Source organism: Mustela lutreola, chromosome X (assembly GCF_030435805.1).
Source record: "Mustela lutreola isolate mMusLut2 chromosome X, mMusLut2.pri, whole genome shotgun sequence".
Classification (NCBI taxonomy): domain Eukaryota; kingdom Metazoa; phylum Chordata; class Mammalia; order Carnivora; family Mustelidae; genus Mustela; species Mustela lutreola.
Genome location: NC_081308.1, coordinates 38,385,477 through 38,515,392, shown reverse-complemented (window position 1 = coordinate 38,515,392; position 129,916 = coordinate 38,385,477). Strand labels below are relative to the sequence as shown.

General features: G+C 43.1%; 1 protein-coding gene and 1 long non-coding RNA gene across 2 annotated transcripts; one reads left to right on the top strand and one right to left on the bottom strand.

The window, feature by feature from the left end:
- Positions 1-8,238: 8,238 nt before the first annotated feature.
- On the bottom strand, positions 8,239-77,005 carry LOC131822198 (amine oxidase [flavin-containing] A). The gene is made up of 15 exons (XM_059158645.1): positions 75,595-77,005; positions 57,440-57,534; positions 46,454-46,591; positions 30,026-30,130; positions 29,231-29,322; positions 24,427-24,568; positions 23,643-23,792; positions 23,187-23,346; positions 22,163-22,259; positions 19,047-19,100; positions 14,936-14,993; positions 13,424-13,521; positions 11,503-11,614; positions 11,236-11,298; positions 8,239-11,036 (listed from the first exon to the last, which is right to left on the bottom strand). Exons 1-15 carry the CDS (start codon positions 77,003-77,005, stop codon positions 10,890-10,892), a joined length of 2,922 nt encoding a protein of 973 aa, XP_059014628.1. The 3' UTR covers positions 8,239-10,889.
- Positions 56,293-59,342, top strand: LOC131822200 (uncharacterized). The gene is made up of 3 exons (XR_009350114.1): positions 56,293-56,439; positions 57,886-58,014; positions 59,111-59,342. It is a non-coding gene; the product is annotated as an uncharacterized LOC131822200 (long non-coding RNA).
- Positions 77,006-129,916: the final 52,911 nt, after the last annotated feature.

Below are 129,916 nucleotides of genomic sequence, written 5' to 3'. Positions count from 1 at the left end.
ACCGAGAATGGCAGGACCCTGGTGTGGAAAGCCCACCTTTCCCTCTGAGCGTTCCCTGGCCGCCGAGGCTGTTGCCCTTTGCTCTTCCTTGCCGCCCCGCCATGTTGCCTCTGCCCGAGGAGACGACATTACACCGCATGTGGACTCTTTTCTGCTCTGAGGAAGCAGCCATGCAGAGCCAGTTTTCCTGGACGTTCATCCACATAGCACTGTTGTCTACAGAGTGCTTGAAAGCACTTACCTCATGCTAAACAGCCCTCATATCGTCTCAATGCTGTATTCTTTCTTTACCCAACCAGAAATATCTACCGTGGGTGGCTTCACGTGTGTCACTGGGAGTGGGGGTCCGGGGTGGAGGGCGGAGGAGAAGATTGGCTTAACTTGGAGGAACCAGGGGCGTCCTTCCTGGGTATGCCCAGTGTCAGTCCCAGCCCTCGAAGCAAGCGGGGGCGAAATTGGATTTGTTCCTTTCTGTGCTTGTTAATTTTAATTTGTTAATTTTGTATTTCAGCTGGATACCCAGCTTCCCCTCAGGACTGGGCATGTCATAAATGATCGAGGGAAATAAATAATGAATAAATGCTTCGCTCTTAGATTCCAATTTAAATCCAAGGAGCCCTGGTGAGATCTGAGGCCTGCTCCTGTCAATTATTTCTTCCAGACTGACCTCCGGTTACTAATTGGCTCATTTAAATTCCTTCTTTTGAGGGCATGTTGCATTGGAAGTAAAATAATTAAAGAGCAGCAAACTTGAGTTTGTGGCTGGATACGTTTGAAGCTATGTCATTACCATGATGATGCCAGGAACCATATGAAACTGTGGTCCAGGGAAATGACAGTGGGTTTTAATTTTTCTCCTGCAAGTGATGTTGCTTAGGATAAAAATGTGAATATTAATGATGATTCTTGATCCTTGCTTGCTTATATCTTGATGTGTGCCAAAAATACTGGCTTAAAATACAGTGCTTTTCACAAATGATATGGTTATGGATTGTGGGAGGAATGATTGCACCTGTGTGGCATACTGGGTAAATGGCTAAGGTCACTCCATGCCTGGAAGTGAGCAGCTTGGGGGCTCTGGCCACCCAAGACCCCGTCCCTCTGCCCAGAGGGTTGATGGCCCCCAGGTCCTTGCACACATACACCCCCTTTGTGGTGGGGCCTATCACTGGGGGAGAGACTAAACATCAGTTAAACACATGAGTGATTTCAAAGCTTTAGGGAGGGAAAGACAATGATGAGAGATTATGCTGAAGAATGATTTGTGACAAAGGGATTGTCAGGAAAGGCATCATTGAGGAAATGATACATCATCAGTGATCCAAACGATTTAGCCAAGTGAAGACTGCATCAAAGAACTTTCTAGAGAGAGGGAGCTGAGACAGAAAAGGACTGGATATATCTGAGGATTTATAAGCAAAGCTAGATGGCTGGAAGTTTCTAAGGGACAGAAAAGTGCCTTGAGGCATGGAAGCAGGCAGGGAGGGAAGAGAGCAGAAAGAGCCTTCTGTGCCGCCATATGTGGTCTTATCCAAAGTGCAAGCAGCAGCTATTGGAGGGACTTGAGTCCCAACTGACAGGACCAGACTTGCATTTTTGAAAAGACTACTCGGGCTACTCAAGTGGTATGATAAAAGAGACACCTGGATATTTGGGCAGGAAATAACCAGAGATGATAGTTGAGGAAAGAAGTAATTCAAGGTGTATTTTTGAAGTTGGAGTCCTCATAGACTACAAACTGTGATGTTGAATCTTCTTTTTCTTCTTAAGACTACCATGTAACGTAACTAACAGCTTTCACCCACATTATCCTAATGAATGCTTCAAACCACTGAAGAGCTCCATGGAGCAGGTGAGAAAAAGCATCTTCAGGTACCAAGATTCAAATCCAGTTGACCCCAGAGACCCAGCTCTTAACACGCATGCTCGTCGGCAAAGGAGGATGACTTTACAAGGTATCAGTTCCTTTATAAAAAAGATTTTATTTATTTATTTGACAGACAGAGATCACAAGTAGGCAGAGAGGCCGGCGGAGAGAGAGACGGGGAAGCAGGCTTCCTGCTGAGCAGAGAGCAGGATGTGGGGCTTGATCCCAGGACCCCGAGATCATGGCCTGAGCTGAAGGCAGAGGCTTTAACCCACTGAGCCACCCAGGTGCTACCAAGGAATCAGTTTCTAAAGACAGTTCTCAAGGCCAAGAAGTCAACATGTGTGTGTCGCAATCCTGAGTATGCTCAGTGCTGCATTACATCTAAGAACTGAAACCAACATGCTTTCCTGGCCCCGAGCTGAACCATACAAGAACCAGTCAAAACAACTTGGCATCTTGTCCCAGGAAAGACTTGTTCCTGGGATACAAAACTTTGAACTGCCAGCAATAGCCTATCTCTCCAGACTAACAGCTTGCTTGTCAAGACTCATTTCAAAGACACAGACCTCACTGTGCCTAACCATTTGAAACTATGATGTCATAGACTGCCAATCCCAACGAGCCTTCTTTAAAAATATAAATTTATTGGAGAGTGAGAGAGCCAGAGAGAGGACATGAGCCTGGGGGAAAGGAAGAAGCCAGCTTCCCGCTAAGAGGGAGCCCGACGTGGGGCTTGATCCCAAGACCCCGGGATCATGACCTGAGCCCAAGGCAGACACTTGATGGACTGAGCCACCCAGTTGTCCCTCCTAACCAGTCTTCTACCTTGCAAGATCAGCCTTAAGAATCACCCAGCCCAAGTCGAACACCCTAGAAGCCTATAAACCCTGCCCTAATCGCTTTGCTTTGAGGACACTGCAAACACTGCTGATATGATGGCCTTCCTCACAGCAGCAAGTCTAATAAACTTAGCTTTGCTCAAGCGGCACATTGCCTCGTCTTTTGGGAGGTGACAAGTTGACAGGTGCCTGGTAGGATACTTTTACTCTGAGGTCCTACTACCTGAAGGGAGGACCAACAAGGTTTCTATAAGAGTCCAGTACTCAGTCATGTACTCAGAGTCTGAAGGAACTTGGTTTAGAAGAATTTCTGTTTTGTCGTTCATGGAAGGGGCAACACTGGGGCCTGCTTTTGTGCTTATCTGAGACCTTTGCTTCTGAGGATCACAGTTTTTCCAGCCTTTTTGTACCTAAAGGACAAAACCAAGAAATGGCTCTCCTCAGATGTATGTGTGGTGGAGTGGGGCAGGGGGGTGGGGGACGGCATTCGGGGAAGGAGAGAGCTCATTTGTTCTTAAATCATTCAACATTCTACTTGCTTGCTCCAGATTCAGGCCCCCCAAAGAGCAGGAATCTGAGGACTGAGCAATGCTGGCATTTAATCCTTGGTTTTGAAGAGCATTACGGTCCATGCTGTAGACTGAACAATGACCCTAACAAAGACGTTCGTGTCCTACCCCCGGAGCGAGGAATATATTACCTTCCATGGCAAAAGGGACCCTGCAGATATGATTAAGTTAAGGATTGTAAAAAATGGGGAGACTACCCAGGACCCAATCATTTATTTATTTGTTTGTTTATTCATTAAATTAAAATTTTTTTTCAGTGTTCCAAGATTCATTGTTTATGCACCACACCCAGTGCTCCATGAATACCCACCACCAGGTTCACCCAACCCCCTCCCCACCTCCCCTCCAAAACCCTCCATTTGTTTCTCAGAGTCCAGAGTCTCTCATGGTTCGTCTCCCATTCCAATTTTCCCCAACTCCCTTCTCGTCTCCATGTCCCAATGTCTTCCATGTTATTCCTTACGCTCCACAAGTAAGTGAAACCATATAATAATTGACTCTCTCAGCATAATCTCTTTCACTCCTGTCCATGTCGATACAAAAGTTGGGTATTCATCCTTTCTGATGGAGGCAGAATATTCCATTGTATGTATGGATCATATCTTCTTTATCCGTTCGTCTGTTGAAGGGCATCTTGGCTCTTTCCACAGTTTGGCGATTGTGGCCACAGCTGCTATGAACACTGGGGTACAGATGAAGTGTGCCCAATTATTAACACAAGTATCCTCCTTAAGAGGGAGTCGGGGGCGCCTGGATGGCTCAGTTGGTTGAGCGACTGCCTTTGGCTCCGGTCATGATCCCAGAGTCTCGGGATCAAGTCCCACATCTGGCTTCCTGCTCAGTAGGGAGTCTGCTTCTCCCTCTGACCTTCTCCCCTCTCATGCTCTCTCTCTGTCTCTCTGTCAAATGAATAAGTGAAATCATAAAAAAAAGAAAGAGGGAGTTGGGAGGACGAAAGTTGAGGAAGAGGTGTTGGGTCCGTGGTAGCAAGAGACCGGAGTGATCTGGCACCAGCCAAACATGCCAGCAACCTCTAGATGCTGCAAAAGGCAGGGAATAGATTCTCCCCTGAAGCTTCCAGAAGGAATAAGCTCTATTGACTTTTTTATTTTAACCCTGTAAGACTCATTTCAGACTTTTGACCTCTGGAGCTATAAGATCTTGAGTTCGTGTTGTTTTAAGCCACTGAATTTGTGTTCATTTGGGATAGGAAGGATAGGAAACTAATACAGCCGGCAGGATTAAAAGGGCAGGCATAACGAAGGTGGTTGGTTTGTCAGAGAAGCTGATCCTGCCTTTAGCCTGTCTCCATGGACCCCACTCCCGCCACCTCCCAGTGAACTTGGCTTAAGGAGGCACACTCCAGCCTGCTCTGAAAAATATAAAGGCCATCTCACATAGCCTCTTTGGGCCCACCTAAGGGCCCCATGTCCACACCTCCCATGTTCCCTGGTTGATGCTGACACAATGGTCCGTGGTAGTCAGGTGAGGCCACAGGATGCATAAGCAGACCTCTCTTTCTCAATATAAATCGAATTCCCCGTGAGGCCTATTTAGCGTATATCCAGCCTGGGATACACAGTTTACCAGCTCGATGTGGACTTTCCAGGGCACAGTTGCTGAGGTCCTTGTCTTCAGTTTGTCTGAGATCCCATGAACTGAAACCACAGAATTCAGGCACAGTTCAGGATGCCAGGCACTATTAGCCATATATTCTCTGAATTTATATAGCCTTGAATAATATAGGCTGTTTGGAGGACTTCTAAGGTGGTCCCAGTACAATATAGTATCTGAAAGAAACACAATTTAGCCCCCCAAAGTACTCACTGCACCACACAACTCTTAGCCAGACTTCCTAAAGACCCTCCTCACCTTCTGGTTCCTAGGTGGTCAAGGCAGCTTTTGCAAACCCTTTTTCTCCAGCTACATTCCAGAGCTCCAAGTTGACTTTCTAGAACTTTTTCTCTTCTACCCCCTCCCCTAAGCCGCTCTCTCCTGCTTTTCCTGGATTAGGTCCCTGCTCTAACTGAGGTAAAAGTAATTCCTTCCACCTCTTTCTTGGCTCCCACACATTTTCCTCACCCAGTACCCAGACAGACACAGTAGAAGCCAAGCAACCAACATAACAAAACAATCTTTCTGGGGATTTTGGGCAGAAGAAAGGCTGTGGATATTAAATACTAAATATTTCTGATCCAGGTAGCAACTGGGAAGTAAGAGAGCACAGACAAGTAAGTGTGTCTGGAGGTGACACTTAGTCCCCAAGAATGAAACTCTTGAATACTTTAGGCTTTCCATTGAAACAGCAGTATTTGGCCAGAAGATGGCACTCTTTTAAAACAAATTTAGGCGGCCCCTGCGTACAGGGGGCTGGAAGAGAGTTCTAGTTAATACAGATCTCCGGGGGGCAGAGAAGGGCTCCGTAGTGAACAGTGGTCCATGGGGCAAATGGGACTTAACATTCAGCATTTATCGAGGTTGCTGGTTGTGATTTTCTTTACCCTTTTCGCCATGCTGTCTGCCAGGGACTGGATGCTTTTCCCCGTAAAATTCTTGTTGAAATTCTAACCCTCATGCTGATGGCATTAGAAGGCGGGACCTTTGGGAGGTGCGTGGGTCAGGAGGGTGGAGCCCTCAGGAATGGGATTAGTGTTCTTACGAAGGAAGCCACAAAGACTCCCTCCTACCATAAAGGGACACAGTGAAAAGGCATCATCTGGTACCAGAAAGTGGGCTCTTACTGGACACCAAATCTGATGGAGACTTGATCTTTGACTTTCAGCCTCCAGAACTGTGAGAAATAAGTTTCTGCTGTCACAAGCCACCCAGTTTACGGTGTTTTGTTGACAGCGCAAATGGACTAGGACTCCATCTTGTTATTTTGTACTTCCTTTCTCGGCCCGAGGCAGTGTTCTCACTCAGTTGCCACACAGTGACACTTAAAAAGGCTTCAGGCAGATCCTAGAAACTTCCCCTTAAATCTCATGTCCCCCCAGAACACTTCCCCTGCAGTCATATATCCTATGTTTTTCTGTCACAGCACGGACCAGATTCACAGTGAACATGTTCCTTGGCTTCTACACTAGACTTTGTGCTCTACAAGGTGGGCTCTGTCTTGTTCACTGCTGAATCCCAGCACGGTGCCTCCCAACACATAGTAGGTGCCCAATAACTGTGTGTTGAGTGACTGTCTGTTCCTCTGATGTCTCAGCCGGCCCCTTCAGGTTAACAGACATACTTGACACTTTCCCCATCACCTTGGTATAAAGCGGACAGCAGCTTCATAGTTTTAAAAATCCATCCAATGTTGATGTCCTGTTTACTGAAATTATACTGTAGTCAGCGCAGATGGAACGCTGACGGAAGAGCTGAGTTCTATCTCACTGTGAAGATGTGATTTTTCCAATAAAGTTTGGCACTGTTCTTGTCAATCACAGCATTGACAGGGCTGGAGATAAGCATTGCCCGAGGTGGGCTGAGGGAAGGGTTAGCTCTTGAGGGAGATTTCTGGTCTAAGAGGGACTCGGGAGGAGTGCTTTTCCCCCTTGTCTTTTTGCTCTTCTAAACCCAGCCTCTCTTCCCTGTTCTGAATAGTTTTACAGAATAGTTGCTGGTCTTGGTGCCATTTCGCAGAAAATCAAAGGCATCCTAAAACAATCTGTCATTTCGGTGAAGTAAACCCGAGCCTTGTCTTACTTATCAGAGACTTCAGAAAAATTTTGACAATTGTGAGCAAAGCCTCAACACGTTTTCATCAGTTAACAATCTTTTAAGGCACTTTGAATATAGATACTTCCGAGAGAGGCAGGTATTGGCCAGATCAGCCACAATCCCCACTGTTCCCTAAGGCGTCATACCTACTGCTGTTCATTTTCAGCTGCGTCACTCCTGAGAACATCCGATTTGGGACTCCTGCTCATAAGTTCACATCCCCCTACCTTGATCTGTTAGCAACCTGTTGAAGGGACTTCTTCATTGGGATAGAGATTGAAGCTTTTCTAGAGTTTCTTCCAATTTTAGTTTTTTCTTCCATCTAACTAGTACAGAAGTACAACCTTCTAAAAGCAGTTCCCTTATCTAACAAGGATAGGCTCATGGAGATAACTCCATTCTATCTGTAAAACCAAAGCTCAAGTTCAAGTTTCATACATGACAAAGGGCAACTGTATTCTCCTGGGGAGTAAGTGGATACTGTGGGTGCCTCTCCCTGGATCCCACAGCTACTGGGAATACAGGCTGATCTCAGTTCACTGAAGTTCCTCACTAGGAATGGTCCTTGGACCTGCCTCACCCAACCCAAGGCAACACCAGTTCTCAGAGGGCAGCTAAGGAAGGGATAGAGGCTCTATCCCTTGTTTCAGAGGGGACCAATTCTGAAGGGCCGTCCTAGCTCCCCCCTTAGGATCTGCTGAGGCCTCAGCTGCAATTGCTTAGTAGGTCAACTCCTGCCCACTCTTGCCTTGCTCACCCCCCTGAGCTGTATTTCCTGAGAGCCATCCCCAATAGCTTCTGCCCCTATTCTCCAATCTTGTTTGTTTCCAGGGAATCCAATCTAAGAAAAGGAATGAACCAAGACAGAGGGTGACTTTGCCTCTGCCATACCAGTAGAGGCCGAAATGTTACCAGAGTGCTGGCAACAAATGTATAAATCCCTTGATGATGACCTGAAACAAATCTTAGAAGTCATTGGGTGCAACCCACCCTCTTCCAGATGGGGAAACTGACACAGAGCCACAGTGATCGGCTCAAGGCATCAGAAGTTCCTTAGGTGAGAAAGCTGCCATTAGACTCCACACTGATTGTGACCCAGTCAGGAACACAATATTCTAGCATTTGATCATCTCCCAGGAAACTCTGATAGAATGTGAAAGTCAAAGGGAACTGTGAGAATTTGGGAGTCAGTACGAGGTAGCCTTGTAAGCCCATCCCTCACTGACTAAAAAGAGGAGCCAGTTCTGCGTCAGGGATGGTAGTGCACTTTATTAACAAACAAAACAGTACCATACGGGCAAAATCATTACTTCAACGGCAAAACACACACATATGCATACTCCCACATGTAGCACTGGGGCACATTTCAGACAGAACACTAGGCACCAAGTTCACAATCAAACTAAACAGAGTTCATGATCCTTCGGTATTTTCTCTTCAGTGCGGTTCAAGACCTTCTTTAACAGTTGTCACAAAAAGGTTACCTTTTTAAGTTTAATTCTCGACCTTACTGTGGACTGAGGCCCACGCAGCCTTCAGGACTTTGAAGCAGATGCCAGGCTCTATCAGCTGCTTAAACTGCCTTTAGTTTCTTGGGGTGGAAAGAAAGACCTATAGGATCTTGGTGGTGGACAAATAAAATGGTGGGAGTTCTCAGCTCTGATTTCGCATCTCAGCACACCTGGAATAGCATTCATTTTTAAGCTTGATCTACAGTTTAATCAACAGTTTAATGGGGCTGATCTCATTTAGGTAAATTATTGGTTTTCTAAAAAGTTTGAAAAGAGGGTAAATTACGTACTCAGGAGTCCTTCAGCATTAAATACAGATAATGTTAACAACCTCCTTACCGTTAAAACTCCTGCCAGTTAAGAAGTTGAAGTCAGCATTTCCCAAAAGGTGTGTCAGAACAAAGTTAATCAGTAAGTGAACAGAAACAACTGAAATAGATCAGGGCTGTGATTTCTCTGAGCAGTTTGATATAATAGGCACCAACTCCTTATGGACTGGAGCATATCCAAGATATTACCCAAACTCCTAGTTGGCCAAAACACTTTTCAATTACAAAGTAAAGAGTGGCGGAAAAATCCTGCTCTTTGCTCTTAGGATAGGCAAAACTGGAAACCTTAAGCCCTCATTATCAGGGTCCAGAGATTTGTGAATTAATAAGGTTAATTATGTAATAAACTTGGGTTGATTTTCCCTAGAAATCTTTAATTCTCATTCAATAGAAGATAGGAGATTAGGTTAAGAGATATTAGGAGATAATAAGGGTATGAAAATCCTGAAAATGGGAAGAGCAGTATGAGAGAAGAAGCAGTAGATTCACCAGCTATAAAACAATCATGTGACATTCAGTAGAGGTGCATACACAATGGTATCTATCACTCTCTTATAAAAGTATAAAATGATCCAGACACATAAGGATTGACCTGATTAATTAAAAAAGGTAAACTGGAACGAATCTTATTGAATAATGAATGTGTGGAAGTATACCCAGCAACATTTTTATGTAAAATTTTTGGTCCACAATAGAGTAAACTTCAGCTATCTAGAAACTTCTAAAATGAAATGCCTCATTCATCAATGATATGGGGTAAGGTGAACTCTGTATCCACCTGTGGACCCAAGGCCACTGAGCCTTGTCAACTGTCTTTGATCACATTGGTGTTGACTTTTCCCCCTAGATGCTGAAACCTCTGGAGGGGGCTTTAAGAAATCTGAGTTTTTTAAATGGTGAAGGCCAGAAAGAGGTGGGCACTGCTCTGGGTGCACATTACTCCTAAAATAGAGAACTCAGTCTTCATATTAAAACCACTCAATTTCATGTCTGTTATAAACTTAATAACTAAAGTCAGTGAGATTATAATATAAAGCCCCAGTTTCCTTTCTCTATTTGATAGTCTCAACAAATAGCAATCAGAATTTATCATGTGTATTTCAGTTCCTGTTTGAAAGAGATCAGCATGTTAATATTTACTCAAAGGTAACTCCGTCATTCAAGTTAACGGATCTGCTTAATTCTACTGTGGTCTTAGGAAAAAAGAAAAAAAATACACCACTAGGGGCCTTCAGACACCCAGGGTCTACCTGAAAAAATGAAAATACTTTTTTTAAATCGGCAGAGGAGGTTATCGTGCTGTCTAGCCATCTTCCAAGAGGAAGAGAAAATGCCTACTATATTCAGTCTCCTGCAGCACTCACCAGGAAGCCTTCTGGGGGGCAGTCCCACCACTAGTCTGCTCTGCTTTCCTGGGGAGCTACACCACAAGTCACAGCAAGTCGCCTGAAACATCAGACTAGATGTCTAGAGACTTCACAGGAAGAAGTGGCCAGGACGACCCATAAGATGTCCCTCAATGGTCTACACCTCCATTGTTTTCATTTCTCTTTCACTACCTCCTCCAAAGGGGGAGCTGCTCATCCCCAGGCTCAGCCCCACCTCTTGGCTCTGGACCCACGCTTCCCCATTTCCCAAGGAGTGAAAAGGACGGTCTCAGGCTGGGTCGCCTCCTATTCAACCTCTACAAAGAGAAAGCGAACCGCTTCATTTCTGCAATTATTCGGCATTTCAGTTATAAAAGAGCAAAACAGGACACAGAAATTGTTTCTCATCAGCATTTCAATCACATATCTTTAAATTAGGGAGCTGGTCACAAGGTTTTATTCTACCAGCCAACACAAGTTAGATGACACAAGGCAAAGAATGTGATGGAGCTTTGATCTTACTGAAATTAACGAGGTGATTCTTTGGGTGGTTTTTACATTGACACCAACTGAGACTAAACTTATGGGTGAAAACCAGTGCATTTAAAGATGGTCCAATGATACGGCCTTTGCCAACATTTTGCTTTTGATGATGCTGGGAAAAGAGTAAGCAGAAAGCGTGAGGCCGAAACCTCAAGATCGTGTCAGCAGCCTGAATTTGTACGCCACAATCCACAGGGCGGTGACGGATGTGGAGAAGCCAATGATCTTCAGTAGGCCTGCCACGGAAGGGAGGTTCCTCTCCCAGAAGGTGTGGGTGATCTCCATAGCTGGAACATCCTGGATGGATGAGCAGACAGCGTTAGCAGAGCAACTCTCTTTCGCCTGGACAAGGGCAGGCAGAACATATCCACCAGGCCCGCACATGGACATACGCCTGACAGTGGCATCTACAATGACCTTAAGAGCTAGAAGATGAGAGTCAAGAGCTTTATAAACTTCGATCACTGGCCCATGGAGAGGAAGCCGCGAAACTCACCTTTGATTCAGGTTCCTGGACTCTTATGTCTTTTTTGGCCACCTTCCCCAAAGCATTCAAGACCTACAAGAAAGTGACCATGGTGTTACGAAGTGAGCTTCTAAAGTCCCCACGGACTTGGCCCCACGTGCCATCAAGGAGCCCCCCCAGGAGTGGAGGGAGTGGCAGAGAAGTGGATGTGCACATTTATCTGTGTCAAGAGCCAGAAAGGCCCGATGCCAAAACCACCACCGGCCTCAGGCAACAGTGATGTCCCCCCTGCCTTACCTCTCTAGCCGCCCGTTCACCGGCTTCTACTGCCCCTTCCATGTAACCGCTCCAGTGTGTAGCTGTCTCTGTGCCAGCAAAGTAAATCCTGCCAACCGGTTGGCGAATGACCCTTTGAGAGAACACAGAGGGCACGTACAGTTACTTGGGAAGGCGCAGAAGGTCACTGAGCCCACTGCTGCCCTTATTTACCCTAGATAAGACCGCGCAACTCAGATCATTTCCAAAACTCCTGTGTGGCTAAGCCAAAGGTGAAAGGCCCCTCCCTGTTCCCTGGGCCTGTGCCCAGGGATATGAACTTTCAAGCCAGAGAGAATTGGGCTGTCAGATCATTAGTCACTAACGGTGACACTGGCCTTTTCCTAGCCAGCTAGAATCAGAAAACAAGAACACACATGAAATCTATAATCATATTTCTTGGCTGTAGGTTTCCTGTTTGTAGTCCATTCTACTCCCAACACCATTTTTCCAAAGGGGTGCAGTCTTCACAAGAGGGGATCCGACAGCAGACTCGAGCCAAGCGGGCACTCCCAGGGTATCAGGAGGAAACACAGTGGTGAATGGGAAGACAGGAAGAAGAAATGATTTCCAGCAAAGGACAGACCCAAGGGATTAGAAGTCTGTCCGTCTTAAAATAATCATGTCTGTACAGTTAGCTTTTGTGAATTTATGTGGAGACTGGCTGAGGACAGGGAAATGGGCCTTCCCTTCCAAAGAGGTCTTGGCAAAGAAAACCACAGAAGGACTGGGCTGAATGGGCAAGTGTCCCCTCTTAGCTCATCAGCTTTGAAACCAACCACGTCTGCAGCCATTCTCATCCACTCTCCCGAGTGACACACCCTGTACCCGCAAGGTCTTCTCGCCTTTTTCCAATTCAGAAATCTCTGGTTTCACCTGTCCTTGATTCTAGTTTCCACTTCTGGGCTTCTACTCTGCCTTCCGAACTATTCTAGTTCATCAATCCCGTTATCACTAACAAAAAGACGATTTGATTCAATATATTAAAAACAAAGAAAAATCTTAGTGAACAAGTCCCTCTTTCTCTGTGGACACACGTGAGCTGGAGGTAACGTTCTAGCTCAGCTCCTCTGGGAACCTGATGGAAGGTAGCCTGCCACAGACGTTACCCAGTGACACGCTTATGCCCAAACGCCTCTCCCCATGCCCCTCACTTGGATAATGGCATGGGGGCTGGGAAGGCCATCAGGAATTGCAGACATTCAGCAGGAAGCTCTGTCTTTGGGCTTCCCCGAATTCATGCAGAGATCCCCTCCTCACAGGGTAGATGTCCACGGAAGGGACAGCTCTGCTGAAGACAAGTGGCTGCAGTGAGATGTCTGCAGCCAACGTCTGTAGGTAGAGATGGGCACCCAGAAGCCTAGGGTAGTCGCGTGAAACTCGATGTCTCATCGGGCTCAAGAAAGCCAGTGGGAAGACATGGCAGCTTGCAGAGTGCTCATATGGAGCACTGACAGTGGGAGCACTGACATCTGAAATCCTCACCGGCGCTCTGCTATTGTTCTGTGTGCAGATGGCTAAGCTCCTACGTACCAGCATCTTGATTCTCCTATGGACACCCAGAAATCTACACACTAACTACGGGGCATTTGAAATTGGAATGCTGACTACTATTTCTATAATTTCCCCTAAACTTTGCTTATGAATTTATGTGGTGCATGACGGGCGCCTGGGTGGCTCAGAAGGTTAAGCATCTGCCTTTGGCTCGGGTCATGATCCCGAGGTCCTGGGATCGAGTCCCACATTGAGCTCCCTGCTCGGGAGGGAGTCTCCTTCTCCCTCTGCCTGGCGCTCCCCCTACTTGTGCACACATGCGCGCTCTCTCTCGGTGACAAATAAATCTTTAAAAGAAAAAAATGTTGGTGCATGTCTTGGAATAATCAGGATGGTGTCTGGGTCATACCTGCCATAATGCGTCATGATCCCGGGGGGGAAGTAAGCAGTGTAGCAGCCCCCGGAGTACTGTTCCTCGCACCAGTTCTTCTCTTCGTAATGCACCGGCTGCATTTAGTAAGGAGAGAATTCCAAAGGAAAGACAAAACTGAAACACTACTGGTCAACCATGAAGGCTCTTGTGTGTTTTATAACAAAAGTTTACGTTAAAATAAAGATGGCCCTGTTTTTCTTTTTAAGGGGAAACAGGACCATACCAAGTAAATGGCCTTCAAGGAGGTATCAAGTGACAAAAGATGTATACTTTGACTTTTTTGACCTCTTGATGAGGGAAGGCATGGAATATTCCAGCATCTGGGAGAGAGGGTGCTGCCATGCAGACTCTGAAATCTTTAGTCTAAGTCTACGGGAAGCCCTAGCAACAATGAGATTCTGGAAAGGCCTGCTCAAATCTCTGGATTCTCTAAACTAACATACTTTACTTCCCCATCTACTACAGCTGAAAAAAAAAAGGTGGAAGGGAGGAGGCATAAGATAAACACAATGCAGGAGGGCCTGGGTGGCTCAGTCAGTTGGGGGTCTGACTCTTGATTTCGGCTCAGGTCATGATCTTGGGGTCCTCGGATGGAGCCCCGCATCAGGTGCTATACACAGTGCAGAGTCTGCTTGTCCTTCTCTCCGTTCTCCTCCACCCATCTGCACAAACCCCTCTCTCACTATCTCTAGAATAAATAAACAAAATCTTAAAAAAAAAAGTAAGTATAGTGTCTGAGAAAGGCTTTTTTTGGAGCCATTTCTCTGAGCTGGGAAAGTGAATGATGGGAACCCTGGTAAAATGGGGACAATCTGAGATGAATAATGGTTTCTAAGAGACATGAGAGAACCTTCTCTGAGTTCTTCCCTAAGGGAGTCTGTGAGTTTATTGTCTGAACAGTTCAGAGGTAATCCCCTGAAAGAGCCCCCAGCTAGCTAATAGCAGCTTCAGATAGAATTTCATTCCCATCATCCCTTTCAGTGGTGGACTGAAAGCACTGGAATTCCTACGTGAGCTGTGAATGAACTGTACAAATGGAGAAATCCATTAGTGTGGCTTTGACGTGAGAGAGTCTAGATTCTGCCCATCCTGTCGAGCATACGCTAGAGTGCGCTCACCAATAAACAAGGATATATTTGGGATTTTGCTTCAGAGCAGTCAGTTGGTTTTGATGGGAGGGCAGGACCTCTGTTCTGGAACTGATCTCACCCACCCCGGAAATACCTGTGACTCCAGGCCCTGATTGCAATTGGCTGCCAGTTTTCCAGGGAACACGAAAACAGCCCAAGGAACTGCTGCATCAGAAACTGCATGCACCTGATGGCAGCTTTCATTGGCCTTTCTGTGACTACAGTTAATCCTCCAGTAAGCATATACTTTCATAAGATTCTCTTCGTAAGACTGTCAGGAAACCAGACTCTGCTTTGCTTTACCACATAGAGCAAACAGAGAAGAACCTTCCAAGGATTAAAGCTGAGGGTTTCTTACTTGTAAAGCTTCTTGGGATCCTAATACTTTGGCATAGAGCTCACAGATCTTCTTCTTCCTGTAAAGAAGAATTTAAAAAATGTTAAGGAAGTAATAACCGAGGAGTAGAGAATAAACACAGTGAGTTTACTCATTACCATTGGCTCTCGCCCATGAACCAGATGTATTAAGGAAAATCTAAAATCAATGGTAACTACACAACATGAACAGTTCCATGAATCTCTGCACTCGAGTCAGTGCTCTATGCCTCAATACGGTCATCTAATTTGAAGATGCAACAGAATTTTCCTTCTACAGTTTTGCCTCTTTTACTACCCAATATCCTATCTATTCAAGATTCAAATGGGGAAAATAAGATTCGATGAAGTACACTCGGTATAGGAAATGATGCTAAGTCACTTTTCTGGAACACATAGAATTCTAGAATAATCCCTTTTAGGAGTCCACAGTCCACATGACAGTGTCTTTTAACTATCCTCTACTTATGTTTTACCTAAAACTCATTTAATCTTTTAAGTATAACATAAAATATGCCACACCATGAGAGGCCTACAGTCATTCTACTCTAGTCATCAGGCATGTGACAGAATGGTCTACAGTACTTCCAAGGAATGTGCTACACGATGTTACCTCAGTCAGTCTTTGGCTACCCTCATAATTCATTATGTAAATGACTATCACAGCTCATGCCATGTGGTAGAGCTTAAAAAAAAAACAGTAACTCACTGATCTAAACGCTCCTTGAAACAGGTATTTTTAAACTCACAACCACTCTTGGGGAAATTAAAAAGTGCTAATTTACTAAAATCACCCCCTTTTCAAAATAAATGGTTCAATTTCAGGATTTGTTTGAACACGTTCACACTGGGCCAGTTATATGCTTTGGTATTTACCTTCTTTAATCCTTATATAGTTTCAACATTGAAACTGTTCCAAAGTATTTGTTATGAGCTAATGAGCAACTGGGGGGAAAATGTGCTAAAAAATGTGGTGCAGGGTTTACCTCGAATCTGAAAGGCAAGTTCTGAAAGGTGAGGGGACAAATGGCCAAAAACGAGAAGAGGGGGTAAAGGAGGGGTGCGAAGGTTGTATTTACGAGTAATAAAAGAAACAGGTTTTAAAAGATGATTTTAAATTGCCGATTCCATTAGAAAACATTTTTAAAACACATCCTCCATTTCTCTGAATGATGTGAGACAAAATCTAACCTTATAAATTTGTCCAAATGCTCACATTTAGGCCATTTATATAATTCCCACAACTTTCATTTCATGGAGCTGCAGTGTAAAATCAGGAACAGGAAGTGAAATCATAAACATGGTGGCAATTAGCTAATTACCACTGTGTTCCCACAGAAGGTTTTCAGAGACAAAAGGCTACTGGTGAAGTAATGTCCTAGAACATTTAGGTAGCTCTATAAGTTTCAGTACATCAAGAAAAGTTGGGTTTCCTTAAAGGAGCTGTTCCTACTGCAGATGAATAACCATAAAGGAAAGGCAGAACTGGAAGAAGTTTCCAGACTACTGTCTGCCTCTGTCTCTCTCTGTCCAATCCAAGCCCCTTATGTCAAAAATAAAGAGGCTGAGGCTCAATAAAAATGTACTGAATCAAAATCCATCCTCAGGGGTGCCTGGGTGGCTCGGTGGGCTACGCCGCTGCCTTCGGCTCAGGTCATGATCTCAGGGTCCTGGGATAGAGTCCCACATCGGGGGTCTCTGCTCAGCAGGGAGCCTGCTTCCCTTCCTTTCTCTCTACCTGCCTCTCTGCCTACTTGTGATCTCTCTCTGTCAGATAAATAAATAAAATCTTAAAAAAAAATCCATCCTTGGGATAGTAGCCTCTTTTCTACTCTGTGATGAGAGGACAGATTCTTACCTACTTCAAGTGGGTGTTACAAGGGAATTCCAATATTTGAGAGTCCATCAGAAAACAAATATATGGATAATCATTATTCTAAAGGTTTAATGATGCTTAGAGCTTATTTTTGGGACATGAGATAAAATCCTTATTAAAACAGAATGAAATCTAAAATCCAGTCAACTTACCTTGAAGTTAATTTTTCATGCATGGACAATAAGCCACTTACAATAGAAATGGAAGTCATTATTTACTGTATTTTATAGTTATCAGGTAAGTCAAGAATGAGTTCATACAAATCCATTAGGAAGTCATCTTCCCCATCCCTTCGTCCCATTAAAATGTAAAAATATTTGGAAAAGTTAGATAAATCAAAAATGTTAGAGTGATGAAGTGATCAAAAATGTTAGTTGAGCTCTAAAAATAATAAAATATATTTTAAATGATGGTCAAAAGTGGTCACTGTGGAAATCTCTTGTAATTGTGTTTACTCACTGGTTTCTAAATCTGGCTGCTCATCATAATCATTTAAAAAGCTTGTTGGGGTGCCTGGGTGGCTCAGTGGGTTAAAGTCTCTGCCGTCGTTCGGCTCAGGTCATGATCTCAGGGTCCTGGGATGGAGCCCCGCATCAGGCTCTCTGCTCAGCGGGGAGCCTGCTTCCCCCTCTCTCTCTGCCTGCTTCTCTGCCTACTTGTGATCTCTCTCTCTGTGTCAAATAAATAAAATCTTAAAAAATAAATAAATAAAAATAAAAAGCTTGTTAAAAAATACAAAATACTGGGGCGCCTGGGTGGCTCAGCGGGTTAAAGCCTCTGCCTTTGGCTCAGGTCATGATCTCAGAGTCCTGGGATCGGACCCAGCATCAAGCTCTCTGCTCAAGCGGGGAGCCTGCCTCCTCCTCTCTCTCTCTGCCTACTTGTGATCTCTCTCTGTCAAATAAATAAATAAAAATCTTTAAAAAGAAATACAAAATACTGAAGCCCCACCCTTAACCTACCAAATCATAATCTACTGGCCTCAGAAAAAAAACGTATTTCCCAAACATTCTCTGGTAGATGTCAACGCAGCCCGTTCTGGGAATCTTGCTCCAGTCAAAGACACATTTGGAGTTCTATGGGTTTTGCCTTATAAAAACTTTTGAAAAGTTCAGCCACCGTGTGGAATCATAACCAAATGTCTACATCCAGGCTGGTATTTATTTTACTATTAATAAAGAGGGAAAGCAGGAAATCCAAAAGAAAATGTCAAGCTTAGTGTGGCATAATGAAAAAAAAAAGTTTGCGTTGGATACTATTCCTGACTTGTCACAAGCTAGCTGTGGACACCTGGACAAACCATTCTCTGCCACTGGCCCCCAAATTCTTCCTCTTTTGAGTGAGTAGATGGACAAACACTTCCCTCCCCCAAACCAGGTAGCTCAAACAAACAAATTCATGCACAAATGTTGAAACTTCGGCAGCCTGAATTCCAAAGTCATCAAAGTAACTCTCTGCTCCTTAATTGTTTAATTAAGTGCAGAGAGAAGTGTACATCTGTGTGTGTCCTGGTCCTCTTCAAAAGCTAACAAAGGATTTAGGGCTACCCTCCAGGGCACACCTCCCTGCCAAATGACTGTTTCCAGGTTAAGAATTCCTGGTAAGATTTTATCTGAACAAAGGAAAGGATTCCAAGGCAAAACAAAACAAATGCAACAAAGCAGAAAGAGAAAGGCAGAAAGGAAGAACAAAAGCCACTGTCCTACAATGACTGTTTTATACTAGGAAGCTATCAGGAGAAGGGAAGGTCAGAGCTGTGTCCTAGATAATCAAAAGAGGATACTTCTACGTACACAAACGGCAACAGGTTGAAACCCACACGCAGGGCTTTGCTCTTTGGAAAAAGTACAGGTCAGAGAACCTTGGAAAAGGGATAATGGTCTCGCAAAGCGATCAGGACTCAGCCTCTAAAGCTTTCTGCACCACTAATGTTTCCTATCGGTTTTCTCCATCTACCCTACAGGGAAACCCTACCTCTCCAACCACTGTACAATAAACACAAGTATATAAACCTAAATTAATTTATGCATACAGGCAAGCCCTGAGTCAAGGGGACTTGTAACACAAAGGTTGCAATGGTGACCAAAGGTTGATTTTTTGGGATTTTAAGACTACTTGTGAGTCGTGGGGTTTTTCAAGATGCCATTATACTGTTGTTAGTGCGACCGGTACAAGGTGAAGCTAAGCTTTCACATGCGTTTCAGATGTCACTTCTTACCTGATTTCCTTATGGAGCTTGGCGAGTCGGTCAGCTTTTCGGGCAAGTATGAAACTGCAGAGAGAGGTTACATTTGAACAATTAGGTGACAGAAAGAGCTGCCTCTTTTTTGAAATGTTCCTGCCTCCACCCACTCAGCATTGATGAACGCTCCCACGCACTCCCATTATTTCCCTCTATGAGAGCAAATGTCAGGCTACTTTCCACCGGCCTGTGTCCCAAATCCCTCTAGGCTGCGGGCTCCTAAGTAACTGGTCACCTCCTACTCAGTGTTTTACCCCCAGAGTTCAGCATGGCTCTTGGCATATAGTTGGAAATCAAATGTTAGTTGAATTAATGTTGCGTTAAATGATAGCTTGGTAAGTGAACTTTGCCTTCGGCCAAAAATTTGATAAAAGCTGGAAAACCAAATTGAAGTATGTAGTTGTAGTGAATGCCATCATGGGCCCCCCAGAGTCCTCTTCGGGACCAAGCACTCATTACTCTGAGCTCAGGGCTGGACCCTTCCCCAGCCACCGCCTTCTGTAGAAGAGGGCTGCCTGGCTCCAGGTCCCGCCTCTCCCCAGAATGACCGGCTCTGGGGTGCGGTGGGTACCAAAGTCCACTCCTTCACCTCAGGTCATGATACCTATATCAAGGGCCATCCCAGTTCTAGAGTTCCCTGTGGTTTGGAGACCTCCGCTGGGACAACACTTGGAGCCCAGCCTCTTGCTCTGCCCAATCCTGATTCCTTCTCTTCTTCACAGGCAGTGACCAGGGCACACACCCCAATGAACCCCTTGCATCCAAATCTCCATGTCCAACTTGGCTTCCAGGAAACTGGCCTAGCAAATTTAGCAACTCAGTAAAACTTGGTTATAATTAATCTGTAAATACTGATTATTACTAATTGGATATATGTTTTAAAGAACTGAGTCATGACAAGAGTCCTTACATACACTATTATTAGAAAGCATTCACAAATCCCAATGAGCTAAAGGACACTGAAATTATTTCTCCATTTAGAGAAGTTTTACACTTATATTTCTTTGTTCTAGGCAAAAAAGACAAGTAGATCAGGACTGAGAATGCAAGAGCCGAACACAGATATTTATTTCATCCTCTCCCTCACACCCAAATTAAACGGTTCCTCAGTTTGGCAATTCCTTTAGAGCCATCTGTTACTTGAGATCATTCTGGAGAGCAAGGATTACACAATGAATTTGCGTTAACCCAGAGAACAGTATTTCGGAGGAATCTGTGGACAACCTAAGGAATCTGAACTAATCAACTCTATGGGATATAGTCATAATTTTGCTTGATTTAAGACTGTTACATTACGGCTTACTAGTAATGATTTTGGTTAAATTTTAAGTTTATGCAAGAATCTGTCATTTTGAGTCTTACACAGGACTTCAGTGAAAATCACCAATATCGGATGAAACATTAAATGATTTCGATCTTGGGTGCTTCTTACAGCTCCTTCTCTAAAGGGCAGTTCGTGGTGGCCATTCCTGCCAAATCTCAAAACGAGAATGCAACAACAACCCCTTTGACCCACCTCTAACTACAGAAAACTATTCTTTAACTTGCTCTGGGGTTTTATTGAGGAAATGAAACATGCTGCTTTGGGTTGGGGACATTTCATGACTCTAAAGTACACGGTCCTCTGTAGTTGCCAGTCATCACAATCACAGCCTGGACGATTACCACCCCTGTCCTCAAGGCTTTCCTTGCCCAGAGCAAAGGGCAGGGTGGAAACCAGGCAGTGTGCAGGCAAGAGCAGGGCGTAGGCAATGGTCCAGATAGAGGAGATTAGAGTATCACTTTTTAGGAACTACCTAAATAACCCCATTCTCATCTGGAAAACTTGTGCCAAGCCTATCCTGGCTAATAAAGCCGAAGAAAGCCCAGAAAGGCAGAAACCACAACATCTAACTCCCAGGGCAAGAAGACCATCAGTGCCCTTCCAGCCACAGCTGGGTTGGTCTTGATGGTCTCCTGAGACCCCTATGTCCACCTTCTGTTTTCCTCTGGCACGCAGAAGGTGATGGCAAATGGCCCCCACAATCTGTATCCTTTTTTGCCCAGTGGGGTTAGAGATGGAGAGGACTAGCTGGTCCTCAGTTCATTGCGCTGTGAGCACCGCCCTTCCCAGGGAGGCTGGGGCTCGTTCTGATGGTCTGCAGCCAGCGACGTGCTTACAGGACGACTCGTGGGCAGTCCAGTAGAGCCGCCTGCTAAGTCCCGGGTCATGGGTCGGCCTCTGGTTTTGTAATTTCCCCTCCATGATGCAATGTGCATGAGCTTGACTCTCCCCAGGGGGAAGGGGAAAACCGCCATTATCTGGAAGCCACTTGGCTCTTACAGAACCCTGCTGTTCTGCTGTCACGTGGGAGAATAAACAGCTCTTTTCTTTGTGGAGCTTTGAGAAAGGGTCCAAGGCAGAGGCACTCCTTAGCCACTCCTTTGTGAAAGCACTGCTTGTTGTCTGGACCTTTAGGCCCCCAGCAACAGAGGAGCTGCAGGCAGTGGGGGCTGGGAGGACAAGGGGAGAGCTCTTCTCTTCCGGACACAGAACCAAACCCTGGACCATCTCTAGCAAAGGACAACTGGACGTGACCGATCACAACAAGGGACATCCACTTGAGGCCTGGCTATACCTCCAACTGCACCTCCTCACTGGTCACCGGTCTCATAACCCTGGGTAACAATTAACGTATTCACACTAGTGGTATAGTGATGTCTGGAATGGAGAAGAGCCAATGGTCCAGAAACCCTAACTCTGAAAGGCTTTACAGAATAAAATAGTCAATTCTCATTCTAGATGAGTGTGGACAATCTGGCCCTGGGCAGGGTTGTCTACCCTTACCGCCTGTCTAGCTGCTTCCTTCACTCTGTCCTCAAGAGTTGCACGGGGGAAAGAAAGAGGCACAAGTTGAAACAGGGTCAGTTTTTGTAAAGTTTCCCAGAGTTCCGTGCCACATACCACACATTAACAGTTTAAAGTACAGAAAAAGATATATTCCTATAGGGTTATCTACAATTGCTGGAGCTCAAGTCCATACGCTCTGCCAGCATCCACACCAACACGCCCACACAATTTAGGAAATGCGAAGCACCCAGCTCTAACCTACCCCATGATAGCGGGCAGCGATCCATCTGGTTTGGTGTCGTCCAGGGTTATTGAAATTGGAGCTTCCTCATCCTCAATGATCATACAACCACAGTAATCTTAATAAGGAAAAAAATCAAGAGGAGATTGACATGGACCTCATCAAAGATTTAAGGAAAAAATTATATATACAGATATATAGAGAGGTATATACACACACAGATACACACACACACATACACTGTATAAAACTCTTTTGCTAAGAGGAAGGCAAATCTCAAATAGTCTTTGCCCCAACCCTAGAAGACATTTCCTTATTAAATACATTAACTACACAAAGATGTCTGCAAACAGACACATGGAAAATGACCTATCTTGATGACCTCTACATAAATGTCATGTAGGACCAATGCATGGCTCACACCGTACTGAGGGCCCGGAGCCTTGCAGCACACCGGGAAAGAGGCTTGTGTCAGAGGGAATCACCCCGAGGAGCCCACGGAAGAAGCGGGGGAAGAAATCCTTTGAGGACCAGGTTTACCAACAAGAGCCGCCATATCCACTCAGGCCCTGCCTCAGCTAGTTGGCGGACACAACCTGACAGTAGGTCTCACTATCACCACTTGATGTAAGGAGACTGATGCTGAGTGGTGAAGTGTCATAGCCAAGGCCACTCAGCTAGTAAGCAAGCGAAGCCCAGGATGGTGGGACTTCAAAGCAGCGCTCTTCCCCCAGTACTCCTTTGCGTCACTCTCTCATTTAGAGAAAGGGGCAGGACGTATGCCAGGAACCAGGGTCATGGTGCCCCTGCCACTTGGTGGGTCTCTTCTTTCCCTTTCATTGACAGCAAGGGCTCTTGGGGTCCTTCTGTGTTGCACCAGGGGTTGTGGAGTGACGGAAAGATTGAGATTTCTGATCTTTTTTCTACCAATTTAAAAATACTTATCTCTGTCATCTTTTTTCTGGCCAGGGTCTACCAGAAGGTCCCTAAAGAGAGTGTGGTCCCTTCACTTAACACAATTTAAACATGAGCAGGTGCAGCCTACCCTTCTTCTTCCAAAAGGCCTCCTTGTAATACATCATGCACTTAATGATGGCTCCCATCGGAAGACGTTGGATTAATTGGTTTCTCTCCGATGGAAGTTCAGGTCTAAAGTGGATCTTGGCAGTCAAAGTTGGCGGGATGGCACTAATTACGTATCCACACTAAAAGACACAGACACAGAATACCACCTCAAACGTGTGAGTCTCAGTCTTTACAGAGGGGAAGAAACACCATATTTATCATTTAGAATGACACCGAGCAGTAACCACATATAAAATGAGGCCCCTGTGACGCAGCACAACAGAACAAGGCAGGTCAACTAAAAATGGTAATTTAGAAGACAGAGTTGGGATCATACTAGCATTAATTACACCACTGCTTGGATGGTATTTAGTTAGAAGCTGAGGAAGACACAAGGCCTATTTAATATATGTTCCTTGGGACTAGGCTGAATTACCTCGTAAGTTTCATGATTCAGCGTCTCGATGATGATGTTGTCACCTGACTGGTCCACATAGGTGACAGGGCACCTCAGCTTCACTCTGTTCCCGAGGCGTTCCATTATCCGTTCACTCACTTGACCCGATCCACCCACAAATTTCCGTTCCTATAGAAGAAGGCAGGCAATGAGGACTATAAACATCAAAATATTGATCACAATAGCTTAGAACGTAAAATACAAGTCAAAAGAAATAATGTGGAATTTCTAAGTATAAAGCTAACTCAAAGATGCAACTGTCCTACACTTGCTAAAGCTAAGGGTCAAATGGCTAATATCTCTTAGGGCCACAAGAACAACTTAGGGTGTTCCAAAGATCTTCTGAGGAGAGAAATTATTTACTTGGTGGAGAAAGATACTACACGTTGCACTATGGAATGGAGCCTGTCTGGAACATAGATGACTTTAAGTACCAGTTCTAGACATTTCTGAAAATCAGTTGATCGTAGTAACTCAGCTTCTCCCACAGAGCTATACTAATTTTATCCACCTCTCCTGCCCCCAAAAGGATGGACCCGAATTCCCAAAACCAAATTAGTTCAAAACGAAACACTCTTAAGCTGTAAATTCATCTCCAGGAACAAGAAAAGGAAAGGAGAACTTTTGGTTTGGGGCACATTCATTGAAATGTTTTCAAAAATTCGTGTCTCAGATCCAGACACGGGAGCGGCTATTAAGATGGCACACTGGGTGAGGGCAGAACCACAAATGAAGTTACAGGCTGAGAACGGACACTCCATACCTGGCCCCCGTTGGTGACTGAGAATATCCGAGTGGTGCCTCCGCACTGCTTCACGTACCACAAGAACCACAGCGCAGACACCTCATAGGGCTCAGAGGTCACATTGATGTTCACAAAGAGCGATGCAAACTGCCTAGCAGTCCTGGCCGCATGACAAAGGTGACAGTCGGGTGTAAATACATACATGCTTCATGGGACAGGAGCTTTTTTTTTTTTTTTAAAGATTTTATTTATTTATTTGAGAGAAAGAGAAAGAGAGGACCCTGGGATCATGACCCGAGACGAAGGCAGATGCTTAACCGCCTGAGCCACCGGGCGCCCCAAGAGAACAGCAGCTTTTCAAAACACAATTCAGTATGGTTCAAAAGCATTTGCACTGTTTTGGGGAAAATAAAACAAAACACCTCAGAGGCTCAACTTCTGAAGGAATGCATATTTTAACTCCTGGTGAAAAATAACCTTTTCCTTTGTTTTGAGAGAGTTATGGGTCTGCTCCAAATATATTAATTCTGGTACCATCTAAAAGGGTCAAGATGCTGGTGAGGGATCGTTAAGGATACAGTTCTCATTTATTCAAACAACCGTCCTCTCTTCACCTGAGCGGCTCCCACCCCGCTCCAGTCCACCCGCATGCCTCACCTGGGTCACAACGGTGGTGGCTTCCTCCTGGCCATCTCTACCTGGTTTATGACTACAGCCCCTTCTGACCCCAGTGAAGCCTTTTGACAGTGCAAATCAAAACAAAAAAACCCCACTCGCAGAAAACTCTTCAATGGCATTCATGGCAAAAGGCAAAAATCCTGAATGTGGCCACTCTATCTTCTACCACCAGCCCCCTCTCTGACCTCTAATTACACTGCGTTCTCGTGGCATCCTTAGTGTCTAGGCATACTGTCACAGCATGGCAAAAACATGTCAATCTCCCCACCTCAGGGCCTTTAAGAGCTGTTTCCTCTACATGGAAAAAGGCATCCCCCACACAATCCACCCTTCATATCTCACAGCATTCATGGTGGCTCATTCCTGGAAGATACCGTGCCATAACACCATCCTTCTTCCTGTCTCCTATCTACTGTCACTGTAGCTCATTGCCAGAAAAGACGGCCGCTACACCATGTATCCTTCCTGTAGCTTCCCCTACCACCACATACCTGAGGCACTGTTGTTCATTCCTGGAAGATACTATTCTCCTACGTTGTCTGCCCTCCCCCATCTATCCTCACCTATGTAGCTCATTTGTGGAAGCAACCTTCCCCACATACCAACCACACCTCTAGTCTCCTCCCATTCTACTATGGCTCATTCCTGGAACATAGCATCTTCTCACACCATCCAACTTTCCTGCCTCCCCCATCCACAGTGGCTCATTCCTAGAAGAAACCATCTCACCACACTATCCACTCATCCTCTTCCCTGCCGTCCATTGTTGTTTATTTCTGAAACATATCATCCCTCAACACCATCCACCCTTCCTGTCTCTCCTACCCACTGACGCTCATTTCTGGAAGATACCATGCTCCCACATGATCTACCCTTCTTGTCAACCCCCCCTCCCACGGTCACTGTAGCTCATTCCTGGGTGATTCCATTTCCTCTTCCTCTCTCCTCTCCATCCACCAAGGCTCATTCCTGGTAGATACCATTCTCCCATACCATCCAGCTTTCCCATCTTCCCCATTTTTTACTGTGGCTCATTCCTGGAAGATATCAGTGCCCCTCACTGCCCGCTCGCACACATACATACCCTGTTCCTATCTACCTCCGTGGATTATGACTCACCACATCCATCTTTGCTGACTTCCCCTGTTCATGTGGTTCATTCCTGATGGATAACATCCACCCTCACTACCCAGTTTTCCAGTCTCCACCCATCTATATGGTTCATTCTTAGAAGATACCGATCCAACCTCCATGTCTCCCCCTATAACCTATGGCTCATCCCTGGAAAATATCATCCCCTCAGACACAATCACCCATCCTGCCCTCTGCCATACACTGTGGCTCATTCCTGGAAGATACCATCCCCCAACCTCCATCTTCCCTCAGGTCTCCCACATCCACTGTGTTGTTTCCAGGTTGTCACCACATCATCCAGTCTCCCAGTGTCTCTCTCCCACCTCCTCCATCACTACTGTTCCTTCCTGGAAGATAAATTTCCCTTCCAGCCATCCACCCTTCCTCTGTCCTCCTACAGTGGTTCATTCCTAGAAGATACCATCCCCTCAACCCTCAACTATTTCTATCCTTCCTATATTCCACCCCCACCAACTGTCGCATCCCTGGAAGATACTATCCACCTCATCAACCATCCTTTCAGTCTCACCAGTCAACTGGCTCATTTCTGGAAGATATCATTCCTCCCATGCTATATATCTTTCCTGTCTCTCCTATCTACTGAGGCTCATTCCTGGAAGATAACTTGCTTCCACTTCATTTACCCTTTCTGACTCCTCCCACCCCATGGTCACTGTAGCTCATTCCTTGATGATACCATCTTTTCATACCATCCTCTCTTCCCTAACTCTCCCAATCCACTATGGTTCATTCCTGGAAGATACCACCCCCTCAACACCATCCACTCTTCCTGTTTACCTCCATAGACAATGGCTATTCCTGGAAGATGCTGTCCCACCATCCATCCATCCATCCTGTCTTCTTCTCCCACCGACCATTTGCCATGGCCTATTCCTGGAAGAATCCCATCCTCCCACACCATCCTCTCTTCTTCCCCCACACCATCTATCCTAACTTTCTCCCCCATCCATGTGGCTCTTTCCTGGAAGTTACCATTGTCTCACACCATCCAGCCTTCCTATTTCCCCATCCACTATAGTTCATTCTTAGGAGATACCATCATCTAACACCATCCTTTCTTCCTTTGTCCCTATCCATTTGGCTCCTACCTGGAAGACACCATCACCCCACACGATTCAGCTTTCCTATCTCCCATCCCCCAATCCAAGTGGCTCATTCCTGGAAGATACCATCCTCTCACACATTCCATTCTATTCCACTCCCCCACCAAATGGCTCATTCCTGGAAGATACTATTCCCCCACACCATCAACCTTTCCTGTCTCCCTCCATGGATTAAACTCACTCAGGGAAGATAGCATCCCACCAAACATCCATTCTTGTCTCCCCAAGTCCATCGTGTTTCATACCTAGAAGATACCATCCCCTCACATATTTCATTCTTATTCTTTCCCCCCATCAATTGGGTCATTCTTGGAAGATACCCACCACCATGACTGCCACCACCACCACTCCCCCACCACGTCCCCCCCCCGCCCCGCTCCCGCTGCCAGCACAAACACCATCCAGGCTTTTTGTCTACTGGCATACACTATGGCTCATTCATGGACGATACCATCTGCATACACCAACAAACTTTCATTTCTTCCCCTTCCACTAGGGCTTATTCTTTGAAGATACCATTTCCCCACACCATCCACCCTTTGTCTCTCCTCATCTGCTATGGCTCACTCCTGAAACATGTCATCTCGATATTATCTATCCATCTGGTCTCCCCCCATCCACTGTGGCACATTCCTTATAGATTTCATATTCCCACATCATCTTCCCTTCCTCTATCCCCAAATACTGTGCCTCATTTCTGGAAGACACTCCCTTCCACACCATCCATCTTTCCTCTCTCTCTCCCTCAACCACTTTGTGGCATTCCTGAAAGATGCCTTGTCCCCCACACCATCCACTCTTTCCTATCTCCTCCCATCCTCTCTCACTGATTTTTAGTGGATGCACTGTCCTTGGTTCATGTTTAAAGATGGCTGCATCCAGAAATCTCTTCCTTACCCTCAGATCAAGATCCCTGTTTGTCAGTCTAGTAGCATTATGGAATTATGTGCATAATGTCAATCTTTCCTGCTAGAAAAATAATAACTCCATGAGTTTAGGGGCCATGCCTAACACATTCACCGCAATTCCTCACTGATAGCTACAGTGCCTTCACATAGCAGCCCCTGAACGCTGACTAAACAATCTGTAAGTATCTCAACTCATTACACATGTTTTCATTGAAAACATTATAAAACTTAGATTTTTTATTAATAAAGACTAGCTTGCCTTCCGTTCCATGTTTTTCTATATCTGTAGGGAACAACTTTAATATCTTTCTAAATTGCTTCTGCAGCTGACTACTGTATAATTTGAATACACAATTACTTGTTTTATTGCAAATCACACAGCCCTTTCATTAAAAAAATTCTACTTCATTTGCCTCCTCTTTTCTTTGTGTTAGATTCATTTTATGTTCAAACCCATTCAGCAGGGTCTAAAGTTCCCTCAAAGATGCTACTGACCGAAAGATCATTAGGTTTCCTCTTAACTTTTTTCCTACAACCTATTAAGAAAAACACTACAGGGGCCCTGGCTGGCTCAGTGGGTGAAGCATGTGACTCTTGATCCTGGGATTGTGGGTTCAAGCCCCATGTAGGGTGTAGAGATTACTTTAAAAATAAAATCTTAAAAAAAAAAAAAAGAAAAGGAAAACAGTATGGTTCAAGATAGGACAGAAAGGATCCAAAGGAAAGATGAAAGGTAAACTTTAAATAGTCAAGGTTATTTTATCCAAACCATAAGAGACTCTTAATCTCACAAAACAAACTGAGGGTTGCTGGGGGGTAGAGGGGTAGTGATAGGGTGGCTGGGTTACGGACATTGGGGAGGGTATGTGCTATGGTGAATGCTAATGAAATGTGTAAGCCTGATGATTCATAGAACTGTACCCCTGGGGCAAATAATACATTATATGTTAATAAAAATAATTTTTTAAAAAAGATTACTTTGTCCAGCAGATTTTATCGATGAGATCTTTCATGGTCATCTTGTCCCACTCCTCAGCATGTGGGGCCTCCCACGGTGCATCCGCTGGAATCTGCAGAGGAAGGAGGGCCCACATTCAGGTGTGATGGTTACTGCCCACTGCCGTGCCAACAGGCCTTCAGGAGAACCTCTGAAAACCAGTCTCTGGGTGTGTGTCGGGATGTGTGATTGGCACAGATAGAGGTGGGGTTGGGATGGATAGGTCTCTGCATCCTACGCCTTAATGTTGTTGCCATAATAATGATGATGGTGATGCAAAAAGGGGGGGATTACATATAAATGTATATATAAAAATGAATATGTAATTATGATGATGATCCTTCTTATTGAATGCCAACACCCATTTTAAGTGTGAGAGAGTGATCTTATGGAGCCTAGGCCTAAGTAAAAAAAACTTGGGGGGGGATAAATCCCTTTTTCCTTTACTATCTAAAGTGGAATCACACATGGATAAGAAAACTATGAATAGGGTAACTGGCAAACACACGTCACACAAATTCTCAGTGCCATGGAGTTGAAAACACACAGGCATTACAGTCAGAGAGATGTGGGTTTGAATCCTGGTTCCCTTGCAGTGTGGTGTTGGGGAAATTACCATAGCCCCTCAGCACTCATTTTCCTTGCAAGTGGAAATACTACCAACTTGGCAGAGCAGTTGGGCGCATTGTAAATGACATGTATGAATGTCCAGAGCAACGTTCCCTGCACTATTGGAAGGATATTAAGGTCATGTGTAAGCTGAACACACATTTTACCTCCTTCCCCATGTTATCCATTGTCCTCCACAAATTGTTGTAATCCAAATAGGCAATGGGATTCCATACCGGTGGAAAGGCCCCCCGAAATGGATAAGTTCTCCCCTACAACATAAAAGCAAAAGATAATACATTAAATTAGGATAGCATTCTAAATAACAAAACCCAGCCAACATAAGAGGCATTTTCAAACTAACAGTATGCTCTCCTATTGCAAAAGCATCACCTTTGATGGGAAGTAAATACATTTTATCTATAGAGGCCCCAAATTTCAATTAGATTAGCAAAATGCCTCAGGTGTTGTGCTACCTGCTTTTAATTTACAGGAATTAATAGCTGTGAACTTACTTGTACTTCTATAGAGAACATAAATATAAGTAGCTTATCCTAATATCTAATGCTGATGCCACAATATTCTCAACCCTTGAGCTCCTAGCTCACTAATCTCTTTGCAGGGATGCTTCCACTCAGATGAGAGCAGGATGATGACATGGAAGACTGTCCTTGGACCACACAGAAGACTGGAACAACAAAGCAGAATATCTCGGACTGAGTTTTAGGGTTCACATGGACTAAATAAAGACTGGCTAAACTACTGGCTATGCCTGAAGTCAAGAATCAAAATATGGGGGGAGCCTGGGTGGCTCAGTGGGTTGGGCGTTTGCCTTCAACTCGGGTCATGATCTCCGGGTTCTGGGATCGGGCCCCACTTTGGGCTCTCTGCTCAGCGAGAAGCCTGCTGCTCTGCCTACTTGTGATCTCTCTCTCTCTCTCTCTCTCTGTCACATGAATAAATAAAATCTTTTTTAAAAAAGGAATCAAAATACGGGAAACAGAATAATGGGCATTTGACATTTTTTTGGCTGCCCAGCATCCATGTTCCTCTCCCAGTATTATCCTAGTTCCTTTTTGGGAAACTGTCTCTCCTCTGTGGGTAGATGTGTAGGGAGGATGATTCTGGATATCATCTCCCATTACAGTAGGTGATGGGCTAGATCTTTCTCTACCCGCTCTGGATACTGGTGCAGCGGGGGTGTGAGCCTGTCAGCTAAGCTTGGCCAATCACACACACTCTCTGACCCTGGAATGAGTCATCCAACAACAGAAGAAAGCTAACTCTGGGTTCTCCTTCCCCATGGCAGCATGCTGTACACATGCTTCCGGCTCTAAAGACCATGGCTGTGGTTCCTGCCCCTAACTTTCCAGAGCTCCCCTGTACTCTGCCTATTCCTAAATGTGGCCCTCCAGCCTTTTGTTGGTTCTGTGGGCTCTCTGATATACTTTCACTAGATCCCCCTCTTGTTAGCCAGAAATGGCTTTCTATTGGCTGGTACCGAGACCTCAAACATAAAGATAGCAAATTATGTGCCACCATTGACTTCATTTCCATTGTGTGACAAGTCCTGTGCTATGCAAACATCGGGGTGAGGTGAGAGTGAACCCTGGGGTAGAGATACCAGGTCTGGGTATTTTCTAAGGTTTCACTCCTAATTCATTTCCTCTAAAAATAAAACATTCATAAGATTTAAATATTTTCTACTAATTCAATTTTGCTTGAGATTTGTATTTTTTAATCAAAGAAACACATAATACTCGCAGAAAGCCTACTGTGCATATTGCACAGTATTAAGAACTGTTTTGAATTAAGAAGGTGGGGGGAGGGGAACTAAAGCAAAACTCCTAACCATCAAGACCCAAGAGCATTTGCATTCATGTGCACACACTTACACACGCATGCATGCACACACGTACTCTTCAACTGAGTAACGATACACGGCAGCCATTAAGTGACAAGTAATTTTGCCTGCCACGGTAGCAAATTCAAATAACCCTGGCAGATTATGTGATCTGATTTCTTATCTGAAAAAATGCCATGTTTGTAATGCTGCAACAGAACTCTCCAAGACTCCAAACCTTTATCATCACCACCACTATTGCCACCATTATTACTAACATTTATTGAGATCTTTCTCCATGCCTGGCCCTGGCCAACCTCTTCATATGCATTATCTCACCCCAACCCTGTGGAGGCAAGCACTATTAATACTTCCATCTTATAAATGAGGAAACTAAAGCCCAGGGATATTAGCTGGAAAACAGCAGAATGGAAATTTCCTGTTCCCAAAGCCTTTGCTCATAAACATTAAGCTTTCTGGCCTTCCTATAGGGTTGACGGGATGTGGGGTTAAGTCTGTTCTAGAGACATATTAACCCTCCGAACTGGATGAGGGAGTGTTTGGAAATGTGAAAACTTAGAAATTTCCCACACCATCTTTTATGTTTCTAAGGAATAAAAGTGGAGACAAAGAAGCTCTGGGGTATAAGCTGGCTGTTGAGGAAACAGCGTCAACCCTGGGAAATGAGGAAGCATGGCTGGAGAAAAACAGGCAGACATTTTACCCAGAATGCTATGCTAGCTACAGAGAGGAGGCTGACGGTTAACAGCTCATGGGCAGCCTTCAGAACAGCGGTTGTCATTACAGTTCTTTCCTTAGTTGAAATCGGGGAAAATCTACATTTTCCTCTGTAAAATGTATTTATACTCAAGGATTAGTCTCATAAAAAACTGATCTTTGCTTTGAAAAGAAATACATTTATAAAAACAAACATGCTCAATCATCTGGGGACATTAAGATAAGTATAAATATAATTCAACAAAATGTGTCCCACATTCCTAATAAAGTTCTTCTCAGGATGATGCCAACCAGAGTCTCATTTCACACACGGCCTAAAGGCCCCATGATCTGAGCCTTGATTAAAAAAAAGGGGGGGCACCTGGGTGGCTCAGTGGGTTAAAGCCTCTGCCTTCGGCTCAGGTCATGATCCCAGCATTCTGGGATTGAGCCCCGCTCCGGGCTCTCTGCTCTGCAGGGAGCCTGCTTCCTCCTCTCTCTCTCTGCCTGCCTCTCTGCCTGCTTGTGATCTCTGTCAAATAAATAAATAAAATCTTAAAAAAAAAAAAAGAGGTGGCAGGAGAAGTAAAGAATCCAAGGAGAGAGGAGAGTCCAGTCTGGCAATCTTTTTAGAAACGGGAGCCACAGAAACACTAAAAGAAGACCATAAAGGCCGGCCGCCAGCCAACTACAACATTAATGTCTACCCTACTGACAGAGGCACCAAGTTGAAAAAGGGATTTGACTAATTAGTTTCACTCTTCATGACTGGCTTCTCTGCTCTTATTCCATAGAAAACCTAACAGTGGGACATCTGGGTGGTACAGTCGGTTAAATGTCTGTCGCTTGGTTTCAGCTCAAGTTGTGATCTCAGGATTGTGAGATCAAATCAAATCGAGCTCTGCACTTGGCATGGGGTCTGCTTGAGATTCTCTCTCCCTCTGCCCCTCCTGCTCATGCTCTCTCTCTCTAAAATGAATAAATAAATCTTTAAAAAAAAAAAAGAAAAGAAAACCTGTTTGCTAAAGAAACGCATATATGTGGGAATAGACTCCTACACGTTACCTCTTCCTTTCTCTGAAACCCCTGAAAGGCTTATTTCCTCCACGGCCTGCTTCTAAACTAGACAACTCAAGACAACTTTTTGCTCCTTGGAATCCCTAAAGCAGTGCAGTGGTAGGGCCTGGAGCTGTCTCTTGATGGAGTAAGAACAGCTTGACAACCGGACCTTCTCAAGCTCGTAAATGTGACTATACCGTTTTCTCCCAAAGGCACCGGTACTTTCTCAGTATTTCCAAATACTTCTAAATATTTCTAAGTGGTTCCTGCTCTTGGAAAATAAAAGGAAAAAAAATCTTGAGTAAAGGTCAAGTTCATTTTGTACCTATACTCTGGAGCCTTCCAACACTTCCAAAGTGGCCTTTAATCTCCAAAGCACAGTGTCTCCTAGTTGAGGTCAAGCAGAACACAATGTCCCTGGAACTGTGCCCCAAATACTTAAATCCCTTTGAGAAACCACATCCTCAATGTACCGATGTTCCTAATAAGAAGAGACTATTGCTAGGAGATGGCAATTTACGACTCCCACATCATTCTTTATTGTTGGTCTTACAAAATAAACCAAGTTTAGAGCAAGCGAGTAACATTTAGTGAATGGCGTGTTGGAGAGTTTCGGCTCTTTGTACATTTAGGTTTTAGTTAAACAAAAGGAAGTGGGTGTTATTAAAGAACATCACAGGCCCCTGAGGAAGGCTTCCAAGCAGTTTTTTTAATTATCTTGAAAATAAACAGTTATGTGCTAGACTGTTTGAAGAACAAGTCTGCCCAATTCCAATGAATTCCTTGGCATTCTCCTTGTCCCACTGTTTTGACAAGCCTATAAAACACATCTTTGGATGGTTTCTTTTCTACAGTATTTAATAATGCTTTAACTAAAGAAATCATCTAAAAAGGCATTAAATAGGATGGCAGTACTGTGTTGTACTCATAGTTAAAAAAAATCGTTTTCTTCCTCTTTCCAAATGCAGGTTAGCCAAGCTCTCTTCAAACCTACATCATTCTACTCGGCCAAAAACAAGCCATCCTAATATGGAAACATCTATCCCATGGTACGGCGCTGCTTGTTTCAAGTCTCCAACTAGTGTCCATCCTTCTTTGTAAAACCCTCCCATCCTCCATCCACTGCCTCCCGACGGTCTGATCCTCAGTCTTTTCCGCCCCCCATTTCCCCGCAGAACTCAGCCAATGTCTGGGTTTGTCCTTCGATTTGCGCAGTGTTACAGTGTACATCTTTCGAGCCTCTGCTCCCTCGATGTTGGAGAGAACTTCCAAACCATAACGTATAACTTCTCACACAACTTTCAAGGGCTGGCAGCACATTCCTGGGTGTTTGCTCATAACCTGATACTTCATCTTATTCTCAGTCTCTCTCTCTCAGGACTTGGAACCGCTACGAGGCCGTGTGGCAGCCCATGAGTTGTGCGGTCCCGTCTTGGGGAATAAGACAACTGAAAAGCTCAGGTACAAATGATGCCACAGAATTAAGAAGGAAAGGTTTCAAATGAAGCTATGCTGCCTTTCCCAAGGGACTACAGTTCTATACAGTAATTACAAACAAAGCAATTAAGGGATGCCTGGGTGGCTCAGCCAGCTAAGTATCTGCCTTCGGCTCAGGTCATGATCCCACAGTCCTGGATCGAGCCCCGCATCCTGCTCCCGCTCAGTGGTGGAGTCTGCTTTTCCCTCTGCCTGCCGCTTCCCCTGTTTGTGTGAGCACTTGTTCTAACTCTTACTCTCTCACAAATAAATAAAATCTAAAAAAAAAAAAAACAGAACAATTAAGATAGCAACAATATGACCTCTTCTGGAGGCTCTTGGGTAAGTAAAGATAATTGACAGAGCCTTTTCCTCTTTCACGAATGCCATTAACTCTGGAGAAACAGGCAGTTAGGAAAAAAGATGAAAATGTTACACGATGAGGATGAGTGGCTGCTTTTCCAGAACAGCTTTATTAAGACATAGTTCACATACTTGAGGGGCGCCTGGGTGGCTTGGGTCATGATCCCAGGGTCCTGGGACTAAGCCCTGCATCAGGCTTTCTGCTCAGTGGGGAGTCTGCTTCTCCCTCCCCCTCTGCCTGCCCCCCCCCCAAGCTCGTGCTCACTCTTGCTCCAATAAATAAAATCTTTAAAAAAAATTCACATCCTCCATAATCCACCCATTTAAAGTATATAATTCAATGGGGTTTTGGTATATTCGCAGAGCTGGGCATCCATTATGGCATCTAACTTTAGAACATTTTTGTCACCAGAAGAAGGAATCTTTAGTCATTAATAGTCACTCTCCACCCTCCCCCCACCCCATTTTGCTCTCTTCCAAAGCAGCTGCACTATCATGCAAAGCAGCTGCACCATTTTACTTTCCCACCAGTGACGTATGAGGGTTCCAATGGCTCCACTTCTTCACCAACACTTGTTACTGACTGTCTGATTCTAGCTAGCCTGGCGGGGCCAAACCGGTACCTCACTGTAGTTCTGACTTGCATTTCCCTAATTAGGGGTGATGGCCAAAGTCAAATCAGGCTCTGTCGCGATCTCTTTCTCTCTCAAACAAATAAATAAGTACATAAATAAATAGTTTTTTTTAGGAAAATTGTTTACTTGCTTTATTCTTATTCCTTACATCTTCCATATCACTATGCCTGGATTTCATGTCTGATTTCTCTTGGTTTTCATTGCTTCAAATTAAAATCCTGTGATCATCATAAGTGAGATGCATCACAGGATAATAAATTTGATGAATTTAGCAAGCTCACTACATCTCTGAAGATATTCAGAGGTTCACATGTATTATTATTATTATTATTATTATTTGTATGTATTAGATTTTTGACATATATGTGGGTATGTATATGTGTGTGTACACGTATAATTAATCCCAGCTGGTGCCTTGGCAGAGGCAGGAGAATTCATGACTCCACGCCTTTGGCTTAGTCCCTCCTGTGCCCTGACCCCGGGCCTCAGTCTCCATGTCAGGAAGATGGGACCCACAGTGCCCCTGAGCTGGATCCTCCATTGGGAGTCTATTAGGATGTGCTTTCTGTGTCTGGAGGTTGTCAGCATGAGTAAATACAGCTCTGAGACAAACATGGTCCCAAAAATCCTACCTAGTAGCGGAAGGTGGAAATGACTTCTGTTTCCTCTGGCAGACTAAAGCACTTTGTTGCCCATGGCACCTCACTATTTTTTATACCATTAAACTGATTTATGTAAGAACTTTCCCGACTAGTTTCAACACACCCAAGAAGGGCGATGTCTCACACTTGTTTATATCTCCTACCCTGCCTTGTATATACCAAGGTTCCAAGAAATGCTCGTTAAATGGAGGAATTGAAGGGATAAATAAATACAGGGGCGCCTGGGTGGCTCAGCCGGTTAAGCGTCTGCCTTTGGCTCAGTCATGATCTCAGGGTCCTGGGCTTGCCCTGCTCAGCAGGGGTCAGCTTCTCCCTCTCCTCCTGCCCCTCCCCCTGTTTGTGCTCTCTTTTACTTTTGCTTTCCCTCTCTCAAATGGATAATTAAAATCTTTTAAAAAGTGGGTGGAATACAATTCTTGCATGTTTAGCCCATCTGATCTCACATCTAGCTCTACCAGGCTCCAAAAATAGTCCAGCCTCTTTCTACACAAACAAATCCCTCTTTTCCCACCTCAGACAAGATCTTCTAATGAATGCCAATTTAGCACTGGTTTTTAATGATCAACTCCACAAACACACCTTTTCTAAAAGAGCTGAAGTCAATATTACCAACAGATTTACTAGAACTCCCTATGTGTAAGGTACTGAAGGGAAGAGAAAAAGATGAAAATCTCTAAAACCATTTCCTATGTGAGCCTTTCTCACTCTGATCTTTCTGGATGCTATGTAAAAATGGGTTCCATGGTGATGAATCTGGGAAATTCTGGCTTATAGTTAAACAGGTTTTCTTTTTAATTAAAAAAAAATTTCTGCTTATCCTTACAGGACCCCTAATTTGCTAACAAACATCTTGGCACTCAATGATAGGGATGGAACATGGAGCATTCCCACATGTATACGACCAAGAAACTCCCTCTCTAGCAAAGCGTTGCTGGGATTAATGTTGATTAGAAAATATTCCTTTAGACATGCTTTCTTCCTCTTCTGGCTGGCGCTCTCAGGGGTCCGAAGGGACATGGGAGAAGAGAGGCTAGAAAAAGGAGCCCTGCTAACCAGCGGATTTATTTTCCAAATGCTCCTCACGGGGATACAGTCTCCTGTGGACATCTCCTGAACAAGAATGCACGTCATCCCACAACACTGAGTCAATAGGAAAAATAAAATGAAATCACTTGTGCGTCTAGCTGAAATTGCAAGAGCTCTGTGCAGAGTCTTGAGCCTGGGACTCTCTGCCCCTGGGAAGCAGGCAGGACAAAGAGAAAGTACGTCAGAGCAGGTACAGAGGGTCAAGGGTAAAGCGGAGCTTCTTGCCAGACTGGCTGTTAACCGAGTGCATTCACCTTGTGTATCCCAGTGGATGGGGTTGGATCTGCGTGGAGTTACTTCGGCGATGGCTCCCGTGATCATGATGGTGCAGACGTGGAAGGGAGAGGAGAATGGGAGCCATCAGATCCTTAGCACCATCTTCCCCACATGTGACCATCAGAGAAGGATTTTTTTTTTTAAGTCTACCAACTGGGAAGAGCCACAGATACTCAGGACTTCTTTGGCCCATATAATTATGTAGATTAGCGATGGTGCCCACATCTGCGCCTTGGAGGCATCTTTTATAACCATTGCTGGGCAGCAAATATGGGCCAGTGGTGATTTCTTCCCATTGGCTCTGAAGCCTGAGGTTTTTTTCAGAGACATTTATCTGCTAGAGATGGCTGTGGAAACTAGGCCACTGGATACTTTGGCAAACACACAAAATTAAATCTCAGCCTGAGGTTCCCAGTGTATCACTTGAGTCTGACAAATTACAGAAACACTGTGAGAATGAAAGGAAACGGACTCGTAGTTCAGGAATTGATCCCTCTGTTTGAAAAACCTGACAGGAGAAAAGTCCTTTAAATGGAAAGGACATTTCCACAGTTTTCGGGATCAAAGTGTTCATTGCATTTAACTACAATTAACATTCACATTTTCTGTCATTTCACCTAGAATTTTCTTCTTTTGGTTGCATGAGACCCCAACACAAAGCAACAACAAAATGAAGTGTTATGAAGACAGTACTGGGCTGTTCAAATAGAAGGTCTCCACGTTAGGATCGGTATTTGTCTCTTCAGTTTCAAGGTCTGTGTTTGCTAAGGTTAGTTATCAACTACACTTTCACATCTGTCTTTCTCTCTCACTCTCTTCTGTAGGACCTTGAACCAAACACTTGCATTCTTACAACTTTCTCCCATCTTGAAAGTAAGGAAAACTGCTTACTAAAACTCACTTACTAAAACTCTGTGGTCCACCTGGTTTTCAAAGGGTATTTGTTCAAATGAGCTTGACACCGAAGTGAAAAAGCTTAGAGTCCAGGCCTGCAATAGAGGGCTACTATGGCAGCATCGATCCCATTAAATGGCAGGACAGGGCAACAACTGCAAAGACCTTCTGGTTGGGTTAGCATGTGCTCATGGGACATGGGAACTTCCCTTCTTCAGGAAGTGCCCAGAATGCATCAGCTATGGGATTTATAAGGACATTCAATGGTGTTTCAGTTTCAGCTGTTAGAAGGCTACTTTACAAAAGTTAGAAATTTCAGGACCAATGATTAACTCTGGGCTACGATAGTGGGTGCGTGTTCTTGGGTAAAGTAGGGCCTGCAGAGGGGAAAGCAGGGAGGAAGCAAAAATAGGGATGAAGAAAGTAGGGGGAGGAAAAAAGGAGTTTTTGACCTCAAACTAGCAACATTTAACCTGAAAGCTCAAAACCTCTAGCAGTTGGGTTATCATGGAGACGAGAGCAATTTCTGTTAAGAAAGGTCCTTATGTGACGCTTCATTCCACTGACAAGGTTCTTTTTGCCATTAACCACAATGCCAAGGCCCCACTAAAGGAGAAGATTGCAAAGTTCCACAGCCTTAGAGAAATCCTTCGTGTCTGACTGAATCCCCTTTCTGCGCTGCCACTGAAAGCCAGTTCACTGAGTCACAGAGGCCAAGTCTAGACCACTTCTCAGTGAATGCTGAGATAAGGATTGCCGTAATGAACTGGCCTTATTAAAAATGGTAACAAGAAGTATGAAAAGAGTTGAGTAACAAGAAGATGAAAAGAGTTTTGTGAATGGATGATGGGTGCACAATCATGTGAATGCACCTCATGTCACTAAATTGTACACCTAATGGTTAAGAAGATAAACTTTTGTTATGTGTATCTTACCACAATATTTTTTTGAGAGAGAGGGAGAGCACGCGAGTGCACATCCACGTGGGGTGGGGAGGCACAGAGGGAAAAGGAGAGAGAGAATCTTTAGCAGGCTCTATGCTCCGCGTGGTGCACGAGGCAGGGCTCAATCCCACGACCCCAAGATCATGACCTGAGCCAAAATTAAGAGTCAGACGTTTAACCAAATGAGCTACCAAGGCGCTTCCACAATTTTTTTTAAAAAACAGAAAAAAAAAAAAGGAAGGGAAAATATTTAACAATTCACTTGACTTTTCTATTTATTGGGCTGTCACTTCAACCAAGTAGAAGTTTTGTGCTCTACAAACTAAATGGGAGATTTCTCCCTGAAAGTTTATAGGAAAAAGGAGGCTTTGAGAGAAAATGGTTAATGCTGACCTAGTTTTCTAAACAGTACAAGGCTTTAAGAGTAATTTCTGTCATTACACTTTCCTGTCAACATAAGAAATAAATGAAAAAAAAAAAAAAAAGAGAAAGATGGGGCGCCTGGGTGGCTCAGTGGGTTAAGCCGCTGCCTTCGGCTCAGGTCATGATCTCAGGGTCCTGGGATCGAGTCCCGCATCGGGCTCTCTGCTCAGCAGGGAGCCTGCTTCCCTTCCTCTCTCTCTGCCTGCCTCTCCGTCTACTTGTGATCTCTCTCTGTCAAATAAATAAATAAAATCTTTAAAAAAAAAAAGAAAAAGAAAAAAAAGAGAAAGAAATGAAGTCTTTTTAAAATGGAGGGTGGAAAAGAATGGAAGTTACTAAAAACTATTTTTAACAAGCGACGTCCATGTATCTTTGTACTAAATACTTGATAGATGAACATATTTAGTCTGTCTGCTTTTAAAGACCCAGGTATAACTATAATTTAGAGAAGAAAGCAAATCATCCTTCTTATGTTACTTCATTTCTATGATCAAACAGAATTTCTTATCATGAGCACCTGCCCATTTACCATGTGCCTCTTCTTACCCAATTTTTTATCTCTACCCTAAATAATTACCCTGAAATAATATACATAATAAATAATAAAATAATATACAAATTATTTTAAATCTCTCTTTCTTTTTCTTTAAAGCCTCATTTATTTTTAAAGGGCGGAGAAGGACAGAGGGAGAAGGAAACAGAATATCTTCAAGCAGAGTCCCCACTGAGTACAGAGCCCAAGGTGGGGCTCGATCCCATGACCTATGAGATCATGCCTTGAGCCGAAATCAAGAGTCAGATGCTCAACCAACTAGGCCACCCAGTCTTTTTTATTCTTTTTAATCTTTTTTTTCTCTTTAAGCCAGGGAGGATACAATGGCATAAAATAAGGTACTCTTATCTAGATAATACTTTGACTAATGAGTTCATATAAATCACTTAACAAAATGAATATATACCCAACAATTTCAAAGCATGTCCTAGACCTCTAGACTTAGTAGTCTAACAGTGTAATAGTGTAATAGAAACCATCTGTAGTCTTCAGCCTGCTGAGCCTAACTGGGGTTCTCTGGGGGTTCCTTGGGAGTCAGGTGCTTACTGAAGGCCCAAGAGGCTCCAGATTTATGGCTCAGGATGCAAGAGAAGCAGCCACCCTGGTAAATGGAACCACATATGGCTCCCAGTGCCTGTGTCCACAGGAGGCCAGGTCCACAGGAGCCCCTACTGCCCGAGTAGCATGTCAGGAGTTCAGAACCCTTTGGGGTAAGGTGATTTTTGTCATACCTCACAGCTGTCTCTTACAGAGATTTATAAGTTGACCTTCTGCCTGTTGAATAAGGAACAATGTGACATAACCCACAGAACTCTGGGCTCAAGACATGGAAAGCCCGACTGTGGTGCCTAAGCTTTCTGAGCCTCAGTTTTCTCATCTGCAAGATGGAGGGGATTCTTATTACCTCATAGGATCACTAGGCAACTCACATGAGGCAACACATTACAGATAGAAGGCAACACCTGTGCATGGAGTGAGGAGGGATGGATATAAGTGATTAAAAGAAAGGAGACAAAGACAACAAGCAATACCCCTACAAGAGCCTTTGGTTCCTTGCCTTTCCTACTGAGCAGACTTGAAAGAGAAAGCATAACTTTATTTGAACATAAAAGATATACCTTCTGTGAGCTGATACGGAAAGGTGTTGAAAGCAGTTTAAAAATATATGTCCCTAATCCTAGAGAAACACTCTATTATAAAGCAAGGGGTCAAAGATACAGGTATTTCTGGCAAGCATTTAGACAAACTAAGAAAAAATAAATCCCCTGCTTTCAACACGGCCTTGTGGTTAAAACAGAGTTCACCTCTTTGCAACAACAAAATAATTTTTACTTAGTATTCCAGAGCACACACATTCTGAAAAGCCTTTGATTTCAGTCATTGGCATAGAAACCTCAAGTAAACAGCTGTGGGAAGAACAGAACCCATACTAGAAAACTTGCTTGGTGAGCTGTTACTATCAGGAAAGCCTACATTGTTTTAAATAAAATTTTATCACACCATTCTCTAAAAAGAAATGTGTGGTATATATTTAGAGTTTCCATTTTTATTTAGAGAGAAAGTGGGAATGCATAAATGTGTCAAGTTCTCCTTCAGAGCGGCGCCTGCCAAATGCCTTGCTTCATCTTTCGAGGCAGTGTTCTCCCTCTCTACAGAGTACCTGCACTGTGAATATCTGGAAGAACCCAATAAAAGAAAAGAAAAGAAAAGAAAAGAAAAGAAAAGAAGAGAAAAGAAAAGAAAAACAGGAGCGCCTGAGTGGCTCAAAGTGTCTGCCTTTGGCTGAGGTCATGATATCTGGGTCCTGGGATCAAGCCCCACATCAGGCTCCCTGCTCAGCCAGGAGCCTGCTTCTCCCTCTCCTTCTGCCTACTTGTGCACACACACACACACACACACACACACACACACTCTCTCTCTCTCTCTCTAATAAATTAATTAAAAGAAGAAAAAAGAAAAAAGAAATCAAGCATTTCTTCCTCCTTCTCTAAGACTCAGTACTGCAAAATTTAACAAAAAGTCTCCACAACTTCATGAACTTTACTCATAAAATAATCATAATGATGGTACACCTAACTTACTAATGCAAGTAACTGATCAATCAATCCAAGAAGCACTCAAGTCCATCTACTTGTCTTACACCATCCAGAGGAAAAGAAGTGATAAAGAGAGTGTTTTAGACACACCTAGCTGATGCCACTTCAAATCCACCTTTTAGGGTAAAGACAACATGGTTGATTTAATTTCACAAATGAGATACAATCACCTAAACAGACCTGTATCAAATTCACCACATTCATAAAATCTGTTAAAAAACCTATTCTATAAGAATCACAATCCACTAGGCAGCCTGGCCGGCTCAGTGGGTACAGCATGGGATGATTAATCTTGGGGTTGTGAGTTCAAGCCCCAGGTCGGGTGTAGAGATTATTTTAAAAATAAATAAATAAATAAACTGAAGAGAAAAGAATCAGGATATACTAAACCAGAATTAGGATAGGTATTCTATTCACAAGATCCATGAAGTATACAGGCAGAAATGTTAGCTAAAGGTAAGCTCCATGCAAGCAGGAACTTTGATCATGTGTCTACCATTTCCAGCCTAGAACAGTATCTTGTACAGAGAAGACTCTACAGTAACTATTTATTGAACTAATGGATAAATTTGCCAATAATGACATGAACTCTCTGCGATTAGACGGAGTCTCCCTGGGAAGGGAAAGAATGTTCAGCTCAGAGGCGCAGGCTTGGAACTCCACACTGTTGTGTCAAAATTTGCACTGTCAACGCGATCTACCAAAGGTTATGAAAAATTCTTTGATGAATAATAAAAATCATCCTAGAACACGTCGAAACTTGATGCACTACAATCTACTGCCAGAAGAAATAACTGAGCTATTCCTTACAGCTGCATGCTGGGAAAATTTAACAGCTAACGCAACCTGGACCATAACTAATACGGCTTAGTTTTAACTAGACAATGTCAATCTTCTGATGGTTCACCTACTACCATTTTGGTGGTATTTACTGAAAAGCAAGCACTGTGGGAGATTATAAAAGCTCGGGTTGTCACAAGAGCCAATGCAGAGAGTGCCATGAAGATAATTTGCATTATTAACCCTATGCACTATGGTGATGGGATAAGATCCATTTCTTCCCCCTCAGAAGTGGACTGAACAGTGAGGGTTGATATATTTTTAAATAAGTGGAATTATTTTTTGCCGTATGTTTTATTAATAATCTTACATGGAATAATAAGACTCCCCTAATCTGGCCTCCTCGCTTTACAACTTCCTGGTCATTATAAAAACATCAACCCCACTGAATATTTCTCATTGCAGAAATGATACGATTTACCAGAACCCTAGCAGAAAGGCATTCATTCAGGTAAAATAACTTAACCTCTAAATGACCCACTATAGTTTTACCTTAACATTGCTGTCTAACTTGGGGGAAAACACATGTTCTTTGGCAGTTTAAGGTATGTGAGGGGATGGTCTGTTTAATCGAACTTCTAGAATCCATCTTTACTTTAGATGAGAATAGGTCTTCGATGAAAAGAATGGTATTTAGTTTCATCCCTTAAATAGGTGCATATTTGTTAAGTCAGTCCTAAAATTGATGAACAGTAGGAGCTCAGGGGATAGGCAGACCATTAATAGTTCCATAGCCTTCACTATAAGTCAAGCAGAGAAAGACAACTATCATATGATTTCCCTGATATGAGGAAGTGGTGATGCAACATGGGGGCTTAAGTGGGTAGGAGAAGAATCAATGAAACAAGATGGGATTGGGAGGGAGACAAACCCCAAGTGACTCTTAATCTCACAAAACAAACTGAGGGTTGCTGGGGGGAGGGGGTTTGGGAGAAGGGGGTGGGATTATGGACATTGGGGAGGGTATGTGCTTTGGTGAGTGCTGTGAAGTGTGTAAACCTGGTGATTCACAGACCTGTACCCCTGGGGATAAAAATATATGTTTATAAAAAATAAAAAATTAAAAAAAAATAGTTCCATAGCCTTGTCAAGTTGCTTTCCTTTGCGGAACCTCAGCTTTCTCCCCTGTAAAATGGGGACAATTGTACCTGCCTAACAGAGTGGATGTAAGGAGTTTGTGCATAAAAAGAGCACTTTGTTATTTACTGTGAGCCTCCAGGGAAAATAAAAATCTCTCAGCTCCAGAATGTTCAAAAGGAAGAAGTTAGAAGCCCAAGTCTGCTCAGGTTCCAGGACAATCACCAGACTCATTTGCCTCCCAGTTGGACTGGGGAGTGAGTGAATGGACGTGACTGTTGGTGTAATTAGTAGTTGAGTGCGAATACGTTAGGTAGGCTAACACACGCAAATGTGCTCAGCAAATGTTAGTTGCTACCATTCTCAGTGTTGTTATTGCCTAGTCCAGGGAAACACCATCCCAGGCAGAAAAGAGAAAGTGGGGAAGCAAAGGGGTGTTTTCCCTTTGTGATCATGAAGCCTCTGGAAACCTGCATTCATCAACACTTTGCGTCATTTTTTATACTTTTATACTTTCTTCATTCCTCCCTAGATTTCTGAACTCCATTTTGCCAGACTCTTCCCCCAAGCATCCCGAACCATCCCAAAGCAGCTATCAGAATTTCCCCAGATTTCCCTGATTGTGCATCAGTGTGCATACCCTCACAAATTCCCTCGACCCCAAGCATCAGAAGTCCCCACAGGTGTGGAGCCTGACTGCCTGGGGAGCGGGGGGAGCTGTTGAGAAGTGACTCTACCACTAATTATGTACTATACAGTGGCTAACTTAATACAAAATAAAAGGAGTCTCTCCCTCTCCCTCTCCCTCTTCCCACTCCCCGCTGTGCTCTCTCACTTTCTGCAATAAACACATAAATGTATATATAAAACAATAAAGAATGAGTAAACTGCCATGGCAGATCAGAGAACTTGTGACCTCTCAAGGCACATCTCCAGACTCCAGCTGCTCCATGCTGGGCTTCAGTAAGAAAGAATAACACTGGCAACAGCTGCCGTTTCCTGTGTGGATGTCAGCAGAGTTTAAATAATCTCATTTCAACAGTACGAAACTGCACAACCCAGCTAGACTTCCCAAGAGTCAAGGTGTGACACAGAGGAAATTATCCAATTGTGCAAAGAAATGTCAGGTAAGAATGAGAATGAATAACCTGTTCGGTCTTAAGAAATGGCCTCAGACTACTGTGTTCCTTGGGGCCTTAGAATTGCCTCATAGGTGCCTGGGGGGCTGCCCAGGGCACTGTGTGTGTGTGTGTGTGTGTGTGTGTGCGCGCGCGCGCACACGCACGTATTTCCACCACAGATGACTCCCGCTCCCCTCATCTCCCCATCCTCCACTCTCCATAAAGGGTAAAGAGGTAAAAAAAAGCTGAGAGCCTCTTACCCCTACTCCAGTTGGACTGGGGTGAGGGTGGACAATTCAAGGGCTACAGTGGGTGAAGTGGAGGAGAGCCAAGCTGATGCCGGCAGTGTTTCCCAGAGTCCACAAGGATTTTTTAAAAAGAAAAAAGAAAAGAAAACACAGAATACTACTGTAGAGCTGACAGCCTACTGGTAGAATGGCTTTGAGAAAAAAACAACTAAAAACAAAAACAAATACTTTCCCAAATACAGTGCTCTCCTACTGGTCAGTTGAGTAAAATGTCAGACTTACCTTGACATATTGTACAAGACGTTCATTTACGTTCACTTTGTAAGTTTCTAGACCCAGCTCCTTGGATAAACGTAAGATTCTGTTCTGGGTTGGTCCCACATAAGCCCCACCAACATCTACGTAATTGACATGTTCATTCTGTAGAAAGAAAAAGCGGCCAGAAGATTTCAGTTAAAACTCGGGGGGAAAAAAACCTTCAATGTCTTATTTAAAGACAAAAACAATTATTATTTACAACTCACATATGCCTTGCTTTGCTCTTAGAGAGTGCAACTGAAAACGGCAACCCTTTCTCCTCTGCCCAAGGACCAGGAACAACCCGGTATGACACTCATCACAAAGCAATCCCATTTGTATAGTTACTGGGGAGGCCGATCCGACAATGGCACGTATCACAAATAAAAAATGCTGTAGTACATTCTGCCGATCTAGATCCTTTTCAAAGCATTTAGGTTTTTCTGTATGTTTTCTTTGGGGCTGTTGCTGTAGGCCTAATTCTCTGATTTCCAACAGAAGTTTTAAATCAGCCCACACTGATGGGCTCTTGATCTTATTTTAAAATATTAGCAGGGGGCAGGGGGCACCTGGGTGGCTCAGTCAGTTAAGTGTCTGCCTTCAGCTCAGGTCATGATCCCAGGGTTCTAGGATCGAGCCCCGCATCAGGGAGTCTTCCTTTGCCTTTCCCCTGCACCCCGTTCATGCACTCTCTCTCTCTCTGTCAAATAAATAAATCTTTAAAAAAATAAAAAATAAAATAAGACACTAGCTGGGAAGAATATATCACAGGAAAAGGTACACAAAGCTATAAAAAGATTCATATTAGACCTAACAAATCATTTTATAAATATACAAACCTTCCTTCATAAACCGAAATTTACTTTCCCCTCTTTTGTGCAGTTCTACATTTTCTCCAGCTTTTTTATGAACACATTTCCCGGTAATTTAATCAATAGACTGAATATTGGTGACTTACATCTCCTCCGTGTTTTTGTAATAACTTCTTTTGGGTCTGCTTCTATTTTGTTGTCTATATCCGTTCTCATCCATGTTGCCTTTCCTCCTTGTTTGCCTGATTAATCTCTACTGAGTGCCACTCATTGAATTTGAAAAAATACAAACTAACTCGAATCCTAGGAGGATATCTTTCTCAGAGAGGATCTCTGTCTGCTTCTGCCCAACACCTAGGGGCCCTTATAATATGAGATAACTTTATTGCATTTCCTGGGCCTGATACGATTTGAAGCCAGGCTGAAATGCACACACACTCCAGTCTTCTTACAGCTCATCCCAAGGACACAGGCCAACCCAAAGCGTGAGAGCTGTACCAATGCCTCCCTCCATTTGCACACAGTCTGGTGGGCTCTGGACTTGACCCTCAGTTGCTCTAGCTTTGGATGATTTTTGCAAGTCCTTCTCAGCCTCTCACTTGCTTCTTCAGTGGTCAGTAAACTCCCCCTCCCCCTCCCCACCTTCCAGGGGAAAAGTAGGCCAAACCTTCCTGATTACAGTGCAGTGATTCTTCACTACATTCTTAGCTCTCTGATGCTTTGAAGATTCGTGTGTATAAAACGCAATTTGTCCAATCTCTTTGCATTTAGTAGGAGGGTTGGGGTGATTCGCCTAAGTGTTATTTCCAGAAAAGTGATTGTCTAGTATCATTCAACTTGTCTTCCTGGCAAAACACAACCTGATATTATCTTTCTATCGCAGGATATGCTTTGCTAACATTTTGTTTAGGATTTCTGTAGCCAAGTTCATGAGTGAAATTGAGATTCTTGTACAACCCTAGTCTCCCCTTTGTGTTAGAGTATTGCTAATCTCACAAATTAGTGATCATACTTTCTTCTAGTCTTTGGAAGTGTTTGTATATACATAGAATTATTTATTCTTTAAACATTGGGTGGAATATAATTCTAGAGCTATCTAGGCTTGCTGTTTCCATTGTTGAAAAATCTTAAACTATGAGATGCGATTTACTTTGAGGCTAAACCACGACCCATATTTTCTATTTCTTTTTAAATCAGTTAATTTTGGTAAACATATTTTTCCTTATACATTTTGTGTATGTTTCAAAACTATTGGTTTAAAGTTAATAACATCCTTTTTTCATTTATTCTTTACTGAATCACTGGTTATATCTACATTTTCATCTCTTTTATTGTTTATTTGAGATGTCCCTTTTTTTTTTCTTGAAAAATCTTACCAAACACTTCTCGATTTTTAGTTTCTTCAAAGAATCAACCTTTGTCTCATTGATCCTCTTCATTGAATATTTATTTTCTATAACATGGATTTATGCTATTTCCCCCTTTTAGATTATATTCTTAATTTTCTAACTCCTCACGTGCTTTTTTAATTCATACTGAGCCTTTTTTTCTTTCCCAGTAGAAGAATTTAGGCTATAAATCATCCTCTAAATATTGCCCTAACTACATACACAGCTTTATTTTAAATATTTCAATGTGCAGTCTTAAGTATTTTCATGTTTCCATTATAATTTCTCTTTAGACTTGTGTTTCTAAAAACTTTGCTGGATTTTAACTTCTACAGCTGGGATTTTTTTTTTTTAAGTTATCTTTTTGTCATAAGTGCACTGTGGTCAAAAAATGTGGTTTCTATGACAATTATTGAGACTCATGTTATGACCTAGCACATGACCAATTTTCAAAGATTTTCATATTTGCTTGAAAAAAATATAGTCCATAAAATGATATGCATGACTTATACATGTCCATCAGAATGAGCTTAATTGTGCTCAGACTTCTTCTGTTTGGAAATTATGTAAAAAATCCCCTACTCCATTGGGCATTTATCTTTGATTCCTGTTAATTTTTGCTTTATATTTTGAGGCCACATTATTCACTGTTTAAAAGTTCAGAACCGTTTGATTTTCTGTCTTTTTTCATTATGTACTGATACTTATTTCAATGACTTTTTTTTTCAATGACTTTTTTGTTCAAAGTTTACTTCGTCTGATATTAATATAGCTATAACAGCTTAGATTAGTATTTGTCTATCTCTTTTTCTATCTTTCAGTTAGAGTTTGTAGTCTGACGATTGTTTTCCTTTGACAAACTTAGAATTTACATATATTATTCCTTTTTAAGTGCTTTAACTTACTTGTTATTTTATTATGCCTATTCAAATAGTTTTTCCCCAGATTTCTTTTCTTCTTTTGGAATGAGGGGTTTCTTCTTTTTTCTTTTTAAATTTTTTTCTTGTACTTGTTTGGAAGTTAGGCCTATTTTAGACTTTTTCCTAGCAATATTAACACGCACACTTAATATAGTCTAAAGTTTATCAGTGGATTATCTTCCTACTGAAAACTACGAAAACCTTCATGCTTCAACTGTGATCACCCTTTTTCCAACCCATAAGCTATAAAAGTACTTTAGTTCAGATTTGTCTTGAAACAAATCTGACACTACTTTGTTTTATTGTTTTGATGTTGCCGAATTATATTTAAATATTTACCAATATCTTTGCTCACTGTCCCCTCTTGAATCTCAGACCTTTTATTTGTAATCTTTTTCCTTCTGCTTGAAATACATTTTTCTTTATCATCTCTTCCAGTTTGGGTCCTAAAGCCTTTGTTTTTGTCAGTCTGGCAAAAAGATTTTTTCAAGCAGGTAATGAATTCAGTTTAGTTCCTCTTTCTCACTGTCTCAGAACATTAAAGATATCTTCTGGAAGGGTGCCTGGGTGGCTCAGTGGGTTAAAGCCTCTGTATTCAGGGCATGATCTCAGGGTCCAGGGATCAAGCCATGCATCAGGCTCTCCACTCAGCAGGGAGTCTGCTTCCCTGCCTCCCTCTCTGCCTACTTGTGATCTCTGTCTGTCAAATAAATAAATAAAATCTTAAAAAAAAAAAAAGATATCATCTGGCATCTGGTTTTGTTGTCCAAGGGTCACTCATAAATTTAATTGTTGATTTTTTAAGAGTATGTATGATTTGCCTTTTTTGCTCTTTAAAAAATAATTGCTTATGAGATCTCTTTTATTTGGTATACTGCAGCTTCTCTGTCCCTGGGTGAGAATTTCTTTTCCTTTATCATGCATTGGACCTGACAGGTTTTGTCTTGTGTTCCAACAATGCTGGGAATATCAGCTAGTATTTTTTTAAGATTTTATTTATTTATTTGACAGAGAGAAATCACAAGTAGACGGAGAGGCAGGCAGAGAGAGAGAGAGAGAGGGAAGCAGGCTCCCTGCTGAGCAGAGAGCCCGATGCGGGACTCGATCCCAGGACCCTGAGACCATGACCTGAGCCGAAGGCAGCGGCCCAACCCACTGAGCCACCCAGGCGCCCCAGCTAGTATTTTTTTATACCATCATAACTCTATCTTTCACGTTTTAGCTGCTTGCCACCCTTGAAAACATATTTTCTAATCTTTGCTTCAGAATTTCATGCTAGGCAGTTTTTCTAGATCTAGCAGTTCATTCACTTTCTTTAGCTGTGTCTAATATATTGTTAAATCTGCCTGCTAAATTTTTTCATTTTAATTAGTATATTTTCATTTCCAGAATTTTTTAAAAATTTACCAGATCATTTTTTAGTTTCTTTACCTGATCCTAGTTTTAAAACCACTTCTTTTCTTTAAAACATGCTGAACAGAAAAACCAAAGATTAAAAAATAAATTAATTTAAAAATTTAAAAATAAAACAAAAATATGCTTAACTATAATTTTTTACTCTTTGCATTATATGACTGTTACAAAATCTTTCTGGATCTTTTTTTTTCATGCTTGTCCTTTTTTGGTGCCTCTTTTCCTAGTGTGCTTTTTCATTTTTAACTATGAGTTACTTATTTTCTTTGGAACATTTCCTCTGTAAATGATTTGAGGCCTGGATGGAAAGGATTTGAGTCTATTTTTGCTTTGGGGATTCATTTGTTTATTCAACAAATAGACTGTGCTTTCCTACAAGATGCCAGGTACTCTTCAAGGAGCTTCTGTTACATCAGTACACAAAACAAAGATCCCTGCTCTAAAGGAACCTACATTCAATGGGAAGAGACCCATTGGGAATAAACCCCAAACATAATAACTAAGTATCTCAGAAGTTGATAAGAACAATGAAAAACAAAAAAATTACAGTAGGACAAGGGGTCTAAAACAGCAGAGGAGAAAAGGAAAGATTGCAATTCAACATACAATGGATATGTCAGCCTCCTTGAAGAGGTAATATTTGCATAAAGACTTGAAGGAAATGAAGAGATTGTCCACATGCCAGGAGAAAAGCATTCCTGGCAGAAATTAACAAGACGGGAAAAACAAGTGTTGGTGAGGATGTGGAGAAAGGGTAGCCCTTTTACACTGTCGGTGGGAATGCAAGATGTTGCAGCCACTCTGAGAAACAGTACAGAGGTTCAATAGAGCAACCCTATGACCCCACAATTGCACTACCAGGTATTTACCCCAAATATATAGATGTAGTGAAAAGAAGGGGCACATGCACCCCAATGCTCACAGCAGCAAAGTCCACAATAGCCAAACTGTGGAAGGAGCCAAGATGTCCTTCAACCGATGGATGGATAAAGAAGATGTGGTCCACATATACAATGGAATATTACTCAGCCATCAGAAAGGATGAATACCCAACTTTTGCACTGACATGAATGGAACTGGAGGGGATTATGCTAAGTGAAATAAGTAAAGCAGAGAAAGACAATTATCATATGGTTTCACTCAAATGTAGAACATAAGGAATAGCATGGAGGACCACAGGGAAGGGAGGGAAAACTGAAGGGGGAGAAATCAGAGAGGGAGATGAACCATGACAAACTAAGGACTCTGGGAAACAAACTGAGGGTTTCAGAAAGGAAGGGGGTGGAGGGATGGGGTAACCAGGTGATAGGTATTAAGGAAGGCACATGTTGGGATAAGCACTGGGTGTTATATGTAACTAATGAATTGCTGAACACTACAACAAAAAGTTATGATGTACTATATGCTAACTGAACATAATAATCAAATAAAACCTACAGACCAATCAAATAACATGCAAATGCTTATTAAATGTCTACTCTAAAACAAACAAAGAAAATACAGCCAGTGCAAACTCTTAAGGCAGAGGGAGTCTACTGTGTTCAAGAAATAGGAGACCAGTATGGCTAAAACAGAGTGAGCAAGGAAAAGAGAACTGAAGGGGCACCTGGGTGGCTCATTTGGTTAAGTGTCTGACTTGATTTCCGCTCAGGTCATGATGTCAGGGTTGTGAGAGCAAACCCCACACTGGGCTCTGTACTGATGTGGAGCCTTCTTGGGATTCTCTTTCCCTCTCTCTCCCTTTGTCCCTTCTTCCCTTAAAAAAAAAAGGAAAAGAGAACTGGAGATGAGGTTAGACAGGTTATTGGGGGCAGGTCACAGAAAGCTTTACAGGGCATTGTAAGGACATCAGCTTTGCCTCTGAGAAGGAAAGCCTCTGGAAGCTTTTGAGCAGAGACGTGCCAAGATCTGACTTAGGTCTGAAAGGCTCACTCTGGCTGCTGTACTAAGAGTAGATTCTAGGAGGCGAGGGTAAAGCAGGGTAGTCAGTTTCAGGAGGCCATCACAGCAATCTGGCCAGAGATATTGGTGGCTCCCCCCAGGCGTTAGCCATGGAAGTGGTACAGAGTGTTGAATTCTGGTGGTATTTTGAAGGCTGAGCCAACAGAATGAATGTGGAGCCTGAGAGTATTGAGTGTGATGCTTGAGGTCTTTGGAGTTGCTATCCTTTGATACCGGGAAGGCTACTGGAATGGCAGTCTTAACAGAGATCAGCAGAAACTCAGGTTGGGTACATGAAATCTGAGATGTCTGTTCAACCTCCAGGAGATCTGCAAATTTCTGATTTCCATGTCAAGGCAGCAATGTATATTTTATTCAGCATTGTGCTTATTGCCATGGGGAGCGTTAATCAGGGCTTCCCATTCTGCCCTAATATCAGAAATGAGGTGTGCCTTTCACTTCTTTCACCTGTCCCTTATATAATCCTCACCTTCTCTTTCACTAAGCCTTGGTACTGTCTCTAAACCTTCTCCAGCACCCTTCTAAAATATAAAACAGAACTGGCGTCAGTACTCCAATAAATTTCTAGGCTTTGACAAAGACAGCAAGAGGACTCATGGGAATTTCCACACATAATGTCTTTAGAATATTGACACTATCTTTAAAGCAAAAAACCCTAAGTAGTAAAAAGGGTGAGGCATTTTACAGAATATTTCTTATTTTTACCACACGAATTATTATAACATTACCGACTATAGTCCCTAGGCTGTATTTTCCTTTTTTTTTTTTTTTTTTTAAAAGATTTATTTATTTATTTATTTGACGGAGACACAGTGAGAGAGGGAACACAAGCAGGGGGAGTGGGAGAGGGAGAAGCCGGCTTCCTGCTGAGCAGGGAGGCGGATGCAGGACTCAATCCCAGGACCCTGGGACCCTGACCTGAGCCACAGGCAGACGCCTAATGACCGAGCCACCCAGGCACCCCTAGGGTGTACTTTTCAACCCTTTCAAGTGACTTTTTATTTTATAACTGGAAATTTGTACCTCTTAATCCCTTTAAGTATTTTGTCCACCGCCCCCCCCCCCCCCACAAGTATCTCCCTCTTGGCAACCACCAGTTAATTCTCTGTACTTAGTCTGCTTCTGGTTTAGTTTGTTTTCTTTGTCTTCGTTTGTTTTCTTTTACAGATGTTTCTTTACAAAGGTGAAAGATCCTAAAGCAGGTGCGTCAGGTTCAGCATGAACATATTGGAACTCTAATACCATATTCTGCTATATTGTGTCTCCATCTTGAAGGTCTTGATTTTGATCTTATTTCTCAGCCTCTGAAGAGGCCACAAACATGCAACTATATTAGGAAACAAATACACCAGCCCTGCAATAGCCCCACAGGCATTTTGACTTTGTAAAATTGGACCTGAAGAATGATAAATGAACCATACTAAGAAAAAACTGGCAAGTTTTTTTTTTAATTTACTTTAGATAGGCTCCACACTGAACATGGGGCTTGAACTCATGACCCTGCGATCAAGCATCACATGCTCTGTCAACTGAGCCAGCCAGGTGCCCTGAAAAATTGGGAAGTTCTGAACTCATAGGAGATCTCTCTGAACAGCTGCCAAGTGTAATACCAAATTTAACATTTCAGTGCTTAAAGATCCAGAGTAACTCTTAGTGCATCTCCACCCCAAATTATCCTAATTGACTATGCTCTCAGAAGCAATTCTAACAATATGCGATTCAGTTTCTTATAGTTTTCAGCTTTCTGTCCCTTTTTTGCAAAGTTCTTTTTTCTCCTTTTACTCAACTGTAATCTTATAAATGTCAAGTCCTAGTCTGTAAGCACTGAAAAGTGCATTTCCAAGTACCTTCCTCATATACCTAAGGAGTTACAATATCATGGTCAATACACAAGAGTTCCTGTATGGGGCTGACATGTATAAATGATGCCATGTGAAAAATAAGCCTGGGGCAATAAAGCAGCTGGGGAGAGGCATGTTGGAATTCTCATTTCCCTTATATCAAGAAACCTATTCTTAACTGAGAATCTGCAACATGACTGATGCTCCTATTTAATAACCAAACGGTTTTAGAGATAAGAAACGTGGGGCTAAGGAACAACTTAATAACTATCACCAAAGTGAAGGAATAATTTTCAGAAAATGACAGAATTGTATCCAACAAGGTCAGACACACAGGATATACGCAATCCTTCTTTTGCACTCTAACACACGTCTTCAACTAGAACTTTAAGCTGCAAAGGAGCTTCGAGTACATTTCCATAGTATCTTCACTGCCCAGATGGGCAAACAAATGTAAAGCGCTAACAGCACTTACCCAAGCTAAGATAGTATGTCAGGCAGTGCAGGGGCCTGAATCCCAGGGTCCTGGCTTCCAGACCACCAGACTCCCAGTGGACTACGTCCGAGGAAGCACTCAGAAATTCTCCCAATACAATTAATCCGGATTTACATTAATTTCAAGCCAGCAAGCAAACAGGGCAACACATCTGTAGCAGCCCCCAAGGACCCTGTTGAAATGTAGATTTGGATTCAGTGGGTCTGGGACAGGGCCTGAGACTCTGTATTTCTATCATGTTCCTGGGGGACTCTGAGGCTGCTGGGCCATGGACCACACTTTGAGTAGCAAGGCTGGGAAGCACTCACAGAGCTGAGCCGAGTGAAAATGGACTCATGGTACATCCTTGTACATCTAAAAAGGTAGGAAGCAAATGCCAGGGGGAACATGGTGTGGTATGACTGGAAGAGCTAGTACAATATGCTAGTTCCGATGTTGGTTGGCCCTTCCATATCCATTCGTATGGCCTTGCCCACCACACCTGCTTCTACGTACGATGCAGCCTGGAAATGTTAAACACTTGCTTTCTCAGGCTCCCTAGTGGCTAAGGGTAGCTGTGTGCCCCAACTCTGGCCAAGGGGACTGGAGAATGCCCGCCAGGTTCTTCTCGTAAAGGAAAAGCTTGGTTGCAGATAAAACTGAGGATGCCTCACCAAGAACCAGACTCTTAACTCTAGAGAACAAACAGATGGTCACCAGAGGGGAGGGGGCAGGGGGATGGGTGGAGCAGGGGCTGGGAATGCAGGAGGGCACTTGCCCGGATGAGCACCGGGTGTCGTATGGAAGGGTCGAATCACTGCATTGTGCACCGGAAACGAAGAGTACACGGCTTGGTAACTAACTGGAGGTTAAATACAAACTTAAACGGAAAACTGGGACTGCCTCTTCATGCTCCTTCCTGTCTTAAACGAGGGCTCGATGCCTAGAGTCGCAGCAGCCATCTGGTTACCATCAGGCAATAAGCCAACATGCAAAGAACGGCTGAGCAGGAAAGACATGAAGAGCAGAAAGCCCTGACAATGAAGCCCAGCGCCTGCAGCAGCTCGGACTCCCTGCCTCCAGACTTCTTCTCACGCAAAGTAACCGAATGTTTGTATTGCTCAAGCCCTTGTAATGAGCACCGCCTAAGCCATTCTGCTGTAAGTCTGATACCTCTTCTAATTAGATAAATCCTTTGTCTCTTGCCAGTCATTGCAACTGTCTGGTTTTGTCCTGTCGGTCTCCCGCCTGTAAAACAGTCTATTTGTGTGCTCTAGAAAAGGTTCTCATTCATGACCTAAATGCCAAACACAAGAGCCTCTTTGCAGCCCTCATCCTATGTCAAATGCCCTTGGTGTCTGGCTTGGTGCAGCCTCCCTTCCTCTTTCCTCCACGGATTTGCACGGCATTGCTCCAACTCTGCTGCTTCTCTCTGGCTCCTCGGCCATGGCCCCCGTTAAAGCTGTGTGCTCCCCAAACTTCCATGTTTGGCCCTCTCTTCCCCACCCCATGTTGGCCCCCTGCTTGACCACCCGCCACTGTGTCCTTGAATAACAGTAAACCATAGTTAGCAGGCATTTTTCTAGAATGGTGACATTAGCCCAAGTATGGAAAGAACTGAGCTTCCTCGTCATGTCTAGTGGGCCTTACCCGAGCGAAGAGTGTCTCTGGCAGCCACAGTCCTTTTAGGGAACAAGGACCAAGGACAAGGTGGCACAAAAACATGCTATATTTGCTGTTGCTTCCTGGGGCACACATCTTTTAAGCTGCGTATTCTTGGATAAACAAACAAGGATCCTATACTCTGTGTGTGTGTGTGCACTCATGTACACGTGTTATGGGCGTATAGTCACTTCAAGTCCAGCCAAACTGTAACCCCATCTGAGATTTAGGTCTCCAAGTGTGGAAATTATGAAAGTGCACTGAAGTTATTTGTTCACATTTGTTTTCATCCCGAGACTACAAGCTACTGAAGGTCAGAGGCTGTCACTCTCAGCAAGTGCTTGTTGAAAAGCATGGACCCATATTTGCTGGAGCAGTTTAGGGCTCTGGAGGATAAATGGCTTCACTACATGAAACCCTGAGATCACCTTGAGCTCTGGGACTTCCAGTGCCCCCCCCAGTGTGAGTGAGATATTACATGTAAGTGTAATCACTTACCCTCACAGTGTATGTTCTCCCTCCAACTCTGTCCCGTGCTTCTAAAACCAAAACGTTAACGTCATGTTCAGCTAAGAGTTTGGCAGCAGACAATCCTAAAAGGAAAAACAAAAAGAAAAACAAAAACGAAATCAAGGAACATATTAAGACCCAAACGTGAGACAGCCAGGAGTTAGGCAGACCTATACATAAAATGAAAGCAGGGCATCATACGTAACCCTTCATTTTGCTATCTTTCTAATAAAGTCTGGCCATACTGTGATCGATTGAGCCACCAATTTGATAATGTTGCCTATATTACATTATCATAATTTTATCATCTCTTATAAGGTTGGTTGACAAAATGTAATTGTTTTTAAAATATATGTATTTTTGGTGATAATGAAATCCTATTTAAGAGAATGTGCTAAACCCCTAAATCAACCCTTATTGTGCCCTTCTTCCAGAAAACCTGATTGCATAAACAGAAGAGTTTGTTTTCTTGGAAACTTCCCCTGGCTACAACAGCCCTCAATATATCTGTGCTTTTCTCAACTTAAAAACCCCTTGTAGGGGCGCCTGGGTGGCTCAGTCAGGTAAGCGTCTGACCCTTGACTTCAGCTCAGGTCTTGACTTCAAGGTTGTGGGTTCAAGCCCCACGTTGGACTCCACATTGACTGCAGAGCCTACTTAACAGAACAAAACCCTTATAATCACATCTTATGAATTCTATCTGAATTATATGCTTGCTAGGGCTTGTTTTTCCCACCAGATTCAAAGTTACCTAAGGTAGGAATCATGCATCACACTATTCGTTGGCTCAAAGCTGAGAATGGGTTTTTCACATCTAAATAAAAACCGTCATAAAAGATGGATTTAAAACCTAATACAGTAATACCAAAAAGGGAAATGTTGCAGATTAACATTATTATTGTGACAAAAGGGTTAGGAACCTACCGATAGGGACTCCAACTGGCCAAAGATGGAACAATCTAAGTATCAAATCAAATTAACAACTGCAGGGGGGAGATAGGGCAGGGGAAAAAATACAAAATAACTGTGGTGGCTGAAATCCATAAATTCCTAATAATACTAAACCAATTAAAAAAAAAAAACCTCTCCCTGGATCTTTGGAGAAGGATAAGGAACCACCTCACCAGTTTGGAAATGCCTAAAGGAAAAGAAAAGCATCTGGCATTCATCCTACCTCTCCTACTTGCAGTGAACTGCAAAGCAACCAAACAGCTAACAAAGGGAGGTTCTGCACCTAAAAGCATGCTAGCTAATCAGTGAAGACAAATAAAATTAGAACATCAGCATGCTGCAATGCCTAATCAACTGATGGACCTAGTGTAATAAGCATCAACATCTGCTAACATCACACAAAAAAGAGATATAACCAGATATTATCTGCCTCCTGATGGAACAACACACCAGCATCTATGAAGTCATTAAGAAGGAAAGAAGGGGAGGGAGACAAGGGGCAAATACTAAATTCTAATGTGATCAAGCTTCTAGATCTTCTACTTTAGGGCAGAGGAACATGTTTAAATAGTACTACTGCGATGCAATCAAGAAAAGCCAGATTGTAGGAAATCCTACAGGACTACCCTGGTATTTGTTTTTGTTTTCTTGTTTGTTTTTTAACGACTTGCCCGTTCCTGTTCTCTTCCCCCTCTTTATCCGTTGCAGGCTTTTCCCATAATCAATCTCATACATGTCTTGACGTCTGCTCTCAGAGGACCCAGACCGACACAGCATTTTGTCCATATACAGAATCAAGGATAATCTGGGTTTAGAAGATCTAGAATGTGGGGAGGCTAAACCATAATATCAAGCACTGCTATCTGCTAATACTTGTATGTAGTTTTGACCCCTTCAAGTACAATGTAACATTACACTGCCGACATTCATGAAAGATTTAGGTATGCAACAAATCTTTGGAATCTGCTCATAAAGAAAGCATCCATCCTGTGACATTTAAATAAATTCAAACCAATGTCTGCAAACCTTGGTGCAATGTGTTCTCGGGGACAGAGCCAAAGGCTTCTTCTGCTGAGGGTCATTTAAAAAAAGGATGAAGTTGATATTAAACGTCTATTGATGCACAGATCTTCTAATGTCAAAGTACCACTGTATATTTAAAAGCAGAGAAACTCAGATACAAAAAGGTTCCTTTCTTCCCAGTTCGTCTTAATCAAACTATAAACAAATTAGAAAAATAAAGCCAAGGGTTTACTAGAATTCATCGGTTGGTAGCTCCTCCTCTAAAGGAGGAGAAAGTCGCCCTCTGCATGCTGCCTACAAAGAAGCTGAGATGGCTCTGACCTCCAGCAGCTGTGGGTCCCACAGCGTCCGGCTCCTGGCACCTAAGGCAGCCTAGCAGCTGGTTTGGGGCTACATATACAGATCAGGTTCATGTGCCTTGCCTGTTACCATCCCTGGGAGTTGATTTCATTGTCCCCATATTCCAGATGAGAAAGCCAAGCACCCAAAATGACCACAACAAAGTCTCCAGAAAAGTGAATGGTTTTACTTCTCACACCCTCACTTGGAGCCTGAGCAAAATCAAATTTAATGTGTAACTCTAAACGAGTTTGGCAAGTGGCGTTCAGTGCCAATAAAGAATAAGCACCACTGGGGATTCTGGAGGGGATGGGGGGAGCGGGATGAGCTGAGTTGGGACAATGACCACACCAGGAAAAAAGTCATTTTTGGATATAAACAAAATTAAAAAGCTGACCACAAGGGTTGTTTCTGCATTCCAAGAAAATGATTGGGCCTATCTCAGCAAGGAAAGATTCAACTCTTAGTTAAGAAATAAAGAGAATATTTAAAACATTTTAAAAGGATTTCAGAAAAAAAAAATGCTTTTAAAAAAGATCTTGGGGGTGGCTGGGTGGCTCAGTTCGTTGGGCATCCGACTCCTGATTTCAGCTCGGATCACGATCTTGGGGTTGTGAGATGGCACCCGTGTAGGGCTCCACGCTCAGTGTCTCATGTGTGCTCGCTCTCTCTCTCTCTCTCTCTCTCTCTCAAATAAATAAAATCTTTAAAAACGTCTAGGAATTTGAAGAGGGAAGATGTAAACTATCTAGAAAAAATATTTCTTCTACAACACTGAATAAATGGGGTTCCAAGGTTTCAGTTTGTGTGTTTATTGTGAACAAGATAAGGAACTTCCACAATAATTAAAAGATTAGAAAATACTGAATATGGAAATAAAAGCTAGGGCCATTTAAAAAAAAGTTATTTAAAGATATATTTATTTGAGAGAGAAAGAATGTGCGCACATATGAGGAGTTGGAGCAGAGGAAGAAGGAGAGAAAATCTCTCAAAACCCTGAGACCATGACCTGAGCCAAAATCAAGTTAGGTGCTTAACCGACTGAGCCACCCAGGGGCCCAAAAACTTGTTTCTGAATAATAATAATTAATTTTGAATAGATAATTCAGTAAGTCGAAAATAAGACACAGGCAAATACTTACAGTCCAGGACGTTTTTCTACTATTATAACTGTGGCTGTTGATTTGAATGAAACTGACGCCTGCTTCAAGGTCAAAGTCTTGGATATTCCTTAACTCCTATTTTGTTCTTACTCTGTGTATCACTATGTATCACTTCCCCCATCACCACAAAACTCAATAATCATTCACAGAAAAATGTCATATCTCAATTGTCAACTCCACAGATTAGCTTAAAGGCTTCTGCCTTTAACTTTCAAAATATTTACTTAGCTTTTTTTTTTTTTTTTTGTAAATGGGGTAAAATTTTTAGAAAAGAAAAGGCTTTTACGTCTGAAGGCAAGTCACCAAATACAATGTAGCTATTGCAAAATGGATTTTATTATTTTTTAATTGAAATATAGGGCTCCCCACAAGGGTAGCTACCATCTGTCACCATACAATGCTATTACAATACCATAGACTATATTCCTTATGCTGGACCTTTCCTCTCCATGACTAATTCCTTCCATAAAAAGATTTTATACTCAAATTCTTTAATTTTCATATTTGTTATGAACAGAATAAATCTCATATAGATTTAAGGTTCATCTTTTTCCAAAGAAAAATAGATCAGCCAAAGCTAAGAGCACTGAATGCCATAGCTCCTCATTTCATTCATTTTTCCATCATTTCATTGCCACATGGAAGCCTGAGTGATAGAAGAGACCTGCCCCCCACCCAACCCTCCTGGTAGGCACCATCACCCTTCCCCTGACAAAATAAGGAAAGGGTTTGTTATAGTGGTATGCTGCTAAATGGTTAACAACCATCTCTGGGCTGTGGGGAGGGAGAGGACACCTGATTTGTACCACTGGGGTTTCTGTGGTGTATAGACATTCCCATGATGTCTGATTTCAAACTACTTATTTCAAGCTACCCACACGGTATCACCGAATGTGGAATTGGAAAGAGGCCTCTCCAGCTGGTAGAAGCCGGCTCCCCCACACACTGTTAGAGGTATAAACTCTCGGCCTCAGATCTGTGTGGAGAGGGATAGAGTCAGGGAGGGGAGAGTGTGTATTAAATCAGCAGGTGTATGAGATACAAGTGTCCTTGTGTCTAAAGTCTCTGGTTCTCCCACAGAGAACCTCCATTTGGAGGGGAGAGGTCTAAGTGGGTACTGGTAGAATCTACCATTCATTGCACATGCACCTAGAGCTGTTCCTCTCCCAAATCATGGCAAAGCAAACTCCTTAGGAGGGAAAGAGCCCAGGACTCTCAAACGTCCTGTGGTTTTCTATGAGGGTTAAGAGCCTGGAAAAGTCATGTCACAAAGAGTTTGATCAAGGCTTACTGTGTAAATCAGGATCTGATCACTTTTAAAATGCAAAAAAAAATCTGAAAAACAGGAAAATCAGAGGAGCAGGGCACAAGCAAATCTTGAATCATTCTGCCATTAAGTAGCTTAAATAGGAACGAGGAGTTTAAAACAATACAGTTCCTCTCCCAATATTTCTTCTATCATTTGGGTTTCAGATAAACCAAAATAAAACAGGTGAAAGGACGTATTAGATAAGTTTAAAAAAAAAAAAAAAAAAGCCAGGCTGCTTTTAAAAACACACACCAGGGCGCCTGGGTGGCTCAGTGGGTTAAAGCCTCTGCCTCCGGCTTGGGTCATGATCTCAGGGTCCTGGGATGGAACCCCACATCGCATCGGGGCTCTCTGCTCAGCAGGGAGCCTGCTTCCTCCTTTCTCTCTCTGGCTGCCTCTCTGCCTACTTGTGATCTCTGTCTGTCAAATAAATAAATAAAATCTTAAAAAAAAATAAAAACACACGTCGTCTGAGAGTTCAGGCAACTGTTTTGTTTTGTTTATACAACAATACTGAAAAATTGTGCTCGTTCTGAGATACTATACTATACTTTCCTTAGTTTTATTTTTTTATCTAATTAATTAATTAATTAATTACTGCTGGTTATTGGGCCAGGAGGGCCCAGAGGAGGCAGGCAGCAGCGGTGCTGCTATGGCAACCTCAGACCAAGCTCCAGCTTCTTAAAGCCACTGCCCTTGGAAATGATGTTCCAGCAGACTCTGCACTGCCTCCCAATGTCCGGCTGTGCCTAACCTCCCCACAGAAACGGTACAGGCAATGATCTCACCCACGCGGTGCACCTGGCAATGGAATTAATCATACCTGCAATGAAGCCTTCCAAGAAATGGTCCTCAGCTTCCTGGGATAGAAATCGGTTACTGTGGAACCTGGCCTCACACTAAGCCCCACCTCCTCTAGCTCGCTGAGGGCCCTTCCCTTCACTGTCCTTCCTCAAGGACCTGCATTATTACTTTACTTGACAGAAAAGAAGAAATTTGTCCATTTGACTCGTGCTACCCTTTCCAGTTCAATTTCTGGTGTTGCTTCCACAACAGATGATCTGGTGTCTTTTCCACTCCTTCACTAGAACAAACCTTGAAACAGAGCCCATTCCTCGTGACAAGTGTCTGGGGAACACACTTTCAATACAGGCAGGTGTTTTCCTCTTCTGTCACACTCTGTCCCTGTCAGCCTGTTTTATTTTTCTTCTTCCCCCCAAGTGCCACCTGGAACCAGACACAAAGCGTTTATGGCACCTGCACTAGAATGAAGTCCCCAAGCAAGGTGGGTCACAGAGGCATCTCCAGCTCAATACGTCTCAAGCAGGACACTTGCTATCTCCCCAGAACTCAGTCCTCTCCCCCAACCCTCTGCAACTCAGTAAATGGCACCACCATTTACTCAGACGCTCTGGTCAAAACTCTCGAAGCTATTCCTGATTCTTCTCCTTTTGTCACTTACTTCATCCATTCGAGGGGCAGGTCCTCTTGGTTGCGGCCTCAGACTATGTTCTGAATCTGCCTGCTTCCCATTGCGACCTCAGACACTCTGGTCCAAGCCATGGTGGCCCTTTGCCCTCACCCAAGGCACCATGATCTCTTGCCCAGAGATCTGACTCATAACTAGTGTGTTGACTTTTTTGAGAACAGAAATGTGTTATACGTCTTTGCATCCCTAGAACAGACCCTGCCATGTTGCAGGTGCTTAAATGCTTGTTGCAATGACTAGAATAATCTCATACTGAGAAAATGAAACCATGCTCACCTGGATGAGGGCAACAGGGAAGTTTCTAATGCTTGGATTGTATTTATCTCGAGCAGCTAAGGAGACTGAAAAGGACAAGGCGCCACATCATTTTAACCTTTGTGTCTAAGCCAGCCAGCGGAGTCTATACTACTAGTACATTTTCTGGTCTCTGATCCAGTATTGTACTTTTTAGCAAAACGGAACAGAGAGTATCAGTGTATACACAAACCTGTCCTGGACACATATAACCATTCCAATCTATGTATCCATCCTTACGTCCAACTGCAATGTGTCCTTCCTTTCAGAGAAATAATTCTCTGCTTTTGAAAATGCCAAATCTTCTAATCCCTTTGATAAGCTAAAAAGACAGTGCTGTCTCAAATGATAAATAGATGAAAACTAACAATTAACTTCAATTTGCCCGGAATTCGACAGATTGGTTGTCTAGACAGTCCTAATTTATTTGATTATTGTTCAGCATTCATCTTTACTTTAGACAAATAGATTTCATCCGAGTTTGGGAATGCAATTACCCCTTAATTCATGATCCACCCCATTCTTTTACTGAAACTTTAAAAATATACCAAGGGGTGGGGGGTGGGTACGCCTGGGTGGCTCAGTCGGTGAAGTGTCTGCCTTCGGCTCAGGTCACGATCTTGGGGTCCTGAGATCGAGCCCCACATCAGGCTCCCTGTTCAGTGGGGAATCTGCTTCTCCCTCTCCATCTGCCCCCTCATCCCACTCATGTTCTCTTCTCCCTTAAATATATAATTTTTTAAAAAATACACCAAGGGCCCTCCACACTGCTGTCCCTAGATTCTGCACACTAAGATGCACTTTGGTTTAAAGTGATAGTTTCAAAAATATTTTATGGGAACACTAGTCCTCAAGATGTTCACGGGAGAAGTATCAATGTTCATGGATGTTGCAACATACCTCATTTCTCCCTCTGGGAAATGTGTGGCACATGGTGGCATAATAAAGGGCCCTAATAAGTCCTGCAGTGAAGAGACCCAGTCAACTCAGTATTTCTCCACCTTCTGCCTTTTTATTTATTTATTTATTTTAAATTGATTTCTTTTTTTTTTTTTGAAGATTTTTATTTATGTATTTGACAGACAGAGCTCACAAGTAGGCAGAGAGGCAGGCAGAGAGAGAGGAGGAAGCAGGCTCCCCGCTGAGCAGAGAGCCCATTGCGGGGCTTGATCCCAGGACCCTGAGATCATGACCTGAGCAGAAGGGCAGAGGCTTTAAACCACTGAGCCATCCAGGTGCTCCAACCTTCTGCCTTTTTAAAAACACTACTCCTCGAAACACATTTTGGGAAAGCTCTTTTCATCTCTTATAAGAGTATCCAAATATTGATAGTTATAAACTCCCCTGGACAGGGACCCAGGTGAATGATACCTAGAGCACAAGCTAAGGGTTCTGAAGCAAAACTTGAGGGCAGCTACTGCTTATGCTCTGCTGGCTCTCCTAGTTCTTCCTCTTAATTCTTAGAAGTGACATTTTTCTTCAACGTTCACATTCATCAACACCTAGGAATGTGTAGATTGTGTATCACTTATTAAGCTTTTAAAGTTAACTTTCTGTTATTCAGCAACGTGATCTCTAGCCAACAGAATTCTTACATAACTGCACGTTTGGACTCAGGACTCTACACTCTGAGGACAATAAAAAGTATAGTCAAACATCACCTCTTACCAAAGGTTTAGAAGCAATGTTCCCAAAGCAGGAAAACAGAAATTTTGCTCCCGGTGTGCAGTAAGCACACGATCAACAGATTATTTATCAAATGAATGGATGAATGAGTGAATGAATGAGCAAACACGGACAGGCGTGCAAGAAACATTCTGGAATTTGGGGTGCCTGGGTGGCTTCTTGGGTTAAAGCCTCTGCCTTCGGCTCAGCTCATGATCTCAGGGTCCTGGGATCGGGCCCCACATCGGGCTCTCCGCTTGGCGGGGAACCTGCTTCCCCCGCCCTCTCTCTGCCTGCCTCTCTGCCTACTTGTGTTCTCTCTCTGTCAAATAAATAAATAAAATCTTAAAAAAAAAAAAAAAGAAAAAAAAAAAGAAAAATTCTGGAATTTAAGCCACAGCTCAAAGAAAATCCATTTAACCTGGAAATGGTCACCTTAAACGTCATCTTGATGTGTCAACTATACCTCAATTAAAAAAAAAATTTCTAATTTTAAAAACAAAATAAATGACTTACCAGTAAGAAAAAAGAAGACAAGAAAAAAAAAAAAAAGAAAAAGTTGTTTTTATTGCATTTCAGAAATTCACTCAAAACCCACAACACTTCTGTCAAGTCTTACTTCCTCTAAGAAATCCTACCCTTGTCTGTCATTTCCTGCTTCCCTTGTCTGTCCCACCACTGACCTCCTGAACCAACCTCAGACGCCAACAGCATTTTAGATTTCCAGTTGGAATGGCACAGAAAGTTCCTGGGCATCACCTGGTCAGTGGAGAGACAAGTGGACTCTCAGATAAACTGGAGAATTTCACTCTTCTACTGAATTTTGTCAAATGCTCCCAATGACCAAGGAGCATAGGCTATCACGAATGCATGTTAAAGGGATGTCTGGGTGGCTCAGTGGGTTAAAGCCTCTGTCTTCAGCTCAGGTCATGATCCCAGAGTCCTGGGATCGAGCCCTGCATCAGGCTCTCTGCTCAGTAGGGAGGCTGTTTCCTTCCCTCTCTCTCTGCCTGTCTCTTCACCTACTTGTGATCTCTGTCAAATAAATAAATAAAATCTTTAAAAAAAACCAACTGCATGCTAAATAACAAATATATATTTAATATTAGTGGCTTAATTTCAATACCTAAAATCTGTAAATACCAATCTTGGAAAACTATTTTCCAAAAAAAAACACATCAACCACCATAGCCTTCCATTTTCTTCACCTGTGTTTTCTCTCCACATTCAATTTTTCCAAAACATGTCTGGTTCACTGCTTAACTTATCATGGACTTAATATAGGAGACACATATGCCTTATTTTTCAGCCTAGATGTCTTGACTGTTTTTAATCATTGTCTATTTACACAGTCATTACTTGTAACTCTCTAATGACTTAGTCAATCCTTTGAATTTTCATTTTTCCACTACTTCTGCGAACTCTCAGTCTCAGCCCCAAATAGTTACACTACAGGGACAGTGATGCTGAAGACGTTTCCATAACAACTGATGTTGGCCTGGGGCAGGAGGAAAAAGTCTATGAGTAAAAACTCATATTTTTTGGTGTAAAATTTCTTTTTTTAAAGATTTTATTTATTTATTTGACAGACAGAGATCACAAGCAGGCAGAAGCAGACAGAGAGAGGTCGGGGGGAAGCAAGCTCCTCACTGAGCAGAGAGCCCAATTCGGGGCTCGATCCCAGGACCCTGAGACCATGACCGGAGGTGAAGGCAGAGGCTCAATCTACCAAGCCACCCAGGCGCCCCATGGTGGAAAGTTTCAATACCTTTCATCAGATATTCAAAGGGAAACAGGATCCAAAATGTTAAGAAAAACTGATGGAAACTAGTCAAACAACTGCTCCTCATGATCCTAAACACACCAGGTATGGACCTTTCAAAAAGGAAATAAATTCTTCATATGAAAGTCATTTGACCTTAATAGGGTGTCCCATATTTTTAAGTAAAAATGTTCGTGCAGCAGTAACAGGCCATGTAACATATTCTAAAACATAAATTACTGTGCAACAATAGTTATCACTGTGTTTTAGAGCATCAAGCGTCAAAGTAGAGCAAAAATAAAGTTTACTGCAGTTCTAGGGACGGGCCTACGGGGCAAGCCCAGCGAGGCAGGGTAAAGAAGCAGCACTGCCCTGATGGTCAACGTTTTAGGGGTCCAAAGTCAAGAATTTTTTGGCATTTGGTAATTTACTTGATCCCTTGGAGCCTCTGTGTTGGTCCCTGTAAGGGCTTACAGGCTGTAATTCTGTGACCTTTGAACATGGTTAATATGTAATAAATCCAACTCTCAAAGCTTATCATCTGATGTTTACGTTCTTATTGACACTTTTACCGAATCAATGATTAATTATTGCTATAAAGTGGGGGTTTGTTTACTTTGGCTTAGCAACAACTACAAAAGGGTTTTGAAACTAAGGCTCAGAGAAGTCATGGAGAAGGTGTGAATGAGTAGGTGTAAGAGAGCTCCAGACTCGGATTTAATTAAGTTAGTGTAGGATGTCAGTGTGAGAGATCATGCAAACTGTTTCCAGAATACAACATGGAGGGAAAAATGTGTAGAGGAGGATATTCAAAAGAGAAAGCTGAAGAGACAGACAGTAGGACGACTACTAATTACTAAAAGAGATGCTGGAAGATACATTACATATAACATAGTCCAACTTAATCCAACCTCTAATTGTATAGATAACAAAACCCACAGCTAAAAGATTTTACACTGCCCTGGGGGCACCTAGCTGGCATAGTCAGTAGAGTGTGCAACTCTTGATCTCGGGACCGTGAGTTTGAGCTCCACATTGGGTATAGAGATGACTTAAAAAATTGTTTTAAAATGTGGAAAAAAAAAAGATTTTAAGCTGCCCTAATTCATAATGCCAACATAATAAGGAACAGATCATCCGGAAGAAAATACAAATTCCTGGCAAAACTATAAAATATTTTTCACCATAAAGGCAAAGAACAATCCTAACCATCAACTTGACTCAAAGCTTACAATAGTAAAAAATGTAACTAAACTTCTTTTGGCTGATTTTGTGGAGTTCTGATCACTCAAACCTAACATGAGAAGGAGCTGTCATTATGAAATCTACCCAATCTCATACACGCAAGCAGTCTTCAAACAAGTGCTGCCTGGATGTCTGTGCTCTTGCAAAACCCTTGTATGTGATATAAAATGACAACAGGGGCTGCCTGGGTGACTCAGTCAGTTAAGCCTCTGCCTTCGGCTCAGGTCAGGGTCCCAGGGTCCTGGGATCAAGCCCTGCGTTGGGATCCTTGCTCAGCAGGAAGTCTGCTTCTCCCTCTGCCCTTCCCCCTGCTTGTGTAAATAAATAAAAATCTTTAAAAAAAATTTTTTTTTTAAACTACAACAGGGGGCGTCCAGGTGGCTCAGTGCGTTAAAGCCTCTGCCTTCAGCTCAGGTTGTGATCTTGGGGTCCTGGGATGTAGCCAAACATCAGACTCTCTGCTCGGCGAGGACCCTGCTTCCCCCTCTCTCTCTGCCTGTTTGTGATCTCTGACAAATAAATAAATAAAATCTTAAAAAAAAAAAAAACTACAACAGAACCTCAGTCTTTCTGGGTACACTTGAATCCAAAAACTGGCAAGATTGGTTACATATAGATTAATATGTGTATGTCATACCTGCACAAAGTCTGTATGACCCATAGTCTCCAATAACAAACTCCCACCTTTCAACTTCTCAATCATGGGTCTCTGTGACGTAATTACGCTAATTACACTGTACTTAGATCTATTGTTAAATGCATTTTTCACATTAGCTGAGGACTGTGTGTCAGGTCAAGCCAATTAGTACTGGCTACATGTGAAAACGGCCCATTAAATGTTAGCTAAACCCCACATCTCATTCAACCATGAAGATTTCAAAAAAATCAGAACCCAAATATTCTAGCATTCTTTGTTCAACATCAAAAAAGTTCCTAAAGTGAAAGGATGCTAATTTAAGAAAAAAACACAAAACAGAGGCAAAGACGTGTCCTAAAAGGCAGAATATTAGTGCCCCATCTGCACTGAACCTCAGAGTATCTGTATAACTATGGTGCCGCAAAAAAGCAGCATTTGTAAATGTTTTTTGTAATCACTACCAAACCACAACCATCTGTTGCCAAGTTCTGAGTTAAAATGCCAAAAATGCTCTCATCAAAAAGGATTCTTCAGGGTGATGCATTTCAGCAAAAAGGGAAATTGCGGTATGTTGTGGACTCCGTTGTCAGAATTCAGAGGATTAGTCAACCTTCTTGCAAAACAGCTTTTCTGTCTCAGAGGATGAAAAGGATTCAATCTCCGCTGATTTTATACAGTCCCGACTTCTGGGTGGCTAGTGTGCTCAATTCTTTAAGCAGAATTCGGCTCATGGATAAAAATATGGGGGAGGTCCTCTACTTAAACACTAGTTGGAAATAATCTCTTTCCATGTGACACTTCAAAATTTCCAAAACCGTGGAAAAACTCTTCCACTAAGTGTTTTCACTTAAAAACTTATCTTTCAAGGTCCCAGCACTTGTTCATACTCATGACAATAATGTTTCTTCCACTGTTCTAATGTCGATTATTCTCTTACTTGATTCCTTCTTGCACAAGGATGAGGCACCTTATGGGCAGGGAAACTACTTACTCATCATCAGACCTTTTCCCCCGAGATTTAGCCACTGCCTGGCATAAGGCAGAGGCTCCCAAAGGGCTTCAATGAGTCCAGGCAGCAGAGCCATCTCTGCTCATAATAAGTTGCTCTGAGGAGCAGAGCTTTCCCCTTCCCTAGATGTGTTCAAAGCTACAGCCAGATCATCACCAAGGACATGCCGCAGAGACGATTGAAATCTTAGGTGAATGGACCGGACTGCCTGGCAAAAACCCCTTGGGCCCAGACTCTGAAGTACACATTGACCCCTGGAGGTGGGCTTTTTTCCCCCTTTTCTTTTTCTCCCCCTACAGACAGCCAATTCAGAAATTCTAGGTTCGAGGCAGATTTTAAAATCGTATGCCACTGGGTTTCTGTCATTTGTTGTATCTGTGTCAGCTCCTGCCTAAGAACTAGCATCAACGGTCAATGACTAAATTGCTATAGTTAAAATAACATCAAGAAATAGACACAGAAAATAAGTGTGCATTGTTAGACACAGATGACAAACACTAACAGGGAAAAATCAAGGCCAGCCAGAGTGATTAAGGAAAGGGTCTTTAGGGGCAGCTGGGTGGCTCAGATGGTGAGGTGTCTGCCTTTGGCTCAGGTTATGGTCTCAGGGTCCTGGGATTGAGCCCTGTGTTGGGCTCCCTGCTCAGTAGGAAGTCTGCTTCTCCCTCTGTTTTCCTTCTCCCCCCACCCCACCCCCATTCCAGCTTGTGTGTGTACGCTTACTCTCTCTCTCAAATGAATAAATAAAATCTTTTTTAAAAAAAAGGGTCATTAATCAGATGTTGAAGAATGAATAAAATGTAAACGGTCAGAGAGAAACACTCCCATGTTAAGAAAGACAAAAACAAGGAAGCGGTGAAGGGACAAAATAAACATGGTGTAGCACTGTTGACAAGACAGCAGTGTGCCTCCATGTTGGTGACAGTGGGGGATGTTAGTTGTCTAACTAAGTGGGCTTGACAACTGAGCGTATGGAGGGAAGCTTGAGGGGCTGGTAATAGACCACTGAAGGAAAGTCTTGAGCAGAAGAGCAAGATGATGAAAGAAGTGTTTAAAAATTCAAGTCTGGGGACACCTGGGTGGCTCAGTGGGTTAAGCCGCTGCCTTCGGCTCAGGTCATGATCCCAGGGTCCTGGGATCAAGCCCCGTATCGGGCTCTCTGCTCAGCAGGGAGCCTGCTTCTCCCTCTCTCTCTGCCTGCCTCTCTGCCTACTTGTAATCTGTGTCTGTCAAATAAATAAATAAAACCTTAAAAAAATTCAAGTCTGGTTATGGAATGAGTAAGTCATGGGGATGAAAGGTACAGCATATATGAAAGGGAATATAATCAATATAGTACCGTACTACAGTGTAATGGTACACATGGTAACTACACTTCTGGTGAGCCTAGAATAACATATAGACTTAACAAATCTCTATGTTGTATATCTGAAACGAATGTAACATTATGTGTCAACTATGCCCAAATTGAAAAAAAAAAAATATCAACTCTGGGAGAACACTGCAGGATGGACATGAAGGGAGAGCCCAAAGTAAAGGGTAGCCATTGGAAAGATGGTCATAACCTGATGAGCCAAAGGGGTCCAGAGTCTATCCTGGGGATGGGGGAGTCACTGGGTATGGAGAAGAGGAAAAGCCCAAACAAGGAATTAGAAGGATCTGTTGGCTGGGTATAAAGGATTATGGTGCCAAGAACAGAGCCAAGGCAGTGAGGAAGAAAAGCTGGGTTGGAGGTCAAGGAGGCTTTTGGACATGCTGAATATGAAGCAAGAACAGGACATTAAAGGGTGAAATACCCAGGAGCAGATAATAGAATCTCAGAGAAAGAAATGGATCCAAACTAGAGACTTAAGAGCTTTCTATAGATAAGGGAAATCTCAAGTCCTAGAATGAGTAAGAAAGGGGAAAAGTGCATAAGAACACAACAGTGATCAACAGCTGAACCTCAAGCCATTTCAAAACTGGAAGTTCACAAAAATATGGGCGCAATGAAAGGAACAGTAAAGGGGCAATCAGTGTGGAATAAAAAATTCAGGATCCAAGTGTCACAGAATGAAAGGAGTTTCAAGAAGGACTTGATGATAGATGATGGATGACAAGTAAGGGCAAAGCATATACCATATGCCATTATATTACTTACAAATGAGCATGGGGGTCTCCCTTCTCCACTACTGACACAGTATATACAATTATGTAATTGATGAGTGGACAATAAAAGGGGGCTTGTGGCTATAAGACGTGCTCTGTTTTATTTTTTTTGAAGATTTATTTATTTTGGAGAGAGCATGCATGCACATGCATGATTGGAAGAGGGGAAGACAGAAGGAAACTTCAAGCAGACTCCCCACTGAGTATGGAGTCCCACACAGAACCTGATCTCAGCACCCATAAGATCATGACCTGTGCCACCAAGAGTCGGATGCTTAACCCACTGGGCTACCCAGGCATCCCTGTTTTAAGGTTTGTTTGTTTTTTGTTTTTGTTTTTGTTTTGTTTTGTTTTTTTAATGATGAGAGAGCTATATTAAGATGCTTCCACTCTTGGGTGCCTGGGTGGCTCAGTCAATTAAGCATCTGGCTTCAGCTCAGGTCACGATCCCAGGGTCTTGGGATCAAGCGCCACAACCCCTTCTTCTCCTTCTTCTGCTCCCCCCAACTTGTGCTCTTTGTCAATTAAATAAATAATCTTTAAAACTGATATTGAAAAAAGATGCTGCCATTCTTTATAGAGCCAAGATAGTTATCAAAAATGAAAGATAATTCTGTTACTATGGATTGATTTTGAGGAATGTCATTTGGAATTTGTACTCTTCTGGGAGCTACATTGTTATAAAGTAATGACACTGAAGATGCTGAGAATTGGCCATATATTATAAGTGTGTGGGTAGCATATTAAGGTGTTCAAGTTGTGATGGAAGTTTTAAGAAATATCCCAAAGCATTTAAAACTGATACAGGGATTAAGTCGCTCACGGGACTCTTCTAAGCACAGGCAAAAATGATGTGTTTCTGAGATGGGGTTCTCAAGAACCCCTTAAGCAATAACGCTTCTCGCCTGCTTATGAAATATCCAGTCTGTGTGCAGGGTTCAGCCTGAGCCAGACTTGCATCTACTTTTAATTTTAGCTGTGAACCATCCTGGGAAAGCACTACAGCCAGAATCCAATGTTTCTGGTCAGTTTTGGTGTTAAAGCCACTCCAATTGAGTGATGAGAGATGATACTAGAGGAAGCTCCCTGGTTTTCCACTGTCACTAAGGGACTGGAAGCTGGTTGCTAGAATAGGTGTGTGAAATACTGTGCAATAAAGTCCCTCTGCTTTTCCTCACATGAAACAAATGAATAATGAATAATGATCAGAGACAGATCCAGGTTTTGAGGGGCCTGAAGCTTACATGATTTGGGTGCCCTCTTAAAGAAAAAAGAATTCAAGGTTACCAATACAAGACACAGTCTGAAGCTATTTATTCAGAATGAGGAGCAGAAGGCACCTGCAGTTTAAAGGCCATAAAGCAGGACGGTCACCGGCTCCACAATAAATCCACCTTGGCTCATGACCAATTATTAGGAATAAGATTTGGAAAGGGAGACACAACAGGTAATTGCGCAGAGGGAAAAGACAAGACAAAAACGCTCCTTAAGGAATACGGGAGCATAAAACAAGAAAAACAAAGATAAAATTCCAGAAAGAACCCCAAATTGTGAAGTGTGGATAATGGAGATGGGGGAAGAGAAAGAACTAATCACTTCATAGACCACACAATCAGAACATTTATTTCAACAATCACATTGCTTCTAGGAGGCATGCATGGGAGGACTAGGTTTTTGGGAAACACCAGTTCTCTTCACTGCACGCACTTGGCAAGTGTTTGTTCAATGGATGAATGGAAACAAGAGAAATGTACTTCTTTTTCTTACTCTCCACCATGCTCTGCTTGCCTCTGATGTTCCAACATACATGCATGTTTTTGTGGGCACTGGCTAGAGTGTCAAAGCAACAGCTTGGGCCAACCTCTCCTCTGGAGATTCAGACTGTTGATCCTCAAGAGACCAAGTCAAGCTATCTCCACTCAAAATTGATTTTTAAGCATGCTCAGAGTCTCCCCCTCCTCAGATGATGCACACAAATGGCTACTGTGGGCCATTCTACTTAATTCCCTTCCACCTTCTTTCTGGCTCTTTCTAAATCAGATCCTGCAGGTATATTTCAGAAATTAGTGGGAATCTGGGCAGATTCATGCGGGACTCTAGCTAGGGCTGAACTGAAATACAATGCCTGAATTTCCAATTTTAGCAATTATGACAGCCGAAGTGACAACTGAATATATCAGTCATGATGAGGTTTCCAGGAAGATACAGGCAAGCCTTATGCACTTGGTCAGCTGCAAACCTAGGACAGGACCAGGGGAACCCAGGCTCCCCAGCTCCACACAGGACAGGATTCCGTCACTGGGAGCTGTTATGAAAGGACACAACAGGGAATGACCAGCTACAGGCCTCTGCTTCACAAAGGGATTCCCTTTGGGCAACACATGCCCTACACCTTCCTGCAAGTTCTAAAAAAACAGCCGGAGTAGGTTAAAACTAAGAGCCCATCTTCTCTCCTCTAAAACAAAATAAAAAAACAACGAACACGTTTTACTAAACGATTTTTCCTTCTTCACTTACCAAATTTTCTAAGGAAAAGATCTTGGAGAAGAGCAGAACCAGAATAACACTCTTACTACTTCAATACTACAAAAATCCCAACACTGATGTTCTGTTTAGGGCAAAGGACGTGAAATAAGTGAGGCAAAGCAGCCACCTCAGGGATTAGAAGTGAAGGTCTTAAATGGAAAAAAAAATCATTCAGCCCTTTTTCTGGCTAAGTGGTTCAACTGCTGGAAAGTAATTGAAAGTCTCCAGACCTCAGTTACTTGGTTTTGTAAAATGGGGGCGAGTACCCCTCTCACAGGACTGCTGAGGATTGAGGAAATGCTAGTCAAGTACCGAATATAACTGCACAGCGAGTGCTAATTAAATGCTAGTATTTAATAGTAGCAGTAAAATTATTGTTCTGCCTCCCCCAGTTCACACTACTGGCAAATCTGGCCCAACCCCCACTCTCGCCTCGCAGGATCCGGCCCGGGCACTGTTGCATTGTTGCACTCCAGCAAGCAAGAGAGACCCCCCGCCCACCCCATATGCTGCTGCGCTACTGGAAGCCCCCCACCCCGGGCCGTCCAGGGGCCCTCAGGTTGCCACTACGGTCCATACTGACCTGAGATGCCGCCTCCTATCACGACTACGTCGAACATGTGGCCCGCGATACTCGACTTCTCCTCACTCTCCATGCTCTGGCTGAGACTCTCCCGGGGCGTAGGTATAGGAGTGGAGCGGGCCAAGGGCGGGGCGGGCCCTTCTACCCACTCTCTGGGGGAGTCCGGGGGCGGAGCCGATTCTTCCACCGACCCTCGGGCAGAGCCCGGCACTGAGGGCGGAGCAGCCCCTCGCACTGCTCGGTCAGGGGAGCCCGGGGGCGGAGCCGATCCTTCCGCGGATGTTCGGGGGGCACCTGGCACTGAGGGCAGGGTGGACCCTTGTGCCGACCCTCGGGAGGCGTTCCTGGGCGTAAGAAGTCCTCGTACCGAATCCCAGGGGGAGCCGGGCACGGAGGGCTGGGTGGACCCTTGTGCCGACCCTCCGGGGTTGTTTCTGGGTGTAAGAGGTCCTTGTACCGAAACCCGGGGGGAGCCGGGCACGGAGGGCTGGGTGGACCCTTGTGCCGACCCTCGGGAGGTGTTCCTGGGCGTAAGAGGTCCTTGTACTGAACCCCGCGGGGAGTCGGGCACGGAGGGCTGGGTGGACCCTTGTGCCGACCCTCGGGAGGTGTTCCTGGGCGTAAGGGGTCCTTGTACCGAATCCCGGGGGGAGCCGGGCACGGAGGGCTGGGTGGACCCTTGTGCCGACCCTCGGGAGGCGTTGCTGGGCGTAAGAGGTCCTCGTACCGAATCCCGGGGGGAGCCGGGCACCGAGGGCGGGGTGGACTCGGAGAGCTGGGCGGATCCTTGCTGCGGAGCCGGGAGGGAGCTGAGCTTGGAGGGCGGGGCGGACCCTTGCAGCGACACTCGAGAGGAGTCCAAGAGCGGGGCAGATCCCGGCAGTGAACTCCGCGGGGTACTGAGCACTGAGGGCGGGGGCGACCCTTGTACCGACACTCGGGAAGACTCCGAGAGCATAACAGATGCGTCTACTGACAGTCGGGAAGAGCCGGGTCCTGAGAACTGATAGGATCCTTGCAGTGACACTAGCGGGGAGTTATTGGGTACGGGAGGCCCCTGCACCGAACTCCAAGAGGAGCCGATCACTGAGGGCGGGGCAAGCCCGAGTGCTGACACCTCGGGAGTGTTATTGGGTGTAAGAGGTTCTGGAATTGGTAACCTGAGGAAGCCAGGCGAGAAGGGCAAGACAAACCCTTGCCCTGATTCTTGGATAGAGGTCGTGGATGTAGGACGTCCTGGTACTGATTCTCGGGAATAGACGAACACTGCGGGCGGGGTGGACTCAGATATCGACGCTAGAGGGGGAACTGAGAGCGAGGCAGGTCTTTGTACCGGTACCCGGGGGTGGCCTGCGTCAGGGGTGGAAGCTGGCGCGGCCCCATCGGCGGTGCTCTGGCGGGTGGCAGACATGGGGATCTGATGGTTCAGGCCGCGGGCGCCGAAGCCCTCCAGGCCAATCCTAGAGTCTGTGTTGGTCCTGGGGCCGGGAGTGGAGCCGAGTTGGGCTGGCGCGCCGGAGCTCTTCTCGTATCCGGGGTCCGGTATGGAAGCGTTCGACAGGAAGCTGGAAAACGGACTAGAGAAGGTCCGCCACTCAGAACCGCTGCTTGACCCGGAGGCGGAGGATGTGACCGCGCCCAAGTTGGAGTCGGGGTCCGGGATACGGGAAGCTGTGCCCCCGGCTCCAGGCGCGGGCTCCGCCTCGCAGCCCCTCCCGCTGCCACTGACTCTGGAGGCGGCGGAGCTGTGTGAGCTCATGATTCCGGAGCGCGCGGGGCGGGTGACGACGTTCTGCTCCCCGCCCCTCCCCCACGGGCGCGTGCCTCGCCAGCTCCTGGGTCCGGTACCCGCGCGCTCCCGAGGCCGCCCCAGCAGACTGGCCCACTGGGCGGCGGGGGAGCCTAGGGCTAGCTCAGCGCGGCTCCGTCTCTCTCGCCGGCCCCGAAGGGCGGGCGACGCCCCCAAGGGCGCAGTGGCGGCCCCGCGGGGGTTTGAGCCTAGCGCCCTTATTCTCACACCCTGACTAAAAGAAGACTGAGCCAGGTGGGCTAAGGGAAGCGGGTAATTATGACTGTGGGGTCCCGGCGCTGCACGGCACTTGGGTGGGCTCCTTTGTGACGTCACAAGGGGCTGGGTGAGGTCTGCGCAGCCGCGGGCCCCTCCCTAGGGAGGGGGCGGGGTGAGGTGGGAAGCCGTTGGGGCCAACGGGCGGTTATTGATTCTCTGTGGGGTTGTCCAAGCTGAGGTGCTTGACCCCAAACGAAGCAAGTAGGCAAGAAAATTAAGAACTGTAGTATCAGGGGCGCGTGGGTGGCTCAGTCCGTTAAGCTTTTGCCTTTGGTTCAGGTCATGATCCCAGAATCTTGGACTGGAGCCCCCATCAGGCTCCCTGCTCTGTAAGGGAGCCAGCTTCTCCCTCTTACCCTGCTTCCTCATCCCTTAAGCTCGCGCTCTCTCTTAAATAAGTAAATGAAGTCTTTGAAAAAAAAAGAAAAGAAACCAAAAAAATCCCTCAGCTATCTCAGATTAAGTGGGACCTGCACTTTAAAAGTGAAGATCAAGGGCTGGTTAAGGAGCACAAGCAAACAAAACACATGTTTCCCCATCCTACCAAAAAGATACTTAGTGAACATATTTTACTGTACAACCAGCCTCATGCTAGTTTTATCCCTTCTTTAAATTTCCACTTTAACCGCCTAGAGCTGATTTTGTCATCACTAGAACTCTCAAAACAAATATAACATCTAGAGTAAGTGACGAAAACTCCAGGAAATTAACTAGAATCCATGCCCACCCATAAATATTTCCCCTGCTTCTCCAGTTGTATATCAATCTTGTTGAAGAAACTGTAAGGGAATATAGATATAGTCTTTTTATCCAGTTTTTTTTAAGTTTTTATTTTTTTTAATGCATTTATTTGAGAGAGAGAGAGAAAGCATGTAGGGGGGGCAGAGGGAGAGGAAGAAGCAGACTCCCCGCTGAGCAGGGAGCCTGATGCTGGACTGGATCCCAGGCCCTTGAGATCATGACTGGAGCTGAAGGTAGACGCTTAACTGACTGAATCACCCAGGTGCCCCTATTTACCCAGTTTTAATAGCTTTTACTTTCTAGAAAAGTAGTTGACACATGACTAAATAAGTATCAAAATTTTTATCTTTTTAGACTCTGAAGCAAAAAAAGAGGAAATAATGGATATAAAGAATTCAGATCTTTCTAATACGATTCGTCCAGCTTTGTCCTTATCCCCGTTGCGTTTATTACTTTTCATTCAAATACTGATTTCGGCGGCGCTTGGGTGGCTCAGTGGGTTAAGCCTCTGCCTTTGGCTCGGGTCGTGGTCCCGGGGTCCTGGGATTGAGCCTTGCGTCGGGCTCCCTGCTCAGTGGGGAGCCTGCTTCCCTTCCTCTCTCTCTGCCTGCCTCTCTGCCTGCTTGTGATCTCTTTTCTGTCAAATAAATGAATAAAATCTTTAAAAAAAAACACAACAAACAAACAAAAAACAAATACTGATTTCGTACTATGTGTTAGGCACAGGGCAAAGTACTGGATGGAGATGTGCAGGTGACACAAGACAGCCTACCGTCTGCTAGAGGAGCTGGTAAAGGAGATGGCAGCCACATGCTTGATGTGTTCACATAAGCTCTGATAAATGTAATGTTGGAAAGGCTGCTAGTGATAAGAAAGTGTTAGGGTGTCTTGATCACTCTGGAGGTTAACTTTGGGGAGGTATGTAAAAACATCCCAAAAAGGGCCTAGGTGGCTCAGATGGTTGAGCGTCTGCCTTCGGGGTCATTATCTCAGGGTCCTGGGATCGTGCCTTATAGGGCCCGTGCTGAGCAGGGAGTCTGCTTCTCCCTCTCTCCCTTTGCCCCTGCCCCCACCCCCAGCTGGTGTTCATGCTCTATCTCTCAAATAAATAAATAAAATCTTAAAAAAAAAAAAAAGTCCCAGGGGCACCTGGGTGGCTCAGTTGTTAAGTGCCTGCCTTGGGCTCAGGTCTTGATCCCAGGGCCCTTGGATGGAGCCCTGTGATAGGCTCCCTGCTCAGCAGGAAGCCCTTTTCTCCCTCTTCCACTCCCCCTGCTTGTATTTCCTCTCTTGCTGTCTCCCTCTCTCTGTGTCAAATACAAAGATAAAATCTTAAAAAAAAAAAAAAGAGCCAAAATGAGGGAGCAATGTGGGCAAAGGGCCTGTGGTAGAAAGAAACATGGTTCCTTGGTGAAGCTAAAAGCCAGACAGTAGAGCTAAGCAAGGGGAGGAAAGGAGCACAGGAGACAAAACTGCTGAGGTTAGCTGGGCCAAAGGACGCCCCTTGGTCTGTATTCTAAAGCAGTGGAAGCCATTGCAAGGTTTTAAGCAGAGGGTGTTATGACTAGATTGCATTTTGAAAAAGTCTGTCTGCCTGCTGTGTGAATAATGGGATGAAGGAGACAAGAGTAGATAGATACAGGGAGACCCAAGCTTGGAATTCTTCAAAGAAAGAGGTGATAGTGTCTTGGACTAAGGTGGGTGGTGGCAGCTGGAGAGCTGTGGACATATTAGAGACATTTACATGTAAAATTGACAGGACTTGGTTGTGACTAGAATTTAGAAGATCATGAGCCTATTTTGGACATGTTCTGTTTCAAGTGACTTTGAGACATCCAGATGAAGGTTATAGAGTAGACAATTGAACGTAGAGCCTGGGATGAGAAGCAGGAGTTTGCCTAGAGACAAAAATATGGGAATCTTATTAAATAAATAATGGATGGGTTGGGTGAGTCGAAATATAGGTATTTTCTTCTCTTCATTTTATTTGTACTGTATATTTTGTATATCTTTTGTAATAAAAACAATAAAAGTTATTTTAAAATAGATAAAGAAACAATTTTGACATATCCTACAATTATTATTTCCTTCCTTTTGTGACCTTGGGCATATTACTTAACTTCTCTGCATTTATCTCCTCAGATATAAAGTCTCATAAGTCATTGTATCTGTCAGGGATCCGGTAGGAAACAGAAAACTCTAATTAGATCATTTGAAGAAACTGACATAAATATATATATATATATATATATTTTTTTTTTTTTAAGTTCTTATTTACTTATTTGACAGAGAGAGAGATAACGAGAGAGGGAACACAAGCCAGGGAAGAGGGAGAAGCAAGCTTCCTGCCAAGCAGGGAGCCCGATGTGGGGCTCCATGCAAGGCTCCATGTGGGGCTCGATGGGGTCCTGGGGTCATGACCTGAGCTGAAGGCAAATGCTAAACAACTGAGCCACCCAGGTGCCCCATAAAGGAAATATTTTAAAAGAGATAAGTAAGGTGAAGAGAAACCACAGGGAATCAGTCGGTTTCCCCAGGCTGGTTAGAGCAAGAAGGCATCATTGTGAAGGGGTAAAGGGAGAGAACAGTTATCAGAACCTGGTTACAGTGGTGTTTGGTAGGGGCTGCCTACACAAGCTGTGGTCTTTAGTTCAGGGAGGTTTACAGCCCACAGGAAACTCACAGAGAGGGAACCAGGAAAAATAATATCCAAAACTTCCTCACCGGACTTCCCCTGGTCCTTTCCATTGCCCTACCCCAACCAGAAGATAGAAGGCAAGAGATTCTGTTGATGCAGCTCTTACCAATCAAAAGAAACTGGAGAAGAGTGGTGGGTGCACCTGGAAGAGCCAAGGAATCTAACCAGTATCCTTGTAGTGAGGGGACATTGAGCAAACACAAAATACTTAGGCAATTACTCAATACATACATTTTAATTTTTAAAAACTGCATTATATTCATGTCATGTTATCCTCTAACATGAAGCATGTAATACTTTTTAATTTTTAAATATAATGCATAGCTTGGAGATGAATATTTTTGTGCAGAAAGTATCAAACATTTTTTTAGAATTTCCTTGAGATGGAGTCCTAAAACAAAAATTATGGGGTAAGAGAGTAGGAGATTTTCTTTTTTTTTTTTTTTAAAGATTTTATTTATTTATTTGACAGAGAGAGATCACAAGCAGGCAGAGAGGCAGGCAGAGAGAGAGGAGGAAGCAGGCTCCCTGCTGAGCAGAGAGCCCGATTCGGGGCTCGATCCCAGGACCCAGAGATCATGACCTGAGCCGAAGGCTGCGGCTTAACCCACTGAGCCACCCAGGCGCCCAAGAGTAGGAGATTTTCTAAAAGTCTTTGATTGAAGTTACCAAATTACTTGCCCAAGATATCATACAAATGTATACTTCATCAACAATGTCTAAGAATGACTATCTAGGGCCCTAGGATCTGAACAAAGCTCTCATTGCTCCTTCAAAAAAAAAAAAAAAAAAAAAAGACTGTCCAAGTTCTTACTGCCTGCACTCTCACATTAAGCCATTAAGGAAGCTAACTTTTAAACTTTCTTTCCTTCTTTCTTTTTTTTTTTTTTTTGAAGATTTTATTTATTTATTTGACAGACAGAGATCAGAAGTAGGCAGAGAGGCAGGCACAGAGAGAGGAGGAAGCCGGCTCCCTGCTGAGCAGAGAGCCCAAGGTGGGGCTCGATCCCAGGACCCTGGGATCATGACCTGAGCTGAAGGCAGAGGCTTTAACCCACTGAGCCACCCAGGTGCCCCCTTTTTAAACTTTCTTAACTTGAAAGGTGAAAAATCAGCATGGCATTGCTATCTGCAACAGCGTTTCTTTGATTACTGATCAAATACTTTTTTCAGATATTTCTTAGCCATTTCAGTTTCTTCTGTTGTGAATGATCAGTTCATGCCTTTATGTAGTTGATTTCTGTAAGTGATTTGTACAGTAAGGTATTACCCCCTCCTTGGTAATTTCACTGCAGATAGTTTATTCCAATTTATATTTTAGTATTGTTTATGGCATTGTAGATAAGCAGAAATTTAAAGTATAGGTGCTTGTATCTACCTTTTGGTAATTTCTCCCATTCCTTTTAAACTTACAGATTTGAAGGATGAATTCTGTTTTCTTTTGTGTTTTGATGGTTGGTTATTTTAGAATTTATTAAATCCTAATCTACTGGGATGTATTTTGTTATGTTATAGAGTGAGGATCTAAATAGATACTCCATCTCAGGTTTCAGCGCCAAATAAATAAATAGACACCCTCCACACGCCTAAACAGTTAACTGCTCATAACAAAAGTGTCTATTGAAAAAATACTTCCAGGGCACCTGGGTGCCTCAGTTGGTTGAACGTCTGCCTTTGGCTCCCGTCATGATCCCAGGTCCTGGGATCGAGTCTCACATCTGGTTCCCTGCTTGGTAGGGAGTCTGCTTCTCCTTCTCCCTTTGCTCCTCCCCCGGCATGTGCTCTTTCACTCTCTCTCGTTCTTTGTTTCTCTTGCTCTTTGAAAATGAATAAATTAAATCTTTAAAAAATGAAGAAGAGAAGAAAAATCCTTCCATTTTCCATGGATTTGCTTACATAATATAACATAAACACTAAGATCTGGCTTTGGACCATCTCTTCTGTTATATTTACATGCATATTCTCTCCACATTGCTACCAATGCCACAGTGATTTACTTTTAGCTGCTTTATAGTAGATTTTACCAGACAGAGGGATTAGTCCCTTCCCAATACTCTTCTTTATAAATTATTTATGATGTTCCTATATATTCTTTCTGTTAAGGTATTCCTGTATGTTTAAATGAATTTTAGAATCATTTCATCAATTCAAACTCTCTTGGCTAATTTAATTGAGATGGTGATTATTCCAAAACATTAATCTAGGAAATTTAGATTTCCTAGATTTAACATCTTATTTTTATTTTTATTATTATTATTTTTTTTAAATTTTATTTATTTATTTGACAGAGATCACAAGTAGGCAGAGAGGCAGGCAGAGAGAGAGAGAGAAGGAAACAGGACCCCTGCTGAGCAGAGAGCCCGATGCGGGACTCTATCCCAGGACCCTAAGATCATGACCTGAGCCGAAGGCAGCGGCTTAACCCACTGAGCCACCCAGGCGCCCCATTATTATTATTTTTTAAAGATTTTATTTATTTATTTGACAGAGAAAGAGATCACAAGTAGGCAGAGAGGCAGGTGGCGGGGTGTGTGTGTGGGGGGAAGCAGGCTCCCTGCTGAGCAGAAAGCTCTATGTGGGGCTCCATCCCAGGACCCTGAAATCAGGACCCAAGCCGAAGGCAGAGGCTTAGCCCACTGAGCCACCCAGGCACCCCATTACTTTTAGTATTGTTTTACGTAAATGCTATGCCCAAGGTAGGGCTTGAACTCACAATCCCTAGCTCAAGAGGCCTATGCTCTACCAACTGAGCCAGCCGGGCCTCCTAACATCTTTTTTAAAAGATGTCTTTATTTCCAGAATATTTATAGGACATGGTTTTATTTATCCCTGAAGTGAAAAAACTTTGTGAGGATAACGTGGATCTGTGTGTGTATGGGTGTATGCATGTGGTATCATAACTCCTTTCAATCTGTGGATTTTTAATTTACAGTTTTAATTAATCTCCATGCTAGGACATTTTCTTCTACTCTAATTTGGATTACTGCATTTGTTCTAAGTGGTTTTTTCCAGAGAAGCACTTATAATTATGTTATTGGAGCATCTTTCTATGTCCTTTATCATTGTCATGTCTCTGTTCTGAGACAGCTAATCATATTTATCCTTTGTATTAGTGATTTAATTTTCTACAGTTCTAATTCTTTTCTAAGTGTGTCATTTTATTTTTTTTAGTTTCTACCTACATTTTATTTTGTTTTTATTTTTTCTACATGCATTTTATTTTTTTAAATTTGCATTTCCTGATTAAAATTTTTTTTTTATTATGTTAGTCAGCATACAGTACATCATTAGTTTTTGGTATAGTGTTCCAATATTCATTGTTTATGTAAAACACCCAGTGAACCATGCAATACGTGCCCTCCTTAATACTCATCACCCGGCCAACCCATCCCCTCACTCACCTCCCCTCTAAGACCCTTTGTTTCTTGGGAGTCCACAGTCTCTCATGCTTCATCTCCCCTTCCGATTTCCCCCCCACTTCCTTTTCCCCTTCCTTCTCCCCATGTCCTCCATGCTATTCCTTATACTCCACAAGTAAGTGAAACCATATGATAATTGACTCTTTCTGCTTGACTTATTTCACTCAGCATTATCTCCTCCAGTCCCATCCATGATGATGCAAGAGCTGGGTATTCTTCTTTCTGATGGCTGTGTAATATTCCATTGTATAATGGACCACATCTTCTGTATCTATTCATCCATTGAAGGGCATCTCTGCTCTTTCCACAGTTTGGCTATTGTGGACATTGCTGCTATGAACATTGGGCTAAACATTGGGGTGCACCAGAGTCCAATGCGGGGTTCAATTCCAGGACCCTGGGATCATGACCCGAGCCGAAGGCAGATGCTTAATGACTGAGCCACCCAGGTGCCCTGAGTGTTTCAACTTATTGTCAAATAATTTAGAAAAAAACATACACTGAAATACTTCTTTTCACTACATCTGTATTTTTGGGGTAAATACCTGGTAGTGCAATTGCAGGGTCAAAAGGTAGTTCTATTTTTAATATCTTGAGGAATCTCCACAGTGTTTTCCAAAGCGGCTGCACCAAGTTGCATTCCCACCAACAGTGTAAGAAGGTTCCCCTTTCTCCACATCCTCTCCAACACATGTTGTTTCTTGCCTTGTCAATATTTGCCATTCTAACTAGTATAAGGTGGTATCTCAATGTGGTTTTGATTTGAAACATTTTTTTTTAACTAGGCTCCCCTCCCCATGTGGAGTTTGAACTCACAACCCCAGGATCAAGAGTTCTGTGCTCTACTGACTGAGCCAGCCAGGGGCCCCTCCCCAGTTCCGATTCTATTTTTCTCTGCCTCTACTACAGATATTGACAATGCCATTTCAGTTTAGGATTTTTCTTGACCTTTAAAACTTTATTTCATCCAGATTACTTTTCATTGATGCCACATATATCTCATTGTATCTTCTCCTTATGACTTCCAAATTTTGTTTCACAATGACTTAGTTTTGTGCAATTTCCGAGGACATCAACCAAGTTTGAAATGCTCTTCTTTGCAGACATGTAGCACAGCCTCGTTCACTGCTAACTCAAACACAAAATGCTACGACCCCTGTGGAGAGGAATTTGGTGACATCTCAGGAAATCACATATACATTCACCCTTGGACCGTGCACTCCTACTTCTAGGAATTTGTCCTAACCATATACCTCAACAAACAGGACTAACATATGCCTGAAGTTATTTACTGTGAACTTATTTTTAATAGCAAAATAATTGAAGCAATTTACATGCCCATCGATGGGAAACTGCTTGCATTAACTTTGATTATGTCTCCAGAGTGAAACATTATGCAGCTGTTAAAAAAAAATGACAGGGCTCCTGAATGGTTCAGTTGGTTAAGCATCTGCCTTTGGCTTGGGTCATGGTCCCAGGGCCGTGGGATCGAGCCCTACATGGGGCTCTCTGCTCAGCGGGGAGTCTGCTTCTCCCTCTCCCCCCTGCTTGTGCACTCACGCGCGCTCTCTCTCTCTCTCTCACTATCTGTCTCTCTCTCAAATAAATAAATAAAATCTTTAAAAAAGAATGAGGATGTTCTTTATGAACTGATATGAGTGACTTTCCGGATATATACCTTTATATGTATGTGTGTGTGTGTGTGTGTGTGTGTGTATGTGTGTTTCTGTCTTTGTGTAAGAAAAAAATATGTACCTTTATTTGCAAAGAGAAACTTAAGTAAGATAAATCATAAGTGAAGAAATGTGTGACCATGTAATGGTGGGGGTAGGGATGGGAATAAGTTTTTTGAGTATTCTGTTCTAAAAGAGCACAATTCGGGGTGCCTGGGTGGCTCAGTGGGTTGGGGCCTCTGCCTTCGGCTCGGGTCATGGTCTCAGGGTCCTGGGATCGAGCCCCGCATCGGGCTGTCTGTTCCGCGGAGAGCCTGCTTCCTCCTCTCTTTCTCTCTGCCTGCCTCTCTGCCTACTTGTGATCTCCGTCTGTTAAGTAAATGGATAAAATCTTTAAAAAAATTAAAAAATAAAAAAAAAGTAAAAGAGCACAATTCCTCTTATGGATTTTTATGGGCTCAATGAAACCTTCACACTCACAAAACTACGATGGGCCCCCTCTGGCTTCAGTCTGCTCAGAGAGATACAGCTTGCCAGCAGGGCAGAATGTTCCATCACGGGATACCCTGCAGTAGCAGACAGGTCATGGAACGGTCCAAACAGCATCAATCAGCTCTTCTCTTATCCCACGAGTGATTGCTCAGGGACAAGGGGAAATTTTTCCCATCAGGCAGGTATGGAACCTCTCCTGGGGTGGCAGCCTCATGCCCACAGGCGCCAATAACTGATTCTCAGGCATAATATCCAGGGTCCCTCATATGGGACACACCCAACTGCAACAGTCACCACACCCAGGGATCCCCAGCTTATGGCATTTGCATCAAGTATTTATAGTTCATTTATAGTTTCTACCAGTCCACATGCTCTTGACTGATCAGGAGGCACTTAGATTGGCCGTAAATCATGTTGCCTCATCAAACTGTAACAGTTAGAACATCCAAAGGATTATGATGATTGTTAATAAAAGATTAACAAAAAATGCATCAGTCCACCGTGTTAGGAAAATATAAATTAATAAAAAATTAATAAAATATTAGGAGAAAAGAGTCTTTAAAAGGAAAATTATTCTTTATAGAAACTATCAGGTTGTGAACAGAGGATTTCTTTTTAATAACACCATTTCAAGTCTTGTAATAATTGGTTTAAGCAAGGATCTCAGCAAATGCTAAAGACCTTGAGTGAAAGATCATTAGGAAACAGTTTATTTACACGGTCTCCAAGTAGGACTCCATACATTATTGTACTAATTATAAAGGGAAAATTTTTTTTTTTTTTTTTGCTGTTAAGAGATCTGGTAGTTATCCCCTTAACCAAATGATCAAACTTAAGATCAACAATTATCAATAATTTAATATAGGAGCGCCTGGCTGGCTCAGTCAGTAGAACATGTGACTCTTGATCCTAGGATTGTGAGTTTGAGCCCCACATTGGATGTAGAGCTCACACCCCCCAAAAAGAATCTAATATAAAATGTCCTTTGATGTGATGTAGTAACTACACAATCTCACATGTGCTATATTCTTACCAAAAATGTCTAACTTGAATCCAATCATAAGGAAATAACCACACAAACCAGACAAAGGATATTTTACAGAACAACTGGCCTGGATTCTTTAAAAAACAAAATGAAACAGTGTTGAAAAGAAACCAAAAGACAAGAGTGCTCTTGAAGAGAATAAAAAGACATAAAGACCAAACACTGAGAAACCTGACCGGATTCTGGATTGGAAAATTTTAAAAAATCTATAGACATGGTGACAACTGAGAAGATTCTAATATGGGCTATATATCTGGCGATGTTATTCACTAGTGTTCATTATCCTGGATGTGATCATAGTACTGCAGTTTTTTAGGAGAACTTTCTTGCTCTTCGGAGATGCAGGCAGAAATTCTTTGAGGTGAATATCATGCGTGTTTCAACTTATTTTTTTTTAAGATTTTATTTATTTGACAGAGATTGCAAGTAGGCAGAGAGGCAGGAAGAGAGAGAGAGGAGGAAGCAGGCTCCCCGCTGAGCAGAGAGGCCCATTTGGGGTTCCCAATCCCAGGACCCTGGGATCATGACCTGAGCCGAAGGCAGAGGCTTTAACCCACTGAGCCACCCAGGCGCCCCTCAACTTATTTTGTTTTAAAGATTTTATTTACTTGACAGAGAGAAACACAGCAAGAGAGGGAACACAATCAAGGGGAGTGGGAGAGGGAGAAGCAGGCTTCCCGCTGAGCTGGGAGCCCAAGGCAGGATCCATCCTAGGACACTGGGATCATGACCTGAGCCAAAGGCAGATGCTCAACGACTGAGCCACCAGGTGCCCTGAGTGTTCCAACTTATTTTCAAATAATTTAGAAAAAAACAAACACTGAAAATGTGTTAATATGCACAATTGGTGGATCTAGTGTAGGGTGTATCAGTGTTGATGAAAGTATTCTTTTTTTTTTAATTAGAGAGAGAGAGAGAAAGCATGCGGGGGCATGCACACACATGCGCAGAGAGGAGGGCAGAGCGTGAGGGAGAGTCAGACTCTTAAGCAGGCTCCATGCTGAGTCACCAGGCTGGATCTTAGGACTTGGAGATCATGACCTGACCCTAAATTGAGTCAGATGCTTAACTGACTGAGCTACCTAGACACTATGTTGATAAAAATATTCCTTTAAATTATCTGCAGGTTTGAAATATTTTCCATATAAAGTGTTGGGAAGAAAACAGTTTGGAAGAAAAATTATTTTGAACCCCAAGTTCTTTACCAAGAGAAGTCAATCATTAGGAAGGCAAAAGAAATTCATCAAATAAGCAAAGAAGAGAGTTTACCTCTCTTTCTAAAAGTACCTTTTTTAGTATTCACTCCAGAAAAATATGGCCTGAAAAGTAAGAAAGAGGGTTGTCCCATGGCAAGGAACTAACTGGAAATCCAGTAAAATGTCAGTGGCCACAGGTTCGCAGTCTAAAAAGTAAATAGGCCAAATTAAAATTCAGTGGGCTCTAAGAAGACTATAGTGGATTCCAAAGGAGATATAGAGTGAATGAATTGGAATACACAGGAGTAGAGTAATGAAAGCCCATTATTTGTTTTTGTTTTGTTTGTTAGTTTATTATCATTGCTTTTATTTTTTTTAACTTCAATTAGCCTATTTATAGTACATCATTAGTTTCAGGTATAGTTTTCTATAATTTATCAGTTGCATATAACACCCAGTGCTCATCACAGTACATGCCCTTCTCCTTAATGCCCATCACCCATGAAAGCCTATTATTATCCTCTCAATTAAACAAAGACAGAGAAACAAACAAAAAAGGCGGCATTGCTGAGCAATTTATTACATTTAAGAGCAGCAAATCCATTTGATCTTGACACTAGGCAAATTCTCCTTTGCTTGGCATGAGGATTATGACCATGGAACCAGAGAGAAGAAAACACTATATAATTTTGCCATATAACTCAGCTCTACAATTAACTATGTTATTTGATAAAAAATACTATTGATTCTTCTACTTTTAGAATACTTAGTTATGGTTGCAGAAAATAATGTAAATGTTATCAATCTTGACAATAAAAAATAAAGGAATAGCTGACAGATGATGGGGAGGAAAAATGTAGAAGTGTCACAATACTTATCAAGTGTCAAAAGATACATTAGAAAATTGGTAGAAACTGAAATAAGGGTTTAAGTATATTATTGAAACATATAAAGGAGAAAGTAAAATAATGAGCCAACAAGCAAAAATGGGAGTGAAGAGAGAATGTGGGAGTGGTGTAACTGAATTAGATCCTCACCTAAAATACAGGGAAGTCAGTAGACAGTGCCTAAAGTAGGCAAGTGAGGAAATAGTGCCATGAGCTGGGACTGTGGAAAAAAGTACCTGCGTATATTGCTGATAGAATTGTGAATCTCAGTAGCCTATTTTAGGATGATATGTATTAAAAGCCTTATAAATATGGATATTCTTTTGTTTAGTAATTCTACTTGAGGGAATTAGCCTAAGGAAATAATTATAAGAGATTTACCGATAAGCAGGTTCATTGTTCATACAAGTGATACATTGAGAGGAACCCAAATAAAGGGGATTTGGTAAATACATTTTGGATTACCCAAAAAACGGAAGATTATAACCATTAAAAATAACAATGTATATTTCATTCAGGAGTAATCATGGCTATGTTCCTTCACTGATTCATTAAGAAATATTTATTGGGGGAAGCGCCTGAGTGGCTCAGTGGGTTGAGCCGCTGCCTTCGGCTCAGGTCATGATCTCAGGGTCCTGGGATCGAGTCCCGCATCGGGCTCTCTGCTCAGCAGGGAGCCTACTTCCCTCTCTCTCTCTGCCTGCCTCTCCATCTACTTGTGATTTCTCTCTGTCAAATAAATAAATAAAATCTTTAAAAAAAAAAAAGAAATATTTATTGGGGCACCTGGGTGGCTCACTTAGTTAAGTGTCTGACTCTTGATTTCGGCTTAGGTCATGATCTCCGGGTCCTGGGATCAAGCCCCATGTCGGGCTTCACATGCAGCAAGGAGTCTGCTTGGAACTCTTTCTTTCTCTCTGCCACTCCCCAGCTCATGCTCTCTTTATTTCTCTCCAAAATAAATATTAGAAAAATATTTATCAGGGGTGCCTGGGTGACTCAGTCGGTTAAAGCCTCTGCTTTCAGCTCAGGTCATGATTCCGGGGTCCTGGGATGGAGTCCTGCATCGGGCTCTCTGCTTCGATGGGGAGTCTGTTCCCTCCCACCCCGCCTGCCTCTCTGCCTACTTGTGATCTCTGTGTGTCAAATAAATAAATAAAATCTTAAAAAATATATATATATATCAAGTATTCCTTATGTGCTAGGCACTGACCTTGATGGTACGGATACATCAGGGGACAGAATAGATCATTTCTCTGCCCTCATAGAGCTTAGATTCTTTTTTTTTTTTTTAAGATTTTACTTATTTACCTGAGAGAGAGACAGAGCAAGCATGAGCAGGAGAAGGGGCAGAGGGAGAAGGAGAGGGAAAAGCAGACTCCCCGTGGAGCAGGGACTCAATCCCAGGACCCTGGGATCATGACCTGAGCTGAAGGTAGCCGATTAACTGACTCCGATTAAGCTCCACAGGTGCCTCTAGAACTTATGGGGTTAGACAGAAAAGAAAAAGAAGAGGAAACAACAAATAAATAAATAAATAGCTATATTGGATGTCAGGTTATAAAAGGGCTCTGGAGAAAAATCAAACACAACAAGGGGAAAGAGAATAATAGGATAGGGTTTAATATTTTGTATAAGGTGGGCAGGGAAGGCTTCTTCCATCTGGTGACATTTGAGTAGCCATGACAACAAATTGAGGGTCAGAGCCCAGAAGATCACTGGGAAAGAGCACGCCAGGCAGAAAAACGGCAAGTACAAATTCCTAAATCTAGAAATACGCTTGACTTGTTTGAGGAACAGCAGGGGCAATGTCAGAGTGGAGTGAGAAATGCAGGCAGTAGGGGGAGAGGAGTGTGGTGCAGGGGTGGTCAGAGCTTACTGGACTTTGTAGACTATGGTAAGGAGTTTTTTAAAAAACATTTTATTTTTAAGTAATCTGGGGCGCCAGTCAAGTGCCCCTATGCTAAAGACTTTGGATGATTTTTTTCTGCATGACGGGAAACTGTTCAAAATTTTGAGCAGAAGAGTAAAATAATCTGACTTCCATTTTAGAAAGATAATTCTAGCTACTTTGTGACGGATAGACAGTTAGGGCCCTTCTTCTTGCATCTGGGTGATCTTAAGACCACTTCTAGCAATAGAATTTGGTGGAAGTGATGTGTGACTTCTGAGGCTAGGTCATAAAATATCATGAAGTTTCCATTTTGTTCTCTTAGGATGCTTGCCACAGTGGGAATAGGGCCCCCACCTGAGAGAGCCCCATGCCAGAGAGGCCATGTGTTATGGGTCCCACTCAACAGCCCAAGGTGAGCTCACAGCGGGCAGCCATCATCAGCTGTTAGGCCCATGAGTGAGCCATCTTGGACAGCCAGCCCAGTCGTGCCTTAAGAAGACTATAGCCCCAGCTGACACCAGGCTACAACAGCATAAGAATTGCCTGGCTAAGTCCTTCCCTGAAGTCCTGTCCTACAAAATCGTGAGCAGAATTAAGGGGGTGTCATTTTATTCTCCTCCTTTTGGGGCTGTAATGTGTGATACATGAATAGTAAGAATACCATGTATGAGGTGACAGTGACTTGAACCTGGGTGGTAGATGCAGAGGGGGCAAGATGTAATCAAATTCTGGAAGTATTTGGAAAGTAGAGCCAAGTACAGGCTGTGAGGAGTCAAAGCAAACTGGCAAACTAAGGTGAGGAGAATGAGGCACTTTCCTCGGGTGCAAAGTTTAGGGGGCACCAAATACTGAGTAATCAAGAAAAATAATATTTTCATGCAGTTTTTTTTTTAATCAAAATGAATGCTGAAGTTAACTCAGAACAAAATATCCAAATTATAAATAAAGACAGGATTCGTAATTCTGAGTTTCCCTTTTGCTAGGCACAGCATTGTTTCTAGGTGTTCCCAATAGACCCTTCCTTGGTTTTGCTCATCTCAGCAGGAAGGGCATGCATACCGGCCACTCTTTTCAGGTCACTGGGGTCCACGGGACATTCTTTTTTGATTTCCCCACTGTCCCTCCCCCTGTCATCTAGAGTGCTTCCATGAGACATAAGAACCATTCGGGGGCTGATTGCCTGCCAACTCTCAGCGTCTTTGTGTCATTTCTGGAGAGGTTGTTTCCTGTCTCAAACACTGAACACAAGATTGACTGAGGTCAGTTCAGCCTCGGAGACTTGCCCCTGCCCTCTGGCGCTCAGCCAGTCGTTGTCCCTACCCACAAATGCACAGCACCTACAGTCATAGGACCCACAACCTCTCTGAAAGTCATAGGGTACGCCTATTCTCTCAGACCACCACAGCTAGTCACTCTTTCGAGGAGGGCCCCACCAGGGAAAAGAAGGCACACGGCAAATTAGGATAATTTGAAGAAGGGTTAGGATCCAGAATATTTACCAGAGTGTGAGCAGAGTACAGGGAGGCTGCAAAGAACAGTGAGGTAACCCCTGAGGAAAGAATAGTGGGGCTGTTATCACTACTGGAAAGGGCTAGAAAATCTGGAAAAATAAAGTCAGGACTCCCTGGAAAGGAGCAGTGAGCACTGGTTGAGGGACACAAGTAGCCCCCGAAGAGCTCACAGGGAAGGAGTGATGGGATCAGTACCCCACACTTACCCTTTCCCCTTTTATCTCCCCATTGGACGAACTCAACAAGAAGCCGGAGCATATGGAGCCTGTTACAGAACACAGAAGACAGACTTCTGCGGCAGGAAGAGGTGCAGAAGAGAGGGAAGTAGATCTAGATGGGTAATTGGAACTGGAAGGTATTCAGCATAGCTAGCCTCCCATGAAAGCAATGCATCAGTTACCTTGTTTATCACAACAAAAAAATCATCTCTGTCATTTGTGATTTGTCAGAATTTTTGGCTCTTTTTAAAAAAAAAAAATTTATTTATTTGACAAAGACACAGTGAGAGATGGAATACAAGCAGGGGAAGTGGGTGAGGGAGAAGCAGGCTCCCCTGTGAGCAGGGAACCTGACTCGGGTCTTGATCCCAGGACCCTGGGATCATGACCTGATCCAAAGGCAGATGCTTAGCGACTGAGCCACCTAGGCACCCCTCCCTTTTTTTTAATTGAAGTATAGTGAAGGCACAATGTTACATCAGTCTCAGGTATACAGAATTTATGGCTCTTTTATTTATTTTTATTTTTAAAATAAAATAATTTTTAAATAAAGGATTTATTTATTTATTTGACAGGGAGAAATACACAGTGAGAGAGGGAACACAAGCAGGAGGAGTGAGAGAGGGAGAAGCAGGCTCCCCACTGAGCAAGGAGCCCGATGTGGGGCTTGATCCCAGGACGCTGGGATCATGACATGAGCCGAAGGCAGATGCTCAGTGACTGAGCCACCCAGGCTCCCCTTTAATAAAATCATTTTAAGGATCAAATGACTTTCAAGATTTTATTTCTAAGTAATCTCTACACCCAGTTTGGGGCTTAAATTTCCAACCCCAAGATCAAGAGTTTCATCCTCTACTGACTGAGCCAGCAGGTGCCCCTTATGGCTCTTTTAAGAAATACATTTTTAAAAAAGATTTTATCTATTTATTTGACAGACAGAGATCACAAGTAGGCAGAGAGGCAGGTGGCGGGCAGGGTGGGGGTGGGGAAGCAGGCTTCCTGCTGAGCAGAGAGCCCGATGCAGGGCTGGATCCCAGGACCCCGGGATCATGACCCGAGCTGAAGGCAGAGGCCCCAACCCACTGAGTCACCCAGGCACCCCTAAGAAATACATTTTAACTTGCAATCCTCTCCAGTCTCTGGTTGTTTGCCATTCATCCACCGTAAACAGTCTTGGTTGGAAAAACCAAAATTTTACGACGTTACCCAGTGGTATCTTCTAGAACTGAAGGTTAGCAAAGTCTCAGGAATCCGCTGTCTGAAGTGTTTTTTGATATGTTCTTTCAGAAGTGGCAATGGGAGTGTGGAGCAAGTGTAACCAAATTAACATGAGTTTTCTCCTTGGTAAATCCCAGATAGAAACTATACCAGGGAGAGTTGTTGCACAAAGGAAACATAATTTGCGGCAAAAAAGGACATCATGGGGAATAACTTCCGAAGTGGAGACTCCCCGAGCAAGGGTGGACGGGTTCCTTTTATTTAGGGTTAGGACTAATATTTAGAAAGGGGAGTTTTGTCATGGTCTGAAGAGGCTGGTATAAGGTCCCACATACACCTTTAAAAAAAATGCCTATCCATACATTGTCTGTGATGTAAATGTGGCTTGTGCTTCTCCCCAGGGGAGACTTACTACTCTGATGAGTTAAAGGTAACTGTCAGTCACTCCATGGGTCTCTCTGTGCAGGGGTGAGCTGAGGGTTTATCTCCTACTGGTCAGGGTTGCCTGGCCAGGAGAGCTTCAAAAAGATAGCTGTTATCATTTGACAGATAGTATCAGTTTCCATCAGGGATGTTATGCCCCTCGGGGATTTTCCCTGAGTTAAGAGATAAGTTGGAAAGAAGGGCTTAAGGAGAAATGTGGGACGAAGGTCTGTGGGGACAAGCAGGTGAGCAGTAAAGGTCAGGTCTTGGGGTCTAGCTGGTGACAAAAGTTTCTTTCACACCTAACTCTTGGGAAAGTGGATTGGTACAAACTTAGTAGAAAATCAATTTGGTGGGGCACCTGGGTTGCTCAGTGGGTGAAAGCCTCTGCCTTTGGCTCAGGTCAGATCCCAGGGTCCTGGGATGGAGCCAGCACTGGGATCCCTGCTTGGGGGGAAGCCTGCTCCTCCCTCTTCCACTCCCCCTACTTGTGTTCCCTCTCTCGCTGTGTCTCACTCTGTCAAATAAATAAATAAAATCTTTAAAAAATTATCTTTACAAGGACTTTTATCATGGCAGGAGAAAAATATGATGATATAAGATTGAATAAGTATGATAAAAATTTAAGCGGCATGTGATCTCAATTATGTAAAGCAAATATAACCATTGAAACATTAATCCCCAAATTTAAGCTTTTATTTTGAATTAATTATGGTCTCATGGAAAGTTGCAAAAACGGTAGAGAAAGGTCCTATGTACCCACCTAGCTTTCTCCAGCAGTAACTTACCACTAGCATCACTGAAGTTCGTTCGTTCATTCGTTCGTTCTTTCTCTTAAAGATTTTATTTATTTATTTATTTGACTGAGGGAGGGAACACAAGCAGGGGGAGTGGAAGAGGGAGAAGCAGACTTCCCACTGAGCAGGGAGCTCCGTGGGGTGCTGGATCCCAGGAAACTGGGATCATGACCCCAGCCCAAGGCAGATGCTAACAATGACTGAGCCACCCAGGCACCCCTGAAGTTATTTCTGAATAATAGTCCAAATAAACCACCAGCAATTATACTTCATGTGTATACATATCACTGTTGACATGCCAACACTTTGATTTATAAAATACTGTCATTCGGTCAAATCCAAGTAAGAGTTGTAATCTAGATAATTGCGTTGCCATTGTCAATTTCCTGGTTTGGCTACCCATTTACACTCCACCCCCCACCACACACACACTCTCTCCATGCATGGGCAAGAGTCACACAGTGTTTCATAATTTTTTATACTGTGCTGCTTCTTGACCTAAATTCTCCCTCTGTATGAATTTTTGCTTGAATGTTCTTGATTCACTTATCTGAAAAAAAAAAAAGAAGCAGAAAATGGAGGTCATTTGCTCCCCAGGTAGGCAAAGCAAGACTTAATTACAATTTCAACTCTCCTAGGAATGTGACCTTGAAACAGTTCATCTGAAATTCTTTGGCTCCTGTAAGATGATCTGCAGTAATGGTCCCTGATGTCCCGGCCTGAAACAACCGTTTGTTCTCTTTTGTGAATAACTTTTTTGCCCTACCCTCCCTCTCTCCTATAAGAGGCTTCCATTTTGTATTATTCCTCTCCTTGCTAGATGGAGTGCTGTCCTTCTCGCGAGACACTTCGGAAAGCCAATGACATCTTTAAGTTTACTTGGTTGAATGTTGATTTCTAATGAATTTGGTGTCAGCAAAGGGATTAGAAGAAGTCAACCACCACTGGCCTTTGGCGACGACTGAGAAACAGACGTGGGGGCCCGAGAACTCCTGAGTTCACCGTGTTTCTGGCCGTTTCCAAGGGCTGTGGTTAAGTTCCTCTAGGTGGATCTTAGCTCTTTTTTTTTTTTCATTCAAGCTCCCAAAATAACTGGGTTTCCTTGACAGGGCAGGTCAGCTTGATCTGGCAGGGTTCCACCCTAGTTGGCTGATATGGGTGCATCTACGTGGAGCCAAGCCTTTGGCCTTTCAGACTTCAGTTCCCTGGCTTGGAAAAACCCTATGCATTAGCTCCATCTCGGGATTACAGGCTAGGAACAGCTGATGTTTCAGTCTGTGCTTCCCCATTGGTTTGGAACTGGTCTGCAGTCCCTGTTCCTTGGAGTCTGCTGGTTCAGTCTCTTCCTTAGTGCAATACTGCATGACTTTGCTGGTGGCGCGCAGAGCGTCTTCTGGTCACCCGGAGGCCATGACTCCGATTAGTTACTGCTGGTACATTCAGGTGCCTGTGTTTGTATTGCTTTGTGTAGATAAAAGTTATCGCTACCTGGGTATCTTGGAAGCTAGAAAGAAACCCCAGCTCTTTGGTTTGTCCCCTTGGCACAAAATCACAAACCTTTTGCAACTTCTTAACAATCAAGGGAGTTTGATTGGAGTGTCGGTCGAGTCCAGCTGCCTGGGAAACACACTTTTCGCAGGGAAGGAGGTTCTGCGGAGAGCCAACAGTTACAGGCTGATATGATTTTTTACATCTTGTAGAAGCTCGGGAGATTATAGATTGGCATGTGGGCAGGAATCAGGAATTTTAACATTAAGGAATGCAGAGAGTAAGAGCATTGATTGCTATCTCAAGGACAAGATGGGTTTTCCTTCAGGCCACTCATTCACAAAGCAGGCAGGGGCACAACCTATGTGTCACGGGTCAGAAGACATGCTTCTGGTTTAGACGAAGTTTATGTACAGTCATGCTGACTTAGACGGAAATCTAAAATTTCCCCTCTGTCTCAGGCCTTTTTTTTTTTTTTTTTTTAAGATTTATTTGACAGAATAAGGAAGGGGAGAGGGAGAAGCAGGCTCCCTGCTGAGCAAGGAGCCCGATGGGAGGTCCCTTCCAGGACTCCAGGATCATAACCTGAGCCAAAAGCAGACTCTTAACCAACTGACCCACCCAGGCATCCCTACCTCAGGCCTTTAAAGAGTTGTTTTCTCACATCAGTTCCCAGATTCCCAGATTCCATGATAGGAACTGTTGGTGGTAGCTGTCGTCCTCATTCTTTGATTTCTTGCAGGCTCATTCAGCCCTTTCCTTACTCCTCAGATTAGTAGATCCCCTTACCCAAGAATCCAACACTGCCACTGGATGCAATCAGCAAGAGGTTCTTTATTGTTATGCAGGCGCCTGCGGGTGGTCAGCAGCTCCTGCTAGCTGAGCACACCCGGCCGGGGTGGTGCCGGGTTTTTATAGACAGGTACAAACAAGTTTTGGGTGGGGCGCAACTGATTGGTTGACAGTTAGAACTTTTGAAAAAGGCATACGTGGAGTTTGCTGATTGGCTTTGGGGACCCGCGCGCGCGAAGAGAGAGGCGGGAAGGGGGAACAAGCTGATTGGTTCTGAGGGCCCGCGCGCGGGAGGAGAGAGGCAGGGAGGGGGAACAAGAAGGGGGAAGGTAGGAATGCCATCATGGCGTCTTCTATTATTTCTATAAGCCAAGCAGTTACAGAAGGGCAAAAGAGCAATTAATAAGCAATTAATAACCTAATTTACGCCTAAAAGCCAGCGGTTCACAGAAAAGCAAACAAGCGGTTAGTTATCCTATCTATCTTCTAGGGGAGGGGTCTTTCAGTAGTGTGGCTCTCATAAACCCAAAAGACCTAGCTGTGGGAAATGGGGTCCTTTATATCCAGAGAGGTGAGTGACTATGCAACAACCTTCCAGCCTACCTGCCTATGTTATATATAAAATATATAGTCCCAGGGATGCTTGGGTGGCTCAGTTGTTAAGCATCTGCCTTGGGCTTGGGTCCTGATCCCAGCATCTTGGGATCCAGTCCCTCATCAGGTTCCCTGTTCGGCAAGAAGCCTGCTTCTGTCTCTCCCACTACCTCCTGCTTGTGTTCCCTCTCTCACTGTGTCTCTCTTGGTCAAATAAATAAATAAAATCTTAAAAAAAAAAAAAGTGTAGTCCCAAGGGATGCTAGGGTGGCTCAGTTGGTTGAGTTTCCGGCCCTTGATCTGGGCTAGGCCTTGATTTTAGGCTCATGGATTCAAGCCCTTGTGTTGGACTCCATGCTGGGTGTAGAGACTACTTATAAAAAAAGCATAGACCCATAAGTTTCGGAGATGTAACAAACTGACAAAATTTTACTAAAAATGACTTGGAATTACAAATGGTCATTATGAGGAACATTCCAAATAAATAAGATCATTTTATTTTGTATGTATTTTTTTTTAATTTTAAGTAATCTCTATGCCTAATGTGGGGCTCAAACTCACAACCCCAAATCAAGAGTGGCAGGTTGGAAGCAAATGATTTTTATGTAAGAGGAATAACAGTTTATAGACAAAATCTTGAGGAATAATTATATTTCATGGTATATGTCCTTAAAAATAGCTTCCTAATCTCTTTGGTAGCTTGAAATTTCAGAGTTTTGGTAAGTTAAATTAAATGATGGAAATTTACTGAATATTTAGATCATTTCCAAGTAAGGTATAAAATATGGAAATATTAATTACTGAACATAGGTTTATGCACTTATAGCTTATTCCAGAAAAGCTGAAGATTTTTGTGTTAGTAAACATGCTTTGTGTCATGCTGAAACATTTATTATAAGAAAGCATATGCTTCTAGAAATTATAAAACATATTTATAAGTCTGTCAAGCCACAGACTGCTAATACCATTCATAATTGTTTACTTCTTAGTTTTCACTAAAAATAAGGTTTCTAAGTGTTAGGAATTCTCATTCATATATGTAATTGAGGCTACTAGAAATAGTAAGGGGAGAATCTTCATATGCAAAGAAAGTAAGATGTGTTTTCCATAAAAAGAAGATACAGGGAATGGAGATGCATTTTTTGAGGAAAAAAAGTTGAAAGTTTCTGAAAGAGGAATCATTGGAAAGGTATTTTATGCGTGCTCAGGACTAAAGTTGAAATGAATATGCCTTTATTTATTTATTTGAATATATTTTAAAGATTTTTTATTTATTTATTTGACAGAGAGAGAGATCACAAGCAGGCAGAGAGGCAGGCAGAGAGAGAGGAGGAAGCAGGCTCTCTGCTGAGCAGAGAGTCCGATGCGGGGCTCGATCCCAGGACCCTGAGATCATGACCCGAGCCGAAGGCAGCGGCTTAACCACTGAGCCACCCAGGCGCCTCATTTGAATATATTTTAATATCAGAAGTGTAAGAAGACCTCAGCTACCTCCATTTTGACCTCAAACTTTATAATTAAGTTCTTTCCAGCTTAATTCTTAACTCAGGCAAAAGACCCTTCAGGCAAAGTACCCCCTGATGGGAGCCGAAACTACCCTGCACCCCTCCCATTAGCAATAAGGACTGTCTTGAGCCAGCAAGACCCCACCCATGTCAATGATGAGTTGACCTTTGCTGCCCACCTGCACCTAGCCCTGACCTTTGTTCCACTTTTCCCTTCTATAAACTGAGAAGTTTCAGCATTTTGAAGACAGTCTTTGAATCACTAGTCCATTGTCTGCCCAGTGGGGGCCTCAATGATTGTTTCACCTCCACTGGTTTTCCCACCTTTAGGTTTTGTCAACAGGGAATGGCTGAACCTGGTCAGTTTGGGACCCCTGCTGCTCTTGTACCCGCCCCCTGAGCCCTGGTACAGAAGTGGGCTGTTGCAAATTTAGAATTTGGTTTTCTCTCTTAAAAGGATGGAGAATTTATATATATATATATATATGTATATATATGTATGGCTTTTAAAGTCCTTTTGATAATAGATTGTGAACTTCTTTTACTTTTAAAGTACTCTTCCCAGAAAACAAAGATTCTGCATTTTATCACTGTAATTTCCTATGTTTGCTCTCCTTATCAGGTCTTTGAATAAGTAGGAAAACTGAGTGTTAATATTAAGAGAGTGAAGTTTTGTTAATGGTAATTAATAAGTTTTATAATAATCTGTGATCCCATTCTGACAACTGCTTTAACAGATTTTTTTGGATATTTTTCAAAAATGCTCACAAGGTAACCCCACCCCTTTTTTAAAGCAAGCTCCCCCACAAAAAAAAAAAAAAAAAAAAGCTCCATGCCCAAGGTGGGGTTTGAACTGAAGACCCAGGAAAGTCATATGCTTTGCTAACTGAACCAAATAGGTGCTACCTTCCTAAGGCAAATTCTAAATGAAGTCTTTTTTTTTTTTTTTTTAATTAACATATAATGTACTATTTGCCCCAGAGGTACAGGTCTGTGAATCACCAGGTTTACACACTTCACAGCACTCACCATAGCACGTATCCTCCCCAATGTCCATAACCCCACCACCCTCTCCCTGCCCCCCTCCCCCTGGCAACCCTCAGTTTGTTTTGTGAGATTAACAGTCTCTTATGGTTTTTCTCCCTCCCGAACCCATCTTGTTTCATTTATTCTTTTCCAACATATATGATAGTTGACTTATTTTGCTAAGCATAATACCCTCTAGTTCCATCCATGTTGTCACAAATGGCAAGATTTCGTTTCTTTTGATGGCTGCATAGTAGTCCATTGTAGATATATACCACATCTTTATCCATTCATCTGTTGATGGACATCTAGGTTCTTTCCATAGTTTGGCTATTGTGGACATTGCTGCTATAAACATTTGGGTGCACGTGCCCCTTTGGATCACTACATTTGTATCTTTAGCATAAATACCCAGTAGTGCAATTGCTGGGTTGTAGGGTAGCTCTATTTTCAACTTTTTGAGGAACCTCCATGCTGTTTTCCAGAGTGGTTCCACCAGCTTGTGTAGGAGGGTTCTCCTTGCTTTGCATCCTTGCCAGCATCTTGTCATTTCCTGACTTGTTAATTAAGCCCTGAATGAAGTCTCTTTTACCTGGAAGAAACTTTGGCATTTTCCAGACAGTCCCAGCAACATTTCAATGGATTTGGTAATTAGGCTTATTTGATATGTTCAATTATATGGGAAGCTTTGTCAAAATAGAAATAACACTAAGCCTTCTGTTGTGTTTGTTTAGGTATATAAATGTTCTAGAAATTATATGAAACTCCTAAAAACATGATATGTCCTGGTAGACTGTCATCATTATAATTTGAGTTATTATCCTAAAATGTACGTCCTCTGGGATCCCAGTCAAAAATGGGCAACAAGCGAACAATCTTCTTCACTACTATTCTCTTACCTTCTAAAGTTGTTGTCATCAAAATTGAGGCTCACACCGAAAAGAATAAACCTGAGTATCAGGGAAATGCCCCAGCTGACCTTCATGTGTGTTCAAAACACCAAATTCAACTGAGTAAATTTGAAAATACTAATTGGCTTTATTAAATGACTCATGATTCTCTATAAAGTAGAGGGGTCCTCTGAGGTGCTTTGGGACATGAAAGATTGGTATAGGAAGAAGGAAGCAGGAAGAAGGAAGTTGTACTAGGCAAAAAGCTGATTGATTGTTGGGGGATTACTTTCCTTTAGGGGATGGCAGGGGATATATCTGGCTGACTCCTTCCCTAGTGTTGATCAGGTAGTTCCTGACTGGCTTATGATTCCATTTCTGGGAGAGCTGGAACTATACTTTAAATTTGATGCTGGTGGGGCTTAGTTTGTCACTCCCCATTTTGGTCTGTTGTCTTGTTTTTAACACGATGAAAGAAGATCATTGTGATTATCTGTGTGGAAGAGACAGTCACACCAGCCCCCCCAAACCTGTTTTTCCCTTTTATCGTTAGAATAGAACCCATAACTAAGCCCAGGAAAAAAAAAAAAGAACTAAAACCCATAGTTTTTGCTGCTCAGAATAAAGACTGTAATTTCCAAGGCTCTGTTGTACTAAGTATGACTAAGTTCTGGCTCATAGATGCAATTGGCAATGTCATGTGAAACTCCTGGGAAGTTTCCTTAAAGGGAGGGATTGTCCACTCTTCTTCCTTCCTGCTGCTACCTGGAATGTAGACATGAAGGCTAGAAATCACGTGCCATCTGAGATGGTGAGATAGAAGGAGGCTGGTAGAGTAATAAGAGGGAAGGAGTATACACACATTTCTAGACTCTTCTGCATGAGAGGTATGTTCTTTTTGTTTAAACCATTATTATTTGGGGTTTTCAGCCATAAGCAGTTGAACTTAATTCTTCTGTATAGTTCTTTAAGTGAATGTGGAACAGAAAATACGTGCGTATTGTTGCCTTGCTCAAGGAAGGTAACTGCCAGCTGTTTCTGTTCTGTTCTACCTTACCCCAGGGGCTGACGTTCTCCTTTCATGCCTCCTATCTCCACTTTTTGTTCAAGAGTGGAGGGAGAGGGGGGCTTAACATATTTCTGGTATTGTGGGGAAAGCTGGGTTGTCCACAGATTATGATGAGGCGGGGGAACTAGAGGAAAGCTGATCCCCTTATCCTCAGCTCCCTGGTTATTGTGACAGAAAATCCATTCCTCCCACTCTTCTGTCCTTCCTTTTCCATTTGAATGTCTCTTGTGCATCTCTTTCTACTTTGCCTAGTCTTTGTCTTATCTAATCTCTGGGAGAGGAAAAGCTGACATCCACATTTCCCAAGAATCATTTTTTGACACACAAGTTAAAACTTTCTTTGGTCATTCTTTATGTACCCTAACTCCACCTTCCGTGTAGACTGGAAGAATGGAAGCAGCCATCAGGGCACCAGTGAGAGTAGAGAGGGGGCAGGAAAAGACAGAATACCGCCAGAATAATATTTTGAAATACAACCCTGTCGTGGAAGAGAACCACACTGATGACCATGTGGACACCGGTGATGGTATCTCTGGGACATGCTATCTGTGGACCAAATTAAAGTCCCCAAAGAGTCTCCCAGATACAAGAAGAAATAATAAAAGGAATGTGGATGACAGGTGACTCCAGTTCTGAGTGAGGCATGGGATGGTAGAATGATGTGATGGGAACTCCATCTTCCTAGTGGCTCAGTGGTTGACCTTGAAGTTCCCATACTCAGAGGGCAGGAGTGCCTAGTTCCTTTAAAGGTTCTTATGTGCAATGACAGGACATTGGGGGAAAGGTAAGGCTTTCCAAGCACATCAACATCAGTTCTTTGCCAGACTTCTGGTCAGCAGTAATATTGAATCAAGCCCTTTGGATAATTTTTTTAATGCTGGCTCTGGCTGTCTGCATCATTGCCCCTCCAGGGACCACATCTGACATTTGTAAACGTGTTTACTCTTTCTTTCGCCTAAAGAGACAAGAATTGGAAGAACCGTCTGAATCATGTGGCTGTAGGCAATTTAAAGTCCAGGCTCTTCTTTAAATCATCCTTTTAACTTTCAATATTTTGAGACAGAGTTTGAACGGGAGTGATAAAAAAATCGAACCAAACCAACACAAAACAAAACAAAACACACACAAAAACCCCTACAACAAAACCCAATCACCCAGGCAGGGCTCTTTTAAGCAGATAAACAATTAAGCTCAAATCTGCCTCACTTAAGAAATGCAGCTCTAGGCATTCCCACTGACTGGGACCAGGGAGGCAAAGTAAAATGGCAGGGTAAACAAGCAATTATCTACACAATTTGATCAATGTGGAACTGGAACACCAGGCAAACAAGACCTTCCTTAAGAGCATGATCTTAAGAGGGACTTGAATTATGAACCAGATAACTGCCTTCAATTTCCTCAAATTGTTTTTGTATAAACACTTGAAAAGGGCTGAGGGCGTGTGCTGGCCCCTCAGTGTTTCTCCCTCTTCCGCACTGATTTTTTCCATTTTTCTCTGCCCTGCTCTGACCCCCGTGGAGTGCACGGTCTGAACACCCGGGCCTTTTAGCTTCTGGTTGGGTTGGGCCAGAGAGGTAGGGGTTATTAGCAAAAGACTGAAGGGCTGGAGGACAAGGTCAGGGTGTTTATTGCATCACCATCACCATCTCTCCCCATTCCCCACTTAGATGAGGTTATGGTCATGATTGCCTCTTCTTGTGTGCTGCCATTTTCCAGCTCTCAGCCTGGATGCCTTTTTTTTTTTTTTTTTTGGTAAGATTTTTAATTTATTTATTTGAGACAGAGAAATAGAATGAGGGGGTGGAGCAGAGAGAGGAGAAGCAGACTCCTGGCCGAGCAGAGAGCCCAAAGCGGGGCTTGATCCCTGGACCCTGGGATCATGACCTAAGCCAAAGGCAGACGTTTGACCAACTGAACCACCTATCCTTCCCCTCCTCTCCAGCTGGGATCCCTTAACACCATTTCTTCCCTATGCCCTGTCAGGCCAAGTAATGGCTTTCCACCCTGCTAGTCCCCTGAGTGCCTTGGCATCTCCTGTAGGTTCCCTTTACCCAGCCCACGCCTTTGTAAATAACTCTCCTTTGAAAAAGTTCATTCGAAAATCCCAACTGAGCTTGTCCTGTGGCTCTTATCAGGACCCTGATTAATGCTCAACTGTGTAGAGCAAGACCAACTGATAAGAAAGACTTTGTAGCTCTGTTTACTTTCTGTGTCTGTTTTTATGTCTGAATTTTAATTTTTTTTTTTTTAGATTTTATTTTTAAAGACTCTGTACACCCAAGGTGGGGCTCAAACTTATACTCTGGAGTTCAAGAACCACACGCTCTGCCGACTGAGCCAGCCAGGCTTCCCTCTGTGTTCTACTTTTAAATGAGTCCCTTAAAAATATTTCAAAAAATGATGCAGTGCCTAGGTGGCTCGTTCAGTTAAGCATCCAACTCTTGATCTCAGCTCAGGTCTTGATCTCAGGATTGTGAGTTCAATACCTGCATTGGGGTACATTTTCATTAAAAAAAAAATTTCAAAAATGTGGGCAATTGCAGTGTATATGCACAGTAAATAAACCATTCTAAATCTGCTGAGCTGGAAAGAGAACGTGTAAAAAGAGGTGACCTGACCTCTGTTATCAGTTATCATGATCCTTTGTGTGAGGGTGAAAGTTCTTTAGAACAGTTTCGATTGGTAGGTGTGAGCATGACTCAGCCTCATTATTTCCAATTGCTTCCTGTTCGCATAAAAAACTTGTAGTTAACAGCTCTTGCTACAAGTGTAGAGCACCTGTGCTGGCCCAAATCCTTCCGGTTTATTTCTGTGATATATTAAGGTTAATTAAATATTTCCCTGAGGGGGCTAAAATCTGAAATCATGAGATTTTTAAGATTCTATTTATTTATTTGACAGACAGACAGAGAGGGAACACAAGCAGGGGGAGTGGGAGAGGGAGAAGCCCAGGGAACCCGGGGCTCGATCCCAGGACCCCCTAGGATCACAACCCAGGTCAAAGACAGACGCCCAGCGATTGAGCCACCCAGGTGTGTCCCCAAAATCATGATTATTGCAAAAAAAATTTTTTTAAAGATTTTATTTATTTATTTGACAGAGAGAGGCAGAGAGGCAGGCAGAGAGGGAGGGAAGCAGGCTCTCTGCTGAGCAGAGAACCTGATGCAGGGCTTGATCCCAGGACTCTGAGATCATGACCTGAGCTGAAGGCAGAGGCTTAACCCACTGAGCCACCCATGTATCCCTGCAAAAAAATTTTTTTAAGTAATCTTTATGCCCAATGTGGGGCTTGGACTCACTACCCCAAGATCAAGGGTCCCATCCTTGGGGTGCCTGTCTGGCTCAGTTGGTAGAATCCAACTCTTGATCTCTGTGTGGGGAATTCAAGCCCTGAATTGGGGGCAGAGATTACTTAAAAAAAGAGAGACAAAGAGTTGCATGCTGTACCAACTAAGCCAGTCAGGTGTCCCTGCAATAAAGTTTTTTTTAAAAAAGTTTAGAATAAGCTGAGAGCATCGGAAATGGAGCAAGCAGGCAGAGAGCGTTACAGATAAAAAGACATAAATGGACACTGTGCAGGAGACAAGGGTGGCAGGCATTGCCCGGTCTTTTGACACTTCTCCATGATTTGAGGAAGGGAAGGGTCTAGAAAGACTGGCTATTGTCTCTGAGCATGGAGTTTGCTGTATGATGGGGACTTTCTCAGGACTCACTAGCAAGACCCTGTGTGTGTGTGTGTGTGTGTGTGTGTACAGTAAGACCACAGGTTTTTAGACTTGGGGTTCTTAACTTGGGGTCAACTTATAGAATTCAGGAGGATCGGTGATCTTGAAAAAGGAAAGAACTTACGTTTGCATTTTTACTAACTTCTAGCTAAGATTAGCATTTCTTTCAATTATGTATGTAGGTAACAAACCACAGTAGCAGTAGTAGTACTACCTGTGACTTTGTCACCAATAAGCATCATAGGCAGACATTGTTAACATCATACACTTCTTGAAGGTGTCTTGAAAGTTCTTTACACTCATCACAATAATTCAAAATTAGTCCTAAAGCTCACTGCTAGATCTTGCTACTTCATATACTAATAAAGAATCTCAGAAAAAAAGAATCACACATATTATTTTATTATGAAATTTTAATACTTTAGTAACTTGTGTTTCAATGGAATTGGTTTCCTCTGTAATGTTAGATCTTTTCCTTTATTAATTTAGACACATTATTATCCAGACTGTAGAAGGATCTGTGGCACAGATCTGCCTTAGTTACCAGCTCTGACTTGTAAATCATTGCAAGTTTTCTAGTCTATTGATTTTTTAGATCTCAGTAACCACCTCGGTGGTTACTTTTAGAAGATTTATTTATTTTATTTTATTTTATTTATTTTTTTTTTTAGAAGATTTATTTATTTTAGAGAGGAGAGGCAGAGGAAGGAGGAGAGTCTCAAGCAGACTCCCCGCTGAGCACAGAGCCCAGGGATGGGAGCTGTGTGTGGCTGGATCCGAATCTGAGCCCAAATCAAGAGTTGGACATTGAACCGACCAAGCCACCCAGGCGCCCTGCAGTCATTAGGTTTTGAATGATCTGAAGAGATAATTTGGCTTCTGTTGAGTCCAGAAGAGAGTAACTTCCTTGGAAAGTGTTCCTAGGAGCACTGTCCCCTGGGGATAGAGGAGTCCATTCTCCATTACTTTTCCTGTTCGCACTGAGGGGTAGCAGAATATGCCATATCAAAATATGCCATATTGATTATATATTATTTTGAGCTGGAGGCAAATGAGAATCCACAGATACAAAATGAAGCTTCTCTGGAGCTTTTCTTATCTGAGTAAAAGCAAAAACTTCTGAGAAATGAGGATTGCCATTAATTCCCTCCCTTAGGCAGGATTAATGGCCATGAAGATGGAGAGTCAGCACCACAATGGACCTGCGCAGATAACCTTACCTTCCATAAATTTTCACCATCTACTAACCCTTTCACAGTTTGCTGTGCTTGAAAGCCTACAACCCTTTTCCCTCTTCTTTTCATGTGTCTATGAATGCACTGCTGTTTTGTTAAGCTGCTGCATAAGCCCAAGTTCTAACAACTTTTTTGAGTTACGTGTCTTTGAGTTCTCCCAGGTGTATGCATGTTGCGTATGTTAACGTACTTCTGGTTGTGTTTCACTTGTTCAGAACCCAAGATGGGTAGAGGAAAAAAAAAATCTTTCCTTCTCCTATGTCATTTTGGAAACCTCCTTTGCCTGCAATTGAGGAGCAAAGAATGAAACTGCCAAGTTTAATAGTCATGGTTTGCTTATAAACATCTGCTGTCCCAGCAAAAATGGCATAACTAGTCCTAACACTCAGGCTAAAATTTTCCTGCCCTCTTATTTTTGCATTACGCGGAGTTAGCCTTGTAAGCAAGTTCCAGTTCTTCCAACCCAACTGTACTGCTTCCGCCTGGAACTTCCATTAACAACTTAGATTGTGTATTCATCTCTGTTTGCATTGTCCAGCTTCCCACCTGGATTGCCAACTTCTATGTGACGGGTGTTGTGTCTTATAACAGGAAATGTAGTTACATTATATGTTGGTACATACTCACCAGTGTCACTGTATTATTTCTCAGCCATGCTCTACAGAAGCTGTTAGCAATCGTATTTGACTTGTATACATATCACTCTTGAAATGCTGACACTTCAGGGGTGCCTGAGTAGGGGTGGCTCAGTCAATTGAGTGTCAAACTCCTGATTTCAGCACAGGTCGTGATCTCAGAATTGTGGGATTGAGCCTCGAGTTGGGCTCTGTGCTCAGTGGGAACTCTGTTGCTCTTTCTCTTTCTCTCTGCCCGCTTCTCCCCCAACTGTCCTCTTCCTTAAATCAACCAATCAGTCTTTAAAAAAAAGAAACATGCTAACACTTCAGTGTTAAATAGCATAGCTATTTGGTAAAATCTGAGTAACAGAGCTGTAGTCTAGTTTAATTGTGTAGCCAATGTCAGTTTCCTGGCTTGGCCCTCTCTGCCTGCCCCACTGCTTACTGCCTGCCCACAGTCTGTGCATCCACAAGAGCAACACAATGTTCCATGATGTCACCTCTTTATTTGTGTTGCAGACTGGGCTTCATTCTCTATATGAATTTCTGCCTTGATGGTCTCTCTTCATCTAGGCTAAATTAAACATCATCTCCTTATGAAGCTGTATCATTCAGTAAATACAGGGTCCCAGTTGATTTAATGGTCTGCCGTTCTAGCAATCCAGGTTCCTTTACTTCCCTTACCCCAAAGGAAGGTCTTCTCTCATCTTTTTTTGTACTCTTCATCTTCTCGCATTGCCTGTTTTACACTCGTGTTACTTCCCACACTGTCCACGTCAGAACTTTTAGATGTAAGCCTGTTCTTCATGTGTATGTGAGAGTCATTCAAAACAAAACCCAAAGCTCATTTTCTTTTATTTTTAAGATTTTATTTATTTATTTGAGAGAGAGAAAGTGAGAGACAGAGCACCAGTGGAGGGAGAGGGAGGGACAGACAGAGAAGAAGACTCCCCACTGAGCAGGGAGCCCGATGCCAGGCTTGATCCCAGGACCCCGGGATCATGACCTGAGCTGAAGGCAAACACTTATCCAGCTGAAGCACCCAGGCGCCCCCAAAGCTCATTTTTATCATGTCATCTCCAAGCCATTTGCCAAGAGGATCCAGAGAAGATGTGAACGAGCAGTTTCAGAGCAGCCTCAGTGGAAAAATACATTGAATACGATTAATTCTTTGCTTTGAGGAGGGAGGCAGATCCAATATTCCTAACTAGTTTAGGATATCTGCTTCTGTGGCTGGTGTATTAAATCAGGGACAGCACACCCCCAGGCCCCTGACATTTCTTTGCTGTCTCTCTTTCCCTCTCTGTTTTCTCCCTCTCCCTCCTTGGCTTGTACCAAAGTGAAATGTTAAAATCTTTCAATTGGGTTTAAGTTTTAAATATTAAAGGATGCCTTGGGAAATTGTCCGTGGGCACAGTTTTATTAAAAGAAGAGTTTCCACAGGATGTTACATGTCCTCACATGTACTCCCTGGCCATCTTTCCTTGCCCAGTTAATAGGCTATAATTTGGCAGCTGACTGCCCGCTATATATTCTAGGAGCCTTTTAATTATTTTATATCCCTCTCTCTTAGACGGATGAACTTTAGATTATGTTTGAAGCAGGATTATATTTGCTCAGTGTTCTACGTGCTCTTCCCAAACCTTTGATTATTGTGTCCCTTGAATACTGTGTTCTTGTTGACATTTCAGTAGACTCTGTCTCTCCCAGGGTTATTAATGTAGCTGATGACCTAGTGAATAGAAAGTCACTTAGTGACTGTTCCTTACAGAGGAATTTTCTAGCTCTGCTGCAAGTCATTGTGTGCCTCCCATGCAGTTCTTGAACAATCAGGGTGTAAAAATCCCTTTTTATAGCCCCCTTTTTGAGAAGCTCGATCACCACATCTTATTTAAGGTTTTTCTTTTTTTTAAGATTATATTTTTTAGGGTGCCTGGGTGGCTCAGTGGGTTAAGCCACTGCCTTCGGCTCAGGTCATGATCTCGGGGTCCTGGGATCGAGCCCTGCATCTGGCTCTCTGCTCAGCAGGGAGCCTGCTTCCCTCTTTCCTCTATCTCCCTCTCTGCCTGCCTCTCCATCTGCTTGTGATATCTCTCTGTCAAATAAATAAATAAAATTTTTTTTAAAAATTATATTTTTTATTTATTTGATACAGAGAGAGAGACAGACACAGAGATAGCACAGGCAGTGGGAGCAACGGAGGGAGAGGGGAAAGCAGGCTCCCTGCTGAGCAAGGAGCCCAGTGGGGGGCCTTGATCCCAGGACTCTGGGATCCTGACCTGAGCCAAAGGCAGAAGCTTTAACTCACTGAGCCACCCAGGTGCCTGGGGACCCTATTTTTTTTTAAAGTTTTTATTTGAACTCCACTTAGTTAACATACAGTGTAATGTTAGTTTCAGGTGTACAATATAGTGATTCAACACTTTTCATGTAACACCCAGTGCTCATCACAAGTGTACGCCTTAATTCCCATCATCTTTTTCAGGTATTCCCCCACCCACCTACTTATTTTTTATTTTTCTCAAGATTTTTATTTTTCAGTAATCTCTACCCACAATGTGGGGCTTAAACTGACAACCCCAAGATCAAGAGTCACATGCTCCACTGACTGAGCCAGCCGGGTGCCCCAACCTCTTATTTTTTATAATCATGTTCTATTGAATATGATTTATTCTGTCTTATTTATGTTGATTAATTTTAAGGGCTTTCTTGAAGTATAATTGACACACAACAAACTGAACACATGAGGAGTATGAGTTGATATTTTTTTTTTTTTTTTTAAAGATTTTATTTATTTATTTGTCAGAGAGAGAGAGCGAGAGTGAGCACAGGCAGACAGAGTGGCAGGCAGAGTCAGAGGAGAAGCAGGCTCCCCGCGGAGCAAGGAGCCCGATATGGGACTCGATCCCAGGACGCTGGGATCACGACCTGAGCCAAAGGCAGCTGCTTAACCAACTGAGCCACCCAGGCGTCCCGAGTTGATATGTTTTAACATTTGTGTGCACACTGAAACCATCACCATGATTAAGAAAAGGAACATATCCACCAGCTCCAAAAGTTTCCTTGGGGGGCTTCATCATCCCCTCACTACACCTAGCTCCCAGGCAGCCACTGATAATGCTTTCTGTTACTCTAGATGGGTTTGCAATTTTCTAGAATGTTGTATATGCTGACTCAGACAGAATGTATTCTTTTTTTAAAAAATCTGGCTTCTTTCCTCAGGATATTATTTTGAAATTCATACATGTTGTCTTATGTATCTCAACTTATGCTGTTTAATTATTTTTTAAAAAGATTTTGTTTATTTATTTTGAGAGAGAAAGGGAGGGAGAGCACAAGCAGTGGGGAGGGGCAGAGGGAGAAGGAGAAGCAGACTCCCCGGTGAGCAGTGAGCAGGGAGCCCCATGCGGGGCTCTATCCCAGGACCCTGGGGTCACGACCAGAGCCAAAGGCAGTTGCTTAACCAACTGAGCCACCCAGGCGCCCCTCATTCTGCTTTATTGTGGATGTTGGGTGTTTATGGATACTGGGCAATTATAGATGTACCACATTTTGTTTATCCATTCACCTCTTGAACATTGGGTTGATTCTAGTTTTGGTTATGACAGATGGAGCTGCTGCGAACATTCACATACAAGTCTTTGTATGGACTTCTGCTTCATTTCTCTTAGATAATGCCTGCAGATGCAACGCCTGGTCACACAGTTGTTATGTTTCCCTCTAAGAAACTGCCAAACTGTTTTCCAAGGGGTTGTGCTATTTTACATCCTAGCAGCAATGTACAGAATTTCCAATGCCTCCAAATTTTTGTGATATTCTGTTGAATATTTAGAATGTCACCTTGGGGATGCCTGGGTAGCTCAGTCGGTTAAACCGCTGCCTTCAGCTCAGGTCATGATCCCAGGGTCCTCGGATTGAGTCCTGCATTGGGCTCCCTGCTCAGAGGAGAGCCTGCTTCTCTCTCTCTCTAACTCTGCCTGCCACTCTACCTGCTTGTGTTCTGTCTTTATCTCTTTGACAAATAAATAAATAAAATCTTAAAAAAAAAGTGTCACCGTGGCAAAATGGATTTGATGTGATTGCTATAATAAAGAGAAAGCTTTTTTTCCCTTTCCTTTTTCTTTTCTTTCTTTCTTTTTTTTTTTTTTTTTTTTTTTGGTGTAGGAGTCTATTTCCATGTGTGGTTGGGACTAAGTATTGTTGTAACAAATGTTACCTGTTCTTAAAATCTAAATTCCTGTTTCCCTCTTAAGGAAAATCCTATCCCATTGAAAAGAAATGGGACAATAAAGTTCAATTATGGAAAATGAAACCATCAGGGCACTTTGCTGGCTCAGTTAATAGAGATGCAACTCTTAATCATGGGGATGTGAGTTCGAACCCCATGTTGGGGCTAGAGATTACTTTAAAAAAAGAGGAAAATAAAACTATTGATTTTATATTTAAAGATCTAAGGCATTTTAACACGTATTAGGAATAATTTTTGAAAACTTGTATGACAAGAAGACGATGATAAATTTATCACCACATTTTTTTGGTTTGAAATGTAAAAATAAACAACCATTCAAAGTATTCAATGAACACATTTCTTAGTGACATATAAGTGACCATGAGTCCTGCTCCAGTAAAGAAATACACTTTTCTATGTGTCAAATTCATTTCGGGCAGCAGGGCTAAGGAACTAAGTCAAAGAACAAGCCATTTCATGAGCATTTCTTTCCTCAAGGATTATTGTTCAGAAAATGTAGAGAAATATAGTAGAGTCATTTTTGTGTCTCTCGTACTTCACTATGGATTTTACTTTGGAACGTTTGTACAAAACAAAAAGCTAGCACCTTCACATCAGGTTATAGACTGCACAGATAACGTGGAGTCTAACTGGTGCATGATGAACATTCTTGGGTCTTTGGGCTTCATTGTTGATGGCTTTCTGGGTTGAGTAAACTTGAGGCAAAATCCTTTTGGTAGGTCAGTAAATAAAGTGGTTTTACTGCATTTGCTGGAGCAAATAGAGCTAGGGCAATGATCCAGCACTTTGGGATGTTTAAAAGACCTAAAAGTCTTGGAAGCCATTGCACAGTGGGATGATGTCTTACTCTGTATTGTATTCCAGTCAGTTTCAATGAACCCTTCAGTCTGGAGAACGTTTATGTGAATGGATCTTACCCAACATGATATGGAACATCTTAAAATTATGGAAAACTGATACAGATAAGATCTTTTCAGTATTTTAAATTGTTGTGAGAAAAAAAAATTTCTTTAAAGATTTATTTTTATTTATTTGAGAGAAAGACAGAGGGAGAGAGCATGAGAGGGGAGAAGGTCAGAGGGAGTAGCGGACCACCTCGTGGAGCTGGGAGCCCAATGCAGGACTCAATCCTGGGACTCTGGGATCATGACCTGAGCCGAAGGCAGTCGCTTAACCAACTGAACCACCCAGGCGCCCAAGAAAAAAGGTTTTTTAAGATTTTATTTATTTGAGAGAGAGAGAGTGAGTTGGGAGAGGAGCAGAGGAAGAGGGACAAGCAGATTCCCTGCCGAGTGTGGAGCCTGATGCAGGGCTGAATCTCCCGACCTGGAGATCTTGACCTGAGCCAAAATCAAGCGTTGGCTGCTTAACCAACTAAGCCACCCAGGTGCTCCAGAAAAAATATTTTTTAAAGACTTTTTTTGTTTTTGGGCACCTGGGTGGCTCAGTTGATTAAGCATCTGTCTTCAGCTCAGGTCGTGATCCCAGGTCCTGGGATGGAGTCCTGCATTGGGCTCCCTGCTTGGTGGGGAGCCTGGTTCTCCCTCTGCCTGCTCTGCCTGCTGCTCTCCCGCTTGTGATCTCTCTCTGACAAATAAATAAATAAAATCTTGATAAAAAAGAAAAGATTTTTGTTTGTTTGTTTGTTTTTCTGTCCTCTCTATACCCACAACCCTAAGATCAAGAGTTAAATGCTCTGCCAACTGAGTCAGCCAGGTACCCCTGTGAGAAAAAAATATTTTAAATGCAGGATATAATTGTTTAAAAGTGATATTAGGTGGAAGAGATCTTTTGTACTTAGCAGCAGAGAGGAAATACAGAATGTATGTATTTTTGTTCTTTTGCTCAGCATGAACTTAGAGGAACATTTTCATGTTTTATGAATTCTTTGTAATCACTTTGCGATGGCACAGCAGCCCATCGGATGCATATATTGACTTACTTTACACGTTTCACATTTATTTGTTTTCATGTCTTTGCAACTTGAATTAATCCTGTAATGAAAAAAATGTGTAGACCAAAGCTTTTTTAGTATTTGGAATTGTTTCTTTAGGAGCGATTCCAAGAAATGGAATTACCTTAATGTAAAAAATATTAAGCTTTTGGTTTTAATATGAAATGTTACAGTACTTCCCAAAAAAAGGTGCCAATTTGTACCACACCGATGGTAAGAATGCGTTGCATTAAAAACTCACCAGGGTTAGGCATTTTACAATTTTTTTCATGTATGCTAATTTGATAGAGAAAACATTGTTCTCTTTTAACTGCATTTTATATTACTGGAGGTGATTTGTTCTTAATATTTGCTTTCTTTTGATTTATCTACTCATGGCATTAAACATTTATAACTTTTGAAGTGTCCATGCTTTTATTATTTATTGATGTATATATATGAGCTTCTTAGACATTAAAAATATCAACCCTTGGTCTAGCCATGAAAAATTTACCACAAATGAACACTCAGCACATCTGCCTGGGACTCTAGTTCTAAAATAGCTGTAGGCTGAAACCTCCCTAAAACTGAAACTAAGTTGAAACTAAATTATTTTGTAAATTGCAGTGTCCTACCGACCTCTTTTCAAAGTTTCACTTATTACCACTCCTAAAACAACGTTCTAAGGAAGATACTTTCTGTTGCATTCATATTTTAGCTATTTATACCCATGGCCTTTCCGTTTCCCCAACTTAGAATATTTTCTATATTTTATAAGGAATTGTTTGAGGTCAGAGTCCCTAGTCCCAGAAAGTTGACTCTGAGCCAGAGCTTAGTGTAAAGCTTAGTGTATAGAAGTGTATTCGGGACCATTCCCAGGATCCACATCTGGGAACGTGAAGGAGCAAGGCCTGGTGGTGGCGAACTGTGCTGGAGACAGAGCAAAGAGCTCAGCTCATTTCCTGGGGAGCTCTGAAGCTGGGGTGACCCTTCGGAGTTGCTATTGACCCTGAGATAAGAGGACCAGTCTTTCCACTCTAACCTTGATCCATCAGTGGATGAGGTCTACTCCAAGAAAGAGAGCATGACCATGAGGTAGTTGATTCTTTCTGGCTTTTGGAGACACCTGGACAGGCCTCAGCAGAGAGATACGAGCCGCCAACATTCCCAGCAGTTGGGACAATGAGTGTCTCAGTCCTCAAAGTGGAATCTGGGATAATGGATCATAACAGGATTGAAAACCCTGGCAAGACTTAGAATTCTTTGGGGGGTGAGGAACTATTTCTCTGCCATATCTGATCTTCCCCAGGCCTGAGAGGTTGAGTGTGGCTTTGTTAAACCTAATCTGGTCTCAGGTCTTCTTCGCATTCTTGGTCCTATCTGGTGCTTTATCTTAGAGCTTCGGATGGAGTTCAGGTTCTTCCTGGGACTTACGATTGCCATTTCTGAGACCCACGTGGGGGTTCCATGGCTGTATGGCTTTGTGTGAATTACACATAGTCCTCTTATTGCCCCAGGAAGAGGTCTGCACCAAGCCCTCCAGATCTGATAGGATCCTGGTCCCAGGACTTCTGTATACATACCAAAGTGGGCCTCACATCTTTTTCCTCTGACATCCCACATCTTCACTCATGCTGGACCTAATAGTCCTTGATCAGATCCTAAATCAATCAGTCTAGAACTTGGATGTTGAAGGAGTTGCTACTCAAGCATTGGCTCAAATGTTTCTATCAGCTTTGAGGTGAGATTTCTAGGCCCCAACAGAAGGTAGTCATTTTGCAGGGTCCTTTCTGTTTGTATTTTTTACTATCTACAACCAAGGAACAGATAGATGTACCAGAGGCCCCTAGAAATAAAAGATGGTTCTTCTGAGAGCCTAGCTGTATCTGTGGTAAGGCTTAGTGAAACCTGTTGAAGAATAGTATTCATTCTTCCAAAGAATGCCAAGTGCCACTCAGAGGAAGTAAGGGGGAGTCATGGGACATGTTAAGGCAAGTGCTGAATATGGGGACCACCTACAGAGCATCTTAACAGACCTTTCTCCCTCAGAGGGCCTAACCCAACCCCACTGCCCTTTCTCTTCCAGATTTCCATGTACTAACACCAAGAAGTGGTCAAGAAGCATACCGCACTGCTCCTGGAGTCAGAGGATCTTGATCACATTTTCTCCGTGTGCAGCTGTAAAGAAATCTGGTAACTTCCCTGAACCTCAGTGTTCTCTTCTATAAAACTGGGAGCAGTATCCTATCTTGGTTCTTGTGTTTTTTCTAATGGCATCACTGAAGCACAAGGCATTCCACTTGAGTCAGTTTTTCGGGTAATAGAGCCATCTAATAGGTGGCATAATGTTACCGATTTTGGGTGGAAATCTTTCAGAAAACTACATTATAGGAACGCCTGGGTCGCTCAGTCAGTTAAGCATCTGCTTTTGGCTCAAGTCATGCTGTCAGGGTCCTGGGATCGAGCCCCCCCATTGGGCTCCCTGCTCAGTGCGGAGCCTGCTTCTCCCTCTGCCTCCTGCTCCCCCTGCTTGTGCACACGCTTGGTCTCTCTCTCGCTCTCTGACAAATAAATAAAATCTTCTAAAAAAACTACATTATACATTATATATGCTATACATTATAAATTTTTTAGAAACTACACTATACATAATACATTGAAGTTTTTTGAAAGTAGTTCCCAAGAAACATAATCCTTTTTAAAAAGATTTTATTTATTTATTTGACGGAGAAATAGAAAGCACAAGTAGGCAGCAGCAGGCAGAGGGAGAGGGAGAAGCAGGCTACCCGCTGAGCAGGGAGCCTGATGTGGGACTCGATTCCATGAGCTGAAGGCAGGCATTTACTCAACTGAGCCTCTCAGCTGCCCCTAAACATAATCTTTTTGATGATTTGGGCCACCATTATGAATAGCAGCCATTGTACTTTGATATCATGTCCTCCATATACACTGTGTCGTTTTTTTCGAAGATTTTATTTATTTATTTGACAGAGATCGCAAGCAGGCAGAGAGAGAGAGAGGGAAGCAGGCTCCCTGCTGAGCAGAGAGCTCGATGAGGGGCTCTATCCCAGGATCCTGAGATCATGACCTGAGCCAAAAGCAGAGGTTTTAAGCCACTGAGCCACCCAGGCGCCCCTACACTGTGTTTTTTCTCAATTTTAACTTTCTACTGAAATACACTGAATATCCAGAAAATCACACAAACTGAACACAACCAGGTAGTTAGCAGCCAAATAAAGAAACAGAACATTACCAGCACCCCAGAAGCCTGACTCATGCTCCCTTGTTACCACTTCATGTGCCCCTCCCAAGAGAAGCCATCCTCCTGACTTCTAGGAGCACAGATTAGTTTTGCTTTAAGTGTTATCTCATTGTAATTATGTTTATTTAATGAAGAGAATGTATCATCTCTTCTTAGGCTCTCAGAACTTTCATGTCGTTGTACATTTTGATTCTGCTTTATTGGCCTGTTATTCTTCATCAGTTAATTTTTCAAGCTACATTTTATATACCTGCTGTATGCCAGGCACTATTCTAAGAACTGAGGACAAGACATACATAGTCCTTAATTCTTTAAGGTGGGGATGACAGACAACAAAAGGAAACATATAAAAGTACTACAGATTGTCATAAGTGTTGTGATGGGAATCATTAAAGTGCTGTGATAGGGAGTAAAGTGAGACAATTTTTAAAAATTTATTTTTCACTTTTATTTTTATTTTTTTGAAGATTTTATTTATATATTTATTTATTTCGGACTGAAAAAGAGAGCGCAAATGTTCCCAAGTTGGCGAGGAGCAGAGGGAGAGGGACAAATAGAGTCTATGCTGAGCAGGGAGCCCAGTGGGGGGCCTGACCCCAGGACCCTGAGAAATATGACCTGAGCCGAAGGCAGCTGTTTAAGCAGCTGAGCCACCCAGGCGCCTCATCATTTTTATTTATTTATTTAAATATTTATTTATTTATTTGACAGAGAAACACAGCGAGAGAGGGAACACAAGCGGGGGGAGTGGGAGAGGGAGAAGCAGACTTCCAGCAGAGCAGGGAACCCATAGTGGGGCTCGATCCCAGGACCCTGGGACCATGACCTGAGCGGAAGGCAGACACCCAACGACTGAGCCACCCAGGTGCCCCATTTTTATTTTTTAAAAACTAACTTATTTGCGTAATCTCTACACTCCACATGGGGCACAAACTCCCAGCCCCAAGATCAAGAGTCTCATGCTCTACCAACTGAGCCAGCCAGTCTTCCCTAGGGAGGAAAGTGAGACACTTTTTGTGGAATTGCCCAGACATGTGTTTTTCAAGAGTGAGACTGAAGTTGAGTAAGAAAGCCATGCAAAAAGCTGGGGGAAACATGCCCTGTGCAGAGAAACAGGAAGCTCAAAGGCTGGGAGTTGATAATAGAATGTAGCATATTCTAGGAACTGAGATAGGGCTCATGTGGAGAAGGTGTTTTGAACAAGAAGAATTTGGAAAGGTGAGAAGGAGAATAGTCATGGTCTTACAGGGCATGGTGAGGATTTTGGATTTTATTTTCTGAGCAGTTGGACCCAGTTGGGAGATTGTACATAGGGACATATAATGATGTGATCTATAATTTAGCCCCTGTGTGGAAAGTGGGTGGAAAGAGATAGGAATGGATATGAAGAGAAGACAAGTTAGGGGGTGTTAAAAGACTACACAGCAGGAATGGAGTTGCTCATTGCTAAGCCCCATGTCACCAAACTGAGCCTTAAGAGTTCTGGCTGCCCCCAAGTTGGAATCTTAAACTAGCCAATCAGGAATTGCCTGAATTACCCAAGTTAGGTGATCGGCTTGATAAATCCCTACCATCCCCTGTAAGGCAAATAGTCTTGCAAAAACCAATCTGACTTTTGCCTTCCTTGTTCCTACTCCCTTCTGCTAATAAAATCTCTTGCCTGTATAGTTCTTTAGAACGCCTTTCTACTATCTAGACTGGATGCCGCCCAATTGAACAACTGAATAAAGTCAAATAATCCTTTAACCTTTACTCAGTTGATTTTTTAAAAATTCTTTAACAGAATAATGCCTATGTAGTGCATATGAAAAGTACTGGTGGTGTGGACCAAGGTTGAGGTAATGGAGATGGAAATAGCAGTCACATTCCAGACCTGTTTTGAAATTAGAATGGACAGTGCTTCCCAGTGAGTTGGTTGTTGTGTGCGTGTGCATATGTGTGCATGTGTTTACATGCACGCGTGCTTACCTGTGCATGTGCTTACCTGCGCACTTGCGAACGTGTGCATGCGCCTTATGTGCACAGTGTGTACTTGCGTACCTGCGTACTTCTGCACGTGCATGCACGGGGGAGGAAGGTGGCAGAGAACAGCTGAGGGGAAGGCCGGAGTTCAGGCTGACTTCTGGGTTTCTCCTCAGAGCAACTAGATCAATGGTGGAACGGTGGAGCTGCCATTTATTGAGGGGAGAGGGTGCTCTCCACACCACGCCCGTTCATAAAATTAAGGCATTATGTTTTTCATTGAAGTATCCTTGTAGTATCTACTCTAGTACTAGCTGAATGTTTGTTCAATAAATGAATATCCTTTACGATCAGGCGGTACATTTTTTAAAAAGTTTGTTTATTTGTTTTTTTTTTTTTAAAGATTTTATTTATTTGTCAGAGAGAGTGAGCGAGAGCGAGCACAGGCAGAGTGGAAGGCAGAGTCAGACGGAGAAGCAGGCTCCCTGCGGAGCAAGGAGCCCGATGTGGGAATCGATCCCAGGATGCTGGGATCATGACCTGAGCCGAAGGCAGCTGCTTAACCAACTGAGCCACGCAGGCGTCCCAAAAGTTTGTTTATTTGTAAGTAATCTCTGCACCCAGGGTGGGGCTAGAATTCAAAACCCCAAGATCGGGAGTTGCATACTCCACCACTGGAGCCAGCCAGGTGCCCTTCATTCCTTCCAGTTCTAGTAGAACCTGTGCTCTCTTAGTATTGTGAAACAACAAAACTGAACCGAGTAAATCTGAGATCTAATGGGCTTTATTAAACGGTTCAGGAAACGGGCAGCGTCTCATCTAGCAAGCGGAGAGATGCTCTGAGGAGTTGTACAAAATGGAAGGTGTTTATAGGCAGGAGGGCAGAGAAAGGAAGTCACTGGTAAAATAAAAAGGATCATTTCAGGCCTCGGGGGGCTGCTTTTGGGGGTGGGGGTGGCGTGGGGAAGAAAACAACAGGGTTTTTAACCTGCAGATTATGCCTCCCTAGTGCTGATCAGGGAATTTCAGATCCACTGTCACGAGGCGACATTCCTGAGAGAGGTTGAAGCTGAAATAAAATTTGGTTTGCTGTCATATGACTCCTTTATTATCATTTTTTGATCACTCCACCTTGGGCTTGTTTCTTTTTTAATTCTTATCCTTTCTGGCTATTTTTATTCTCTTCCTCTCCATCCCTGCATCCCCCCCACTATTATTTTTAACCTTTTCTTTTTTATGCTCTTTCCATCAAAATGTAAATGTGCTTAAGTTTCTCCCGTTAAAGAGTGATGCAAGAAAAAAACTCCCAAAAGCCGTGAGATCGAAGGGAAGCCATTTTAGATTACCTTCTAAGTCAGCATGACTGTACATAAACTTTGTCTAAACCAAAAGCCCGTTTTATGGCCGGCAATGCATAGGTTGTGCACCTGCTTTGTGAATGAGTGGCCCAAAGGAAAACCCATCTTGTCCTTGAGATAGCCATCAATGCTCCTACTCCCTGCGTTCCTTGATGTTAAAACTCCGGATTCCTGCCTGTATGCCAGTCTATAAACTTCCAAGTTTTTACAAGATGTAAAAAAAGTACATAAGTTTGTATTAACTGCTCATTTTCTGGAGCACTTTCTTCCCTGTGAAGAGCGTGTTTCCCTGGCGGCTGTCCTCACCTAGGCTTGTATGAAAGGGTCTCTTTTTGTCCTATCCTGTTTCACCTCTTGGCTTCTTCAATTCCTTCTCATTTCCTTGTTATCTCATTCTCTAGCTCTCTCGACCCCCTTTCACAGCCAGACTTCTAGAGCAAGTTGCTTGTACTTGATGTTTTTCCAAGTTCAGCTCCCACTCCTTACCAATCTGTATTTTGGCTCTGTACTCGGCTCAATCTTGATTTTTTCCATTTATCAATCAGCCGCTTATTGCTAATCGAGTGCACATTTCTTAGTTGTCATTTTCTTTGGCTTTTGACAGCGCTCCTTGTGCCCTGTTTCCGTGAAGCCCTCTTTCATTTTGCTTCTAGAAGGAGGCACCATGCTCTTGGGTTTCTACCTGCTTTTCTGGCAGCACTCTGACTCCTTTTCTTCTACTTGTTTCAGGGTGGTTTTTTTTAGTCTTTCATGACGTTGCTCTTGGCAGTTTCTCTTCTTATTATGTGTTCTCTGAGTGGGTGAACTCATTTTGTCCTCTGGCTTCCTTGACCAAACACAGGGTGAGGACTCCCAAGTCAGATCTGTCATGTGAGCTCCAGACAAGAGTCTTCCGACTGCCACCAAAATGTCATCACTTGAATGTAGGCACTAGAAGTTCACGCAGCAGGTCTTGAGTAAATTTGTTCCTTTTCCTGACCATAACTGCTCCATTTCCTCTATTATCTCTCTTTTTAAAGAATTTATTCATTGATTTGACAGACAGAGCGACATCGAGAGATGGAACACAAGCAGGGGGAGTGGAAGAGGGAGAAGCAGGCTTCCCACCGATTGGGGAGCCCGATGCCTTGCTCAATCTGAGGACCCTGGGATCATGACCTGAGCTGAAGGCAGATGCTTAACCCACTGAGCCACCCAGGCACCCCCTCTATTATCTTAATGATGTGCAGCATCCTCTATCTGGCTGAAAAATCACTTCCTACAAGAAACCTTTCTTGATTGCCTTCTCTAGTTTAGGTATTCCTGCCACATACTCCTTTAATTCTCCTCCAATAATGGCATGTACATGATTTTGTTAAAGCCATTTATTTAATTACCGATATCCTTCTATACGAAGTAAGGTTCATGATGCATGAACTTGTCAATCTGAGTTGTCAGGAGGCGATAATTTAGCGAGAACTTTCATTTGGGATTAAAGAATTAGAATTCGAGATACACAGATTTGGGTAGCAACCCAAAGAGTGTCCCACTAAGGGAGCAAATGTCAGGATTTTTTTAAAGCAAAAAGGGAAAACTTGTATACATTGTTAAAGAGAATTTTCAGTTGCGTTGGCGGCAGAAAATTAATCTTGGCTGAATATAACTGGTTGCTAAGGCCTCCACTAAGCAAAGTCTCTTACTGTAGCAAGTTGCAGATATTTAGGCTTGAGTACCTAGAATATTTGCAGAGTGAAAGTAAATCATCTACTTGTTTCAGTGAGAAAACATGCTGGTACCTGTCTATCATGGTTTTATTTATTCATATTTTATGTTAAATTTTTTTTTTATTTGGGGGCCCCTGGGTGGCTCGTCGGCTGAGCATCCAACTCTTGGTTTCGGCTCAGATCATTATTTCACAGGTTGTGAGCTCGAGCCCTGAGTGAGTCGGGCTCCATGCTTATCGCAGAGCCTGCTTGAGATTCTCTCTCTCTGCCCCTTCCCCCCTCATGCTTGCACATGTGCATGTGCGTGCACTCTCTCTCAGACAAAATAAATAAATAAAATCTTCAAAAAAACTTTATGAGAAATAAATTTTATTTGAGTAAAGTTGACACGTTACATTGTAAAATGTTACATTGAGCAAAATTGACATACAATGTTACATTCATTTCAGGTGTATAGTACAGTGATTCAACTTCTCATCATGGTTTTACTGAACTGAGAAAGAGATAGAGTGAATAAAAGATACTCAGATGCCGTATTTACCCATGTGTTCAGATGGCATGAATGTCCTGGAAACATTCTGTTTACTTATAGTTTTAAAAGATAGTTCACAGAAACTACTTCAGGGAGCTACCCTATCTTCTGAGGAATCGGTTATCTTGCTCCTTGGTGTTTTGACAGAACACCAGTCCCCTGGAGTCTGGTTTTCTTGAAATGGTCAAGACTCCTTCTAAAATATTATTTGTGCCTGAACATATTAATGAAGTTTTTTAGTTATGCTTAGCATTTCTTAAAAATATTTTATTTGTTAGAGAGAGAGAGAGATGGATCGATCGATCACGAGCAGGGGGAGTGGCAGGCAGAAGGAGAGGGAGAAGCAGGCTCCCCATGGAGAAGGAGTTCAATGTGGGGTTCCATCACAGGACCCTGGGATCATGACCTGAGCCGAAGGCAGACCCTTAACCAACTGAGCCACCCAGATGTCCCTGGGTGGCTCTCCATTTTATACCTCAACAATTTCAAGGTCTATAGATAAGCTAGGTGCCAATTTGTCTGAAAAATACAATTTAATGTCCTCTTTCCAGAAGCAGTTAACTCAGTGTTGTTAGTATGCAGTTCCATGTCTGAGAATATTCAACCCAGACAAAAGTAAGAGCACCTGACCAGTGGGTTTGGGAGTTCACCAGGTTCTTGTGCAGAACCTGACAGCCAGCTATTCTCATTGTGTCAGAGGCCACACTATGTGCTCACCAAATCCTCTTTCACCTTCTAGTATCCGGATACACAAGAAGATTCCAATCCCCAAATTCCATTGCATTTAGGTTTCGTGTATGTAACTGGATTCCAGATCATGAGTCTCATGTGGAACTGAATGGTCTCATGTTTTCCGAATGGTAGTGCTTCAAGATGGTGGAGGTCTTATTACTTGAGGGGCTTACTCGTGTAGCACAGTCTCCCTTTGAGTGTTACTGTCTTATTTGATTGGGAAATAATCTTTTGTTAAGCTCCTGAGAGTTTAGGGATTACTCCCTTCTGTGTCCTGACTAATCTACCCACTATGGATAGGAACCTGTAGCTGAACTGAAAACTGAGAACGTAATTTAGACTTTTACTCTGGTTCCTAGGCGAACATTTCAGAAAAAGCTGCTTTAGTCCACAATATGGGAAGTTTGCTAAGTAAACCAGGATTTCACTGGGATCCCTCCCTTTCTTAAGAGGTATCATTTGCTTATTTATAAATACACCAGAAGAAGTCTTGGTATTATTTTTGGCATATGTTCTCTCCAAAACATTTTTTTAAGAGGCTTAGTGCATCCCTTGGCATCTGGCTTAACTGTGGGAAGATTTCTAGGGCCTGAAATCCCCATTGTTTTTCTCTCTCAGAGATATGAGAGATATTCTCTGGCTACTGTGTCCCTAAAGGGATAAAGCATTTTTAGAAAAGAGGAACAGAGAGCAGAGATAGAAATTAAAGTTCTCGCTTCTTTTGACTTGTCATTTCCTGAGAGATGTATGCAGACCTTGATCTTCCCCTGGAAAAGGCCACACTTTGCCAGCTTCCCCTCCCTGCCAGTTGGCTTTTATATCCTTAGGTTTGGCCTCTGCTTCAAATCTCTGTCTGAATCCTCTCTCCTTGTCAAGAAAACCACATCCCATTTCAGAGGGAAAGTTCTACCTCTGTGTTCAACACGCCGCCTGGATCCTTCGCCAAGGAAAGATTTGCTACCCAGTGGTGAGTAGGGAAGTCATCAGGCAGATTCCAGCTCTCTGAGCACTTCCAGGGTTGACCTCATCTTTGAAGAGCAGCCTTGTGGAGCTCAGGCCCTTCCGGGGCAGCCCACACATGATGGCTGAGGGAGGCAGTGGTTGGTCTAAAGGCCCTGCGATTTTGGCTGGATGGGAGACAACTCTGGTGTGCAGTATATTTTAAGATTTTATTTTTAGGTAATCACTCTACCCAACATGGGTCTTGAACTTAAAACCCGAGACCAGGAGTCATATGCTCTACTGATGGAGCCAGACAGTCACTTGCTCCCTGGCGGGCAATTCTGTCCTCAAAGATTCCCTTTGGATTGAATGGGGCTGTATCAGGCCTGTTCTGTACTTCAGCTTCTTCTTCTGCTTCCCCTTCCTTTCAAACATATGAACTGCTAGTAAGCATCTTGCACCGCAAACTGTGTCATGGCATCTGTTTCCAGAGAACTCACCCTGTAAGAGGCTCTCTGGATCCTGTCTGGTTCCTGAATTCATCCACTAAGTATCCTGCATTATTCTGGGTAGACCTTGGTGTTTTTCATTGGTTGGTCAACAGGCAATAGCGGGGGGTACGGGATGTGAATATGAATAGCAAGACCTACTGTTGTCCAGGAGAGCTGTCAGCCAAGCAGCTCCATTGCTCAGTGACCTAAGCACCTCTCGTAAGTGCTCCCATTCACTTCTTTTAGAGATCATACAGTCTGAATCCATATTGGGAGAAAACAGAGTCCCCCAGTTAAGAATGGGCTGTCTGCTTTTAGGAACGGTGGAAAATGTGGAGCTTGGGGTAATACTGGAGAATGAAACAACTGCTGTCATTCATATCTGTAGTCTAATTCAGTGGTTCAGTTCTGCTATAAAAAAAGTAATTAGGATAGATGAAAGTCATAACAAATGGTAAGCATAAATAGTAAGCTTGCGGCTCATAAGATAACAGGCAGAATTCTTTATTGGCCCACACAGATGCTGAATTGTAAGGGGTTTTAAATTTGGGTAATAAGTTACTCATCTCAAAGATGGGTTATGGGAAGCCTGGGTGATTCAGTCCGTTAAGCGTCTGCCTTTGGCTCAGGTCATGATCCCGGTGTCCTGGGACCGAGCCCTATATCAGGCTCCCTGCTCAGTGGGGAGCCTGCTTTTCCTTCTGCCTGCTGCTGCCTCTGCTTGTGCTCTCTCTCTCTCTCTCTCTCTCTCTCTCTGACAAATAAAATCTTCAAAAAAGATGTGTCAAAAGATGAGATAAATGGAATATATAATCAAACAGGCAAGACTGTTCTTATGCACAGAGCGTGGTGATGGCAAGATGAAGACCCAGTCAAAATCATGCTGCCTCTGGTTGACAGTTCTGTCACCTCAAATTGGCCACCCATTGGTAACAAACATCCTGTAGGGTACAGTTATGGCCTCACATGTGTTCTTCCCAAGAAAAACAGATGAATCTCATTGGTGTTGAGTAGGCTTATTGACAAGCTCTGTGTCCTCACTTCTTTGTCCCTGCAGCTTTCCAACAAGTGTATACCATTGGTGTCAGGAATCTTCAGTTTGTGATTTATAACTACACCATTAGTGAGGGAAGGCTGATGTGGGTGGGGGGTTGGAGAGAGGGAGATGGAGAGAAGAGAAAGAGGAGAACATTCTAAGGATTTAGATGGGTGGTCCTTCCACCCTGCTTGTATCTTATTTTAAGTCTATTGAACTATCCTATCTCTTCCCTCTTGTTCCTCACTGTATCTTTTTTTTTTTAAAGATTTTATTTATTTATTTGACAGACAGAGATCACAAGTAGGCAGAGAGGCAGGCAGAGAGAGAGAGGAGGAAGCAGACTCCCCGCTGAGCAGAGAGCCCCATGTGGGGCCCGATCCCAGGACCATGGGATCATGACCTGAGCCAAAGGCAGAGGACTTAACCCACTGAGCCACCCAGGCGCCCCTCCTCACTGTATCTTAAACTGATTAAATAAACTGTGTATTTGTTATTTTTGTCATAATTTGGTTTGTGACTCTTGTTCTGTAACCTCTGGGATTGTGGGATAGCTTGCCTGATTGTAATGATGGCCACAATTGCATCAAAATGGTGTCCCACATGATAGAGTAGGTCACCATTATTTTATTTTCTTACTAAGCAACTCACTACTATTCACTGGCAATCACAAGACACTAGTAATATTTAATAGAGATTTCCTCTGCTGCGCAGAGAAAGGCACTTGTTTTTGTTGCGGGTGGTAATGGGTGTTTTCAAAATAGGTCCACAAATTCTCTAGTGTTCCTCCTTTTAAGATGTGGAGTTGAATTTCTTCCTCGTTGAGTGTCGGCTGGACTTAGAGACTTACTTCTAATGAATAACATGGCAGGAGTGATGGTATCTAACTTCCAAGACTGCATCATAATCGGACTGTGGTTTCCTCTTTTCTTCTCTTTGTCGTGGATCATTGCCCTTTGGGGAAAGGAGCTGCCATGTTGTGAGGACACAACTAGCCCTATGGTATGACCCATGTGGTGTGAGCTAAGGCCTTTGGCGAACAACCACACGAGTGAGCTTGCAGTTGGATCCTCTAGCCACAGGCTTTACTTCTCTTTCAGCATAGGCTGACTTTAGCCCTGGCCATCACCTTGACTGTGACTTCAGGGCAGACCCTGAATCAGAACCACCCACTAGGTCCCTCTCAAATTTTTGACACAGAAACTTTTACATATTTGTTGTTTGAGGCCATCAGGTTTTGGGATTAGTTTTTATTCAGTGGTAGGTTAACTAATGCAATTATCTGCTATGATGGGGAGTGGGGTGAGGCATGCTTATATATGAATATTCATGAGAAAGGAGTCCTTGGGTCCTTCCAAAAGTCTGACTTGATCTTGTGAGACACAGAGAGCAAGAAGACGAGCACTTCAGAGAGAATAAAGATTCAACATCTCCAGGTTTTGTGGAATTGCTAGATTCTCTGCATTTAAAATGTGTAATTTTAATGAGGTTGTGCCACCTTCATGATATTAAAAAAGCTGGGAATAATTTGCTTTGCCCTTTCTGTGTTTGAATGATAAATGATATCCCCTAGGGACTCCCTGCTTCACCAGAGGCAAAAAACTTCCTATGGATTTTAACACCTTATCACTGCTCCTGAAATTTGTACTTAGCTAAAATCATATTTAACATAGCAAGACCCAAACCTACTCCTCCTTTCCCATGGAAAAAATATGTTTACTTAATTTAGTATCGGGTTTATGTAGCGCTTCAGGGGACCTCAAAGATTCAATACTTGCCAGCAAAACTGATTTGTAGTCCCACACAATTGAACATATGTGCTTCTTGTTACCATGGCTTATCTGTCTTGTGGTAATGCCAGAGTCTTGTTTTTTTTTTTTTTTCCCCTGGTGGATGTGATGAAAGGTCCAAGGTGTTGGGGAGGAAGAGAGACCGACTTTCAATGACTTCCCTAGTCTTACCTTTCTATCAAGATGGGCTGCAAATTTTGAGGGATGACCGTATGCCTTGATTTTTAAAAAAGATTTTATTTATTTATCTGACAGAGAGCATGCATAAGCAGGGAGAGAGGGAGAAGCAGAGAAGACTCCCTGCTGAGCAGGGAGCCTGGCGTGGGGCTCGGTGCCAGGACCCTGAGATCATGACATGAGCTGAAGGCAGATGCTTAACTGAGCCAGCCTGCTGCCAAAGAGGGGGAGAGGGCCATTTTATAGTACTTCTAAATCTTGGTGGCATAAATAAATACATTTGTGCTAAGATTTGAATACCCTCAGTGGTTTGTAGGTTCCTTGTGGGCTGCGTGGAACAAAGGAGAGAGCACAGACCAGCTTTGGAACTAGACAGATGTGGGCTGACATTCTGGTTCTGCTGTGTTACTAGAAGCATGAATCAGGCGCAAGACGTAATATCCTTAAGTTTTGGTCTTCATTACTAAAAAGAACACTGTGATTTTCTTTTAAGATTATTTATTTATTTTATTTATTTGACAGAGATCACAAGTAGGCAGAGAGGCAGGCAGAGAGAGAGGAGGAAGCAGGCTCCCTGCTGAGCAGAGAGCATGATGAGGGGCTTGATCCCAGGACCCTGGGATCATGACCTGAGCCGAAGGCAGAGGCTTTAACCCACTGAGCCACCCAGGTGCCCCCTGAATACCATTTTTTAAAAAATATTTTCTTTATTTCTTTGAGAGAGGGAGAGAGAGAGAGAGCACATGAGCGGGGGTGGGGGTGGGGGGTGCAGGGGCAGAAGAAGAGGGGGAGAAGCAGATTCCCTGCTGAGTAGGGATTCCCGACTCTGGGCTCTATCCCAGGACCCCAGTATCGTGACCTGAGGTGAAGGTAGATGCTTAACCAACTGAGCCACCCAAGTGGCCCAAAAGGAACCTTCCTGAAACAGATCATG

Coding starts and splice junctions, on each gene's coding strand:
- LOC131822198 (XM_059158645.1), bottom strand. CDS start 77,005: ATGTCTGCCACCCGCCAGAGCACCGCCGATGGGGCCGCGCCAGCTTCC. Junction 22,260..23,186: donor GGCCTTTTGGAAGAAGAAGG/GTAGGCTGCACC, acceptor TTCCTTATTAAG/ATTACTGTGGTTGTATGATC. Junction 11,615..13,423: donor ATCATGACGCATTATGGCAG/GTATGACCCAGA, acceptor GTTCTCTCAAAG/GGTCATTCGCCAACCGGTTG.